This window comes from Erpetoichthys calabaricus, chromosome 2, assembly GCF_900747795.2.
Source record: "Erpetoichthys calabaricus chromosome 2, fErpCal1.3, whole genome shotgun sequence".
In the NCBI taxonomy this organism is placed as follows: Eukaryota; Metazoa; Chordata; class Cladistia; order Polypteriformes; family Polypteridae; genus Erpetoichthys; species Erpetoichthys calabaricus.
In genome coordinates this window covers 108,765,901-108,905,502 of record NC_041395.2, presented here as the reverse complement: position 1 = coordinate 108,905,502, position 139,602 = coordinate 108,765,901, and the positions used below count along the sequence as shown (strand labels likewise).

The following is a 139,602-nucleotide window of genomic DNA, read 5'->3' as shown; positions in this document are numbered from 1 at the left end:
TTCCTTCTATGATATTGTAGTGTGTCCTTTCTCACCTCAAAGCTGTTTGATTTTAAGCCTGACATGATGCTGTTTCAGTTTAGGCAATTCAAAGCCAATGTATTTTCCTGAACAGTGGGTGGTTGCATGGCTCTCAGTTTACTTAATATGTAAATCTATATTACTGTATTTCTCACATGATGACAATTTTAGAGGGTATCACAGTGATTTGGTGCCAGTCTAGACAGAGCAGACACAAGTGATTTCTTAATACTTAAGGAATACAAAAACAGACATGTCTACTGTAATGGGATGGCACGGTGGCACAGTGGTAGCTTGGTTGCCTCAGTTAGGAGACTAGGGTTTTGTGTTCCGGGTCTTCCATGCATAGAGTTTGTATATTTTCCTTGAGTCTACATGGGTTTCCTCCCAAAGTTTAAAGACATGCAGGTTAGGTGGATTGGCGACATTAACTTGGCCCTAGTGGGGTGCGTATGTAAGTGTGAGTTTGTTCTTGGGATAGATTGGCACCTTGTCCAGGAATTTTCTGCCTTGCACCTTATTCTTCCTGGGATGGACTCTGGCTTCCCATGACCCTGCTAAGGATTAAGTGAGGTTAGACAATGGTATGGTTTGATCTACTGTAAAGTCTTACTGTTTCAATTGTTTGAGTGGAATTTGTCCAGTTAATTGGATGGCAATGACCCTAGCAATTCTATTCAGAATGATAATAGAGAAAAGATAAGATGACTTCTGCAGTACTGGAGTATCAAAAACAGATGAAAAGAGGGAGAACAGCAGAATGACAAAAGAAAACAAGCCAAAGAGCTTATAGTATCAACATAACGTTTTCAAACTAGCTTAATCTTATTCATGGTTCGGCCATACATTGGGCACAAATAAGGCACCAGTCCATTGCAAGGCCTGGTCACATGGGTCTGATTTAAAAATGACAATTAACGTAACATGAATGTCTTCAAGATATGGGAGGAATACTTGTGTAGCCAGATTAAAGTCCTCAAACACATGGAAATTGTGCTAATTACTCATAGACATCCTCACTATATTGACAAACATCCTGAAAGTTGTAAAATATCTTAATGATGTACATTCTGGCATTTTCAAAAAGTTTAGTAATTTAAGACTTTTATTACAAAATTATTATCTACGTTTACCTGGTTATTTGGCTAGTTTATTGGGCAATAATTTGGGCTTGCAAATTATTCTGTTACAGTGTACCTCAACCATTTGGTTGCAACCCACTTTTGGGTCGCTGCCTGCCACTGGCTACTGGAGCATTAAACTTGCAAATATCACTTTCTTTTATTGCTTTATATGTACAGAAATCCCAAGGATCTATATGGAAAGATTAAATATTACATGCCAAAAACTACCAGACCAGCCCATTTGGCATCATAAGATTATAATCCTAGGTTTAAACTGGAGGCATCTACTGCTGAATGTGATGCGGCTAGGACAAGAACTGTCACCTCCACATCTGATGTCATGATAAATTGATTTTTCTCTACAAGGGGAAGCAGTTTCCCCAAGTGTAGGAGTCCAAGAACCTAGGGATCACAGGTGAAATTATAGGTGGTTGTGACACTGGCAGAATAATTGGTGGCTTGTTTGGAAGGCATTGTATATGACCAGACAGTGAAGCAGGAGGTAAGCTCCTTGAATGATCCTTTCAATTTATCAGTTCTTTCCTTGCATATGGTCATCAAGTCAGAGTAGTGACCAAAAGAATTAGATTGTAAGACTTCAAAGTGCAGGAAAGAGTTTCTTGTAAAGGGCAGAGGGCTCACTGTCTATGATAAAGTGAAGAGCTCAACAATATGGGAGAATCTCAGAATAGAGCTGCTGCTTCTTTGATATGAGAGGTAAGGGGTGTGTGTGTGAGGAAAGTGGGGGGCATAAAATTCAATGCAGACCTGGGACATGGTTAAAAAAATTACATCTTGTGAATGGACTGAGAGTGTTGAAATTAATTGGGAAAAGCAGGAAAAATGTCCATTTCAGCATGAGGCCAACAATACCTTCACATTTGTTTTTCCTGGTGAGGGTCAAGTACTATCATACTAATCTTCTAAGCAAATATGTTTTTCAAATGATGTTGTCAGGTGGATCTCAAATTAAAACTTACCCTCTTCTTTTTTTATATTTTTGCTTTTATTTCCTATTTTAAATCAAAATATTTTGTGTATGGAATGCGTTTTCTTTCTCCTGTATTGTAAGTATGGAAATTGAAATGCACAGCAGTTCAAGTATTTGTAATGTGACATCATTAGAATGTACATGTACGTTGTCCATTTTAGGTGTATTACATGGAAATATTTTGTTTGTCTAGCTGAAATAAAGATTTAAATGACCACTAACCCTCAACAGTCATATTTAATGTTAGTAAGCAAGATCTCAAAGTACTACAATACAGATTGATACCACAAGCTACCACAATAACCCATGAGACCTGGATGATAGAAAACAAAGCACAGTGTGCTTCAAAGTTTACCAGTAAAATCTCTACATGAGATTTGAAAAACTTCAAGGCAAAGGATAGCCTTACAGGCATACAGATGACAAGAACCAGACAAGCACAATGAACCAGTATGCCTATTCTTTAATTAGGATTCCCAGGCTAATACACTATATAACCTAATAAGATGAAAAGTGGGATGGCATGATGACACAGTGGTGAAAACTGCTGTGTCACAACTCCTATGTTCAATTCCCAGGAACTTCCCACTTGAAGTTTTGTATGTTTTCTCCAATGTCCATTGAGCTTTTCTACCACATTCCAGATATGTGTATGGTAACTTAATTGGGAACTCTAAGCTGGCCTTGTATTTGAGTGAGCCTTGTGATGGACTGGCATACCATCCATGGTTGGCTCCCACCTTGTGGCCAGTGCTGCTGGTTAGGAAGATTAGAAAATATGTGGCTGGATAAATATATAAAAAGACAGCAAATGTGTTAACATATTATTTTTAGAAATAACATGCACTAAGCAGAAGCAGAATATAGAAACAGGCAAGTTTTAATTCACTATAAGTTTGTGCTTTTCCAGACTGTATAGGAATGGATGTATATGAGACTGAAACCTTTATTTCCTTCATAAGAAGAGCTGCTGTAAGTTTCTTGTTTCTCACACATTTACATGCAGGTTGGAAAACCAAAAGAGGGATCTTTGTAGCAGAAGTAAATCAAAGCTAAAGTTTTACCCACCTTACCGGGTAATAGCCTAGAAATCCAATAACTTCTTTCAATAACAAAACTGCAAATTATTTACACTATTTCATTCATTGATTAAAATGAAGGGGAAATTTAATTCATAATATTGTTTCACTTCAGGACAGGAAAAAGTCCCATCACTCTAGATTTTGCATTATTAATAAATTGTATTTTTTCTTAAAACACGTTTTTAGGGTATTCTCTGTAGAATAGTTTAAAAGCATCCTTGCTCCTGTTAACAAATGATAATGTAAAATTTAAGGGGGGGGGGGCACAGTGGTAGCACTACTGCCTCACAGTAAAGTGACAAGGGTTCATATACTGGGTCCACCCTGTGTGGAGTTTGCATGTCTGCATGAGTTCCCTCTGGGTGCTTCGGCTTCTTCCCACAGTCCAAAGACATGCAGGTTCAATGGATAGGTGATATTAAAGTGTTCCTAGAGGGTGTGCATGTGTGAGTATGTTTGCCCTGTGATGGATTGGTACCCTTTCCAGTGGCTGTTCCTGCCTTGCACCCTGTGTTTGCTGGGACAACCCTGCTGGGCTCTGGCAGCCCTGAAGCCAACATGACCCTCATCCTCCGGATTAAGCAGGCTTTGAAAATGGCATGATATGGTATTGCTTCTCATTTATCTGACAACCTTATCCAAGGTGACTTTCAGTACATTTAAGAGACAATTGCGTACATTTCCTTTGTTTATCCAATTTAAGCACAGACAGTTGAAGTGACTTGCTCATGGTATGAGTAACAAGATTTGAACCCCTAACCTCACGGTTTGAAGTCCAAGGCCTTAACCACTATGTCAGACTACTTGTTTAATACTCCGTTTATACAAGTGAAATTCTTAGTGATCAGCCCTGCAGTCAATATTAGACCTTTGAATCTCACATGTCTGGTGTAGCCAAAACTTTATTTCAATATTTACAAAGCATTGACAGAGTGTAAGCCAACTTGTTCAGATAAGATGCTGGAGCATTTTGTCATGTGTTTTATCACTTGTTGTTTAGACTTCTGTAATTTTTGCATTTTTTTTTTTATCAAAGTAGTAACAGGTCACAACATATTCAGAATGCTACTTCTAAAGTTTTGATCTAAGGAAGACGCTATGGCAAAGTTACCCTTTAGTTGACTTGTCTGTGATCCTAAGACTAAGAAGTTTTTGGGTGACTGGGCTTTTAGTGTCTCTGCTATAATCTTCTGGAATGGTCTTCCTCAAAACCTTAACTAAATCAAATCACTGCTAATTTTAAAAAATAGAATTAAAAGGTATCTGGTTGCAAAAGCCTATTTATAGTCTATTTATGTTTTAACTTAATTATTTTTTGTTCTCTGTATCACATCTCTGGACGTTGAAAGGCATATAATAAATATATAAATAAAATGTATTATGTGAATTGTCTTACTAGCTGCTAGAGTGGTTTCAGCACTTCCTGTCAGAGATTTCAACAATTGTTTGGAGCTGTATTGGAGGGGAGTGACACAATTTGACCATGAGAATTCCATTACTAGTTGATTTAGTCATGGTGGTGAAAAAAGCTGTCTTAGACACCATTCTATGCTCTCTCATAACATACTATTTTTGGGAACTCTTGAAGGTAACAACTTTGGTATTTGGTTTACATTGCTGTCATGTTCCAAGCCATTTACGGACCACTTGCACCCACAGAGAGAGAGAGCAAGAGGTTGGGAGCATGCGATGATAGCACATTGCTGCATCCACTACATGACGAACCACCTGGACTGGGACCCGAGTGAAGCGGGTAACACCTAAGTACCACACTGGAACAGTGTGAGGTTTTTCATGGTTGCTGTAGTGCCAATCCTGCCTCCAAGTTTTCCCTGTAAATTGGAGGACCTGCTTGCAGGGCTGGATGCAGGTTAACATCATTCCGAACACGAAGCAATTGCAGGTTTAGAGCCCAACTTGCACCCAGCTGATAGGGAATTCCTATCCTGAAAGATTAAAAAAACACCAGCAGACCTAAACCATGCCAGAATAGTGTACAAAAAAAAACCAACGTGACCAGTTATGAATAGAGTATTTTGCCTGAAGAACTTTTTAGCTGTGTGCCAAAAGTGTACACACCAAGCTGAAGGACACTCATCTGATCAGATGACTTTTCCTGTACAATAGACCTCTAAATTGATTCTTTGCACCACCTTATTCTGAAGAAGACATTTTAAGTGTTGTAAGAGGTTTATGCACCCCAATCTGACCATAATTTGCCTCTCTGTAAAGTTTACTGGACAATTCCCTTTAAATGTCTTACTCCAACAGCCTGTCCTGCTCCTCAATGTAAAATCAGTGACTGGTCAAAAAGATTGCAATTTCATCTAAATTTGATGTACTGTAGCTTATGATGTATTTCCCTTAGACTCTTGGTACTAACAAGAGTAGAGCAGCCTTCTGTAGAGCTGCCTTCATCACTTAGGTGCCTGCCAAACATCCTCCAACAATCTGTTCATTCTCATTGTCAGTGAAATCTTTTTTTTTTTTTTCTTTTTTTTTTTTTCAAGCTTTTGGCAGCTTTATCAAACAAATATGACTACAAATAATATAACTTCACCCATGCAGCAGCACCTGTTTTTAACATACACTAATTTGTATCCCTCATTTATTTAATTGTCAGTTGTTTTACATTTCAGAATGTCATCAGGACAGCTAAAAGAAATATTAGGCAAATTTTTTAAGAAGAAAAACAAAAGTATGATAGAGTGTGTTTCTGATTTTTTTTCACGCCAAATATGATACTGTTATCCAGCATTTTTTATTCAGGACAGAGTCAATTTGTATATTTTCAAATGTTTGACAGCACTCTATTAATCAAAGCAAAACTTTTGCCCAAATAATGATGGCTTTGATGCTTGGGTATCTAAAGACTACTTTTAAAAAAAAAATAGAAAATGCTTGCAAGTAGTGTATGTTTTTGGTGTAAGGACAAATAACTTTTGAGTTTGTTATAAGACTAGTAAAGGCCAACTAACTTTTTTTTTCTAACCTTATAACAAATAAATTATCATTCATCATTGTATTTCCACAAAATTATGAAATGAGTGAAATTTATGATTGTCCTGTACAGGCCAGGATTTATGTGTTTTAAGGCATTTTAAACAAAGGGAAAAATCTACTAAAGTAGATTTTTTAATTTATGCCATTGAGTTGTGTATGATTTAATAAAAATAGAAACTTGTTTTTTTCATGTAACAATGCATAACATTTCTTTCAAAAACTGAGCAATGAAAAGAACTGGACACATCAACCTTATTATAAACAAGTATATATAGTATTAATGTACATGTAAACCAACCACCATGCATAGCATTGTTACATATAGTATAGTCCCAAACTAAACAATATAATTTGTGTGTTTAACTTAACATACTATAAAAACTAAGAGCCAATTGCAGCAAAATGAAAGATGCGAATGAACAGGAGCTCAACCCAAGTTTTGTATACAAGTATGCACTGAACCTATACTCTACCTTAAGCCCAACTGCAGCACCATGACAAACCTCCTTCTTCTGTGATTTAATGATAGTTGGCAAACCAACTCCGAGAAATAAGTAGATTAATACCTATTCTGTCCAAACTTTTATTTCTGTTAAATAACATCAAAAAGGCACTATCAAGTGCAAATATTTATTTTGATAATGTAACAAATTTCACAGTGTGCAATTGGCAACCCCCAGTGAGTGGAATGTGGCTTGGAACTGGTTTCTTTGTTCACTTTATCATTACATGTTGTCCACCGTTTCTACATAATGATAAAACCTACATAATCCTGTACTGGGTTTACCATTGTAAAGAGTGATAATTGATTGTCCTAATTTGAGATGTGTCCTGATAACTACATCCTTTTTGTTCTGCCCCTAACCCAACTGTCCCATCTATTTTATTAATCTTTTAAAGATACTTCCCCTTGTCTTGAGAATCCCACGTCTTAACATAATTTAATATGACCATTTGGAATTATACCAACCCCTTTGCTGTGGTTTGGCTAAGTGGAAGTTCTATATTCATATCCACCCTTTTTAAAGTTTTTCTTATGACAACAAAATCAACAATCCCATTTCCTTCAACACTTTTATGGACAGGGATCCCAAAAAAGCAAACTTATTGGCCTGATTAACTTCCAATGCCTGATGTACTTCACTTTGCTAAACCTGTACTCGGTTGAAGCAAACACTGAAAAGTAACTGCTACCCTCTCAAGGTGACAAACGTAATGGACTCATTTCAACCTCCTCTACCTATAGTTTATGCAACTTAGTGCCACACCATGCATGAAGTAACTCTTGATTGCATTAGAAAGGTCATGAAAATTATAAAAGAATTATGTCATTTATTTAACTAAGCAAGTTTTATTTATTAATTTTAGATTGAACAGTTCTTAGTGGTCTGGAGGTAGAACAGTTAAGTGGGTGACAGTGTAAGGGTTCATTAATACGGAGAAATACAAACAGTCCCAAGTGGAGAGCTTTTAAGTAAGGAATAAGAGGAGCACAAAGTTAGGAAAATAAACAAGAGAAAAGTAAAGTTAACCTCATAGAAGGACAAACAGCAAGCAATTGAGATTTATTTAATTTTTTTTTATTTTTACCATCTAAGTTAAATCATTTAATTTTAATTATTAAAAAAAAGGTTAAGGCAGTTTTAGCAATCCTTAATAAAATTTTAATAATGAGGCCAGTGCAATGCAAGTCCTGTTGGATGTTGGACTTTTTAGATGATGGCTTGAAGGAGCCAGTCGTCTATGAGGGCTACATCTGCAGGAGATGCCAGCTGATCCAGCACCTCGAGCTCAGGGCCGCTGAACTGGAGGAGGAGTTGGTTGGCCTGTGTTGCGGTAGAGAATTGACCCAGGAGTCCTTTAGAGAGATAGTGTGCACCCCTAAAGTGGCGCAGGAGGAGATTTCAGACCAGACAGGTAGAGATAGGTGGGTCACGGTCACAAGGTGTAAGGTAAAGGGTGCACACTGTCCGAGTGCATCAACTCCATAATTAGAAGTGTCAAACCGTTTTCAGGTCCTTGTGGAGCTGGATGGTGTCTCTGATGATTCTGAGGTGGCAGGCAGGATTGAGGATTCCCAAAGAGCCACCTAAAAACCCGTTCCTAGTAAGAAAGAGGTAGTGATAGTTTGGGACTCAATCATTAGGGGGACTGAAGCACAGGTTTTCTCCAGAGGCAGAGAGTCTCACAAGGTGTGTTGCCTTCCGGGTGCACGGCTGGGAGACCTCCCTGGAAGGGTGGATAGACTCTTGGCCAGAGCGGGGGTGGATCCAGTTGTCATTGTCCATGTTGGAACAAATGACATACATAAGGGTAGTCTGTCAGTTCTGCGATCCAAATTCAAAGAGTAAGGTGCCAGGCTGAGGAGCAGAACTGACAAGATAGTCTTCTCTGAAGTTCTGCCTGTGCCACATGCCAGTCCAGATAAGACTAAGGAGATTAGAAGGCTTAACATGTAGCACAAATCTTGGTGCAGGGTAGAAGTGTATAGGTTTATGGGGCATTGGAACTCCTTTTGGAACAGATGGGACCTATTCAGCTGCGACGGATTACATCTGAACTGGAGGGGCACCAATGTATTGGGGAGATGTATGTGTAGGTTAGTCGAGGATTGTTTAAACTAGGGAATGGGTGTCAAGGAGTTTAGAACAGGCTAGGTTTAGAACTATACATGGAGGAACAAACAATAGTGTATAAATAAAAATGCATAGTAAAGTAAATTCTAACCCAATGTTTACATTTGAAAGGACTAACACATTAAAAATAGCTTGCCTTAATGCTAGAAGTATCAAAAACAAGGCAAGCGAGTTGGAGTTGTATGTAGTAGAGCTTAATTATATTATAGCAATAACGGAAATCTGGCTAAATAACAAAGATGGGGATGAGTATAACATAGAGGGATATACATTTTTAGGAAGGATAGACAGAACAGAAAAGGAGGTGGGGTTGCTGTTTATGTCAAACAGAATTTAAATGCAAGTCCTCTTCAGTTGGATGATGAGCCCAATCTTAGTGAGGACATGTGGCTTTGCCTGGAAAGCATTAGGGAAAGAGGCCTTATTTTAGGAGTGTGTTATAGACCACCCAATGCAGACAGTAATTTCAACACACATCTATTTAGTAATGTTAAAAAGGCAAGTATACAGGGGGTATTATAGTCATGGGGGACTTTAATTATCTGAATATTAACTGGGATAACCTTGCAAATGGCCGAGCACAAGTTTTTAGAAGTAATCAGTGACTGTTTTTTAACACAGTATGTTAAAGCACCAATGCGGGGTGAAGCTTATCTGGATTTAATATTTTGTAATAATCAGGATAGAATTGAGGGTGTAGAGGTGATTGAACCACTAGGGTCAAGTGACCATAATATAATACAGTTCTCATTGTTTTGTAAGAGTGCAGATGCAAAGACTAAAATTGTTTAGTTTAACTTTGGTAGGGCAAATTTTGAGCAGATGGGGCAAAGTCTAAGGAGGATAGACTGGGATAATCTTTTAAGTGTGGAGACAGTCGAGGAGCAGTGGAACAGGTTTAAAAATGTTTTATATGTAATTCAGGACAGATACATACCTAAATTTAGAATTAATAAGAAATTAAAAAAAAAAACCTCTGCAGTGGGATAACAAAGAGTTAATAAAGAAGCTGCAAATGAAAAATACAGCTGTATAAGGCATACAAAACTAATAACTCCAAAGAGAATTGTAGGGTATACGAGAACATAAAGGTCAACCATAAAGAAGAATATTAGGGAGGCTAAAAGACAGTTGGAGAGGAATATAGCAGATAAGGCAAAAGACGACCCTAAGAGATTCTTTCTGTATTTTAGTAGTAAAAGAACAATCAAGGAGGAGCTGAAGTGTATCAGGAAAAGTAAAGGGGGATTTAAAAATACAGACAGTGAAATAGCGGACGCTCTAAACTTGCATTTTTCTGAAGTCTTCACAAGTGAGGAAGTGGATAACCTCCCAGTGGTAAATAGGACTACTAAGGAGGTTTTGAGTGATTTAGAAATTGTAGAGGGAGAAGTACTGCTCAGATTAAATAGGCTGAAATCAAACAAATCACCAGGACCAGATACTATTTACCCTCGAGTTCTTAAGTAGGCTAGAGAGTACATATATAAACCCTTAACACAAATTTTAGGAAATCACTGCGCACTGGGGAGATTCCAAAGGACTGGAAAATGGCAAATATTATCCCTTTGTATAAAAAGGGCGACCAGGCAGATCCAAGCAACTATAGGCCAGTAAGCTTAACCTGCATCATTAATGGAGGGAATTATTAAGGATAAGATTGAGCAGTACATGGCAAGTACAGGGGTTTTTCTGAACTCTCAGCATGGGTTCAGAAAATGGAGGTCATAAAGGTAGACATTTGGCTTCAAATCTTCAATGCCTATTTAATGCAATATATTCACCCATAAAGTCTAACACTCCGGATATCATTATTTTTGGATGCAGAAAAAGCATTTGATACAGTTGAATGAGATTACCTGTTCACCACTTTGCATAATTTTGGTTTGTACACCAGTAAATACAAGGTATTGTCAATATACTAACAACCCAATTGTCCTTCATTCACTCAGAATATGGAAACAATGTAGAAAGCACTTCAAGTTAGAGAATATTTTATCTGTGGCACCTCTACATGATAACCACTTTTTTTCACCCTCACAGACACAGTTTTTAATGTTTGGAAAACAAATGGATTAAATCATTTAGAGATTTGAATATAAATAATGTCATCGCATCCTATGAACAATTATACTCCAAATTTGAGCTCCTGTCAACACAATTTTTCCATTATCTCCAAATTAGAAACTTTGCTAAATGAAATCTGCTCAATTTTCCTCACCTCCCACCCATTTCTATTCCAGAAGAGATATTGATCAGTCCTGGGGACTCGAAGACAGCATTTCTATAAAATATTTTTCAAAGAAGTATCGGGCGTGCTAATTGATAATATTCTTGACATAGTAAATTTGTCATTAGATATGGGGATCTTCCCAGACTGTCTTAAGACTGCTGTAGTTAAACCCCTACTTAAGAAAAATAATCTTGACCCCTCTGCTCTTGAAAATTTTAGACCCATCTCTAACCTGCCTTTCTTAAGTAAAATTCTAGAGAAGGCAGTCATTATGCAGTTAAATGACCACCTCAATAAACATGCTATTCTTGATAAATTTCAGTCAGGTTTTAGAACAAATCACAGCACAGAAACTGCACTCGTTAAAGTAGTAAATGACTTGCGGGTAAATGCAGACAGAGGCCATTTATCTGTTCTCATCCTCCTAGATCTGAGTGCCGCATTTGACACCATTGATCATAATATTCTTAGAAATCGTCTTAGTCAATGGGTGGGCTTCTCTGGCAGTGTCTTAAATTGGTTTGAATCCTATCTGGCAGGGAGAAAATTCTTTGTTAGTTGTGGTAATTACAACTCAAAGACACATGATATTCTATATGGTGTTCCACAAGGCTCTATCCTGGGTCCGCTGCTCTTCTCAATCTACATGCTTCCATTAGGTCAGATTATCTCAGGGCACAACGTGAGCTACCACAGCTATGCTGATGACCCACAACTGTACCTATCAATAGCACGTGATGACCCCGATTCTCTTGATTCACTAACACAATGTCTAACTTGTATTTCTGAATGGATGAATAGTAATTTTCTAAAGCTAAATAAAGAGAAAACTGAAATTTTAGTGATTGGCAATAATGGATACAATGAGGCTATTAGAAATAAACTGGATGCATTAGGATTAAAAGTCAAGACGGAAGTAAAAAGCTTAGGGGTAACTGTTGACTGTAATCTGAATTTTAAATCGCATATTCATCAGACCACTAGGACAGCATTTTTTCACTTAAGAAACATAGCAAAAGTTAGACCTCTTATATCATTGAAAGATGCTGAGAAATTAGTTCACGCGTTTGTTTTCAGTCGACTAGATTACTGTAATGCACTCTCAGGACTACCCAAAAAAGACGTTTGCAACTAGTGCAGAATGCAGCTGCTAGAATAATAACCAGGAAAAGAAAATCCAAGCACATATGTCCAGTTTTGATGTCACTACACTGGTTACCTGTATCATTCAGGATTGACTTTAAAATTCTGCTTATGGTTTATAAAGCCTTAAATAATCTCGCTCCATCTTATATATCGGAATGTCTGACATCTTATATTCCAAATCATAACCTTAGATCCTCAAATGAGTGTCTCCTTGGAATTCCAAGAGCAAAACTTAAAAGAAGTGGTGAGGCGGCCTTCAGCTGTTATGCACCTAAAATCTGGAATAGCCTGCCAATAGGAATTCGCCAGGCTAATACAGTAGAGCACTTTATAAAACTGCTTAAAACACATTATTTTAACATGACTTTCTCATAACTTCACTTTAATTTAATCCTGATACTCTGTATATTCAATTCATTATAATAAATATTCATGGTGGCTCTAAAATCCGTACTAACCCCTACTCTCTCTTCTGTTTCTTTTTCCGGTTTCTTTGTGGTGGCAGCTTGCGCCACTACCATCTACTCAAAGCACCGTGATGTTCCAACATTGATGGATTAAAAGCCAGAGGTCTGCATGACCATCATCATCAAGTCCTTCCGTGAGAATCCTAAATACAAAGAGGACTATTTCATTTATGTTAGGTAGAATGCCCAGAGGGGACTGGTCTGGAACCCCTGCAGATTTTATTTTTTTTCTCCAGGGTCTGGAGTTTTTTTTGTTTTTCCTGTCCTCCCTGGCCATCAGACCTTACTCTTATTCTATGTTAATTAATGTTGTCTTATTTTAATTTCTTACTTTGTCTTTTATTTTTCTTTTCTTCATTATGTAAAGCACTTTGAGCTACTTTTTTTGTATGAAAATGTGCTCTATAAATAAATGTTGTTGTTATACTGTAAAAACGTTTTAAAGTCCCTTCCTTTCAAAGATCCAAGAGAACAGTGGGAAAAGGATCTCTCAGTCAACATCTCAGAAAAGGAGTGGAAGGTAGCAATGCACAGTAATCACTTTATCTCCATATGTGCAAAGCATTCAATTGTTCAACTTAAAATTGTATATTGAGCACATCTATCTCCCTTAAAATTGTCCAAAATGTTTCCAGGGCAAGATCCAACCTGTGAACGTTGCAATCACGTTCCAGCCTCATTGGGCCACATGTTTTGGGTGTGCACCAAATTAACATCATTCTGGACCAAAATATTTAAACGCTTATCAGACAGCCTTGGTGTCACAATCCCTCCTAATCCACTAACAGATGTGTTTGGTGCACTTCCAGATAAAGTGGAGAAGAACAAGCAAACTGTAATTGCCTTTACTTCACTATTGGCACTTCGACTTATCTTGCTCAACTAGAAGAATCCTAACTCTCCACTTTTAAGTCGGTGGATAACTGATGTTATATATTATCTAAAATTGGAAAAAATCATATTCTCACTTAGAGGATCTGTGCAAAGCTTTTTTCAAAACTTGACAGGATCTAATCAATACCATTTTAGAATAAGCATTTAAATTGAGGAAGCAGATTCTGTCCTCTCTTTTTTATTCTATTTATTTTTTTCATTTATTTATTTACATATTTTTACTATTGTTAAAGTTTTGCTCTGCTGGCTTGGCTCTCTTTCTCATGGGTGGGGGTTGATCTGTTTTGAACCTAGTTTGGTTAACTTGACTTGCTTGTATGGATTGTTGTTTGATTCTAATAAAATGTTAAAAAAGCAATGAGCAATGTTATATTTATATAGCAACAAACAATGAGGGTTGTCCCTCTTACTAGCACACTGCTAGACCAGTGGGGGGTTGGTTAGGGTGTCATTGGCTTTACAGCTTTAGGTGCTGGTACGGGTTTGATGATGTGTTTGTAAAAGAGCCCCAGAAAAATGCACCCTGTCAAATAGATGCCAACATTTGTACCTGCAGAATGGTTTTAAAACTAGCCCAATTTGGTGGAAAACCCGCACATCTGTCAACCCTGCTCACAGCACTGTGAAATGAGTAGTAGGAGGAGAACGCAAATGCAAAGGTAAAGTGCGCTCTTGAAATTCCTCAGTCACTTTATCATTCTTTTTAAAGGATACAAAATGTAATGGCCAGCGCGGTGGCCAATATTTTTTGTATGGTGGCTGTGGCCACTTTATGCCACCCCTTGGAAGCACTACTATATCCTGGGGTAGGTGTCTCCAATTACCTTGCCTCGAGAGCTAAATGCAAGCCACATTGAACAACAAAGGGTCGGTGCCTTAGCCATTCATAATTAATATACAGTAGTTCTTATTGCAGCTGCCATATTATTACATTATAATTGTAATTAATACAGTATGCAAAACTATAGTAATATGACTTTACTCAGCATTCAATGACAGAAGTGACAGCGATGGTGTTACTATTAAATGTAATTTATTAAGCAGGATATCCATATCAATTTAAATGTACTCGGCATTCAGTAAAACAAGTGACAGCACTGGGTAGGATCAAGGTGTTCTCTTGAAAAGTATTGATCCAGATGTGCATAGAAAAGTCTAATCCTGTCCTGCCTATTGATAATATTTATTGAAGAAAATGAGGATCCACAGATATTTTTAGAGGTAAATATTCTCAGTGACCGGTTTGTAATTGATCTTGTACATCACAAATGGAGAAACATCCTTATCCAGCAGTTACTCACTTGTCTTACTTGTGTTGTTCTTTAAACAAATCTGATTTTGACATTTCTAAGGTTGTCTGTTGAATGGAAGCAGCAACCAAGGATGTAAGCAGCCCATCTGGTCGTCTGCAGAAACAAAGAATGGCTGTTGTAGAAACAGGGATTACATTTGAAAGACCAAAGCTCTCCAACCAATCCTTAAATCTCTCTTTCCAGTATTGCCATGAATGCATGCATCAGAGAATCCTCTCGCATTTTGTGTTTTTTTTTTTTTTTTAACGAAGCAGTGACAAATGTGGAAAGTGCAACCTTCTTTCCTGTAGATCATGTTCAAACAAGTCCAACTTTACCTGTAGATGAAAAGTTTCAACAGTCCCATTCATATTTGTAATGTTATGACTCTAGCGTTGCAATGACAGGCTGATTTAGGTGAAATGTGATATTACACAAAAATGTACATAGGTCATTTCTTTGCTGTCATTTAAAATGTTCAGAAAGGCTGTGGGTGTTTTGGTTTTGTAGGCTGAATAGAAAGAACAAAACTAATGTTGTACTTCATACACTGACTATCATTTGGCCCTTGCTATGCCATCACAAATTGTTTGCAGCAACTGTTCATGATGTTCTGCTGACTGACTTTTCCTCCAGCAGAACTCTGGAGAGGCGATGCTGCAGACTGGAACTCTTGCAAATGAAATTCATAAGCCTCGTCACTGGCACAAAACAGTGACATGGGAATTACGTAATGAAATGCCACAAGCACAGGTTAACAGTAGCAAGTCTGCTTACCAGGCTCTTGTGCTATAAGACAATGGAGATATGTTACAAAAATAGTGATGATCTAACCCACATTCAAGCCAGTTCATATAAAATTATTTTTCCATTCAAAAAATCAGCTCTGAAAAATTCTCCTGTTAACAATAACAAAAAAAATGCTGTCACAACATAAGTCAAAGATTTTGTATGAAATCTGCTTTCTAGACTGGAAACCAGTTCAGACAGGAAATGTGCCACTAAAACAAATGCTGTTTCCCCTGCACTGTGGAAAAATTTGTAGTTCCAAAAAAAAATCATGCAAGGCCTCCAAAATGCTCCCTCCACCGGCTTAAACCTTCAATGACCTGCCTAGAATTCCATCAACCCTATGTCAGCAAGCCCTAACTACTACCTGCAGCCTTTTATCTGGCCAGGCCCTAAAAATAAGGAACTGACTTTAAAAGTTCAAAATACAAAGGAAAGTCTTAAGCAGTATAAAAAAATGCCTCTTAAGAGTGCAACAAAATATCTGGTTTGTAGGGACATGACCCATAAAGATCCTTACAAATGAAGAGTTTATCACAAAATATATATATAAAAAAATACTTTTTAAAAGCCACGCTTATATTAAGTTAAAAAGTGTACTAAAAAGTAAAAAATAAATCTCTCATACATCACTCGTAAAATAAAAGCGTTGGCGCTTTTGCTAAGATTTTATTGATTGATGAAAAGCGCCCACGCTTTTATTTTACAAGTGATGTATGAGAGACTTATTTTTTACTTTTTAGTACACTTTTTAACTTAATATAAGCGTGGTTTTTAAAAAGTCACTGTCATTGTCCAACCCACTATATCCTAACACAAGGTCACGGGGGTCTGCTGGAGCCAATCCCAGCCAGCACAGGGCGCAAGGCAGGAACAAATCCCGGGCAGGGTGCCAGCCCACTGCAGGGCACACACACACACACCCACACACCAAGCACAAACTAGGGACAATTTAGGATTGCCAATGCACCTAACCTGCATGTCTTTGGACTGTGGGAGGAAACAAGAGCACCTGGAGGAAACCCACGCAGACACGGGGAGATCATGCAAACTCCAACAAACCCAGGTCTCCTTACTGTGGGGCTTCAGCGCTACCATTGCACCACCATGCTGCCCTTTTTAAAAAGTATTATATATATATATTATTTTCAACTTTTTAGTCTTGGGTTTGTTTTAGTATAATTTTGTAATCAATATTTTAACACTTCCTTTAATATTTCTATCCGTTACTAGCGCCATCTATTGGTGAAATTTTTAACTATTCTTCATATGAAAATTTCATTTCTTAATTAACATGGATTAATCGATCAATTAGTGAAGCTGATTATTGATTGATGTATTGTCATCGGAAGTGAGTAAGTGTGCAAAATTTCAAGTCATTTGGACAATAGGAAGTGAATTAAATATCGATTATAAGATTTGTACCAGACAACAAACAGGTGAAGTTAAAAGAAGTGTGGTAATAATAATAATAATAATAATAAACTAGGAAAAATGATAAAAGAGCAACAAAGAGCTGTGTCCATGAAACTTTAAAAATCTTAACTTCTTTTCCAAATGCAAAATGCAGCCATTTCTTCACAGCATCTGAATTCCAGAGTCAACACCACAGCCATCACTCTTTTATTAAAGCAAGGCATAGACCCCACCTAATGTCAGAACTACTGTATATGCCATTATCTTTAATTAATTCAGATATCAAACTCTTTGATAAAGGTCTAGTATACAAGCTTAAATCTGTTATCCATAAACTGATTCACCCCAATCCAACTGGTTTTATTCACTACTGCTTTGCTTTAGATGACCTTAGAAAACTTCTTCATATAATCGGTGCAGAGAATCACAAATTAAATTTAGTAAGTCCAGAGACAATATGGTTTTGGGGCCATGACAAAAATAGTGAGGGAAATGCTTGATTAAAGAAAGAGTTAAATATAACTGGCAGGAATCCAAGAAACCTCAATTTCTTGTTTAAAGGCAAGTGTCCTAACCATCGTGCAATCAGCTGGTTCTTTGTCAGTAGATCACACTGTAGGATTTCTTGACAATCACTTTCACTTGTGAGTCACCTCAATTCTCCACCAGGAGGAGCAAGACCGAATGTTATGTATCAGAAATACTGTATGATTTATGGTGAGAAGCACCAAGGGAAGTGCCAGATTTTAGGTCAATGATTTGATAAACAAACTGTGCATAAACAACAAACATTGTTCTTCCAGTTATTGGCACGACAAGCTTAAACATGCTTTGACTTAGTACTGAAAGAAGGAAGTTCAGAAATGAATGGATGACTAAAAAGACAGTATGCTCCACTTACATCTCAAAGTCTAAAGACATGATGTCAAGTAAAATGATGAAGCCAACCCTCCCTGACACCATGTTCAGTTTAAAGTGTTCAATATATCTAACAATACTTTAGGTATTGGGAAGAATCTGGAAAGTGTGGAGTTCTGAATTTTACATTTATTCATGTTACTGTTTTCATATCTCTAGATGTTTATATTAATACTATGCATATCTGCATATTATAAAAATGTTGCTGAGTGTACTGTATATTGCTGTCTTAAAACTGTGAGCACTAATAGAATATGTTACAATGTATACTGTGCATAGCAGTAGCCATGGTTGTTAGATAACAGCTCCATGAAGAGTCTATTTGAATCCTGCCCTGGCCATTATGTTACTACAGTTTGCATATTTTTACAGTGCTTATGAGGATTTTGCTTTGGATGGTCAAGTTCCCAAAAATGCTCATCTTAAGTTGATTGTAAACTCTTTCTTGGCCCCATGTTAGTAATTGTGCCCTGCAATATACCTGTGCTATACCCAGGGCTGATTCCTGGTTTGTATCAGTACTACTGGGATAGGCAGCAGCTCCTTAAATCTCTACAATTGAATAGGATGATAAAGAAAATGGTTAAAGTATTTATTCACAATGAATATTGATGGGGGTGGCACAGTGACGTAGTGGGTAGCGCTGCTGCCTCGCAGTTAGGAGACCTGATTTCGCTTCCCGGGTCCTCCCTGCGTGGAGTTTGCATGTTCTCCCCATGTCTGCGTGGGTTTTCTCCGGGCACTCCGGTTTCCTTCCACAGACCAAAGACATGCAGGTTAGGTGGATTGGTGATTCTAAATTGGCCCTAGTGTGTGCTTGGTGTGTGGATGTTTTTGTGTGTGTCCTGCGGTGGGTTGGCACCCTGCCCGGGATTGGTTCCTGCCTTGTGCCCTGTGTTGGCTGGGATTGGCCCCAGCAGACCCCTGTGACCCTGTGTTCAGATTCAACGGGTTGGAAAATGGATGGATGGATGGATGATAAAGAAAATGGTTAAAGTATTTATTCAAAATGAATATTAATGGGGGCGGCATGGTGGCGTAGTGGGTAGCGCTGCTGCCTCGCAGTTAGGAGACCTGATTTCGCTTCCCGGGTCCTCCCTGCGTGGAGTTTGCATGTTCTCCCCATGTCTGCGTGGGTTTTCTCCGGGCGCTCCAGTTTCCTCCCACAGTCCAAAGACATGCAGGTTAGGTGGATTGGTGATTCTAAATTGGTCCTAGTGTGTGCTTGGTGTGTGGATGTGTTTGAGTGTGTCCTGCGGTGGGTTGGCACCCTGCCCGGGATTGGATCCTGCCTTGTGCCCTGTGTTGGCTGGGATTGGCTCCAGCAGACCCCCGTGACCCTGTGTTCGGATTCAGCGGGTTGGAAAATGGATGGATGGATGGAATATTGATGGTCCAGGGTTTATAAATGTTTTACAGTACATGGAAATGTAAGTCCACTTCAAATTATGTTTCTTACTTTTAAACCACATTCTCTTTCAGACTGTGGTTTTGCCACATTCTAAGTAATGTATAACAAAGTAAAGCACTGAAAATAACAAACTGTGAAACATTCAGAATTGGATCATATTTTCAAAACTGTTTTAGGTCTATATATTCCAATTTCATGTCATATTTTTGTGTATCCAATCACTTTATTTATAGTGTTTAACTATTACTTATTATTCTTATTTTGTAAGCAATTATTTATGATTTTAAGCTGTGCAACTCCTTGTACTCCCCCACTCTTAGTCTATCAGTAAATTTTAAATTTGCAATAATTTACCTCAAGTCAACTTTGAGATTCTGGTTAGATACATCTGACTTTCAGGTGGAGCTGGTTGACTAATTTTTTGTATGATTCTTTTTCAGCTGAGTGGTAGATGACAAGCCCTGGCAGAAACTGAAATGCTTTTGTGTGTGTGTGTGTTGGTAGGGTGGGGTTGATAGTCTCTTTAAATCTTAACATGCAACTTGAAGGCCATTTTAAAATGTAAATAAATTTACAGCATGCTGAATTATTATGTCCAAAGTTGAAAATGAATTGTGAGAACAGAAATTAAAGCATGCAAAATGTAATGTATAAACAAAGTATGGAAAATTAAACAAAGAGTACTGCACATGCAATAAGTAAATGAATGAATAGACACATCTGGAATGTGCATAGTCATTTATTTTGTTTAAGGATTTGGCATGAAACAACAATAAGAGCTGGCCTTAGTTTCACTATGTCATCCAAGGCTATTCACCCTACTTAACCCACATCAGTGAGCAGGCTTCCTCTTCAGCAGACCATATCATTGAGTCATGTAAATGGCTAGCGTCACGTGTATTTTTACTTCCCAAAGAAAGATCTGTGTCAGCTTTTAATGTGTGGATAAGGGCCCTCTTTCATCCATGAAGCAATAATTTGTTGCAGCTAATTCCATTATCTTTGACTGAAGTTTCAATACTGCTGATTTCAATGCGACTCCTGGCACTGACAGGGCTGGCTATGAGGATTGTGTTGGTCCCCATTGGTCTGCCGACCGTGGTGAAAGTGGCTCCATGTTCCTTGACTTTGCAAAAGGTCAGGGGCTGCAGATCACTGGGTCCTGGCTCCAGTTCCCTGAGTCACATCATTGGACTTCATTGTACACCAATACTGGTGGTGTGGTGAAGGTGTTCGATCACATCCTTGTGTGCAGACGCTGGAGGCTCTTACAAAACTGCAGGGTCTACAGAAGTGCCCAGTTTGTGAATTCTGACCACAGATACATTGTTGCTGTTGCTACTGAAGATCCAGCTTAGGTCCAGTAGGCTACCACCTACTAGGAAAATGAGGCAGGACCTGGCCGGACTCCTAGATCAGGGTGTTTCTAATGAGTTTGCATGCAGTTTGTGTGAGGAACTTAAAGACTTGGGTGCAACTGCTGATCCTAATGTGATGTGGGAGACCCTCCGTGACAAGACCTTGAAGATTTCTGAGGGTTTTGTTGGTGTTACCAGTGTGCCCAAAAGGAGGTGTTTCATCACGCAGGGCACCCTGGATATCGAGAGGAGTCACAGTGCACAGCTTGATGGCAACTCCTTTCTGTACTGGGAACTGAGGATGGCTGCAAGGGCTCTGAGGGCAGATAAGGAGGCGTTTGTTAGAGGAATCTGTGAGCAGGTGATGCACCATCCACGGTCTAATGACCCATGTCCTGTTAACAGAGGAATCGAACCATTACATACATGTAAATCTGTTCCACGGAAAGTTGTAGTCAGGAGAGGTGATGGAACGGTCCTTACAGATGACCCTGAAATTGTGACCCGCTGGGCTGACTTCTTTGGGCAGCTGATTCTCTGGTTAGGATGTTATACATCTCTAGGTCCACGGTTCTTCAGGCTGATCCTCCAAAATTAGCTGTGAACCACCCAGTCTCACTGAGATTACATAGGTGGTGAACCAGCTGAAGGTAGGGAAGACTGCAGCGATATGTGGTATCTGGAGTGAACTTCTCCAGGCTGGTGGTAAGTCTTGCATTGCAAGCAATCTTTGCTTCTATTTGGGAGACATGTGTCATCACAACTGACTAGAAAATGGGACTTCTCGTTCCTATCTGGAAAGGGAAGGGTGATTGCCTGGATTGTGGCAACTACAGGGGGATAACACTGCTCTTGGTGCCATGTAAGGACCTTGCTGGGGTTATGCTTAATAGGATCCATGATCACTTTCTCAACTACCAGCAACTGAAGCAGTCTGATTTTACACCTAAGAAGTCTACCATCGACTGCATTTCTGGAACTGAGAGTTCTTATAGAGTGCAAATACAAATATCGGCACAGTTTCTTTGCAGCCTCTGTCAGTTTTCATAAAGCATTGGATTCAGTTGATCAAGCTACTCTGTGGAACATCCTGAGACTTCACGGAATCCCCCCCTGAAGTTGCTGGATATCATGACCGGCCTGTCCACTGGTACTGTGAGTGCTGCAGGGTGGAGGCAGAGCCTCTGCATTTTTCACAGTTAATTCTGGGATTCATCAGGGGTGTGCTCTTGCTCCTACTCTTTTCAATGCTTGCATGGACTTGTTGTGGGGTAGGGTCATAGGGTCCAGTCGCTGTAAGGTATCAGTTGGTGAAGACTCACTGATCTTGACTTTGCTGACGATGCTGCAGTCTTCCTGGAGTCAATGGAGGCTCTGATCAGGGATCTTGAGAGACTGTGCAAGGAGTCAGTGTCTAGGCTTGCGAGTGTCCTGGATAAAAGCTAAGATACTGGCCTTTAATGACCTCTTGGGCACAGCACAGTGTCTGTCTGTGGAGAGAGTGTCGATCTTGTTGAGAGGTTTACAGTAATCCCTCCTCCATCGCAGGGGTTGCGTTCCAGAGCCACCCGCGAAATAAGAAAATCCGCGAAGTAGAAACCATATGTTTATATGGTTATTTTTATATATTTTAAGCCCTTATAAACTCTCCCACACTATTATAAACATTTCACGCACAATTATACAGCATAAACCCTTTGTATTCTCTTAGATATTAGGTAAGATTCGTTGAAATTATGTATGTAAACAGTAAAACCTAAATATTATTTTAAAGATATCGAGCGTCTCCGATATCACATATGTTACAGCTATTACAACAGACACGTCACCATCAATAAATACGTACATTGCAAGAAAAATTGTATACAGTAAAATGTGTGTACAGTGACACTAAACTATGTACATGTAATAAGTACTGTACGTAAATAATTAATTATGGTTACTCACCAACAATGACACGACGACTTGTCCGATAACGATGAGTTTAATTTTACTGCACAACAAAGGATAGCGTTACAGCTCTTCTAAAGGAGCCTCTTCAGGCGACTGTTTAGCACTGCCGTTGTTCTTCTTCCATCACTCTTCAATCCAAATCCCTAAAGCAGATTCCATCCAGACTACTGCCTTATCACGTCCACTTGCAACTCATTTTGCGCCCTGGTTAAAAGACACTGTGGCCGTAGATCTTATATGCTTTTCCTCCTTTTTAAATAAAAAGAATCGTGGACTCATTTATGCTGTAATGGTGTCCTGCAGCGGTGTAGCTGTTTCCTTCCTTCAACATATCCAAAACTTTTACCTTTTCTGCAATCATTTGCATCTTCTGTTGGCGCTTGTGCACGTTAATGCTGAATGAGTGAGATTAGACTTCCTGGTTAATGCAGCACTCCGTCGCTGAGCCAATCAGTAGCACACAGGAACTTAACTGCGTGCTCTGATTGGGTAGCTTCTCAGCCATCCGCCAATAGCGTCCCTTGTTTCAATTCAAATGCGTCCCTTGTTTGAATTCAAATGGGCAAATCAACTGAGGAAGCACACGTACTGTAGACCGCAGACATCCGCGAAGCAGTGAAAAATCCGCGATATATATTCACATATGCTTACATTTAAAATCCGCGATGGAGTGAAGCCGCGAAAGACGAAGCGCGATATAGCGAGGGATCACTGTACTTACCACAGCAGCGACATTTATGTCTCTAGTGACTCTTCCTATGAAATCAGTAGACGAATTGGGAGAGCATGGGGAGTCATAAGGTCACTGGAAAGGGGTATGTGGCACTCCTGATATCTTTGCAAAAGGATGAAGGTCCAAGTCTTTAGAGTCCTGGTGCTCCCTATCTTGCTATATGGTTGCAATACATAGACGGTATCCAGTGACCTCAGACGAAGACTGGATTCCTTTAGTACTGTGCCTCTTCAGAGAATCCTTGGGTACTGCTGGTTTGACTTTTTGTTGAATGAGCATTTGCCCGAATGAGGCACATTACCTGCATTGTGAGTGAGTGTCAGTTATGGCACTATGGTCATGTGGTGCAATTCCCTGAGGGTGATCCGGGTTGCAGGATCCTCATTGTTGAGGACCTGAGCGGCTAGACCTGGCCATGGGAACACCCACATAACACCTGGTTGTGGCAGATGGGTGGTTATTTCTGCGGGGTGGGATTGGACCTCATGTCTGCTTGGAGAGTTGCCAACAAGGATCCTGAGCTGTTTCGTGGTGTGTTGGGTGCGCCAACGTGCTGTACCAGTGTATGCTCCCCAACCTGACCTGACAACCTCTGTAAATGAAGTTACCTTACACAACCTGATCAGTTTCAAGTATTTTAATATCTTTTTATGATTCCTTTGGGATTATTGACCATACCCAATCGAATTATCCAGTGTAACATAATTATTTCCTATAGTTTGCATTCTCTCCTTTTCATAAGCTATGTATTCCAATAATACATGAATAACTGTCTCTGGAAGTTGACACCATCTACATTTCCCTGATACATGCTTACCCATTGGCTCACTGTGTGAGTGTATTTGTTCTTCATATAATTCCACACCCTTTGTCCAATCCCAACAAAATTTTGCACACATAACCAGCATAATCAGGAAAAGACAACAAACTACATTGAAACAAACATTTTGACCCTGGGGGCATCGGAGGGGTTGGCATCTCATTTTTTCTCCAGTCAAATGTAAAGAGGGTGCCTCTTCACAAATTTTGAGCCCTGACATAAATTATATTAATTTGTCTTTGGGAGGATGCACTTTTGAGAAAAAAACATTTTAGATAGTTCTGCCTGTGTGTCCTGCTGAGGGTTTTAAATAATATAGCATTTAAACCAGTATGTCTAATTCTGATTAGGGTTATTAAGACTTGCTCCCTTTTTAACCCTGTTGTCTTTCAAAGTGCTTTGACAGTTTTCTGAATCCCATGGAAAAGTCTACCCTTTGAGTATCCCAAAAAACCTGGTGCTGATCCGACTAATTTCAGTAATTTTTATCCTATTTCTAATCTACCCTTCATTTCCAAAATTCTTGAAAAAATAGTGGCTATTCAACTTCATTATCATTTATCTCAAAATAATCTGTATGAACAGTTCCAGTCTGGTTTTCGTCCCCTCCTCAGTACAGAAACGGCATTTATAAAAATTATTAATGACCTCCTTATGGCAGCTGATTCTGGTTTAATTACTATTCTCATCCTCCTTGATCTGAGTGTAGCCTTTGACACTATTTGTCACACTACTCTTCTGAATAGATTATCTTCGATTGCCATTACCCACACTCCATTAGATTGGTTCAGATCCTACCTCTCAGGCCGCACTAGTTTGTTCAGCTTAAAACTTTCACATCCCAACCCACTACTGTTACTTTAGGTGTGCCCCAGGGCTCTGTCCTGGGGCCCCTCCTTTTCATTATTTACCTCCTTCCCCTTGGAAACATCTTTCGTAAATATAACATTAGCTTCCACTGGTATGTTGATGACACCCAGCTCTATCTCACTAGCAAACCTACTGTTTCCTTTCCACCCTCCTCGCTTATTGATTGTATAGCAGAAATCAAATCCTGGTTTTCTTCAAATTTTCTTAAATTAAATAGTGACAAAACTGAGGTTCTCCTCATTGGTACAAAATCAACATTATCCAAAACTGATAATTTTTCATTTGTTATTGATAATTCCTCTGTCTCCCCTTTCCCACAGGTTAAGAGTCTGGGTGTCATCCTTGATAGTACTTTATCCTTTCAGTCCCACATCAATAACATCTCCTGGTCTGCATATTTTCACCTGCGTAACATTAATCGTATTCGCCGCTCCTTCACTCCTCACACCACTGCTATCCTCGTTCATAGCCTTGTCACTTCTCGTCTGGATTGTTACAATTCCCTTTTCTTTGGTCTTTCTCGCAAATCTCTTTATAAGCTTCAACTGGTCCAGAATTCAGCTGCCCACATCATTACTAGAACCCCCTCTATTCACCATATCACTCCCGTTTTGCAGCAGCTTCACTGACTTCCAGTTAAGTTCCGCATTCAATTCAAAATTCTTCTGTTAACTTTTAAGGCTATCCACAATCTTGCCCCTTCATATCTGTCTGACCTCCTCCATGTTGCCATTCCCTCCCATACCCTTAGATCCTCTTCCTCCATCCACTTGACTGTCCCCTTTGTCCATCTAACCTCTATGGGGAGCAGAACATTCAGTTGCTCTGCTCCCCAGCTCTGGAACTCACTACCATTAGAGCTTAGAAATATTAAATCATTTTCACTTTTCAAATCTAAACTTAAAACTCATTTGTTTGACTGCTTTTTCTCTTTGATTACAATTGCTCTGTCTGATTTTAATTTTTGTATTTTAGTTTTGTTTATAATCTATGTTTTATCTATTGTTCGGTGTCCTTGAGTGTTTAGAAAGGCGCCTACAAATAAAACGTATTATTATTATTATTAAAGTGCATAAACATAATCTTTAATTAACTACCTTTGCCTCCTCCTTACTTAACAAAATCTGAATATCAATGTTTTTAATCTTCACTGACTGTTTAGCCAGGCTGTAAACTATTTAATTACCCTTCACCCCCATATTTACCACAACCCACAATGAGGCAAACGCTCCCAAATGTTGTAGCCTTAATAACGAATAAAACATCCAACATTACATCTTGACGGCTATTATACGATATACCTACCTTAAGACTACATAGCACAGTTAGACTAAACACCCGGTACTCACTGTAATAGAATATGAATGGCCACCATTTTAATAGTATATACTGATAATTTATCTGTTAAAATCGTTTTCTAATTGAAACTTCAAATTCTGGAATATATATATATATATATATATATATATATATATATATATATATATATATATATATATATATATACTGTTATCCCTGTGTGGTGTGAAATTCGATATTTTGATCCATCTATAAAAATCGGAAGCACACCATAATATTGGGAAACAAAGCGTAATTTTACTAGGGTTATGGCAGGAAAAAGTTTGGCTTTCAGACATGTCTCCAAACTCCTGAGCCAGTCTGAACTTCCGTTCTGGCCGGCCACATGGAGCCTGCGCTTCGTTGTTGCTCGACGTACTCGGCAATCGACAAGCTGGGCGGACTACTTTCCTGATCGCTATCGGCGCTTAACTACGGTGGCCTGTTTGTTTGAATGTCTCCACTGTTGGCTTTGCGAACGCTTGAATCTGACGGTGTGTTCGGAAAACGGTTCTGTTAAAGAACGACGAAAGAGTGAAGGCGCTCCCGCTGTAGGAAGCGGCCGCCCTGCTCCCCGTCGTTTAGAATTCGTTCAACTCGATGCTTTGAGTTCCACGGCGTCAGGAGAAAGTCGGCAGCAGGGGCGCGCAGAGGAAGGTAGGCCCAGCCGCCGGGCTTGGCGTTCTTTTACTCAGTATTGTTTTTTTCTTTTTTTAAATCCTTTTCTCAATTTCCTTTTTATTATTTGTGTGCTGGTTTTATGAAAATGTTTTCAGTTACGTTTCTGTAAATATCTCTGACGGCAAACCACACATCTTTAACGTTGCCTTGTTCTGCTTAATGTATTTGATTTATGCGAATCTGTTCGATTAAAAAAAGGGCAAGTTGTTTACTAATAACTGATGTTTCCTTAAACCACTTAGGGCAGATGTTGTGAACAGCTGCACTGTTGACTAGGTTTCAAAGGCGCATTGATTGTGTCATAGGTAACAAATGTGACAAACTATACGTAGTACATTAAGATTTGTTCATATTGGGTGGATGGTAAACTACGCGTTGCGTAAATAATTTATCAGCGCCTCGTTGATCGGGCATGCTGATAACTTTAATGTGTAAAATGAACAGTGATTGTAAATTATATATTACTAAGAAGATTGTGCACCGCGTAGTGCTTATAATGGATTCTGAATAATTGGTACATCATATATTTGCTATAGTAGGTGCCGAGTTGGGGTTGAACTGCTGTTTAGTTGTATCAAATCCTGGGTAATACTTGAGAAATAGATCGTGTCAACTAAAGCCCAGCTAGGTGGGGCACATTATTACTTATTCTGGGTTAAGTAAATTTTTGGCAGGCAGTATATCATGTGCACTACATTCCAGATTTGTCTGACATTCATCTGCAAAAGAGGACAAATACAGAAAGGTGAAAGTTAAGAACATGTTTCTAAATAAAACGATTATTGTTATTTGGGAAGATATTTTATCCTGTTTTAATCAATGTAGGGGTTACACATTCCAATAGTTATGGAAAATACTACATTCTTACTTTAAAGTAATTAAGCGACTGTTGATTCAAAGATAGTTAAGTCTGTATATAGCACTGGATGAATAATATGGACACTTAGATTTTTTTGTTGTTTTCTCTTGTTTATTTTTTATTTTGTAAAAATGGGCAGCATCATCAGACAGAATGAGGTTCTAAGTTGAAACTTTTCAGCAATGATGCTTTTCATAATCTAAATGTTGCTATGTGTGTATTTTCCTTGGCAGAGTAGGTTACAATATGGTAGTAAACTGAATGTAGAATACATATTGGGTAGGTGTTGCATAAACATTTGGATGTATTGAGTCCTGGAGATGTGTTAGTAGCTGTTATAGTTGATAACGATTCAGGATAGCTATGTACTATGTGTTCTACAAAGTAGCACACATAGATGTCCTCTGTTTCCATGATGTATGACATTAGTTAGTATGATGACATGAAATCCTTAACTCTACTTGTTTACTCTAAACCAATGACAGACTGTTTAACATTGCAACTGCATGCATATACTTACTTTCTGTTAAGTGAATTTTAGGATTAGATTATTTTGCTTTACTGTGAAGGGAATGACATAATAATGTGCTTATTTGTTTTGCCTTTGGTAGATCAAAAACGTTTCTGTTCTCTTGTGTAAGTGCATTTTCTCACACGCATGTTAAAATTTATTTAACTGGCATGCTGAGGAAATGAAAGGTTTTCTCACATTATGTCCAAACTAAAATCCTATTATACAACTAAAACCACAGTGGGTTATGATGGCACAGTTAACATCGCTGTTCCACACATCCGCAATGAGTTTGAATTTCACACCCAGTTGTTGTCAGTGTGGTGTTTCTTCTGGATGCTTCAGTTACCTCTCCATATGCCCAAATGTATAAGTTACATTAATTGTTAACACAAATTCAGCATGGATATGTGCGTGAGTGGGACCTGTGAAGGACTGGCATTCTGTCTAATTCAGTTTCCTGCTATTTGTCCAGTGCTGTCAGAAAATGCTTCAACCGCCTTGACCCTAAACTAGATTAAATGTGTTCTTGAATGGATAAACTCAAATCTGTAAATAAGAAGCTGCGGCTTTACAGAATAGAAGTTTAAGTCTCAGTGCAAGATAACATAATAATCAGTGTATTGGCTTAGGTTATTTATTTGTACTTCACATTTTTAAGTGTATTACATGTAGATAATGATTAATAAAGTTGTATTACATGATTTAGCCATCCTTTTTTCTTTGTATTTTTGCAAATATATTGTATTTCAGGCTGTGCACTACTACCATATCAGAAAATAGGTTGAATGTGAATTTTACAGTCCTTTTGGATATTTGCAGCCTCAGAATTAAAATATTTTTGATGTTAATTTGATATACTTTTATTAATCACTGAAGAGAAATTGTCTTTTAGCATTACCTTTGGTGGTCAGTGTGCAGGGTGTGCCATTGTACAATGTCCCTGGTGCAATTTTCAGATTAAGGGTCTTGCTCAAGAACCCCATTGAGTAGGATCCCTTCTGGCAGTAACGGGATTTGAGCTGGCAACCTTCCATATACTAGCGCAGATACCTTTAGCTTCAGAGCCTGACTCCTCCCTATGCATTAAGTAATTATAAATTGAATTGTTGTCACTGGCTGACATGATGGTGCAGTGGTTAGGGATGATGCTTCATGAATCAAGCATCCTGGGTTTGAATCCTACACCCACACATTATCTGGGTGGAGTTTGCACATTGTTATTGTGACATCTGTGGATTTTACTCTAACAGTTCTTAATTTCCTTCCCCCAATTAAGTTCGTCTGAATGTCAGAATGTGTGTGTGTGTGCATGAATGGGGTTTTGGTGGAGTTGTGCTATGTCTATGGATGGTTCCTGTCCTGTACCCAGTTTTACTTGGATAGGCTCCAGCACCCTTTGGGTGTGAATTTAGTTTAAGGAAGTTTGTGAATGTTACAATATGTTTATGGTGATATATCAAGCATAACCTATGTTTATGGTGATGTATCAAGCATAACCTAAAACAATATATATACAGTCGATAAAGGCCTATATATAAATGACAAATGTATATTTTATAATGATGAAATATTCTGTTCCAATCAGATTGCGTAGTATAAAAGTCTGTTAATGTACAGTATATTTTTTTGCTTTGAACGTTAAGAGGAAAGTTTAATACTAGGCTGTTGTACCATGTTAGCTGTTATGAATGTAGTGAAAAGTCAAGCAAAATGAAACCTTTTATTGGCTAACTAAAAAGATTACAATATGCAAGCTTTCGAGGCAACTCGGGGCCCCTTCTTCAGGCAACATCTTACCTGAAGAAGGGGCCTGAGTTGCCTTGAAAGCTTGCATATTGTAATCTTTTTAGTTGGCCAATAAAAGAGGAAGTTTTAGACATGGCTACTGACAGCCATAGTTTGAGTTATTACTAGATTCCTACTAAGCAATATAATGAAAAATCCATATCATGCTATATTTAAAAATTCACACTCTTACAGTAGGTAACAGTGTAATGTATCAAAATGTTCTTTTTAGACTGAAACAATTTTTAACAAGTAATAAGCATACCACTGATTGTATATACAGGTGTGCTTGTTATCCATCTAAACATCTCTTAATGCACTAGTACTCATTGTATCCATTTACGTGCACACATAAAACTGGGATAAGGCGAGTAACCTGGTTAAGGCACAAACCTAGTTTCTTAAATACCTATGTTTACATATGCAAGTCCATTTATGGACTTCTTCTTTGGCAAAACACTCTGTCAGTGAAGCATGTAAAAAAAAAGAGTTAAATGTCAACATAAGCAGCCTTGAAATTGAAAACAAGCATGGAGCCAGTATCTCAATTTCAGCATCACTCCAAAAATGCATGGGTTTGCTATTATCTTTTCTTTATTGTTGCTGCTTCCCTCCATGTTCCAGTGTTTATGTTGACATAACTGGCCGTGGACACTCTCAGACTACAAAATCCTTAACTGCAACTTGGTTAAAGATTTATATGGGAAAATAACTGGGGTGCTTGCAGAGATTTAAGTGTGTTAATTAGGATTCTCAGAGACTAATATCCCAATTTCTCTAACCAATATAAGAATATATACGTGGCATTTTTGAATCCGGGTTTCTGGGAATAACTTGGTTATTGAAGTATATGTAAATACCTGTATACTGATTGATTTGATAACAGGTATTTATTTCTCTTGATCTGATTAAAGTACAGATACTTTCTCAGTCACTTGGGCCTCTAGATCAGTGTTTCTCAAACTGTGTGCGTGTGCCGTGGAAGATTTGCAGATGTGCCGCGGGAGTTTCTACAAATATTTGAAATTTATACAGGTTTTCAGAACGCTACACGTGCAGCGTTACACAGGTCTGCCTACTATTAAATTTTTATCCTACGTTGCGATGACGTCCCCACTTGCAACGACCAGTAATAGTAGCCCGCACTGTCCCCTTTTCTCTGCCCTGCTAAATCGGAACGCTACATTTTGACGGAAAGGGGTGTTAGCTATTCAGGTTATGGAATTTTCCACTATACATATATTATTATAATGACTAAAATGTAGGCCGCCCTAGCAGACGCACAGCAGTTTTTGAATTGGTAACGATAATAATAAGCGATGTGTTTCATTTAAATTTTTTAGGTGTATGCTAATAATAACAAATTATCAATAAGCGTTATTCATTGTTATCCATGGAGAAATACGTTAGCAAGAGTGAAACTGCGAAAGCGTTAAAAAAAAAAAAAGCAAGGAACCAAACGAAGGTACAAAGAAGATTACATCGGATATGGTTTCATATCTTCGGGACCTGAAGATGCTCCATTGCCATTCTGTCTGATCTGCAATTCAGCTCTGTCGAATGAGGCGCTTGTTCCAAGCAAATTGAAGAGACACTTGGAAACAAAACATCCAGCTGTAAAAGCGCAACCGAAGGAATACTTCGAAAACATCAGGGCTCAACAAAATAAACAAGCTAAGAAACTTACGAACTACCTAAAGCTGCCAGAAAAGGGATTGATTGCAAGTTATAAGGTTGCTCAGTTATTAGCAAAACGCAAGAAAGCGCATACAGAGGCTGAATCAGTCATTGCACCAGCTTTAGCAATAGTTGTTGAAACTATCCTTGGACCCGATGCCGCCGAAAAAGTTAAGAAAGTTCCTTTGTCAAATTATACTATCTCGCGCAGAATTGAAGACTTATCGTCAGATTTACAAGATCAAATCTGCGAACACTTTGACGCGCCTGACGAAGAAGTGTCTCTGTTGTGGTCTCTTCAAGTTGATGAATCCACTGACGTTAGCGGCAAAGCCCAGCTGCTAGCTTTTATTCGGTTCATAAAGGATGAAAAATGTGTCAACGAATTCTTATTTTGCAAAGACTTACAAACTACGACCAAAGGCGAAGATATTTTCAATGTGGTGAACGAAAACATTTTGCTCTTCAAACTACAGTGGAAAAACTGTGTCAGCGTTTGCACCGATGGCTGTCCTTCCATGCAGGGAAATAGAAAGGGATTCGTCACTCTTGTGCGTCAAGAAAATCCAAATGTATTAGTTGTTCACTGCATGATCCACAGAGAAGCTCTTGCCTTCAAATCTTTGCCGAAAGATTTGATGTCTGTTCTGGATCAAGTGATTACAGTTGTAAACTTCATCAAATCTCGACCGCTTGCATCCCGACTTTTCTCTCAGCTCTGTGAAGCAATGGATTCAGACTACAAATGCCTCCTGTATCACACCAACGTTCGTTGGCTCTCCAGGGGAAAAGTGTTAAAGCGTGTCGTCCAACTCAAGGCTGAGCTGATTTCATTCTTGGTGGCTGAAAAAAAAGACTTTGGATTTTCTATTCATGACGAGATCTGGTGGGTTAAGGTGACATTTCTCTCTGATTTATTTGACAAATTAAATTCACTGAATTTAAGTCTTCAAGGACCATCGGAAAACATCATCACTGCATCCTCAAAACTGAAGTCATTTGGTGAAAAATTGTCGTTGTGGCAAAGTAAGATCTCGAAAGGAGTCTTCGACTGCTTTCCTACTTACAATGAATGTGCTTCAAATAAACTTTATTTGAAGCACATTCATTGTAATAAAGAAATCACCCCCGAAATTCTGTACACTTTGACACACCTGCAGTCAACATTGCAGCATTACTTCCCAACAGTTGGAAGTAATGAATATGGATGGGTCAGCTATCCATTTGGAAACAATGAAGCTACAAATCTTACAACTGAAGAAGAAGAGCAGCTCATTGATTTAAAAAAAGATGCAGTTCTTAAGTCAAGTTTTGCGGAGAAAAGCCTGGATGTGTTTTGGATTTCAATCAACAAGTTATATCCTGCAATCAGTTTAAAAGCAATCAAAATAATTCTTCCATTTGCATCTTCATGGTTTTGTGAGTTTGGATTTTCAGCACTGACTGAAATCAAGTCTAAGAAAAGAGAGAGACTTCTTACAATAGACGCTGAAATGCGAGTTTGTTTGTCGACTTTGGAGCCTCGATTAGATTGCATTTGCTCTCAAAAACAGGCACATCCTTCACATTGAATGTAATACTTAAAAACAGGTAAAATAATTTTTCATTTTATTGTAAAACAATTGTTGTTCTTCCTGGTGTGCCGCGAAATTTTTTTAGTTTTTTTACTGTGCCAACAGACAAAAAAGTTTGAGAAACACTGCTCTAGATAGATAGATAGATACTTTATTAATCCCAAGGGGAAATTCACATACTCCAGCAGCAGCATACTGATAAAGAAAATATTAAATTAAAGAATGATAACAATGCAGTTATACAGACGGACAACTACCAAGCAGACATAGCTCAAGACGTACAGTAACTGCTTCTTGTCCCATGTGCCTGTTTGTATCAATTCACCAATCACGTTTTCATGCTGGATAATATTCTTAAAGGTGCAGGCTTACTTGTTACACACAGTTCACATGAATGTCCATACATAAAGACATTATCTTTAAGACACTAATACACCAACATAAAATCACATTTTCCACTTCCTTTTGCATAATCAGGTTTTTATGTTTTGTGTTTTACATCCAAACGTGTTTGCAAGTTTTGCACTACTTTTTTGCAAATGGGTGCATTTTTTTTCTTCCACAAAATCTATAAACTGAAGAAGAATTTAATCTGTTATACTCGACCAACCAATGTAACACCCTCCTAATTCCTAGTATTGTGTCTTATGGAAGAGTTTATGTGTTTCAGGTTTTTGATGCAGTGAAAATTAATAACAGTACAGTCCCAATCAAATTTTACCAGTAGTGTTAAAATATGTAATTTATGAATGTTTTATAAGAATTTTCCAATAATCTCCCCAGATTGGCAAAGTAATAACGCTGGAAAAGTTGCATATAAGCTTCACAATGCAAGAAGAGAGACAAAATTGATCCCAGCAATTTCAGACCCATTCAAAATTAAGGAACTGTAGTCATAAATAAATTTAGAAGACTATATGAAAATATTTTAAATAACACCCAACGTGGGCTAATAAGTAGTGATGTCAAGTTAGCCCAAAATTAAGGTTTGAATTTTCATATTAAAAATAAGTACATATTCAAATACTACATATTCAAATGTAAGTTAAAAGTTCTACAAGAATGTTTGTACTTTACATGTATTTTATTTTTATTGACACTTTTTCTTTTTTACTTGTGGTATATTTGCAAACATGAATTGCTTATGCAGTGTTGTTTAGGAGATGCAAATGAAAAGTGGAGCTTTCAGACAAAAGTGACAGTTGAAAACAGAACCCTCCAAAAAAACTGAATTCTCTATGCAGATTGCATGACTTGATCAAAGACAGAATTGGAGTTGGGCACAGTTTGTACTGCCTGTGATGAATATGCAAAACCCAGATTAAATCACTTATGACTACCTAAACATGTTAAAACAGTTATTATTTTAAAATCTAGGAATGAATAAATTGTAAATGCATATGGTAGTCTGCTGGGGTACAGGCTTTGCCAACTGGTAGTCTAGATATAGTTCCTGGTAGCCCGACTTTATAAACAGGGTGGTGGGTTGCCTACAGCAACAAGTACTTGTAAAGTTTTGTTGTACACGAGTGCATTGCGCTCTTCTACCACAATATAAACATAATTCACATCTTGGAAGACAATATTTTAGCAAATAAATGATTTACAAAGGATGTCATTTTTACAATACACTCAAAAATATTTGATCAAAAATAAACTGAAACACTGAATTAATATTATTTTCTCAAATTTTATGTTCATACCTACTTTAGACCACACCAATTAGTTTCTCTGTTTGACCTTCAGGGCTATTCTGAGGTGTAATATATCCATTACAGTGTCATACACCATTAGTTCACCACAGGCAGTGATCTCTGTATACAGCCACAATAAGATTTCACATTTGTACCATTTAGCAGGCCCTCGTGCATGGTGAACATTAGTATAATGTGACATATTTCAGTAACACTTTATTTGAAGGGTGTCACCATAGTGACTTCATAACATATGCATATGCATGGAATGACATTTAAGAAGCAATATGTGATTAGTAATGATCAATTAATATCAGTTACCAGTATCTCTGCTTTAAAAAAAAAAAAAAAAAAAACAATAACTTTTTCATAACACTGCACTTGTTCAAAATTCACCATAATTTAAATAACATATGTATCCCCACATGAGGGTCCACAAATATTAGCTCCTTGTTTTAATACAATGTAATGGCATCTGCTTTATGAAACATCTATATCATCTTGTGAATATTATTATTATAAAATAACCAAATATTGCTTCTTAATAATACATATGTTATTCAGTAACCTATTAATTTGTTATGAATCTTCATGTAGACACCATTTAACTAAAATGTTTGTCAAATGTATTCCCTTATTGGACATTTAAAGTAATCTTGAATTAGACAAAATTTAAGATACAGCAGTGAAACTTGTGTGATTGCATAATTCTACTAGTTGCACATACTGTATCTTCAGTTGCTCACATGTAGCAGTCATATTAATCTGTCTTGAAAATGTGTCCTCACAGCTCCTCCTCAGACAAAAAGGAAGCATTTTAAAACAAAGATCTAGAGCTGGTCATTGCTGACAGTGGAGACGAATGAATAAAACATAAATGATAACCATCCATCGTGACTGACAACGATGCGGTATAGCTTATGGAGTTACTTCATATTGGCTACATTGCACACACACTGAATTTCATATTGGAGGCTGCTCATAAAATTCCTGACAATTGCTTGCTTGCTCAGCATGGGTGAGGAAAAATTTTTTTCACACTACAGCTAGCCATTTGCTTAAATGGAAAACAATGTTTTTTGGACTTGCCAACACACAAACACGGGATTGATGTGGTCACCTGATGGAACAGCACATTGGAAATGCTAGAAAGGTTTTGAACAACAGCCTGCCATCACAGCAGCTCTGCATATAGGCAATGAGGTTGCTTCCAGTGTGACTGGTATGTGGCACTCTTATCTGCAACACGTCTGCCACAGGTGGCCAATCAATTTCAATTTATTTTTGTCACAATGCTGCTTCTAGTTATGATTCATTTTACTTGTAACTGGTATTGGAGCAATAGTGGAATGGTACAATTCTATTGATTGATCGATCGATCTATAGATAGATAGATATCTTGCTGTCACTGCTCCAGTTGCTTTACAGCTAATGCTGTTATTTCTCTTGCTTGCTTTATAGACTTGCTGCACAGTTTCATTATATTGCTCATTACTGATATGTGCATACCCATTAACCAAAGGCAGTGAAGGGAGGGCAAGTATAGTCTCGAGAGTTGGTGATGTACACAAAGAAATAAAATGTATTATACCCATTACATCTTGCCTGAAGAAGGGGCCTGAGTTGCCTCGAAAGCTTGCATATTGTAATCTTTCTAGTTAGCCAATAAAAGGTGTCATTTTGCTTGGCTTTTCTCTTTATACCCTTCAAATATTTTTGTGTGTCTTCCTTCTGCTGTGATGATCTGTTGCATTATCCTCAGCCCATTTTGGCACCCATGTAGCCAGCCTGTCATTGAAATTCACCATAAGAACATGAGAAATTTGATAAACGAGAGGAGACCATTCAGTCCATCTAGCCTGTTTGTTTACCTAATTGTTCACCTAATACCTATTAGTGCATGCTTACAACTTCTGTCTCTTTATTTTCTTAAGCTGTGCCATGCCCGCATCACCGTGTAGTTAGAGAAAAATTCTGTGTGCAGCGCACTGCAAAAACCCAACAAATGTCACTGTGTTTGACATCATTTTTCTTGTGCTCCCCTTTCAACCAATGCAGATGTGTCAATTATAAATAAGGCTTATGGTGGTTATGTCAGACTGCTTGCCATAAGCAGCTGTCCTTAAAATTAACTCCAAAGTTAAAATTGTACATGAAGAGTTGGATGTTTTTGTTCTTAGGAAGCTGTGTATAAGAAAATATTGCATGGACTAAAGATCTGAAACATCTTGTAGTCTGACAGACTTTCTGAGTTCTTAGTTTGGTTGTCAGAAATTAAAAACTGGTAGTCCCGAGCGTATGGACAATGGGTTTTTTTTTTTTCACAGTAACTTAAGAATTCTTTAAAATGAATTTGAGGGTTTATCAGGAAAATATTTAGATAACAAACAGTACACGGCACCGTGTTAAAACAAATCATTAACCATTTTTTTTTTGTTTTTTTTACAATTGAATGTTAGGATTTGCTTTCAAAAAAATACGTAAGCAAAAATCTTTTGAACTGTATTCAAATGGTGACATTTGACATTTGATCTCACAGCCCCATTTATGACAGAAAGGTTTTTAGACTTTTCTGATCAGGCAACAAGGGTAAGTGGACAAAAGTATCACATAAAACATAATTTTCTGACTTTTTAAAAGACTCTAATGTATTTCTGCAGGGGTCCCCAATTACTGTTGTTTAAAGCTGAAAACAAGCAAAAATGGAAAGCCAAAGGGACAGCACATCAGCCTTAATTTGTTTCATAATTTGTACTTAATGTTTATTTTAGGTGCCTTATTACATTATTAATTAAAATCTATTAATTAGGGTAACTGTAGTAATTTGACTTTTCTCAAAATTCAATAACCGGGGTGACATTGGTGTGTAGAACAGAGAGACCTAAATATGAGGAGCTGTTTTGTGGGAGCAGTGGATAGGCACTTATCCAGGTGTTATCCATTGGAGGATCTGTTCTTGTCCTGGTTTTTGATAATGTTAATTGAATAAAAGGATGACTCGCAGATATAGCTGGAGGGAAATATTCTGAGAAACAGCTTTGCAGTCACTCTTGTACCTGTGAATTGTGGGACTGTGTTTATTCAGCAGTCCGATACACTAACAACCATTTCTTACTTTTTAAGCAAAACTGATTTTGACATGGGAGATGATTCATTCAGGGTTGTAACTAGTTTTTTGGCCTCCATGGTCATTTGTTCATTTGAGAGGTTGAAGCTCCTTGAATCACTAATTAAAATTCTCTGTCAATCATACCATTTAATGCATGCATCATCATACTTATTTTTTCAACAATGTTGTAGCAGATGCAGAAAGTGCACACTTTTCCCTATACATATTATACAACCTGGGCCAACTGTAAGCAGAAAAAAATGAACAGTTTCATACATGTCCGCAGCAGTATGGTTCTTGCTTTGCAATTACAAATTAAACTGATTTAGGTTAGATGTGACTTTTCCTCCAGCAGAACTCTGAAGATGTGATGTTGCAGACTGGAACTCTTGCAAGTGAAGTTTACAATCCTCATCATGGTATCTGTGGTGTCTTTCTCACACAATTTGGCACATAACACTGATATGTGAATGATACAATGAAATGCCATTAGCTCAGGTTTAACACAGATAATGTGCTTACCATGCCATTGTGTAATTCAGCCATAGTAGATGCTTCATTAATGACAAAATACACAATTTTCTCCTTGTTCAAGCCATTCTTTTCATTCTTGGCACCCATTTATGGTGTGCAAACAAGGCACCAGTCCCTGAAAAGCCCTCTGATTCAGTCCTATCACAAAACAAGTCAAAGGTGAGTGACATGAAATCTGCTTTCTTAAGATTGAAGAGCAGCACTGATAGATAACTTCCTGCCAAAACTTCTACTTTTCTCTTTGTACTATTGTCTAACAAAAGTATTGTCTTGCCAGCTCTATGGCTGTTTGCTTTATTATTTTCCTTGTAATTGGATTTCTTGCACCGTATTATGTTGTGCATGTTTTTATTAACTCAGCATTGTGAAAGTTTTTTTTTTTTTTTGCTTTTGTTGTGTTGCATTAAAAACACAGATGCCTTGTTTGTATTCTAGTGTTCAAGTGAAGTTTTATGGATGGTGATAACATAATAATTTTATGCCACAATTAATATTGCAATCTTTTATTTGTGACTCTCTGATTTTGCATGGTATTTGTCACTGAAGTAGCTGTGGCATTTTTCAAAGTGCAACTGTGTAATCACCAGCTTGCAAATAAGTCATCACAGCATTCATAAGATCTGGTAAAATAAAGCAGAATTGGTTGGTCCAGTGAAAATGGAATTGTTTGTTTTCATTATGAACTTTATGCTTTTTAGTACTAGCCATGGGTTTTAAGTAAGAAAGGCTTACATGCACTGTGAAATCATTTTTAACAGCCCTGTTGGTACAGTGAATGAAGCTATTTGTGGAGTCCTTCAAGTATCTGGACTTTTCCAATTTATAGTTGTGACATAGATCTGAATATGGTTTTTAAACTTGTGAATTGACAGATGAAATTAAAAATGAGGGGATAGCAAAAAAAGTTTTAGAAAGAATGAAAAAATCTTCAGAACTGGATAAAAAAACAATAACTAAGTTTAATGATGAGATCAGAAATGCTACATACAGGCAAAAGCAAAATTAATAAGTATAAGATAGGCAACACAGTTATATAGGAAGCAATTTCTGAAAAAAATTGGGATTTACATTTTCCAAATATTCTCATAATCTATACAATATCATAGAATCAATATTGTCACAGGTAGGGATGTCAACAATACCGTAATGTTTGTATTCAATACAAGTGAAGTTTTAGGATACTCGGTACTTTTCAGTACCACAGCAAAAACAGAAATCCCATGGAATGGCTTTTTGTTAAAGTACCTCTATTATTGAGGTGAACAATAATGTTCCTTTTTCTGTAATACAATATAAAATATGTAAATAGTAAAAAAAAAACAACTTTAAAATACTGGTACTGTATATCCATTAAGTAGTTAATAAGCTATCATTTAAGTAAACAAGTATTGACATTCATTAATATCAAAATACAATGCAAGCCTTGAATTTTAATGTGTGGCAGAGATGCAAATCCATCCATCCATCCATCCATTTTCCAACCCGCTGAATCCGAACACAGAGTCACGGGGGTCTGCCGGAGCCAATCCCAGCCAACACAGGGCACAAGGCAGGAACTAATCCCGGGCAGGGTGCCAACCCACCGCAGGACACACACACAAACACACCCACACACCAAGCACACACTAGGGCCAATTTAGAAACGCCAATCCACCTAACCAGCATGTCTTTGGACTGTGGGAGGAAACCGGAGCGCCCGGAGGAAACCCACGCAGACACGGGGAGAACATGCAAACTCCACGCAGGGAGGACCCGGGAAGCGAACCCGGGTCCCCAGGTCTCCCAACTGCGAGGCAGCAGCGCTACCCACTGCGCCACCGTGCCGCCCTAGATGCAAATCCTCCCAGTGTAACAACAAATTGGTGGTTTATAATCTTTGGGGGTTTTCAGCCTAGGGTTTATAATGAATAAATATCATGAACTATTTGATTTATCTCAGCATGTGCATGTTCCAAATTTATTCTCTATTTCCTTTGCTATAACTGAAAAATACTGCTTAAAACCCATACAAAATATAAAAAATAAATTAAATATAGTTATATTTGTACTTGTGAATTAGTAGATTCAAGGATAATTCAGAATATTTCCATTTAAACCAAGGATCTCAAACTCCAGACCTGGAGTGCTGTAGTGGCTGCAGGTTTTTATTCTAACCCTTTTCTTAATGAGTGACCTGTTTTTGCTGCTAATTAAGTTCTTTTGAATTAATTTTAATTGACTTGCTCTGGAAGACTCAGACCCAATAATTGTTTCTTTTTCCTTATTTAGCAGCCAAACAATAATAAGAAACAAAATGAATCAAAACATGACCAGCAAACTATGACCATCATACAATATCTGAAAATAAAAAGGGTGGAGGTCTCAGGAATGTTAATTTGTTCAGGTCCTCAAAAACATTTTAACAGTGCTCTTAGAAAAGTAAAGAAAACATCAAATATTTTGAAAATGTGTGTTATTGCACAATGGTAGCAGCAACAAGCCATGGAATTAAGGAGCGGTTTTAATTAACAACAACACTCTTCACCTAATTAAGCAACTGGTTAGAGTGAAATTGTTTGGAGTTTGAGGAACTGACTTTGTTTGACTTCTGTTGGCTCACTCACTTCACATTTCTTTTCTGTTTAAGGAAAGAAATGAAGCAATTCAGAGGAGCGATGAAGAAATTCCGGGGAACAAACCTTAAAAAAAATAAGTAAATTAAAATTATTTCAAAAGAAGTTAATTAGCAGCAAAAACATGTCACTAATTAAGAAAAGGGTTAGAATGAAAATCTGCAGCCACTGCGGCACTCCAGGGGCCTCATGTATAACGCCGTGCGTAGAACTCACACTATAACATGGTGTAAGCACAAAAGCGGGATTGTGCGTACGCACAGAAAAATCCAGATGCAGGAATCTGCGCACACGCAAACTTGCACGTTCTTCCACTACATACTTTTCACGCTGATCGGGATTTAACGCACGTGCACGCGCCTTCTGTCCCGCCCCAACTCCTCCCAGAATTACGCCTCTTTGAATATGCAAATCAATATAAATAGCCTTCTGTGAAAAGACAATGGGAAAAGCACAGGGGAAAATATAAGAATTTCAGCGAATACCAAGTGGAGGCAAAGGAAAAACATACTATTTGTTGGTTTAACTCTTTTAGGGCTAATTTTTTTTTTTGTTTCTTTTCTCCCAGGGCTGAATATTTTTCCAAAAAGTAACATTTTTTAAAAAAGAACACAAAGCAATTGTTTAACATATCAAATCAACAAAAAAATATTTACTTTTGACAAATGTTACTGTCTTGCATATTGTATGAGCCTGCATACTCTATGATTTCACATACATATCACATACATTTTACACAGCAAAGTCTGATCTCGCTCAAAGCAGCCAATTTCAGTCATTGCCACATTGCACTCCTTACAATATGTGTTGCTTTGGTGCCTATTTTTCAATTGTCTGTTGCTGCACTTTCTCACATATATTGTTAGTGTGTACTGTAGAGAGACAAGTCACCCATTTGCCATCGTGCCATGCCACTGCCACCAAGTTTTCTGCCTGCATGAAAACCGTATTGTCACCTCTTTTCATCTTCTGAAACTTTATGAACTTTATGTATGGCATTATAGCCTGGCTCACCCCATGGGATTTGCTTCTGTTTATTACAGAAGTGAATAAAACTTTGCAGCAGCACGTACCTAAGCCACCAGGGGACAAAACACGTTTGGACCAATGCTCCTTGAAGTTATATCACCAGTTCTGTCCCATCTCTATTTGTAATGCCACAGCACGCTTCATCTCATCTTTCGTTGTGGGTTTCCACTTTGAAAAACAAGAATGCGATGCAAACGCAGCCCGCGATTCAAAAAAAATCTCTGCCTACCTGTTTGTCTCGTCTGACAGTAGCTGAAAAGCAGCATCAGGAGAGAGCAGCCTGAAGTACAGCAGCTGGTGATCTGTCGTGTCCAATAGCAAGCCATGCCGTCTTGTAAACTCCGGTAGCCAGATCGGCTCTCAACGGATCAATGTCTGTGTATTTATCCCATGCGAACCTTGCCGTAGATGCACTCAACTGGCAGCAGATCCGCTGGCGCGGCATCGGCTGGTGTCTGATCAGCTGATGCCTGCTTCTCACTCTCTTGCTCGATCTCCTGATCACTGCCAATAAAATCCGATTCTGAAAAATCAAGAGTCCCACTCCGCGATAATGCGCAAAACATCGTCTGCCGAGTGTTTTCTTTTCTGCACTTGCTTCGCTCCCTTTTCACATGTCGATGCCATCTTGCCATTGTTTACATTTCGCAACTCACGCACACGCAAGGTTTAGTTGCCGAGTCAACAAGTCTAGCATTCCTCCAAGCACAGAGGGAATGCCTGTGATGTGACAGTGAGATTTGTCGCCATTAACAGCTGATTGTCGCCCCCTATCCCTGGATGTCGACTTTTGTCGATATTCGCCTTCAACCCCTCCTGTCGACAAAAGTCGACATCCGCCTTAAAAGAGTTAAACTGTGGTATAATCAACAAAAGAAAGTTGATTGAGTGACAGAGTGTCGGAGAAACTCGAAAGATCCAAGTTCACAAAGTCGCACAGTGCCCGAAATAAAAAAGAAATCACATATCAAAGTCGCCGTGAAAAGGCGGGTTGTAGCCCACCGTCTGAGTGTCTCATGAAAGCTTATTAGGGTACAGACAAAACAAATAGACACACAATGGGGAAAAAAGCAAGAAATGTCAACTTTAATCTCGAAATTTCCACTTTAATCACATAGTTTATTTTGCCATTAAAGTAGAACATCATAAACTTCATCTTAAAATCGTTTATTTTACTAGTTTCTCACGTAGCACGTAAATGCTTTGTTCTGTATTTGATCTTCTATGTGCTCTATGCGTGTGAATCACTACGTGCTTCCGTTCTTTTTCTTTCTCCGACAGGACACAGAATCCATTACATTCGTGATATTACAGCTCTCCGAATAATTAAAATACTGAGATGTATACGTGATATCGTTTTCATTATGATAGGAATGAAAGCATGTTATTAAACATGGGAACACGGTGGCGCAGTGATTGTTCATATCTCATGCAAGAGTCTTGCTGCGCCATGTGTGACCTTCGATGAAATAATTTATTACAGAAGTACTGTCTCTTTCAAACGTACTAACCTCCAATTCCTGTCCTTACTTTTCTTTCTCCATATGCCCAATTGCCACACAATCAGCTCTGTAATAGACATTAAGCCATCTGTAAGCTTAGAACGCTGATTCTTCAAAACTTTTAAGGAACATTGAAATATCTTCGTAGTACATGTTTAATTATTCTATCCGTCTATCTTTCCAGTGTTGCGTCAGCGCAAGAATACAACGCAATGCAGGAACAATCCCTGAACTAGCTAGCGCTGCGGCACCGTGTCCTCACATGTTTAATTATTAACAATACAGATTATTTAAATGAAGTTAAAGTTTTATCTGTATAATCAACATATTTTGCTGCATTTCATCTTAAAAATGAATACCGTCATCATATGTAAATACGCGCTTTATAAAGTGGTGCAGGTTGTGCAATATTATAACTGTAGTGCAAGTTTACAGTGAGGTAATTGTACTTATAAGTAAACAGTTCTACAAGGAGCACTTGATGGACTGATTGAGTGTGTTTAGAGTTCTTGGGATGAAACCTTTTCTAAACCGCGAAGTCCGTACTGGGAAGTCTCAATAAAGTGTTTTGCTGTGGCTCAGGTAGTGTCTGCTTCATGCTGTATACCGATATTTCTCTTTCCGATCAGCTGCTGCTGTGATTCCCCACTCAGATACAGTGATATAAATACTCCAAGTGGTGCAGCGAGAGTAATATGGAAAAAGATGATCTGCTGTGGCAACCCTTAACAGGAGCAGCTAAAAGAAGAAGAAGAAGATGCAGTGAGAGTTACAACGCTAAAGCAGTTATGGTATTTGGAATACTATGGCTGTTCCCTGGACCATTATATTGCTGCAGGTTAATTACAATCAGATGCATTACACTAATAAACAATATGCAGTTAGTTTCAGTGTATTTATAAAGCAGCATCAGGAATGTGGATCTAAGAAAGAAAGGTGATCACACAGGAACAGTAGCACTGCTTTGACGCTGGGTGCCGCCAGTCTGCAAAACCGATCGGAGAAATTGCGTACGCCAAGGTATGAGTTACTGTGGAAATGTGCGTGGCTTTACGCCAAGTTTAGGTTTTATACATCGCGATTTGAGCGTGGAAACGGGAGTATGCCACATTTCTGTGCGTACGCACCGTTTATACATGAGGCTCCAGGACTGAAGTTTGAGATCCCTGATTTAAACAAACACTTTAAAGCTATTTTTGTAACACATGCTCTAAAGTCTGGTTTGTCAGTGAAACCAGTCTGTTAAGTTTTTAATATTTGCAATTGTATATTTGAATCATTAACTAGTTAAAAAAATATTAATAAAGAGTAATATGTAATGGATGATTCAAATTATTTCAAATTTCAAAAATCTCGTGACGCTTTTAATTTTCCAAATCTGTTTCTCCCATTATAGGCACATTCACATACAGTGATGTGAAAAACTATTTGCCCCCTTCCTGATTTCTTATTCTTTTGCATGTTTGTCACACAAAATGTTTCTGATCATCAAACACATTTAACCATTAGTCAAATATAACACAAGTAAACACAAAATGCAGTTTGTAAATGGTGGTTTTTATTATTTAGGGAGAAAAAAAAATCCAAACCTACATGGCCCTACATGTTAGTGGTCTTAGTGAAGAATAATAAAAAGGAGCGATATTTAAGAAGGATATTATTTTGATATAATCAAAGATGTGGAAGGCTCAACAGGTATATCTATTTTGACAATTCACTCTCCGTCCAACAATTAGCCTCTTGATAAGGTTTAAAAAAACAAACTAATCCAGACTTCAACTGCACTACCATTAACAGTACATATAAGCAACTAACTTGTGAAACATTTTCAGGAGTAAGTAATGGTACAAACGAGGAACCCTTCTTGTCAAAGGCATAATATAAAAATAATAGGAGTCACAACTGTTCCCCCCAAAAGCATGTCAAGTACATGCTTATTTTCAGGTGGATTACCTGATCTGAATTGCATGTGATATGACTGCTGTTTTTGCTGCCTAATATTTCGACAAAAGATTAGGCAAAGCAATATCTGTTTCACACTCCATCTAACATACAGTGATCCCTCGCTATATCGCGCTTCGCCTTTCGCGGCTTCACTCTATCGCGGATTTTATATGTAAGCATATTTAAATATATATCGCGGATTTTTTGCTGGTTCGCGGATTTCTGCGGACAATGGGTCTTTTAATTTCTGGTACATGCTTCCTCAGTTGGTTTGCCCAGTTGATTTCATACAAAGGACGCTATTGGCAGATGGCTGAGAAGCTACCCAGCTTACTTTTCTCTCTCTCTCTCTCTCTTGCGCTGACTTTCTCTGATCCTGACGGAGGGGGTGTGAGCACCTCGTCTAAAAATGCTGAAAGATTATCTTCACGTTGCTACCTTCTCTGCAGCTGCTTCGTGAAGCGACATGCTGCACGGTGCTTCGCATACTTAAAAGCTCGAAGGGCACGTATTGATTTTTGACTGTTTTTCTCTCTCTCTCTCTCTCTCTCTCTCTCTCTCTCTGCTCCTGACGGAGGGGGTGTGAGCTGCCGCCTTCAACTGCTTTGTCCGGTGGTGCTTCGCATACTTAAAAGCCAAACAGCCCTATTCATTTGTTTGCTTTCCTCTCTCTTTCTGACAATCTCTGCTCCTGATGTGCACTCCTTTGAAGAGGAAGATATGTTTGCATTCTTTTAATTGTGAGATGGAACTGTCATCTCTGTCTTGTCATGGAGCACAGTTTAAACTTTTGAAAAAGAGACAAATGTTTGTTTGCAGTGTTTGAATAACGTTCCTGTCTCTCTACAACCTCCTGTGTTTCTGTGCAAATCTGTGACCCAAGCATGACAATATAAAAATAACCATATATGTATATATATATATATATATATGTGTATAATTCTTTGCATCTTATTGTGAGTGCAGTGCAACACAGAAGCAATTATGTCACTCTTTAAGCATGGCCATGTGAATACTGTGAAGAGGTATTGATCCATCTTAGAGTTGCTTGAGCTAAAGAATTAATGGCAAAGCAGTATCTTATAATGAACTGCACAAAAGTCCATTGCAATAAAATGTCTGATCTAATATTAAAAATGGAATGCTTACTCTAAGGCACACAAAACTTTGTGATCTAGCATTTTATCTGCTTCCTAGCACAGTGCATAGTTCACATGCTATATTTAGTATTACAGTGCCTAGTTATTTTTAAGTGCTTATAATTCAGAGATTAAAGTATGTAATTCACAAATAAAACTCAATAAACTGGTGCAAGTTTTATAAAAAAGAAATCTGAATATGTTGCAAGATAGGTTGCAAATACAGTTTAGGAGTTGTATATTATTAGTTCAGAGGGGTTATGTTCATCCAGTTGTAAAGCATTTATTGTAATGAAATCTATAAAGATGACAATGCACGAATTCATAGAACATGATTGTTCAATTAATGTTTTGAAGAACATATCAGTGGTGTAAACTGTATAATGTGGCTGTCCCTGTTAACAAATCTTAACCTAACTCATCATTTATTAAAAGATTCTTGAGCAGTTGCTGCAACAGTCATTTTCCATCACCGTAATCAACAAACCAAATGGTGGAATTACCCTTTAAAACCATTCCAGACACCTGTAGAGTCTATGACAAGGTGACCTGAAGCTGTTCTGGTGGTGCATGGTGGTCAGAACTCCAGCTAAATACGTTTTATTTTCTTCTAGGTTTCAATTTTTGAAATTTCTTTCACGTTTATATTTCATAGAAACCTGGACACATTCTGGTTTTAGTGTTTATAATGCCAAGTGGTTCCTAGGATTAAGTAGAAAAAAAATCAATAAAATGGTAGTAACATCTTAGATAAAAAAAAAAAAAAAAAAAAAAGCTAACTGCAGTTCACGACTTCCCTTGTTAGCCTGAAGTAGATTAAGAAGGTTCGAGAATGAGATGAGTTTACAACTTCCATCCCATATTTATTTTTTTAACTGTTTTAAAGTAATAGAAATTTAGGTTTGTAAGACAAGGAAACAGTTTTATTTGGCATTCTGAAAAATGGTTTTATTTTGATTGTTTTAAGTTAGTATTTCCTGTTGCTGTTAAAACCATTTCAACAATCAAGTGTCTTTGTTTTGAAGTGTCATTGAGCAGAATATCTAGCTGCTTGAGTTAAAATGACATGATGGAGCTAAAAGTTTTGATTCTGTATATTAATTTAACTTATGGCATCCATCTCTCAGAATAACTGTTAATATGCAATGTATCTTTGTTTTGTCAAAAAAACTTTTTCTTAAATGCTTTTCCATTGTTTCTTTCTATTGCTAACTTAGTTTTCCACTCCCTGTGTTTAACTTAGCTTTCAGCAATTTGTCCAAAATATGACTACATGAAACTTTTTCCTTGGCTGTCTTCTTGCTAAGTAATACTGTATTAGGAATATTGTACATGTGTGCTAAGCTAAAAAGTAGCAATGAGTTGAATTTGCAGAGTAGGTGCTTGATGGTGAACTATTTATTCACTATAATAATATGAGCTCATCTTGACTGGAAAGTGATTAAAAACTATTTTTTCCTTATTGTTATGTACTGTATACTTATTTATATACAACTATGTTGTTTCCTTCATTTTATGTATGGTATGAGAGTATGTTTATGTTAGATTAATTGTATGCACTAAATGGGTCCCACTGTGAGAATTACTGTGATTATGTGCTGCTGTGTGCACAGTGCTGCTGGGATAGTTTCTGGCAAATGACCCCCATTGGATTAATTGGGTTTATGAATGTATGTACTTTATGTAATTATATTTGGTGCTATAATGACAATGTCTCAGTAAATAAAATCAGTAAAAAAAAATCTTTTTTCATAGCAGTATTTCTCAATACAGTACTCTACACTTTTTAACATCCTAACTGCAAAATAGTCGACCACGGTTTCTGATGTCAAATGATACAATTTTTGAAAGATAAATATGACTGTTTCAGGTAAAACATCACAGGGCTTTACTATCATGATACAGTGGGAACCCTTTGAAATATGTGTCTGCTTTAGGACCGTACCAGCTTTTAGTCTTAATATTTAGTCTGAAGTTATTTTTAATGTTTGAACATTAAACGTTTTGTATCTGTTTTGTTGTATGATCAGTGTATAATGTCAGATTAGAACAATTATTATCAGCATATTAGGCCTGTTTGTACAGTAAGTTACTTAAAACATGTGATTTCACTTATAAGGTACATTTTAAAATATGTTTACATTTACACCAATGCTTTAAATGCAAGCTTTTGAAGGGTCTACAGAAATGAGCAAAAATTACGTAATTTAAACATTTGGAAATGAGACAATCAAGTGAACATTTCTTTCAATAGAAAGACTTATGTGAAACATATGTTTTTTGAAGTCCCTGCTTGTATTTTACAAACTCAAAATGTCTCTGAAATAGCAAAGCCTTACGACTAGGACATTCTCCATTTCACCACCTTTCGTCTCCACTGTGTTTGTAGGAGCCTTGTACTGAAGGAGTCTGCATGGCCTGGACTTGAAGTTGGCTTGGAAATTGTCTTTTTGCTATGAAGGTTAACCACCAGAAAAACTCTGTGCGGATCCTGTCTGGAAGGGAGCGTGGTGCTCAAGGGTTTGGGTCACATCGCCTCCTGCAGCAGCTTGTGGAGGATAAAACCCGCTGGATGAAATGGGAAAGCCGAGTGAGTATTAATCCTATTATAATTACATAATATACAACTCTAAGTGGACTTTCAAATGGATAAGGTGGCAGAGTAGAGCTATGGCCAGATTGAGATTTTTTTTTATGAAGTCTTTTGCCTGTTAACTACTGGTTTTATTTTTTCAACCATTAGTTAGAATATATTAAAGTTTTGTTTTTTTTTTTTTTTTTTTTAAAGAAAGTGGAGCTGCCAGACTGCCCTCGATCGACCTTCCTTCTGGCATTTAGCCCTGACAGGTAAGCGTGGCTCTATACTGTGGCAAGTTGTAATCTGTTTTGTCCACTCCTCATTCTCTATTTCACTTAAAAAGAGATCAGAGATCAGTACATAATTCAGCTCAAATTATATTTAGATAGATAGATAGATAGATAGATTCTTTATTAATCCCAATGGGAAATTCACATTATCCAGCAGCAGTATACTGATACAATAAATAATATTAAAGATTGATAATAATAATAATGCAGGTGAAAAACAGACAATAACTTTGTATAATGTTAAATGTTAACGTTTAACCCCCCGGGTGGAATTGAAGAGTCGCATAGTTTGGGGGAGGAACGATCTCCTCAATCTGTCAGTGAAGCAGGACAGTGACAGCAGTCTGTCACTGAAGCTGCTCCTCTGTCTGGAGATGATACTATTTAGTGGATGCAGTGGATCCTCCATAATTGATAGGAGCCTGCTGAGCGCCCTTCGCTCTGCCACAGATGTTAAACTATCCAGCTCCATGCCAACAATAGAGCCTGCCTTCCTCACCAGTTTGTCCAGGCGTGAGGCGTCTTTCTTCTTAATGCTGCCTCCCCAGCACACCACCGCGTAGAAGAGGGCGCTCGCCACAACTGTCTGATAGAACATCTGCAGCATCTTATTGCAGATGTTGAAGGACGCCAGCCTTCTAAGGAAGTATAACCGGCTCTGTCCTTTCTTGCACAGAGCATCAGTATTGGCAGTCCAGTCTAATTTATCATCCAGCTGCACTCCCAGATATTTATAGGTCTGCATCATCTGCACACAGTCACCTCTGATGATCACGGGGTCCATGAGGGGTCTGGGCCTCCTAAAATCCACCACTAGCTCCTTGGTTTTGCTGGTGTTCAGTTGTAGGTGGTTTGAGTCACACCATTTAACAAAGTCATTGATTAGGTCCCTATACTCCTCCTCCAGCCCATTCCTGATGCAGCCCACGATAGCAGTGTCATCAGCAAACTTTTGCACGTGGCAGGACTCCGAGTTGTATTGGAAGTCCGATGTATATAGGCTGAACAGGACCGGAGAAAGTACAGTCCCTTGTGGCCCCCCTGTGTTGCTGACCACAATGTCAGACGTGCAGTTCCCAAGACGCACATACTGAGGTCTGTCTTTGAGATAGTCCACGATCCATGCCACTAGGTATGAATCTACTCCCATCTCTGTCAGCTTGTCCCTAAGGAGCAGAGGTTGGATTGTGTTGAAGGCGCTAGAGAAGTCTAGAAACATAATTCTTACAGCACCACTGCCTCTGTCTAAGTGGGAGAGGGATCGGTGTAGCATATAGTATTACAAAAAAAGTGAAAGATTTGTTTATTGTTTAACACATACACTGCAGGAACAGATTATGCACTATAGTAGTACTCTTTGTTCACAGAGATGGTGGTTACAATCCACAGTCTAGCACAAGCATTGTTATCCATTTTTCATATACATTGTGTTTCAAAGGTTTAAGTATTTTAAGCTGGAGATCAAAAATCTTATTCTAGATTTTAGTATTTAGCTTTTATGGAGACATCTTGGTAACAGAGCATTTGAAATATGTATACCAATTAGAAAGAAGTAGTAGTGGTGAAAATAAGCTACCTAGTCTAAAGTGAGTAGTTGTGCTTTTTGAAGTCAAATGTAAGGTTTTTTTTTTCCTCCTCAGTAAAAGTGTTTCATTAAAACATTCTGCCGGTGCCAGTTGTTTTTTTTTTTTTCTTTTAATTTACACATTGTTTTCTTGATAATCAAACGTGAAAGAACTCACACAGCACAAGTTTTGTGACTGTTTATAATTGATATTTTTATTCATATTTGAGTATTACTCAAGCAATACTTCAATTTGTAATAATGTATTTATTTTTTGAGGTAATTCTGCTTTTCTTACTTTCCACAGCAGAGTATTAGCCAATCCAAGTGCAATATAAATTAGTATCCTAAGTGAAAAAAAGTACTCAGATATTTTTGTACAGAAGTAATTTAACTCTTTAAAAATATAACTTTCTGTTACTAAACATGACTGCCATTGTCAGGGTAATGTCAGCAGCCAGTGCAGAGCGTAGTGTAATATAAAACATGCACTAACCCATTAAGCAGTCTTTTATTTTTTTTTAATCAATGTGAGGTAAGAAATTTTATTTTTAATTATGCTTACATTAAAGTAAAGAATAGCCAACTTTTTACAATGGTTGTTATCCAGTAAAAAAAAAAAAAAAAAAAAAAGGCAGATTCTTCAAATCCTACAAATAACTTTTGTGCTTAATTCGTAATTGTTGTAAACATCTTTCTTCTTGTTGCTTCATATGCCCTTATACATTAATTTTGCTGTATTTCTATTATAGAGACGTTGAATAATACCAGCTATGAGCAAAATGCACAATTACTGTTTTACTTAAGTCAGAAAATGTATGCATGGCATAACATTCAGGTGCATTCAGCAACTAAGTTAACCGATGTGAACACTGGAGCATTTCTCTTTTTTATTTACTTCATTAAAGAGTCAGTTATTACATTTTTGTTTATTAGTTTGTAGCAGTGAGTCATATTCAGTGGTAATGGCTAATAGAATGCAATTACATGTGCTAGTAGACTACATTAAATAGATGCTTTTTAATAGTACTTTACAGCATGATAATGGAGCACAAATATGCTTGTGGTGGCTCAATAGTTTCATACACATCAGATTGCAATTCAAGTGATGTAAAAATGGCATTGATTGATGTGTGTTGGTGGTTGAGAGTCTGACTAATTGTTGTTTAATTTTCTTAAAAGTAACATTTTAGAAAATATACCCAATAGAGTAGCTGTCTTATTGCTAAGTAGTATTCTGCATATTGTACAAGTGTGCTAAGTTAAAAAGTATCAGTCAGTTGAATTTGCAGAGTAGGTGCTTGATAGTTCACCATTTATTCACTATAATAATATGAGCACACCTTGAATGGAAAGTGATTAAAAACTATAGAGTCGCATTCAATAATTAACAATTGAATAATATCTCTTAATACAAAATGAACAGTACTAGCATAAAAATCAGTATCAATATTACCTGATGAGAGGATCTGCTTATTAATATTAAACAACAGTAATTAATTTATTAAAGTTATACAAATAAGTAAAAACTTGGAAAGTAAATGGTTTATTGTATCATGGGAATATGAATGGTACACAATGGGCATGAAGATCAGGGGCTTGCCACGATTGTTAGTCCATAACTGAGACTGAACGATCAGTGGCTGGCCACCAGAGATGAGGGGTTTAAGCCATTGAAGCCTGCCACCTCCTGATGCCACTGTCCTTTTTGTAAATCCATCCCATGTTTAAATCATTTAGGGCAGCTGCACCATTCCCATGTTATTAATTAGTTCAAACCCCTTTTAGCTGCAGGTAACATTGTTTAATCAATTCAGTCAAATATATGCTTACATAATTGTTTTCCCCTTCCATTTATGTCCATAGAATGGATGTGACTTTTGTACTCTAATTAGTTATCTAAGTTGTTTGCAAATGTGCTCTGCCAGTCTTTTGACTCCCTGCATTGGGCATCTGAGCGGCTGTCAGACAAGTAAAAGGGGAAAATATACAAATTATGCACATTAAAGCAACTGCTGTCAAGGTAAAGGTGAAACAGTAAACTAATTCCTAGCTGAAGTCGCACAGAATGTTTCTCTGTTTTAAGATGGATGAGTTTGCAAACTCGTGAAAGCCCTTCAAGGCTTCAGCGCAATCTGTTTGAGATATCTGAAACATCTTTTTCTGACAAATTCCCCGGAAGAATAAATGTGCCACATCTCGAAAAAAAAAAAAAAGGTCCTCATGGAGCTGGGCTGCTTCATGCGGAGTGATGGAGAGACAGACATGGGGTTTCACCATAGTTGCTTCATGCATTATATGTGAATGCATCTAAAAAGAGATATGGTGATCAGCCATCCAATTGGAGTAAAAGTACTAAGTCTGGAATTTGATGAAAAAAAACTTGTTTTATGTGGTACTTAGAATTTAAAAATGAAGTCATCTGGTTCTCTTAATATGTTTAGTCTAAAAACAAATAATACTGCCATGTATATTTGTCAATGCAGAAACCAGACTGTGAATTTTTAGCATCTAAGATAAAGCTTAATTTAGATTGGCATATAGTTACAAGGCATGAAGATTATATCCTCCTAATGTGTTAGCATTAACAAGGTTTACGGACTTCTTTATCACCTTTAAAAATTCTGATTGTTACTTGCGGGAAAGTTTTAATTCCATGGTATTATTTAAGAATTTGAATACGGATAAGAGCTTTACTTGCATTTGAGCCAAATGGTTACGCTGCCAGTTTTTTTTTTTTTTTTAACAGGTCTTTTTATAATCTCTAATGCATCTTGCTAAACAGATGTCTAAACATGAGATGTCTGAGAACCAACTAAATCATCATAATAAATTTATAAGTGTGGAAAAAAAGACATTTCTTTTTAAAGTACATAATCCATTGTAATATATTAGGTCTTTATTTCCTGAGAAGTAGTTTCACCTCATAATAATCTAGAACACTTGTTCCCAATATCAGCCCAGTTTCCTGTTGTTGCTGCAGGTGTTTTTTCCAACAAGTTTCACAATCGAGGAATAATTTTACCTCTGATTGATCTTATTCAATTAGCTGTTGTTTTTTTCTTTAGAAAAGCACTGTAATTTTTTTACATGTTAAGCACATTTAGAAACATTTATATTTTTATAGTTTTCTTAATAATTTTCCTTTTTCCTTTGTACTTCTCTTAATTGCATCCCTGTAATGACCACGATGAACAGAGCAGACAACTAGGCAAGCAAGGCTGCAGCTACTTCAGCGTCAGGATCCCTAACATGCTTATTATTATTAGTACATAATGGGTTAATTAACCAGAACACATGGAAAAGAAGAAGATAATTCATTATAACAACGGAAATCTTAAAAGCCAACATAAGAAATAAAATCATTAAATTAACCCCATGTCACATACAAAAATGATGCCCCTGTTCAAGACTAAAATGGTTAAATGGGGCATCTTAAATATTGGGGTTAGCAGTGATATGTATGATAAAGTTCTAAAAATCCAACAAGTTAAAGTTCAGCCGACAGCATGGGTGGGAGAGCACAACATGATATTTGGGAAAGCTTTGCTTAGTTAATTGACCCTCTGGGGCCAGGCTGATACATTTACAAAAAAAAAAATAATACAAAAAATATTTTTATTATTCCTACATTGAACCCATATAACAGAAACGGCAGCTTGCTTAATTATGCTATATGTCCAGTTAAAAATAGCAGTTGATTGGAGCAAAAAAGCTGCATCCACATTGAGTCCTCAGGGCAGGGACTGAAGACCGCAGATCTAACATAATGTTTTTGGATGAAGATCCACTATGTTCTTGCCATAATTTTTAAAGGGAAGTCTAATACATGGTGTAATAAATCTGATATAAATTTCACTGTGGTACCAGTTCCTCCTTGTGCCAGGTAAATGAAAAGATGAAATATAATTTTCAGTTTTGATAAATAAGAAGGAGATCTAATGTTGGAAATATGTTTTGTCAGGTTGTGTTAATAACTCATGAAGTTAACACCATCAAAGAATTCAACCTTATGATGACAGTTGTGTTTGGTTTGTTGTATGTCATTTGTAGTCCCATAAACAGTGCCGAAACTTGACTGCTGCTTTGATCACAAAGGTGTGTTTCATAAAATATTATGTAGGTTGTTAACTTGTAGCCTCTGCTCCTTTGGGTATGTGGAGAGCCTACTACCAGTCAGTAACTGTATTGCACCCAATAAAACAACAGACATCTTAAATTCTGCTTGAGCTAGTCTTTTTTCTGATGGCACAGTATAAAAATAGAGCTTACCTTAATTCTGTTTGTCTGTTGCTATTTTGCATTGTGTCTCTTTAACTGTTTTTGAACTCCAACATCAGTTTTTCAACTAGTGGGTCACAACTAACTTTTGGTTTGTGAGCTGCTATTGTTTATAATGGTAGTGCATTGCAATGTGGGTTGTGCACTGGGTTTTGGCAGGTTGCTGCTTTGACACTTGTGTGTCAGTCTGCCTGTGATGATCATGCTTGATTCACCAAGGGGGGTGGTACTCTGATGATCTGTGAATCTCCTTACCCTCGGTTGGTCATGAAGACATTACCATGGACAAAAGTGGGTTGCGACACCATAAAGGGTGAGAAACACATTCTCTGTAGATGCTTGGAAAGCTTGCCTTTTCTGATTAGAGCCTTCTACCAAGAATCAGCTGCTGCTCGCTGGCTTTGCCGTGACATATAAAAATGAGCTGATATTGCACCAAGCCAAAAATGTGCGTTATGAATACATAGAAACGTACAACACTCCAAGAAAAAGAAATCTGACCTTTTGGCACACTGTCATAATGTTCTTTTTTTGTGTGTCTGAAACAAATATCATTAGTAACAGCAAGAATAATCAAGTGGAAGGGCCTGATTGTCCCTGGGAGATGCTTTATACTGCAGCAGTTAGAAATACCCTCTCCTTTATACTCTAGGATTGCCAATAACATGCACCTAATCACCACTGGTGGACATATTGCTGATTCTATTAATCTCATCTATCTTCAGAAGGACTGTAATTGGAGGTGGGGGGAGGTGGATGGAGTGAGGGATATTTTTTTTTCTCAAGGCAAAAATGAAAGAGTCCAAATCAAAATTGAGGTGTACCATATAATTATTTTTCTGTCACATTTACTTTTTTGGGGTTATGAAAATGACTTAACCAGTAAATGTATTTTTTCCTTCCAAGTCTCAGTAAGAATTAAGAAGGAGAAGGCATTGTTTATGCAAAACCACTATTAATAAAGCAAAAGTGTTATTTCTTAGAGGTACACTGGTTTAATACTGTGTAAATTTTTGCTGAGGGTTACTGCTTTTCTTCTAGTAGTGTCAGTGCTATGAAAATGGTATGACCTTGTGTGCTTTGATCCATGTTGCTTATTTTACTGTGGTTTCTGATCTGTGTCTGTTCTGTGGAATTTCATACAAGACAGAAATTATCTACTGTTGCCTAGTCGGTTGGTGGACCTTTGGCAAAGGCTGGGCTGCAGACAAACTTTCACTTTACAAAGAGCACATCAGTTCATATAGGAAAGACGTTTCTGTCACTAAATTAGTTTCCATTTCTTTGGTATTACCAAAAATAGTAATAGAAACCCAAATGTAGTGTTTTCCACCAGTAATAAACTCTTTCATCCATCTAATCTCTAACATGCTTAGGGTGGTGGGATGGCAGTGTCTGTCCAAGCATCATTAGGTGCAAGGTAAATGTTTCTTTTGATCACTTGCAAATAAACTCTTGCAGCTTCCAAAACATATTGTTGATATTAACAGATTTTCTAAGAGGGTGATAAATGTATTATGTATACATCAGTAACACACATTATCTAGCAGTGGGGATATCCCATGAGGGTAAGATTTTCACTGTTTTGGTCATATGATCATTTCATTAAATTTTTGTGTTTACATTTACATTTTTTGTGGCTTAATTAAGCCATGTGCTTAAATAGTGGCTATTACTGTTTTGCATTAGTGTTAATCTGGGCAGTTAAAAAACAAAGTCAAACTTTCTCAGTTATTTTTAATATAACTTATAATAACCAGCAATTATATTAGTAAACAAGTTAATATGTAATAAATAACAATAAATACAAAGACATTTTCAATTAAAAAAATACTTTATCCATGTAAAGAATAATAATTGAAATATTAGACTTACTGATGATCACATTAACACTAGAATTACCGAAGCCTACGAAATAACTCGTAAATCTGGCCCATCTTAAATCCCTTCACACCTCTCAATCAGTGTCTTTTGTCTTGTAAATGTGTCGATCAAGACAAGCAGCAAGCAGCCTGCTATCACATTCCCCACCGCCGCAGAATGTGCACATAGTTCTCCCAGCTCATGCCTGGGAGTGAAGTGCTGGAGTTTTAGAGTGGAAATAATAGATTGTTATTTGGAACACATGCATTTTATGTGTGTTCCGTTTCTACAATAATCTGTGTAAACACATTGTTAAAACAGAAAAGTTTTTCATATTTTAGTAATAAATGACAAAATGTAGAAATAAACTGTGTAACGTGTGAGGCCTGAAGTTCAGAGATCAAATAAACACTTTCACAAAAGGTTCAAGGATGATACAACAGTTTCCGTGGTGCAGCGGTAAGAATTGCTGACTTGTAATCAAGAGTCCCCTGGTTCGATCCTGACTGCCTCATATATTTACCATTTTGAGTAGTGAGCTGCTCTTATTGTTAATGTTATACAATAAACCCATACATTTGATTTGCGTCTGTAACAGCCGGTGTACATTTATATTACTTGTAAAAGTTAGTGTTTTTTTTTTTTTTTCCACTTTTATTCTCTCAGTCACGATCACGATACATACTGTCGCCCCCCCCCCAGGGATCTGACGCTGTTAGTTTTTATTTGAAACTGGGAATAACTGTAGATGTGAGTGGTGTTTTGAGACAATAGAACTGGATATTCTCTGATCTGGATGGATAAAAGCTGAAACACAAGCGCTGGTGAATCTGTCTTATTCGTATCTCACTGTTACTTGATTTTTTTTTTTTTTTTTTTTTTTATTCAGCTTTATTGAGTGTTCCTGCTCATACTGAATTAGTATGCACCTTATGGTCCATGATGTCAAAGCCGCACTGACAAAAAACCCAGAGACATAGGTACAGTGGTGTGAAAAACTATTTGCCCCCTTCCTGATTTCTTATTCTTTTGCATGTTTGTCACACAAAATGTTTCTGATCATCAAACACATTTAACCATTAGTCAAATATAACACAAGTAAACACAAAATGCAGTTTGTAAATGGTGGTTTTTATTATTTAGGGAGAAAAAAAAATCCAAACCTACATGGCCCTGTGTGAAAAAGTAATTGCCCCCTTGTTAAAAAATAACCTAACTGTGGTGTATCACACCCGAGTTCAATTTCCGTAGCCACCCCCAGGCCTGATTACTGCCACACCTGTTTCAATCAAGAAATCACTTAAATAGGAGCTGCCTGACACAGAGAAGTAGACCAAAAGCACCTCAAAAGCTAGACATCATGCCAAGATCCAAAGAAATTCAGGAACAAATGAGAACAGAAGTAATTGAAATCTATCAGTCTGGTAAAGGTTATAAAGCCATTTCTAAAGCTTTGGGACTCCAGCGAACCACAGTGAGAGCCATTATCCACAAATGGCAAAAACATGGAACAGTGGTGAACCTTCCCAGGAGTGGCCGGCCGACCAAAATTACCCCAAGAGCGCAGAGACGACTCATCCGAGAGGTCACAAAAGACCCCAGGACAACGTCTAAAGAACTGCAGGCCTCACTTGCCTTAATTAAGGTCAGTGTTCACGACTCCACCATAAGAAAGAGACTGGGCAAAAACGGCCTGCATGGCAGATGTCCAAGACGCAAACCACTGTTAAGCAAAAAGAACATTAGGGCTCGTCTCAATTTTGCTAAGAAACATCTCAATGATTGCCAAGACTTTTGGGAAAATACCTTGTGGACTGATGAGACAAAAGTTGAACTTTTTGGAAGGCAAATGTCCCGTTACATCTGGCGTAAAAGGAACACAGCATTTCAGAAAAAGAACATCATACCAACAGTAAAATATGGTGGTGGTAGTGTGATGGTCTGGGGTTGTTTTGCTGCTTCAGGACCTGGAAGGCTTGCTGTGATAGATGGAACCATGAATTCTACTGTCTACCAAAAAATCCTGAAGGAGAATGTCCGGCCATCTGTTCGTCAACTCAAGCTGAAGCGATCTTGGGTGCTGCAACAGGACAATGACCCAAAACACACCAGCAAATCCACCTCTGAATGGCTGAAGAAAAACAAAATGAAGACTTTGGAGTGGCCTAGTCAAAGTCCTGACCTGAATCCAATTGAGATGCTATGGCATGACCTTAAAAAGGCGGTTCATGCTAGAAAACCCTCAAATAAAGCTGAATTACAACAATTTTGCAAAGATGAGTGGGCCAAAATTCCTCCAGAGCGCTGTAAAAGACTCATTGCAAGTTATCGCAAACGCTTGATTGCAGTTATTGCTGCTAAGGGTGGCCCAACCAGTTATTAGGTTCAGGGGGCAATTACTTTTTCACACAGGGCCATGTAGGTTTGGATTTTTTTTTCTCCCTAAATAATAAAAACCACCATTTACAAACTGCATTTTGTGTTTACTTGTGTTATATTTGACTAATGGTTAAATGTGTTTGATGATCAGAAACATTTTGTGTGACAAACATGCAAAAGAATAAGAAATCAGGAAGGGGGCAAATAGTTTTTCACACCACTGTATATATGATATTTGGAATTATTCATTTTTTGACCTGTATAGTACATTTCGGAAAACATTGTGGCATAGATGAAACATTATTAATATTATTCATATTCATTTGCATACCATCTTGCGGTTGTAATCAGTGACTGCGTGTTTTTTTTTTTCCCCCCCCGATCTTGTCAGTTTCCACATTTTGGTGCATGGTGGTGTTTCTTTTGTACAGTTCACACACAAGCAAGGACCGTCTTTCCTAGATTTACGACCTGTGTACCTGTTGCAATGTACATACTTCTCTCTATGCTTTGGTTTCTATTACACACCTGTGTGCTCCTGCTTCACACATTATATAGTTTATGCCTACATTTTGTCATTTATAACTAAAATATGAAAAACGTTTCTGTTTTAACAATGTGTTTACACAGATTATTGTAGAAATGAAACACACGTTTCATTGCATGTGTTCCAAATAATGATCTATTATTTCCACTCTAAAACTCGAGCACTTCACTCCCAGAAAATCAAGGCATGAGCTGGGAGAATTTTGTGCACGTTCTGCGGCGATGGGGGGATGGAATAGTAGGCTGCTTGCTGCTTGTCTTGATCGGCACATTTACAAGACAAAAGACACTGACGGAGAGGTGCGAATGGATTGAAGGTGGGCCGGATTTAAGAGTTTTTTCATAGGCTTTGGTAATTCTAGTGTTAACAAATAGATTATTTGGTATATACACTTAATAGAAGTACACAATGTGTAACTTCAAATTATATTTATCACATGGAAAAAGTGAGATGACTTTCCAACTCATTTCTGACTGCCAGTAGCTTGTTGCTGTATGAAGGTTTAGCAGGTATGGAGAGTTCAGCTTTTTTTCTTTTTTCCATTTTGTTATTGTATGTAAAAAAAACACGAGACATCAGAGAGACAAGCATCTCTCCTGTTTGTGTTTTCCTCATCGCTGCCTTATACAGTATGCATTGTACTTCCGAATGAGCACTCATTGCTTGTCAGCTGTCACACACACATTCCTGCTCCTAAGACTAAAGACAGAATCAAACCTGTTTGATTTTATTGGGGTGAGTCGTGGACTAGTTGAAGTGAGCGACCGGGTATGTCAGACCTTCTATTCCTGACTCATTATGATATTTAAAAGATAGCTAATACTGAAAATTGATAGAAAAGATATCAAAAGTGACAGAGCCTTGAGATGAAACAGTGACAGTTGGTTTTCTGTTAAAGAGAAAAAACAAACAAACAAACCATGCAGTACACCATAAATCTAAGGTTGCATATAACCCTTATCAGCTAAACTACCTTGCAACCAGATGTCCACACATTTGCCAATTTTGTGGCATGAATTTCAGAAAGCATTAAAAATTTGTAGCATCAGCGGTGGCAGCAGAAATATTTGGAACAGCTGTTTATCACAAAATGTAAGATTTTATTGCATGTCTGTTGTGTTGTTGTAATTCATATTTTTATCATTTGTTTGAGTTTATTAGTGAAGTTAACTCGTCTCCATTCTGAAACGATCTTACATGACTTGTTCTGATTACTACAGTATGCTGTGACAAAATGTGTGATGTGAGCTCTGAGACAGCAGTGCTGAGCACTATGCCACCTTGCCTCAAACAACAAAAGATGCAGATGGAATGAATACCACAAAAAGCCACAAATTAACAATAAGTTAATAAAATATAAATCATTGCACTCCAAAGTTCCTATCCTGGGGCAAACATTACAACAAAGTGGCAGCGTTTAACTGGCTCATTTCATTGTTTGAAATCTGGCATGGCAGGAATGTCTTTTTTTTTTTTTTTTGTTTCTCATATATTTGTGCAGATGCTTCTCACTTCCATCATGAAGGAAGAAATGCCTTGTACATGGAAATGCATCTTTTGTTTTTATTATTTCACTGCATGTCTTGTGTTTTTGATGATAGATGGGTAGGAAAAGGCTTGTTTTGAGATCTTTCTGGGCACATGGCTAATTTGATGCATACAGTAATCCCTCCTCCATCGCGGGGGTTGCGTTCCAGAGCCACCCGCGAAATAAGAAAATCCGCGAAGTAGAAACCATATGTTTATATGGTTATTTTTATATTGCCATGCTTGGGTCACAGATTTGCGCAGAAACACAGGAGGTTGTAGAGAGACAGGAACGTTATTCAAACACTGCAAACAAACATTTGTCTCTTTTTCAAAAGTTTAAACTGTGCTCCATGACAAGACAGAGATGACAGTTCTGTCTCACAATTAAAAGAATACAAACATATCTTCCTTTTCAAAGGAGTGCGCATCAGGAGAGAGAGAACAAAGAAAGCAGTCAAAAAAAAAATCAATAGGGCTTTTTGGCTTTTAAGTATGCGAAGCACCGCCGGTACAAAGCTGTTGAAGGCGGCAGCTCACACCCCCTCCGTCAGGAGCAGAGAGAGAGAGAGAGAGAAACAAAGTCAAAAATCAATACGTGCCCTTTGAGCTTTTAAGTATGCAAAGCACCGTGCAGCATGTCCTTCAGGAAGCAGCTGCACACAGAAGGTAACAAAGTCCCTATCGTCTAGGTGTGCGAACAGCCCCCCTGCTCACACCCCCTATGTCAGCGCAAGAGAGAGAGAGAGAGAGAGAGAAAGTAAGTTGGGTAGCTTCTCAGCCATCTGCCAATAGCGTCCCTTGTATGAAATCAACTGGGCAAACCAACTGAGGAAGCATGTACCAGAAATTAAAAGACCCATTGTCCGCAGAAACCCGCGAAGCAGCGAAAAATCCGCGATATATATTTAAATATGCTTACATATAAAATCCGCGATGGAGTGAAGCCGCGAAAGGCGAAGCGCGATATAGCGAGGGATCACTGTAGTTAGCCATGCAATGTTGTGAGGCCCTCACACAAGGATCAGTATTACTTTATATATCTGGCGGGAGTACTCCTAAGGGTTCATTTGTACTTCACACTCAGAACGCGTACGTGCCCGCATCATGGCCGCCACGCATTCTGAGCGTTCATTTGATGCGTCCTCTGAGCAGGTCCTCAGAAATTAATGTGACGCGTGCGCGAGTTGCAGTACCAGCAAAAAGTCGGGGGGCGTACTGTGCTAAAAGTTGGAATGTGACATCAGAGTCTCTGTTTACTATCTACATGTGACAGAAAGCCTCTTTGCGGATCCTACAAGATCGGTGTGCGTGCTTCGATATTTGATAAATGGTTCGATGTGGTGAAGCAAAATGCCGACATACAAATGTATTTGTGGTGCTTTTATATTCAAGCGTCGCATATTCCCGATCGTAATGACACGATACGTTTTAAAATTCTCACATACCGTCTTCTTGTGCTATCTTTTTTTCTAGGGCTTCCTCTGCTCCTGACAGCAGCAAATCACCAGCAATAGATTGCCACACTGAGCACATTAAATGTATGATATTCCAACTCTCTGCACATTTAGAATCCTTAGATTTATACTTGATATCACTTTCATGATGAAAAGCATTAAAGTATGTATATAACATTTTACAGATAAATCGGTAATTTCGTTTAAATAATGAATACTGTTAATAATTACACACATGGGGTGACACAGTGGCGGAGCGTTAGCACTGCTGTCTTGCAGGGAGTCACGTCGCTGATATTCCCTGCCTGGAGTTTACACGTTTTCCTGCTGGGTTTCCTCAGTGTGCTCCAGTTTCCTTCCAAAGATATGCAGATTTGGTGCCGCTAAAATGACGCTAGTGTATGTGTGTGCTTGTATTCACCTTGAGATGAGCCGAGGCATCTTCCAGGGATTGTTTCTAACTCATGCCCAATGCTTGCTGGAATGGACACATCCCTGGATTTAATCAATAAACATCCTTTTCAGAGATATTGCGGTAAGGTGTCATTGGAATTTAATGGGTGTTCTAGGCAATTCACAACACAGAGAAGCTGAACATGTTCTCACCGTGATAATATCTTGCACTGCCACCTGACGGATTCCTCCAGATTTACATAAAGTACGCGCGCAAGTATAAACATTTCAATGCTTGCGTAGCAGGACCGTCCACTGCAGCATGTGTCGTGTCGCGTCGCGTCGCGTGAAGTATAACTCCGGCCTTATGCTAAACAATTTTTGTTTAGTTTTTTAAACACATGCAGGATGAAAATCTGGCAGTGTTGTTTAACCTTTATAATAATAATAATAATTCATTACATTTATATAGCGCTTTTCTCAGTACTCAAAGCGCTATCCACACAGGGAGGAACTGGGAAGCGAACCAACAATTTTCCACAGTCTCCTTACTGCAAAGCAGCAGCACTACCACTGCGCCACCTGTGAGGACATGGCTTTAGGACCCATTTTTACCCTTTTATGTTCATTGATGACACACATACAGCAATTGAAATAATAATGAGAAACAAGTGTGGTTAGCGATGAGGGAAAATATCATACAGCATTGTCAAGTACTTTTGTAGATGCCTTCAGCATATCTCAGTAGATGAAATGGCTTTTTTTTTTTTGGTTTTTTTTTGTTTTTTCTGGTGTGCTTGTGATACACCGATGGTCACGTTGGCAGTGTTCTTATAGTAGGTATGTGTGAAAGTTGTATGCATGGCTGCTACATTTCTGTGATGTCATACCGGCCTTTCAAAGCATCATGGTGTGCTTGGAAAAAAATGTTCACCTAAGCTGGCCATAGGGCAGTTTTCCAGGAAAATGTTCAGCAATCAAGGTCTCTGGCGTTCACAGCATATTGATTGCGAAAATTTCTTTTTTGAATTTTGCCGATCAATACTACTTGTGACCAATGTTAAACTGTCACGTTAACCACTAAGTTTTGATCCACATAGTGATGGGTTCATAATGAATAAATCTATATAAATGACTGGCAATATATTTATATTGACAGAATAATTTGCAAAGTGATCATTTTTACAAACAAGTACCTTTGTGTGCAGGCCACACAAAGACAGCCATAAACATTACATTTTAAACAAATACTTGGTCCATTCTTTATTTAATTCACACTTGCATGGGACAGGATTAAAATGCCTACTAGTTTTATAGTTTACTAGAAATTAAACTTATGCAGTTACATCATATACGTGTTAAATAAATAGTCTGAGCTGTTTCATGAATAAAATGTATGGAACCCAGATAATTTTGCACTTGATGTTACTCCACTTTTCTTCAGCCTTTGTGTTCTTTTGACACTTGCCTTTTCACACCTAATGGCTTTAGGTTATAGCTGCAGTTGAAAAGTTGGGTTTCTTACCTCCAAGCTGTAAGTTGCACTGACTTTATCATCGTACTACATTAAGTGATAATCTGAGCAGTCAGTGCATTTACATAACCCGGTTTCAAACATACCTTATTCCGTTTAGAGAAACCAAGATACTGGACTCTGAGAAACCTGGCTAACAGACGCAGATTTCTCTGCATGTAACCTGGTTAATTTAGTTGTCACAGATGTAATGTAGGATCTAGTCTGTACTGCATCACTGTGTAGTGAAAATGCACATTAATGCAGACATGTAGACTCTAAGACCCTAGGAGAAATGAATGTTTATTTCAAGGGATTCTAGATTTAGAAATAAGAATAGTTTTTATATTTTTGAAGTCTGTAGCATTTTTTCATTTGCCCTTGAATTTAGCTGTATTAAGAGAAGCAGTATTTAGTAACTTTATATAAGGAAAAACTTTCTTCTTGAGTGACTTATAGTTTAGCCAATAGGCCTGAAGGTCAAACATAAAACATACAAGTAGAAATTTACTCAAAAATCTTTATTTCAATGTGGCCAGGCTCCTCTTTTTTTAAAATATTTTGACCTTGTTTCAGATTTATACTTAAAAAAACAGAACTAAGCTGGGAGTTAATTTTATTATAGATATTTGCCACTACCTTTTCTAAGGGAGACATTGTTCTCTTCTGAATTCACAGCAGCTGATGTTGAAGGTTTCATACAAATTAACACATGGGAGACGCTATGGGAGACGGTCAGGATTGCTTTAGGGTACGAGTGTTTGAAAGTTAAATGCACATCAAAGGTTGTTAAGCCTGAAATAACATTCTGCCTAACAGTTCTGAATTGTGCATGCTAAATATGAAAACAAACAAATATAAAGCCCTCATGCTTGCTTGCAATCTGTGTCTTGTAGCAGTTAGTTCATGGGCAAGAACCTGAATTGAAGAAGCTCTTATTTTAATTCAATTAGGCCTTTATTTTTTGTTGGATAACCTGGTAGACACTGGTATTAGTTGCTAGGTGATAGGAAAAGAGTGTGTAAGCTGAAGGACTACAACTGTTGAGTTCTTCACCATGAGCTCAAAAATATCTTTTCCCAGGTCCTTTAGTTACTTACACCTAAAAACTCATTTTTGCTGTTGACACCAGTGTTGTAGAGATCATGTGAAATTGGTGTGAGTCTGTGTAAGAGAAAAGAGTCAGTTGAACTGGTCAACTAACCAACTAATTAACCTACAGAGAATGCAGTTTGTTGTGTTTTTGCGAAACGTGGCTAACTACCACCATCCCAGATGCTAACGTGGAGCTACCCGGGTTTAGCACAGTTAGAGCGGACAGAGATGCAAGTACCTGTGGGATGCACAAAGGAGGAGGACTCGCTCTCTATGTTAATACACGGTGGTGTAACTCTGGACATTTTAACGTCAAAGTCTCCACTTGCTGCAGGGTCATCGAACTGTTGGCTGTAAGTTTGCGTCCCTATTACTTGCCCAGGGAGTTTGGACACGTCATTGTTGTCATCGTGTACATCCCTCCTCGGGCGGACGTGGAGACAGCGAGTGACATCATCCATTCTGCTGTTGCTAAGTTACAAACGCAGCACCCTGAGGCGCTTGTGCTAATCGCTGGAGACTTTAACCATGTGACGCTGGACAAAACATTACCTGCCTTCTCCCAGTATATGGACTAGAACACCCGGGGAAATAAGACTATTGATTTACTGTATGCAAATGTTAAAGACGCATACAGCGCCACCCCGCTGCCTGCGCTTGGGAAAGCAGATCATAACCTGGTTCTGCTTCAGCCTCAGTATAAACCAAAAGTGAGGGTCCTACCTGCAACCACACGATCATTCAGGAAGTGGACCCTGGAGGCTGAGAATGCTTTGAGAGAATGTTTTGGAACTACAGACTGGGATATCCTGCAGGGATCACATAGTGAGAACATTGAGGAAGTTGTTGACTGCACTACTGACTACATCAACTTCTGTATGGACATTGTAGTTCCAGTAAGAACTGTATGCTGCTATGCTAACAACAAGCCATGGATTACGAATGACATCAAGGGCCTTTTGAACCAGAAGAAAAGGGCTTTTAAAGGCGGTGATCAGCATGAGCTCAAGCGTGTGCAGAAGGAACTCCAAGTCCAGCTCAGGGCGGCGAAGGAGCAGTACAGGAGAAAGCTGGAGCAGAAGTTGCAGAATAACAGCATGAAGGAAGTGTGGGATGGGTTGAAGATCATCACTGGCTGCAGCTCGAAGCGGGGTACCACCATCGAGAGAGACGTGAAGAGAGCAAACCAAATGAACAACTTCTTTAACAGGTTTGACCACCCTAACCCACTCTCACTCTCACCTCGGAGTACTGCACCCTCCGCACATCCTTCTGCTGATACCAGCATAGGAGAGACATCCCCACCCATAATTACAACAGCGCAAGTGAGCAGAGAGCTGAGGAGACTTCGTGCCAGCAAAGCAACGGGTCCAGATGGAGTATCGCCACGACTGCTAAAGGTCTGTGCATTGGAGCTGGGGGGTCCTCTACAGCGCATCTTCAACCTGAGCCTGGAACAGGGGAGAGTCCCGAGGCTTTGGAAAACATCTTGCGTCACCCCAGTCCCAAAGATATCACGTCCTAGTGAGCTGAATGACTTCCGGCCTGTTGCTCTGACATCACATGTGATGAAGACCATGGAGAGGCTGCTGCTTCACCACCTGAGGCCCTCTACAGTTTGCATATCAGGAGAAGGTGGGAGCGGAGGATGCCATCATCTATATGCTACATCGATCCCTCTCTCACTTGGACAGAGGCAGTGGTGCTGTAAGAATTATGTTTCTAGACTTCTCTAGCGCCTTCAGCACAATCCAACCTCTGCTCCTTAGGGACAAGCTGACAGAGATGGGAGTAGATTCATACCTGGTGGCATGGATCGTGGACTATCTTAAAGACAGACCTCAGTATGTGCGTCTTGGGAACTGCACGTCTGACATTGTGGTCAGCAACACAGGAGCGCCACAAGGGACTGTATTTTCTCCGATCCTGTTCAGCCTATATACATCGGACTTCCAGCACAACTCGGAGTCCTGCCACATGCAAAAGTTTGCTGATGACACTGCTATCGTGGGCTGCATCAGGAGTGGGCAGGAGGAGGAGTATAGGGACCTAATCAAGGACTTTGTTAAATGGTGCGACTCAAACCACCTACAACTGAACACCAGCAAAACCAAGGAGCTGGTGGTGGATTTTAGGCCCAGACCCCTCATGGACCCCGTGATCATCAGAGGTGACTGTGTGCAGATGATGCAGACCTATAAATACCTGGGAGTGCAGCTGGATGATAAATTAGACTGGACTGCCAATACTGATGCTCTGTGTAAGAAAGGACAGAGCCGGTTATACTTCCTTCCTTAGAAGGCTGGCATCCTTCAACATCTGCAATAAGATGCTGCAGATGTTTTATCAGACGGTTGTGGCGAGCGTCCTCTTCTACGCGGTGATGTGCTGGGGAGGCAGCATTAAGAAGAAAGACGCCTCACGCCTGGACAAACTGGTGAGGAAGGCAGGCTCTATTGTTGGCATGGAGCTAGACAGTTCATCTGTGGCAGAGCGACAGGCGCTCAGCAGGCTCCTATCAATTATGGAAAATCCACTGCATCCACTAAACAGTGTCATCTCTAGACAGAAGAGCAGCTTCAGCGACAGACTGCTGTCACTGTACTGCTCCACTCACAGACTGAGAAGATCGTTCCTCCCCCAAACTATACGACTCTTCAGTTCCACCCGGGGGGTGGGGACGTTAACATTATATAAAGTTATTGTCTGTTTTTACCTGCATTACTATGAACCTTTAATTTAATATTGTTTTTTGTATAAGTAAGGTGCTGCTGGAGTATGTGAATTTCCCCTTTCTATCTATCTATCTATCTATCTATCTATCTATCTATCTATCTATCTATCTATCTATCTATCTATCTATCTATCTATCTATCTATCTATCTATCTATCTATCTATTATATAGTACCTTATCTATCTATCTATCTATTATATAGTACCTTATCTATCTATCTATCTATTATATAGTACCTTATCTATCTATCTATCTATCTATCTATCTATCTATCTATCTATCTATCTATCTATCTATCTATCTATCTATCTATCTATCTATCTATCTATCTATCTATCTATCTATCTATTATATCTATCTATCTATCTATTATATAGTACCTTATCTATCTATCTATCTATTATATAGTACCTTATCTATCTATCTATCTATTATATAGTACCTTATCTATCTATCTATCTATTATATAGTACCTTATCTATCTATCTATCTATTATATAGTACCTTATCTATCTGTCTGTCTATTATATAGTACCTTATCTATCTATCTATTATATAGTACCTTATCTATCTATCTATCTATTATATAGTGCCCTATCTATCTATCGATCTATCGATCGATAGATTAACTGACCTCTAATCAATCAATCAAACAGAACAGTTAGCTATGAATGATGCATAAGACAGTTCTTACCATTATTCATCACAAGCCATGTTGTAGAAGTTCAGGTGAACTTTAATTCTTGGCATCACGATTTGTAACTGTCTTAACATGAGAATTCAACACATCCATCATCATCAAGGTAGCTCTTTTGATGATGAACTGAGACAGTTAAGCATGTTTATACTGTCATAGTAATAACTATTTTCTTCAGGTCAGCTGTTGAAAGAGATTTGACGTTCTGCAGCACTGAGTGGCTTAGCAACAGATCTGCTGAGGAGAGTGAGCAGCAGAAGTGAGGCAGAGAGAAAGAATCGCATACCCCATTTCTAAAATTAGCAATTGCTGCTTCTCGTTTGAGGATTTATTGCACTGTTGTAGACCAAAATTAGAAACCATTAAGGTCTTATACAACATATTATACCCCGTACCCATATCTTCTTTTTGACATGCTTTTGGCTGTTTAGCAACTGTGACGACCAGATTTCAAAACAGGACTTACCTGCATGTTGTGAGATTCATTCATTTAGACCTTATGACCTTCTGCATTTATTTTATGTATGAGTTAAGGTTTTTTCCAAAATGTTACTCATTGCTTCATTTTTTGTATGTTTTTATTGGCCTTTTTGGCAGAGCTTTACCAAATCTAATGTACTGCAAATAGTGTTGTCATGTAAATTCCTATAACCTTCCCAAGCTGATCACATGTTACTATCTTAATAGAATCTAATGTACATCTGTACTCCTTTTTCAAGAGAAAAGTTAACCAGTTAACAAATTTGTGATGATATTCTGAGCCATTGCAGGTGCTGCAATTACAGTAGCTCTTTGATTCAGCTCAGAAGCTTATTGCAAATGCATATGATGTTAAGCTGATTCTTAAAGCCCCCAGAGAATGCTGTTTTGCACCATGTAAAATCTGTTTTTATTCACAGTACAGGTCTTTTTTCATTTAAGCAAGGTAGAATTATGTTTTATATATTCTGTATATAAAGTTGAATATTATATAGCCATTCCTTACACAACTTTCCTTTTTGATTTCTAAATTATAGGACTGTTTGTTGGACTTGCCTCTGATTTTTTTGAAAAATATTACAAAATTGTTCTAGTTATAATGGTATATTGGCTGGAAACGAGAATGAACATTGATATACAGATAGTAGATACTTCTTAAAATGAACTTTTCACAAGAGGGAGAACCTGTGCACACACCAGTGCTGGCCAGCCTTTCATTATTTCATGGCCAGATAGAGCATCACATGCCCGTGAGGATATATGGGTAACCACTTTCGTAAGCAGCAGTTGTAATCTAAATTTTTAACTTCCAGAAACAGTAGTTAAAGTAATTCTCTTGTGAACAAATGTTGTTTGTTTATTGGTATTGTTTTTTTGTGCCTCAAGTTGATAGGAAGCAAAATAAAGACTTAATTACTTTGTTGTTTACTTAGACAACTTTGCCGTGTTCTGCTGGCACAACTTTAGCCCAGGTAATGTTATTATTCAACTTTAGCTTTTAGGTAAGCAGAACTAAATTGAATAGACTCTTCCTTTTCCCAACACGGCGATTAATTATAGGCAATTCAAGTATTCATTATAAGCTACAGTGCAAATTTTCTTGCTATATTATGTTGCTGTAATTTTGAACTATTATGACATCTAATAAATCATAAGATATATTTGCAATTAAACTTAAATGGGGGAGATTGACCATTTAAAACCCAATGAACTCCTATGCATTTACATATTACTTTGGGCCGTTGTTTAGGTACGTTTTGCCATATGTTTCTATGCAATTCATGTGAAATTTTTTTTATGTACAGTACACCCCCAAATTTCATGGGGGTTACATTCCTAGAGCACCCATGAATTGTGAAAAACTGCGAATTTTGGATGTGGTTAAAAAAAAATGCCTATTTTTATAGTTTAAACCCTATATATGCCCCCAAAACACTTTAATTTCAAACTCGGCTTAATACATTGCCTAAAAAAAAGAATATAAAGGTAAAGCCATATACTGCACAGTACTGTACTGATATGTCACCCACAGTGCTAGAATGTATAATACTGATGTCACCGCTATATGTACTGTAATTCATGCAAGCGCGTTTTCATTGCCAGAAGCCTTAGAAGGTGCAGGGCGTTTCGACGGCATCTTGGGGCTTTAAGCCTTAAACTGCCACACACTTGGGGGTTAATGCATCCCCGGACGCCAAATACTTTTTTGCTGCTTTTGTAAGCATCACAATTCACAAAGAAAAAGTGAAATTTTAATGGAACACATTTTTTTTTATGGAAAGAGCATCACTGCAATACTGATCATTTTACACACTGCTAATGAACCGTAAAAACTATTTTAAAAAACTACTGGAACAATACGTACAAGGTGTAACTGATGCCATGGATGAAATCACCGAGCCAACTACACTTGAACTGGCTGCATGCAAGCACACAGAAGTAAGCGCTGATGCTGGCAGGCTAGTCTAGTGCAGTGGCTCAATCCTAGGGACAGTGAGGCTGCAGTGCTGCAGGATGTCATGCTTGGGTCACAGAATTGCACAGAAACACAGGAGATTGAAGAGACAGGAACTTTATTCAAACACTTCAAATAAACATGTCTCTTTCAAAAGTAAAATGAGCTCAGTATGCAGTTAGTTCTCGTTTAAAAGAATAAGCAAACATCATAGGTGAGCACAATGGGAGCGGGACCCCCAACAGGAGCAGAGGATGTCTGGGAGAGGAGAGAGAAACAAAGCAATCAGCCAAAAAGAACAGTTGTTGTTCTGGCTTTTAAATAAGCATAGTGCAAGAAGCATATCATGCGATAGAGCAGCCGCAACTAAGGGGGCAATGTGAAAGTAGTCTATCAGCGTTTTTTAAGAGCGTTTTTTTGAGGAGCAGTTGTGTCTTCTAGGGATGTGTTCAGCCCCCCTGCTCACAAGGAGCTGGCAGTGGTCATGAGCTGGCAGCTCAACGAATGTACGGCACTGACTGATCAGCTTCTGCATGCTCGCAAATGGCACTGGGAAATGACTAGCTGGTTGTGGCGGTTTAAGGGTTCAGAAGAATAAAATGGAAAACACAAGAACACTCAGCTGGAGATGCATCACAGTCAATCAGCAGCAAGGAGAAATGAATAACGCTGTAGCAGTCCGGTGCTACTAAGATTCACACTGTCGAGAAGACGGCGATTTATTTATTTATTTTTATGGTGGCGATTCTAGGGATGCACACAGCCTTGAACTGAACTGCACGCATTCACAAATGGAGACAAAAACAAAGCAAACCGGTAATCAAACAGCAAATAACGAATGTAATGAAAACAATGATACCACCCCTGTTCTCTTTATGGCGATTACACATTAAATACAACAAAGCACTGTAAAGAAATAACAGACACAGAGTTAAGGTTTGGGGTTTTTATGCCCCGTATCCTGTAAAGAAATAAGGTTTTGTCAGTGTTTTCAGACTCAGTACAACAGACAGTCAAAAAATGGCGGAACGGACAATTTATAAGGGTGGACAGGAAGTGATGAGATGATGGGAAAGCCGTGGCGATCGATGGGTAAATGACGTCATCAGGAGGGGACCAGAGGTAAGAAAGGAACCCGGAAGTGGGTGGAATCAGCAGTCTTCTCGGGGGGAATAGTTATGGTGGTGGTGCTTCGTTTTTTCTGGAGAAAGATAAAAAGAGAGGTTAGTACCCCGCCATGGTCCCCTTCCATTGTCCCCTGGCACGACTTGTTTTGGCCAGAACCGAGAGGTCATGAACCCGGGAGAGAGCATCAGCATTGGCCTGAAGGTTACCTCGGCGATAAGTGACGGTGAACTTATATGGCTGCAAGTCCAAAAACCATCTGGTGACCCGAGGATTCGAATCCCTGTGGAGGGCCATCCACTAGAGGACAGCATGGGAGCAGCTGGGAGAGCCCCTTGACCCTCCATAATCAGACCCAGGCTAGGTATGGGAGTGGTTTTTGTTCTACCGCGGTTATTCTCCGACCAGTCTTGTCCCAGTATAAGCTGAAAGGGGGGCTCGGGCAATAGAGCAACGAGCAGTTGTTTCAGCTTCCCCCTCCAGGAGATGTAACACTTTGCAGACCTATAGGATCTGGTCTCTCTGTGTACACAAGTCACGTTCGTTCTCTGAGCCACCCATTGTCGCGGTAGAACATAACGGTGAGCAACAATGGTAATGTTACTCCCGGAATCAAACAGTGCCACCACCGAGTGTCCATTTACCAACACCACTCCCGTATTAGGAACCTCCAAGGGATTTGACAGTGCACAATACCTCTGTCCTTTGGCCCAGGTGCAGTCCATCGGCTCCGCAATGTTGAGAGGACAGGTGGGAATGAGGTGTCCTACCTCACTGCACTTGTAACATCGCGGCAAGGCGGGCACCCTCTCTCTTGGTGTTGCCGGAGGCTCCGGCACACAACAGGTGGGCTCAGGGGTGGCGGCGCGTCCCTGTCGGACCCTGCGAGCAGGCTTCTCTGACCCCTCGAGTTGGGTTACCGCCAGTTGGCGCTCCAGGACCTTCAAAAGACCGTTCATGTCCTTGTAGGAGTGCCTTCGGACCTGCTGGGCAAGGTAATCCGGCATAGCATTGACCAACCCCTCACAGGCTACCTGCTCAACCACTTGATGGGCCTGGTTTACATCTGGCCTTAGACAGTGCCCGAGCTTGCCCCAGAACTCGAACGCATGGGCTCTCGCTGGGCTGTTGGGGTCAAATTTCCATTGCCGCCATTCCCTTGCCTGCTGGCCCAAGGTTACGCCGTAGCGTTTAAAGATCTTGGTCTTAAGGAGGTCGTAGTAGGTGGCTTCCTCCTCGGGGAGATCATGATAGGCGCGCTGCGCGGGACCCTTCAAGTACGTCGCCAGTATAGATGCCCATTCCTGCTTCGAGAGGCAGTCCTCTCGAAAACTGACATATATGACTCGATTATCGTCTGCCTCAGAGAGCGGAACTTTAGGAGGTGGTGGAGGCCGTGCAGGCTCCGGCTTTACCACTTCAGCCGCTGCCAGCCGTCTCTTTGTCTCCGCCAACTCCGCCTTCGTGGAGGCCTGGTCCACCTTCAGAGCCTGGAGCTTGTTGGCCATGGTGGTCAGAACCACGTTCAGGTCTTGCCCTTCTGACATTTTCAGGCTTTATTATCCTGCTGACTACGCCACTGTAAAGAAATAACTGACACAGCGTGAAGGTTTGGGGTTTTTAGGCCCCGTATACTGTAAAGAAATAAGGTTTCGTCAGTGTTTTCAGACTCAGTACAACACAGTCAAAAAATGATGGAGCTGACAGTTTATAAGGGTGGACAGGAAGTGATGAGATGATGGGGATGCCGTGGTTGATCGATGGGTAAATGACATCATCAGGAGGGGACCAGAGGTGGTGCTTCATTTTTTCTGGAGAAAGAGAAAAAGAGAAGTTAGTACCCCGCCATTGTCCCCTGGCATGACTTGTTGCGGCGCCCGTCGGGTCCTTAAACTGCTCCCCATGCGCTCGTGCGTGACAGCACGAAGAAAACACACATAGTAAATCATGAAAAACGGCAACGGATGAAATGTAATGATGAAAATAGATAGTCCAGAGATCCGCACATTGAATGAGAATGTAAAGATAGTCCTACCACTAGTTCCTGAAATGGTGAAGACGGGTTCAGGAGCACCCCTTTCTTTGCAGGATGGCCATGAATTCACTTACAGTCCTCGTGTACACAGGCAGACGGCAGACAATTCAGATGCCAATCTAGAAATGATCCAGGACAAAACGAATAAGTGCAGGTAACCCAACAGAAGGCAGACCGACAGGAACTTGAAACACAAATTACAAAAACTTTTTTTTTTGCTTTTGGTCACCAGCTCCCTTTTTAAAAGCCGCGCTGACATCCTTTGACCCCAGTAGCCCCAGCACCCTCAGCAGAAGACCAATTGGAGCCACTGCAGGGAATGCTGGGAGTTGCAGTTTCAAATTCTGTTGGCTACTTTCACCATCCCAAGCTGCGTTTTCCTCTACAGTTGCTTCCTGTTCTCTCTACAGTACAGTATTGCCATAAAAAAAAAAAAAAAAAAATTGCAGAGGATATTTGTGGTTTCCGCTAACAATATTTAGATAGGTTCTAAGGAAATATCCGCGAATGACTGAGGCCGCAAACTCTGAACTGTGACTTTGCGGGGTTCTACTGTATATGAGCTTCATTTTAAATGTTTAAAGTTTAAAGATTCTCGATTGTAATAGTTGTTGTTTTTCCACTCTCTGATTAATGGCTAGAACCCTAGTAAGTAATCAGATGGAACACAATATTCATACCTAATGACCTTAAAATAGTCTTACATGATACTTCACATACTTATGTTTGGGATTTGTCATTTCTAATCTTCTGTAAGAGCTAGGATCACCGGTAAAGAATGTAATATGAAACATATTACCATATTTTTGATCAGTAACCTTGATATAACATAAAATGACACCCCACGTGCCTTTTTTTTTTTTTTTTTTTTTGCCTTTCACAATTTGTTCAAAGTTTTTTGAAAAAGAGTAACTTTGACCCCTCATCTTGTATTAAGGGGTGAGTACCTCAGATCATTTTTATCGAAGGCACCTGTTGGTTTACTCTTTATCACATATGTGTAATTTATTAACAAGATATGGTCTAAAACGAGGGCTTTTCAGGTCTACAGGGCCAAAAAAGAGGGGAACCCCAAAAAAGTTTAATGACTTGCATAAATATGCATCAACATGTTGAATGGTGTCTCATATGCAGGGATTTTCTTGTACTGGTAAGTCTGGAGATACCTGACCCCAAAAATAAAATCAGGATCTCCAGCTCACCCCTTTTTTTTTTTGCATGCAAAAATCCATTGTGTTTTTGTGACTTTATTTTCCATCCAGCAGATTCTTCTTTTAGCCTTTCTTTTGGAATTGAAGCTTTATCTCAGATGCTATAAAGTGGAACCTCGGTTCATGAACGTCTCGGTACACGCACAAATCAGTTTACGACCAAAAAGTTCGCCAAACTGTTGCCTTGGTTCACGACCACACACTTGGTATACGAACAAGCCAGGTTCCCTTTCGGTTTGTACATGTTCAGTCTCTCCCTGTGCATTTCCTGTGCAGCGAGCGAGAGCGCGCGACACAGACGCGCACACACACACAGGCAGCACGGGAGAGACAGAAGCACACACACAGGCAGCCGAGAGAGACAGTGTGTGTGCGTGAGAGAGACACGCTCACACACACAGGAGCGTGCTACAGAGACACACACACAGGTGCTCCAGGCTGCAAAAGAGAGAGAGAGAGAGTGAGCAAGCGAGAGAGGGTGGGATGCATAAGGTAGAGAAGGCTTGTTTTTGTTTTCAGTTCTGTTTACAGTGATCGGTTCGTAGCCTGCATTGTTGCAGTGTTACTTTTCTTGGTGGTTTATTAAATTACGGATTTTTCAAATGTTCATTTTTTCCCCTGTGCTTAAAACTCATTAACTCTTTTAGGGCGGATGTCGACTTTTGTCGACAGGAGGGGTTGAAGGCGAATGTCGACAAAAGTCGACATCCAGGGATAGGGGGCGACAATCAGCTGTTAATGGCGACAAATCTCACTGTCACGTCACAGGCATTCCCTCTGTGCTTGGAGGAATGCTAGACTCGTTGACTCGGCAACTAAACCTTGCGTGTGCGTGAGTTGCGAAATGTAAACAATGGCAAGATGGCATCGACATGTGAAAAGGGAGCGAAGCAAATGCAGAAAAGAAAACACTCAGCAGATGATGTTTTGCACATTATCGCGGAGTCGGACTCTTGATTTTTCAGAATCGGATTTTATTGGCAGTGATCAGGAGATCGAGCAAGCGAGTGAGAAGCAGGCATCAGCTGATCAGACACCAGCCGATGCCGCGCCAGCGGATCTGCTGCCAGTTGAGTGCCTTCGCGCAGCCGATGCATCTACGGCAAGGTTCGCATGGGATAAATACACAGACATTGATCCGTTGAGAGCCGATCTGGCTACCGGAGTTTACAAGACGGCATGGCTTGCTATTGGACACGACAGATCACCAGCTGCTGTACTTCAGGCTGCTCTCTCCTGATGCTGCTTTTCAGCTACTGTCAGACGAGACAAACAGGTAGGCAGAGATTTTTTTTGAATCGCGGGCTGCGTTTGCATCGCATTCTCGTTTTTCAAAGTGGAAACCCACAACGAAAGACGAGATGAAGCGCGCTATGGCATTACAAATAGAGATGGGACAGAACTGGTGATAAAACTTCAGGGAGCATTGGTCCAAACGTGTTTTGTCCCCTGGTGGCTTAGGTACGTGCTGCTGCAAAGTTTTATTCACTTCTGTAATAAACAGAAGCAAATCCCATGGGGTGAGCCAGGCTATAATGCCATACATAAAGTTCATAAAGTTTCAGAAGATGAAAAGAGGTGACAATATGGTTTTCATGCAGGCAGAAAACTTGGTGGCAGTGGCATGGCACGATGGCAAATGGGTGACTTGTCTCTCTACAGTACACACTAACAATATATGTGAGAAAGTGCAGCAACAAACAATTGAAAAATAGGCACCAAAGCAACACATATTGTAAGGAGTGCAATGTGGCAATGACTGAAATTGGCTGCTTTGAGCGAGATCAGACTTTGCTGTGTAAAATGTATGTGATATGTATGTGAAATCATAGAGTATGCAGGCTCATACAACATGCAAGACAGTAACATTTGTCAAAAGTAAATATTTTTTGTTGATTTGATATGTTAAACAATTGCTTTGTGTTCTTTTTTAAAAAATGTTAGTTTTTGGAAAAATATTCAGCCCTGGGAGCAAAGAAACAAAAAAAAAATTAGCCCTAAAAGAGTTAAAAAAAAAAAAAGTGTTTTTAGCTAGCGGTTCCTAGCACTATAGCGTGAACTATTGCAGTGTTAGTTTTCTCTGTTGTTCAAGGTTTTCTCAGTGTTATTCAATGTTTTTACATTTAGTTTACTATTACGCTGTGCATTCTATGGTATACTTAACTTTATTTGTGCTTAAAAATTAAAAAAAATATATATTTACATACAGTTCGTACGGTCTAGAACGGATTAATTGTATTTACATACAGTCCTATGGGGGAAATTGCTTCGGTTTACGACCAGAGTTTTGGAACGAATTATGGTCGTGAACCAAGGTTCCACTGTATATGGATTTTTTGCACAGATCTGAAAACATATCAAGTAATGTTGTTTTAGGATAGAGTATTGGCGACCATCAGGTATTCTTTCTGACAGTCATTCTTTGCCCCTTGACAAGTCAACACCTAAAAACATAGGACTTGCACAGAGGATTCCTTAATGATGTGAATGTTCTTAGATTTACCATGTAGGTCAAATCTTCTGGGCCTAGTAGCTTTTTGCAGTTCTGTCTGTGCAAAATGAACCTATACCAGTAAGTAATTTTCTAGTGTAGTGGTTCCCAGCCTGCTGTCCACGGACCAGCGCCTTTTCAACAGTGTTATTTCTGTTAATGACAAATAAAGAGAAATATGTTGTTAATGAAAATAAAATAATTATTTAACTAAACTAAAATAACAAGGACAAATTGTGTGAAAACTAGAACTAAATGAAAATGAGAAAACAAAAACAAAACTAGTTTTAATTTTGCATTTTACCACACTAGTTTTTGTGTATAATGTACAGGCGAGCTTACAGTTGCCAATATATTTAATAAATATTTAAAACTGCACAGGATTTGCCAAGATTGAATAACCACCTCTACACTTCAAATTCAGTCAGTATTTAGACTGGAAAAAATTGCTAGCTTTATATGCTACAGAAGGTAGGAATTTCAGCAGTTCAGTAACCTTACTTTGCACATATATTACATACTAGCAGGAGTACCCGGCGTTGCTCGGGAATCTATAACTGGTGAATTTCCCAAATGAAAGAAACAGAACATAGAAATAGAACACAGTTTTCTGATTGACATTTTATTGTAATAGGTAATATAAGAGGTCATTCCAGAGCCTTTGGATACACTATATTTTTTGTTTTGCCTTGTGGTGCGAAAATGAACAAATTCTGAGGATTGCCCACTCTAGAACATGCTAAAGTAGAGTTGTCTGTGTGAAAAGCATGGATTTTCCAAATTGATGCCTTTAACTTGGAGTGATTGCCCTAGAGCCTTATTAATTCACATAGCAAAACCGAAACAAACAGGAAAGTGTAGCGGTTTGAAATCAAAGTGTAAATCATTCGGAATCAGCGGAATTGTTGGTCTGAAAACATTTTGACGTTTTGCGCAATGTTTCACGGCCTTGAAATAGACTTTTTTGTGGCATCGGAAGTGGAGTTGCTAATGGTACGTGTTTTTTTCGTTGGAATGGGTATATTAGTGAAAAGCAGGACAATTATAATGTGTTACATGGTATTACATATGAAATAAGCACCAGAGTGAGATGAATGTACGTTATTTTAAAAATGTCTGAAAGCGAACAAATAGTACCATTCAGTCAGAAAGAGCAAGACTGAAATTGTACTGTGAGTCAGAAAGCGAGCAAATAGCACCACAAATAAGGAAAGCCAGTCAAGCGCACTGGGTCGTTCACGTTTAACATCCATACAGCAGTTCCCCTTCACGTGATGAAAGTAGTCGGTTTTCTCATACTTGGACACTTCCGCCATCTCTTGGCAATTTAAAGAAACATTGGTAAAGAGCGATGTACAGGGACCAAACATTTGAAATCAAAGGGTAAATCATTCGGAATCAGCGGAATTCTTGGCATGAAAACATCTTGACGTCTTGCGAAATGTTTGAGACGGCCTTGAATTAGACTTTTTTGTGGCATCGGAAGTGGACTTTCTAATACTTTGTCTATTTTTTTGTGGCATGGATATATTACGGAAAAGCAGGACAATTATAATGTGTTATATGTTATTATGTACGGAATAAGCACCAGAGTGAGATGAATGTAAGTTATTTACAATACATCGGAAAGCGAACAGATAGCACCAGCAAGTCAGAAAGACTAAGACTGAAATCGTACTGTGAGTCGGAAAGCGAGCAAATAGCACCACAAATACGGAAAGCCAGTCATGCACACTGGGTCGTTCACGTTTTACATCCATATGGCATTTCCCTTTCACGCGATGAAAGCAGTCGGCCTTCTGATACTTGGACACTTCTGCAATCGGTTGGAAATTTAATGAAACATTGGTTGGGACCAAAGTGCCGCTAGATGGAGCCGCCGTTAACGTCTTTTGCAATGTGCGGCCATCTTGTCAATGATAAGTACGGGGACATGTGCCGAACTGTCAGTGAATAAGTGCCCTGTGCTTCACCACAAACATTTTTTCCAACCAAACATACCCCATGACCTCCTCCTGGTCACAAAGGAGCCCCATGCCCAGTTTGGTGGCGATCGGATGCCCGGTGCCGATTTGTATGGCGGACAAACAAACATACATACATACATACACATATACAGTTAAGTCCGTAAATATTTGGACAGAGACAACTTTTTTCTAATTTTGGTTATGTACATTAACACAAATTGAAATTTAAATGAAACAACTCAGATGCAGTTGCAGTGCAGACTTTCAGCTTTAATTCAGTGGGGTGAACAAAACGATTGCATAAAAATGTGAGGCAACTAAAGCATTTTTTTAACACAATCCCTTCATTTCAGGGGCTCAAAAGTAATTGGACAGTTGACTCAAAGGCTATTTCATGGGCAGTTGTGGGCAAATCCGTCGTTATGTCATTATCAATTAAGCAGATAAAAGGCCTGGAGTTGATTTGAGGTGTGGTGCTTGCATGTGGAAGATTTTGCTGTGAACAGACAACATACGGTCAAAGGAGCTCTCCATGCAGGTGAAAGAAGCCATCCTTAAGCTGTGAAAACAGAAAAAACTCATCCGAGAAATGGCTGCAATATTACGAGTGGCAAAATCTACAGTTTGGTACATCCTGAGAAAGAAAGCAAGCACTGGTGAACTCAGCAACGCAAAAAGACCTGGACGTCCACGGAAGACAACAGTGGTGGATGATCGCAGAATCATTTCCATGGTGAAGAGAAACCCCTTCACAACAGCCAACCAAGTGTACAACACTCTCCAGGGGGTAGGCATATGGATATCCAAGTCTACCATAAAGAGAAGACTGCATGAAAGTAAATACAGAGGGTATTTAAGCCTCAACAATAAAAAGGCTAGATTGGACTTTGCTAAAGAACATCTAAAAAAGCCAGCACAGTTCTGGAAAAACATTCTTTGGACAGATGAAACCAAGATCAACCTCTACCAGAATGATGGCAAGAAAAAAGTATGGAGAAGGCATGGAACAGCTCATTATCCAAAGCATACCATAATCACCTGTAAAACACGGTGGAGGCAGTGTGATGGCGTGGCCGTGCATGGCTGCCAGTGGCACTGGGACACTAGTGTTTATTGATGATGTGACACAGGACAGAAGCAGCCGAATGAATTCTGAGGTGTTCAGAGACCCACTGTCTGCTCAAATCCAGCTAAATGCAGTCAAATTGATTGGGCGGCGTTTCATGATACAGATGGACAATGACCCAAAACATACAGCCAAAGCAACCCAGGAGTTTATTAAAGCAAAAAAGTGAAAAATTCTTGAATGGCCAAGTCAGTCACCTGATCTTAACCCAATTGAGCATGCATTTTACTTGTTGAAGATTAAACTTCAGACAGAAAGGCCCACAAACAAACAGCAACTGAAAGCCACTTCAGCAAAGGTCTGGCAGAGCATTAAAAAGGAGGAAACCCAGCATCTGGTGATGTCCATGAGTTCAAGACTTCAGGCTGTCATTGCCAGCAAAGGGTTTTCAACCAAGTATTAGAAATGAACATTTTATTTCCAGTTATTTAATTTGTCCGATTACTTTTGAGCCCCTGAAATGAAGGGATTGTGTTCAAAAAATGCTTTAGTTGCTTCACATTTTTATGCAATCGTTTTGTTCACCCCACTGAATTAAAGCTGAAAGTCTGCACTTCAACTGCATCTGAGTTGTTTTATTTAAAATTCATTGTGGTAATGTACAGAACCAAAATTAGAAAAAAGTTGTCTCTGTCCAAATATTTATGGACCTAACTGTACATCGATTCTGCTTTATATATTAGATTTGTTTACAGTACCTTTTCTTTGACAGAGGAAGCAGATACGTAGCGTACAGTCAGTCTTATCAATTGAGCCAATGTTACACATATATATTTAATATTAGTCAGGTTATTAATACTAATGTTTTAACCTGGGTGATGCCATTTCACAGAGCTTCATCGATAGCATATAGATGGACTACAATAATCTTTACAATACTGCAGCATTCTAATTATATTAAAGTTTTTCACAGGGGATCATGATGTGCTGTGCTTGTGAGCTCATTAGCACTGTTAATTCTGAATTCTGCCATTCCGGTCAGAGTTTATTTTAACCAGAATAATGAATCAAATGTGCTCTATTGAAATAAACTCGCTCATTAAATCTGTGTGCAATAAACTTTGTCTAACATTGTTGTGCTTAACATACAATTCAATACAAGTAAAGCACTAGAACAAACTTATTCATGGCAGACTGCAATTTTGGTATGTCGTGCAAAAAAAAAAAAAAGGAAAAAAAAGAGTTTACATCTCTAATGTGACTTTCATGTTTGCTTTGCAGAGGCCCTTGAGGTCAGGCTGGGATTGTTAAATCTGAATTACAGTAATCCCTCCTCCATCGCGGGGGTTGCGTTCCAGAGCCACCCGCGAAATAAGAAAATCCGCGAAGTAGAAACCATGTGTTTATATGGTTATTTTTATATTGTCATGCTTGGGTCACAGATTTGCGCAGAAACACAGGAGGTTGTAGAGAGACAGGAACGTTATTCAAACACTGCAAACAAACATTTGTCTCTTTTTCAAAAGTTTAAACTGTGCTCCATGACAAGACAGAGATGACAGTTCCGTCTCACAATTAAAAGAATGCAAACATATTTTCCTCTTCAAAGGAGTGCCCGTCAGGAGCAGAGTCTGTCAGAAAGACAGAGGAAAGCAAACAAATCAATAGGGCTGTTTGCTTTTAAGTATGCGAAGCACCGCGGCACAAAGCTGTTGAAGGCGGCAGCTCACACCCCCTCCGTCAGGAGCAGAGAGAGAGAGCCAGAGAAAAACAAAGTCAAAAATCAATACGTGCCCTTTGAGCTTTTAAGTATGCGAAGCATGCGTAGCATGTCCTTCAGGAAGCAGCTGCACACAGAAGGTAGCAACGTCCCTATCGTCTAGGTGTGCGAACAGCCCCCCTGCTCACACCCCCCTACGTCAGCGCAAGAGAGAGAGAGAGAGAAAGTAAGTTGGGTAGCTTCTCAGCCATCTGCCAATAGCGTCCCTTGTATGAAATCAACTGGGCAAACCAACTGAGGAAGCATGTACCAGAAATTAAAAGACCCATTGTCCGCAGAAACCCGCGAAGCAGCGAAAAATCCGCGATATATATTTAAATATGCTTACATATAAAATCGGCGATGGAGTGAAGCCGCGAAAGGCGAAGCGCAATATAGTGAGGGATCACTGTAGATAGCAAAATGGTTGAAGTTATCCAGCGCTTGACCGTGAAACTAATAATGAAATCCGCTCTTATTCTATTCTTTGTTCATTATCACTGTCAGGGTTCCCACGCGTCCTGGAAAACCTGAAAATTTTGAGGGTTATTTTCCAGTCATTGAAATGACCTGGAAACTGATCGAAATGGCCAAATGTCCTGGAAATAATCTTTCTTGTCCTGGAATTTTATTTCTGTTTTTGCTTTTTAATTTTTCTGTTTGAAACAGCTTGCTGTTCGTAAGTCTAGATATGATGACAGCTGAGCTAGGTTGTGGCCTCTGCTGCGCAATGTCTCCACCTACTGAGACATGTATAGGCAATTATATTTATAAATGATTCTTTCACTGGTGGCTCATTTGATGGAGTATTGCCAAAGCCCCTCTTGCAGCATTGCAGAAATGCCAGGATGCGATATGTCCAATACCTTGATGATGAAAAAAACAAGAAAAAGGAAACTGAAAATGACAAGCAAAGAGAAGAGATCTGAAATCACAAAAGTGGCAGCAAAGAGACAGAAAATAATCACTAGCATTGAGGCAATGCAAGAAGAAGCAGATGCAATGGCAGAGAAGGCTGAGAGAAAACAGGACTTTACACTGCTCACAAAATCTAATGCCTATCGTAAAAGTGTTGCTGAAAACAAAAAAGAAAAAAAGAAAGAGGTCATCAGTCTGGATGCAGTTTTATCAGACCTCAAGGAGCAACACCAGCATTGTTTCTAAACCTAGGCCTACACCAGATGCCTTTTTCATAGGTTACACTACAGTGACTTATAGATTGTTTTTTTTTCCCAATATACTGGAGTTCAGGCTTTTGTCCTTTGTTCCTAGTATTCTTTCTAGTTTAACCAAGTTTTCAACTCAGGAATTGATGGCAAGGCTGTCATGATTTAAAATGGATATATTTTGCTTCTTTTCCCACAAGGATAAGTTTTTTATTATAATCTTTGTCGTTGACTTATGCAAATTCTACAGCTGCTGTATTCCCAGTAAAGCTACCAGTTGAAAGTTAACTCTGACTTTGTTTTGTCGCGTGCCAATTGTTGCATATATTAGTGTTATAGGCATCATACACATGATATAGGCAATAAATTAGCTTTATGCAGTTTTGTTTAATACAAACATTGTACATAAATTTATTTGATACAAACAATGACATAATATGTAATATGCAAGTAACTTTTACTGAAATTAGGTCACTATGGTAGCCTATTTCATGGTGTCATCAACAGCTCTATACTGAACATTATGGAATTGCTCAGTATATGTCAGTGTTTGGATAGTTTTCCACAATCCAAGAGGCATTTATTTCTTTAAAAGAGTTTTGCAGTTTAAAACAGTGTGTAACAAAAAGAGGTCAAACAACTCCATTATACATCAGTGCATTAATTGGTGTTGCCTTTATGTAATTTAGCATATTGGTGACACTAAGTCCCTGCATAATCAAAGAGAAATTAAAATGGCGTTAAGCCTGCGACTAAAGTGTATGACTGTATGACCAGATCCTGTCATGAATTTCCGGAAAAAGCTCCTGGAAATGTCCTGGAAAATGATTCCTTAAAAAGAGTGGGAACCCTGCACTGTGGGTGATTGGAACATCTCCATTTATATCCCTGCATGTAATTGTTCAAAACTTATTTGTTCATAGCCTTTTTCTTTTTTTCTGTTTCTTAAACTGATTTTTAATTTTGACTTTCAAATATTAATGTTTGATAATAGTTTGTATTCTGTGTTATTGTCATGTTTGCTTTTATTTTTTTGTATTCCTTTGGCTATTTGTAAAGTGCTTTGAGTGTTTAAAAGGCGCTACATAAACTAAATGTATTATTACTACACAGTGTCATGACCTCAGGTTTGATTTCTAGTCTGGTCGGTGTCTATTTGGAGTTTGCATGTTCTCCCTGAATCCCAGAAAAAAGCGCCCAGTCATATAAGCGCACGGGAAATAACCATACACTGAAAAATGCGCACACGGAAAAAACTACACACGGGAAAAACCGCACATGGAAGAATACGCATATGGTAAAGTGAGCATGCAGAAAAAAGCACACGGTGGCGACATACAACTATTACAAATATAAAAGATACTCCACCTATACTGCTAGACATTTTTTATAATAATAAAACAATGACTGGTTTGCTCTTGTACAATGTCTCTGTTCTTCGTTTTCATTAAGGAATGGCACTTTGTTCATCGATTCTCACGGCACCTCCAAGTATCTATTCCATTTGTTGTGCAAAAACGCAGATATTCAGATCCCTTGTAACCGAGAATTTGCTTGCGTTTCTGACTGGTCGAAAATTCCATCTCGCTTATTCAAAAAAAAAAAAAAAAAAAATGTCGACTTGCCTTGCTCGAAAGTTAGGGAAGATTAAAGAAAACTCTGTGTGGCCTATTTATAGGACAACCTTTACTTACTTGCCGTAATCAAAACTATAAAACCCTAATTTGCCTACCTGTAGAATAAGAAAGTATAATAGAAATTCTGAAAACTATTGTAAAGAATAATAATTTCCTAGAAATGGTAATTTATGCACAACAATGACAGTAATAAAGGGATTAATGACTATTTTATTTTATGGACCATCCAACAGCCCACTACCCCAATTAGCACAAATTAAAACATACAAGCTTATAAATACATTTAGTGAACAATTATACAATTTCGTTTATTGCGATATATAATTTTTTTTTCTTCTTTGCATATGCGCATTTGCCGTATGCACATTTTTCCATGAGCGCATTTATCCACGTGCGGTTTTTCCCGTGTGCGCATTTTTCCATGTGCGGTTATTTCCCATGCGCTTCTTTCCGGTCACCGTTCTCCCCTTGTGTGTAATGACTAGGTTTACATAACTTCAGATGTTGTTTTAATAGCTGAATATTAGAAGTGGTCAGTAAGTACTCTCAATTGCCAAAATACGATTATTCCTATATGTGTTGTTAAATTACATCTTCCCACTTTAAGCTCACAGGGAGGTGTCCACATTGTGCATGTTATTTATGAAGTGAATTATCTGAGATGCTTCTATAACAGACTATCAGTATTTAAATGTTGTGCTTATAGAAATGCACAATATACATGGAAAAACTTTCATCTCTATTTCTGCTATTGTTTTTATTAACACAGTTCAAGTAGTGACTTCGACAGTATTTCAAAAAAATAAACTAGGTAAGAATTCCTTGGAAAAATACACTTTCAAAGCTTTGAAATGGGTAGATGATACATAGTCTCCATCAGGAAATGTCAAAAATAAATATAAAATCAGAGTATATGTGTTCGGTGACCTTACTGTTCAGAAAGTAACGCGAAACGTGTGTAAATTGCAATACCAGCAAAAAGTCAGATGGCGCAGTGTGTTCAAGTTGGAATGTGACGTCGGAGTCTCTGTTTACTATGAATATGTGACAGCAAGCCACTTTGCAGGTCCTACAGGATCAATGTGCGTGCTTCGATGTTTGAAATTCAAGTGTTGCATCTTCCCCATTATAACGATGCAATACATTTTAAAGGTCTCACATACCATTTTCTTTTTTTTTTTTTTTTTCTTTTTGCACCTTCACAACAACATCAGAATATACGCATGCACAGTGTATTCAGTGTATTTGAGCCACAGAGAAAAAAAATAAGAACACAGTGAAAAGTTTCTGTTCTTTCAGACAACTTACGTGTGCTTGTACTCACCTCTAAAGTTGTATTAATCATCCTACTTACTGAGCTTGCTCTGTCATTCTTAATTGTGCATATCTTTCTCTCTAGAGCCCTGCTGGCATCCACACATGTCAATCACAACATCTACATCACTGAAGTTAAGACTGGCAAGTGCATCCACTCCTTGGTAGGCCATCGACGCACACCCTGGTGTGTGACCTTCCATCCCACGATTCCAGGTCTTGTGGCGTCTGGATGTCTGGATGGGGAAGTTCGCATCTGGGATTTGCATGTAAGTACTACAATTCATATTGCAAGAGCAATGGTGATTTATTTTGAGACTGTTGAAATCAAGTCCTGTTTTAATTATGACATTGTTATTCATCAGATGTTATGCTGAGATTTTTCTATAAACATTTAGAAGTTTGTACTTACTGTATTATGTACATCTCTTGTTTCTGTCAGGAGTGGACCAGTTACATCTGTGGAGGTGCTAGGGTAATGCCAGTCTTTAGAGCAGATGTGTGTAGATAAAAGAAGAGTTGCTGAATCTCTTTAAACTTATAACTGAACTGCTTTTTTTTATTAGGGAGGCAGTGAGAGCTGGTTCACTGAAAGCAATGTGGCCATTGCATCATTGGCCTTCCATCCCACTGCACAGCTGCTTTTGATTGCAACAAACAATGAAATTCATTTCTGGGACTGGAGTCGCAGAGAGCCTTTTGCAGTGGTGAAAACTGCAAGTGACATGGAGCGTGTGAGGTAAGAATACAGTAGAATTTTACTTCAGCAATCGTATATATTCTGTCAACAGTGGTTATGAGTTAACTTTCCAAGTATGTGTAGTATGCTTAGTAAGAACGCAGTATAGTTTGGAGCTATGGATGATTGTGTGGGTGTTAGTGAATTAATGTTACAGATGGACATATGCATATAGTTGGAATAAAGGTTTCCAGCCAGCTGTAACGGCAGCAGCATTTGTGTTTTTTTTAACCTTCAGGCAGGCTTATTTTGGTTGTCAGCATGTAAATAAGGAAGCAGAGTTATTTTGGAAGACCTGATTTTGGTGTGTCGAACAAATGTGTACTGTCCTGGCTTTTGCCTGTGATGAGAAATATGGTGGCCTCATGTGTTCGACTGGAGAATTGCTCTTTGACTAAATCCTGTTCATTTCATAAGTCTGCTTGCTGAACTTCTGAGACATAAGAACATAAAAAAATTGACAAATGAGAGGAAACCATTCAGTCCATTAAGATATTTTTGTTTACCTCACATGTAAGCTGCTAGTCAAGGTTTCTGCTTCAACTACATTGCTCAGTTTGCTGCAGATTCCCTACATTCTTAGCTTAAAGAAGTATGTCCAGGCTTCAGTCCTAAATGTACTTCCCATTAACTTCCACTGGTGTCCTGGAGTATGTGATTCAACATGAAGTTGAAGGAATCATGCTGTATCAATGCCTTTGAGAATTTTGAAGACCTGAATTAGGTCCCCACACAGTCTTCTCTGCTCAAGACTTGACAAGTTTAATTCTCTAAATCTCTTGGCGTATGATGAGCAGTTAGTTGCTCTCCTCTGCACACCTTTAAGTGCTGTTATGTACTTCTTGTTAGTGGTGTGACAAGAGTTGCACACAGTACTACAGATGTGGACACACTAATGTGTTATGAATTATATCCCTTCAGACTCAATGTTTACAAAGTACAGGGCTAATAATTTTTCATTTTTGTCTTTCAGGTTGGTAAGGTTTGATCCACTTGGACATAGTCTGCTTACAGCCATTGTCAACCCTTCTAACCAGCAGGTAAATAACTTGACATTTAACAGTAGCTTGTTTTGTTTGCCATGGACAGCTTTATGCTGTTCATCTAAACTCCTTACAGATTTTTATTTTATTTTATTGCAGAGAGCCCTGATGGGTAGTTACTCTGTTTTTTAGATTTATGTATTTGTCTAGCTTCTATAGCCCTGCAAGCAGATCCTTCAACTTAAAGGGAAAACTTGGGGGTTGGTGGCAGGATTGGCATTAAAGCCACCATAAAAAACCTTGCATTGTTCCACTCCATTTGAACTATTGTGGTGCTGAGGTGTCACCCATTGCATGGCTGCGCTCAGGTCCTAATCTGGGATCCTGAGGTGGTTCGTCGTGTTGTGGGTGCAGCAACATGCTGTATCAATGTGTGCTCCCAACCTCCCTTTTTCTCTCTCTCTCTCTATTGTGTTTTGTAGTGTTAGGTTTCACAGTTGTCCCAAATAATGCAGTGTCTTATAATTAGCTATTTTCATCCCAAGTAATGATCTGTTGCGTAAACTAATCTTTGCACTCCTTGTATAACATTTGTTCTACGTTCTTGTCCACTGTGTTTTCAGAATGAAGATGATTCAGAGATTCCTATGGAGAGTGTGGAGATACCCCACTATCGCCAACGTTCCTTTCTGCCCTCTCAGCCAGTGCGTCGTACTCCTCTCTTGCACAATTTTCTGCACATGCTGTCTTCAAGAAGCTCCGCAACTCAGGCAGGGGAACAGAACCAAAGTGATGATGGACCCACTCCTGTGGATCTGCCTGTTTCAGATAGTGGCCGTTATACTTCTTCTGTTAGGAACCTGCCCCCACACCAAGGCTGTGTGCAGCACCTTGGCATGGTCTGTTTCTGTAGCCACTGCTCTGTGGTACGTCCATCGTCTTCCTCTCCTCTTCCGAATGAGGAGGTTCCTGCCTCAGCTTCTGCAGACCTCCCTGCTGCCTCCACTTTCTCCTCTGCTCGGACAGAACCTCGACAAGATCAGCGAAACAGTGATAGACCTTCAGCTTTTAGCAGTGTGCATAGCAGCTCAGCTGGTAACACTTTAAGGAACCTTTCTACTGCACCTGGCCGTAGGGGTCTTACTGGACTTATGACAAGCCCACCTTTAGTGCACCAGCAATTGAACACAGACACTTCTAGTCGGCTTGCAAGTACTGATTGGACAGGAAGCATGCTGAACATTCGCACAGAATCAGTACCTCCACCTAGAACTAGTGCCTCTTCAGTCAGCCTGCTGTCTGTTTTGAGGCAGCAGGAGGGCAGCTCTCAGTCTCCTGTGTACACGTCTGCAACAGAAGCTCGGGGATTTCAGGGTCCCAGCAGTACTGGCCCTACAGCTCATGGCAGCCAGCATCCTCTAGGAGAGGTCAATCAGTGTGGTCAGGTGCCCATGCATAATGTTCTCCAGTGTAACCTGAGCCGCTATTTCATTGAGTATGATCACATGCAGCACATTGATCATAGTGCAAATAGTGAATCTAGCCAGTCCCAGCAAACCCAGGAGCTTCTTAACAATAATATAGATCCTGATCGGCCAGGCCCTTCTCACTATCAGCCTCCTCACAGTAGTGACAATAACTCTGGCATGATTAGGGGGCATGTGAACCGCTGCAGGGCCTGCCATAACTTGCTTACTTTCAACCCAGACACACAACGATGGGAAAGGACTGGCCAGGAGCCCCCTTCTACTGCTGAAGAGAACACTTCGCTTCAAGCACCTAATCAGGCATTTGAGAATTTAATGGGACAGGGACAATCTGCTGATAGGAGAAGCTTTGAAGGAAATGTTGGAGTCACTGGGGGAGAAAGCAACTTCTCTAGACCGGGTCCTACCAATCTGCAGGCAGAACAGACTGTTGGGCTAGTGTATAATCAAGAAACTGGGCAGTGGGAACGTGTGTTTGGGCAGTCGGCCACAGGCCGTAGTGGAAATGTAACACAAGAGGCCTTAAACCAAGAAATGCCTGAAGAAAGCTCTGATGAAGATTCTCTGAGGAGGTAAGGACTACTGGGGGATAAGATATGAGGGAGGAAATGCTGGTGAAGATGGCAGAGTAAAGACACTTGAAAAAATGAAACACAGATTGACTTAAAAAGAAAACAGGACTTGCTTTGCATTGCTTTGTGCTTGACACAATAAATAGTTAGAAAGTTCTTCAGACAGTTAATTATAAACTCCAGCCAAGATGAAGGACTCTTCAAATGCTTCATGGCCAATTTGTAGAATGTCAGAGAAGTGGTCTGCCGAGTGGTTGTATTAGAAGGCAATAAGGTTTCAGTTCCGAGTGATTGGGAACTGGTGGTTTCAATCTTTAATGGAGTCATTCCAAATAGCCTCAGCACATTTACTATAGTTTCATTTTACTTGTTTGGAGAAAACTATATTAGGAGGATCTGAATTTTTTTTAAAATTACACTTTTTAATTGAGTCCTACACTTCAGGATTTGAGGTGTCCATACTTTGCTTTGTGATAACTATGGGTAATATTGCATTTTTTTAGCAGGTAAACAGGAGTAAAAAAAAAAGTAACAGTAATTATTTGAGAGAAGATGCAGAGCCTTTAATTGGTGTAATTATTGTTTGTTATCTATAAGGATGAATTTGTTAAGCTTTTTGATGGGACTCACGGGAGCCCAAAAAGGAGTGCCATAATATTTCAGGTTATCTTTTTCTAGCTTTGTCTGTTAATTACACATTTTTCTGGTGACTATGCTAAATACCTCAGAACGTTTAGCATAGCTTGCATTGCAAATTAATTTGTAGCAGTTGTATGACCTCAGTAGTACTATTGATAGCATGCCCCTCTTAGTCATGTTTAAAATCAGTACAGCTGTTTTGGAGCCACCTTCTCTAAATATGATTAATTTGGTGATGCTTCTGACATTCGTTTCTGATTAAAAACTTAAAAAAAAAATCTAGCCTCTTTTGAAAATTTTTCATGTTTTTGCTGTAGAAGTTCAGTAATATACTCATGTACAGAGTACAGTGAAATTTTCATTTCAATAGACAAAGAAAATATTGCTATTCTCCAGTGCCAGGATAAAGAAAATCATTTTTGTATGTGCTAACAAGTAATTCTTGAGTGAGACAAATGAAAACCCTAAAATTGCAATAGACATTCTAACATGGTACCATTGTCATGTAAGTTGGCAACATTGGTGCAGATGAACAAATTGATACCATAGTAGCGGTTCAAAAATGTCAACCCCAGTGAAAACTTGAACCAAAGGGGAGTCACAGCATTCTGCAATCTTCTGTTTGAGCAGCAAATGAAGGTTCATTACGGTGATGCATGTCTGTCACTTTAGCTAGTGTACAAGTGAGTTGGGAGTTCCAAAATGGTGTAAGTTCTGTGATAGACTCTCCTTGACCAGGTCAGATGCACTGAGTGGTGACAACAGAGTTGATTGCACACACTGAGCTTTCTCCTTCGACCTGCAGTCAAATCCAAAGAACATGGAGTTCAAAGTAAAGGTGTCTTGTTGCAACATGACAATTCTCGCCCCATACTGCCTGTTCAACTGTTACAACCATTGAGGACCTGCACTTTGATTGTCTTCCATATCCGCCATTCTCATCAGACCTCACCTCCATGATTACCACATCTTTGGACGATTCAAAGAGGCGGTGGGCGGAAAGACTTCTTAATTGAATGAAGAGATGCAATAGATGGTCAATGGGTGACTGTGCATGCAACCTTTTTTATTTCTAGAGGAATTCATGAATTTTTTAAGCACTGGGGGACTTGTATAGAATGCCATGGAGATTATGTTGAAAAGTGATATAGTTGTAGTTCACCTTTGCTTCAATAAATTATATGAAAGTAAATAAGGTTTTTCATTTGACTCACCCTCTCATGTTGCACATTTTTAAGTGCTATATTTACAATTTTTGGAATTTAAATATCCAGTGATTGACATACACAATCATAAAGAAAAAACATGGAACATAAACATACTAGACTGCACATGTTAACTCACTTCAAAAAGTTTGATCAATCGCTCACCCTGAACGATGCATGGATTTAAATTAAAAATGTGGTCTAAGATTGAGGTGCATATTTGAAAATGACTTTGTATGCCGCCACATTTGTTGGATACTCATTTTTATTGTCTATAGTTGGGTAGGATTTCTGCTTGATTAAGTTGCATGGGATATGGTAATATTTCATTTTCAGCAGTGTATTTGTCTAGGTTGGATGAGCTTATTCTACCAGTGTTTTAATTTTTGTTATAATGGGAGCAAGTGAGGTGTATTTTGAAATTTTACTTATGTTTTAAATTTTATTATAAATGTGGTCTTGGCATCCCTGTTAAAACTTGTTTAATAACTAAACTGGACCTACACATCTGCACACTGTATTTTATTTTTCTCCTTTATGATGCACTTGAGTTACCCTTTTGTGTGCATCAGTATGTAGGCTGAAATTGGTCATTCTGACAAACTATGCCAGCCTTGACCAGAATGTCTCCCACAATTACCCCATCTGTTCTTCCTTCAAGTGCATTTTAATTTCACTATTATCACACGTTTTGTTTAGTTTACTCTGTTTTTCAAGTATTTTGCCTCTTTTTGATGGTTTGTGATTTCAGTTTCCAGTAGGTGGCAGTGTCTTCCCAGAAAAATTTCCCACATATATACAACCCCCCACTATTTTATCTCTTTCTCTCTCTCTCTCTCTCTTTCTCTCTCTCTCTCTCTCTTTTTAATGATTTACTGTGAATGTCACAGATGTCCAGCAAGCTGCTGTTCATTTGCTATTGTAGTATTCTGGGTATCACAGTTTATCATTGATATATCTGAGAAATCCTTTAAATTGTGCAAGTGAGTGAAAATGTTTGATGTTACTGCTGTCAGTAGCATGCACTTGTTAAGCTTTTTATACCGTTTGTGTTTATTTATTCTGAAGTTTAGCAGAAATCAGACATAACAATTCACATCATTGCTCTTTGAAAAATGGGCTAATGCTGGAGAATCACTTGCTGGCTTGCCTGTGTTGTCTAATGGTTTAGCATGTATTTTGCTCTGTTACAGGAGGCTGTTAGAGTCTTCACTCATGTCTTTCTCTCGACATGACATACCCGGATCCCGTGACCACCCCATTTATCCTGACCCTGCAAGGTAAGCCATGATGTGTATGAGAAACTGAATTCTAGTATTAGGCCCATCTATTTGAGTCCTGCTCATCCTTGTATTTCCTTTCAGGGCCTTGACAAGTTGTTAGTTATTAGTTTTTCCAAGTAGACATACTTGGATCCGCATAAATCTTGTCATTAGGGGTAGTCTCGGTGACTTCATTTTTGAAACCTGAAGGAACCTGTTGGAGTGGCAGTAGTTCAATGCCAGTGAATTTTCATGTCAACCTGTGGCTTGTCATACAGCTGAGCCTACATATGCACATATGTATGTGATATGGGCATATATATACTGTATATACTTTTTATTTCATGAAGTTAAAATTAAAGTGGATTTATGAATCCTGTAAAGCACTTTCTGAAATGTTCCAAGATGTGCTGCCTGGCTGATCACCTTATTGCCACTTCAGTTACTGCATAGATGGCTGTTACATGTTTTCTTCACTTTTTCATTTCAGACTCTCTCCTGCTGCCTATTATGCCCAACGTATGATCCAGTACCTATCGCGACGTGACAACATTCGCCAACGCTCCCTACGCTACCAGCAGAACAGGCTGCGGCCATCTTCTGAGAGTCCTGCCAGTAACACTAATAATCAATCTGTGGAAAACAATGAAGTGGACTTTGAGGAATTTGAGTAAGTTCTTTGATGCTTCCGTGATAGTGACCTGTTTGTGTAAAGTACAGTGGGGGAAATAACGATTTGATCCCCTGCTGAATTTGTAAGTTTGCTCACTTACAAAGAAATGAACAGTCTAATATTTTTATGGTAGTTTCATTTTAATGGAGAGAGACAGAATATCAACCAAAAATCCAGAAAAAAACACATTATGTAAAAGTTATGAACTAAATTGCATGTCATAGATACTGCTCATTTCTTTATAAGTGAGCAAACTTCAGCAGGGGATCAAATGATTATTTTCCCCCACTGTATATGTGTGGTGGAGGTGATACTATGTTAATTGATTAGGCTTTAATTAAGCAACTTTATATAACTGAGACAGGTTTTTTCCCCTCTTAATTAACCTCCTTAGTCAACAAGTACACTGTGAGGTTACTGTGAAAATATTGATGTCAGAATCTTGTACCTGTAGTATTTTTTACCATTTTAGAACCTAATTTTTTCTTAAAATTATTTTGAAAAGATATTTTTTGAAAGCTATACAATAAATAGTATATTTTTGGTGGTCATAGCCAGTGAACTTTAGAAGACAATGATAGTGATAGTTTCAGAAGAGTTTAGAGTACATATACCATTACTTTTAAGTGTAAGTTAGTGAATGATTTTTTTTTTACTACCATTTTAATACTAAGAGGGATTTCATCTTTGTTTAGTGTTTGCTAATTCAGCAGCAGCTTCTGGTGTACTGGAGTTTCTGTTGAAAGCCTGGAGTTTGATTCTACTGACTTATTATGCCATTAAAGCTGCAGTACTGCATTGGAGCATTTCACTGTTTACATAATAAAATTGTTAAAAGAGATTTTTGCAGATGATTGCTGACTTTTTTTTTATTTATGTGTCATTCCCTATTCATGTTAGTTCCATCTTAGTTAACATTCTTGAAAATGCTGTCTGACCATACTAAAAATGTGGCTGATAAATGCAGTTTTTCTAAGGTTAGTATCATGTACAAAAGCAGTGGAATTTCTGTTGTAATTTAGTAACTTTTATGTTGTTCCTTAGTTCACGTTCAGGATGAGCTACAGAATATCAATTTGAAAGTTTATCAACTGATTTTAAAGTATTCCAACAGTTCTTTCTGGAATTCTAGAATAAACCAAGAAATCTGAATTAGAAGATGCTATTCCCATAAATTATCAAAGGAAATCTGGCCTGGTGACTTAATTATTCATTTCAATGAGTGAAATACCAGTGTGATTAGATTTAAAACTTTCTATATTTCTTCTCCAAGATAAACTAATTGGTTGGGCTAGTATTGTTTTTTTTCATAATATCTTGCTCATGATAAAGTACCAGCCATCAGGTCTATATTTGTTTTCTTGTACAAGACAGACCAGGGGCCTCATGTCTAACGCCTTGTGTACACTAAAGTCAGACAAAACTAGAAATGTGCATATGCAAATTCAGATTCATAAAACTCTGCATAAATAAAGATCTACGCACCTTATATAAATCCCAATCAATGTGAATTTTGATGCACATGCATGAGCCTACAGCCCCACCCCAAGTCCTCCCAGAATTTCTCCTATTTGAATAAACAGATCAATATAAATAGCTCCTTCCATTCTGTGTTTTGTTAAAAGACAATGACAAAAAAAGAAAAAAATGAAGAATTTCAACAATGTGAAATAAAGGCCATATTCAGTGAAGTGGAAGCAAGAAAAAAATATACTATTTGGTAGCTTAAGCAGTGGTATAAGCAACAAAAGGAAATTGATGGAGTGACACAGTGTGGCGCAGGCACTCAAAAGTTCATGTTCAGAAAGTCTCACAGTGTCCAAAATAAAAAAAGAGGTCGTTAGATATTAAAGTTAACATGAAAAGGTGAATTGCAGCCCACCATCTTGGAGTGTCAGTACCACAGGTGGAGGTAGTGGAATTCCAGGGCTCACACTGTTTGAGCAGCAAGCTGTTGCAATTATTGTTGAGACACTTATGTATCTCGCTACAACATTAATGAGACACATTTTCACATCACGGATAATTTTCACATTAATAGAGTGGAAATGCTTTCTATTTACATAAGCAAATTCATTCTCTGAAGGCGCCTTTATAGCAGCGTGCTTGCAATCGATCGCTTCAATTACATTTGGAAATCCGGACGTTGCTGTGAATTGTGCTTTAATGTTTGCCCATTCCAACACAGTGTAAGGAAATCTTATATCTGGATGAGAAGCAGATAATACCATCCCATAAACATGGCATGCCGTGACTCACTGGTGACTGAGAAATACTTGATCAGTCAGCAAGTTCACATTGAAAAGCTCCTGTGGCTAAAAGCCTGACCGTGGACAGAACTTGCAAAGGAGCATGTAGAACACAATTCCTCAAAGTCTGCCTTTGTAAAGCTGTCCCCAATTCAGCGCACAGCTCCAAGAGGATAGCTGTTTGAAATCTAAATAGACTTAGAAGCCAGTCATCATCATGGGAAAGGAAATCAATATGATCTGTAAACACGCACTGTGTTTGAATTCTTCAATTTTTTATTCTTCTAACGCTAAAGCAGACATAGTAGTTGTAATAGTTATGCCATTCTATGCACCATTACAGTGCTACAGATTGATTACAATCAAGTGCTTTAAATTTGTAAACAATATGCAATTAATTTTGGCATATTTGATAAAGCATGCTTCATGGATGCAAATATAAAAAGAAATGAAAAACACATAGAAACAGTAGCACTGCTTTGATGCTGAGTGACTCCCGTTTACAAAACAGCTAAAACGTGTGTGTGCAATTTTTTTTGAGTCAGCCGTGAAAATGTATGTAACATTACCCCAAGTTTAGTTTTACATATCTCAATATGAGCATCGAAACTGGTGTACACAACATTTTTGTGCATATGCACCATCTATACATTGAGGCCCCAGATGTTTTGTACACTTTTGAATTTATGGTGATGATGCAGTCGTGACTTACTTCATCAATAATCATGATGCACCAGGTTCCATAGGTAGCTATGGATGTTTAACCCCAACATGATTTACACTGTATGGCAGAAATATGGTATACAGTACTTTAGATCATCATTATTTAATTCCTTTATTACCTTGACATTGGCATCTGTTTTTGTAGGGACTGCTCTTCATCTTTCTGTACAAAATACTTTATTTTCCAGACCTCTATTGTTGGTACTTTTTTTTTTGCATTTTACAAAACTTCAATCAGGTCTCTTTATGGTGAGCACAGGAGGGTTGCTTGTTTTGTTTTTGTTTTTGTAGTTATGCTTTCAAAAACTGAATTGAAGAATACATTGTGAGATCTTACCTCTGGATTGTGGAAGCTGTTCATGATTGTTGTGGCAGATACAAAAAAAAATGAGAGTTTTAAGGAAAACCCTAGTCTTCAGTTATGCTTTCTCCAGTTGACCTAATCATCACTGATACTAGGTTACAACAGAGTTTAACTTATTTTTTGTGATGATATAAATCATTGAATCATTTATTTATTTTGCCAAATCACTGTGCTCTGGTTCAGATTGAAATCTTCTTTTGCCATTATGGCGTTTGACTGGTCTTCTTGTATTTGAGTGCGTTTAACTCTCAGTACAGAGCCAATCCAGAGGAAAGCCTAAATTTAGCACTGCAAATTTACAGCCATTTCAGTAGTTTATCATAAAGGCCACATCAGCCAAAAAGAAACATCTAGCAAATAATTGTCTCAGTGCTTGTGCTTAACTCACATGTGATGGCAGAGCACATAACAATAAATAGCCTATAATGGTTTGTGGAAGTACCCAGAAATAAGATATAGAATGTTTATTTTTTTTACTTGTAATGAAACATTTGTCACCCATTCCAAGTAGTAATGGAGGGCATTGTATGTATCTGTCTGTATGCTTTTTGTACCTAGCTTGACTAGGCATGACATTACTTTTGCAGGTTAATTTCTCTGATTCCTGCCCACCCCAGTTAATTTTTTGCACACTTAAGTCTTTTTTTTTTTTCTGGAACTAACTTGCTCTTCCCAAAAGAACTTGAGTTATGCACTTTTTGAGAAGTGGAAACAGCAATTAAGGGTTGATATCTATACATTCCAGAGGATGGCAACAAATTTGTGTTACATTCAGTAAATAAAAGAAAACTTATTTTGTGGAAGGACTTTTTTTAGCTGCTCCATGATGGTTTGTGGCACAGGATTAAAAGTTATACAGTAAACACACAGGAAACTTTTTTCATGTGTCAATAATTATAAATTTTAATGTGAAACTAGACTGGATAAGCATCATTACTGAGCAGTTACCAGATGTGTGCTAAGTGATAAGATTAGCCACATCTCTCAGCATAAGCATTCTGACTTCGCCTGATGTGTCTTTTGAAACCTTCTACCAGGGGAGTCTTGGTCTCAGTATCCTAGCTGATTTGCATGGCAATGACTTAACAGTCTTCAGCTACTGCAGTAATGCAAATAATTTTAAGAACCACTCATTTAAAGAATTTGCATAGAAGTAAAGATGCTGAGCACAGTTTCTCTTCTGACATGTTCTGTGAATAATCACAAGAGTATATTTCTGCTTCAGAAAGTATTTTTACCAGTGAAACATTTACTAGTGCATAAATATCTTTATTAGCTAATATTTTCATCCAAGTGCATTAGTAGGGTTTCAGTACAGTAGATCTATTACTGTCTAGAAAAAGTGAATTTCTTTCAAACATAAACCATCAGGTCTACATCCTTCCCTTCATTCATTCGTTCATTCATTTAATTTGCTGTCTCTAGGCTCTGGTTCACATTTGCAGCCTATTCCAGGAATTTATTGGTAAGTTCTCTGAGTGCCTACATCTGTAAACGAAGTTAGATCAAGAATCATAGGAAAATAAATCCGACAATTTCTCAGTATAAAACCCAGCTAATTTCTAGGAGTTTTGCAGGCTGACCTGTGTGAATAAAGTAAGAAAATTACAGTGTAGAGCGCACAAAGTATCATGACAGCCTGATTTATGATGTGCTGATGTTCATGTTGGCGAGAAAGTTATAAGGTACCCGAGCAATGACTAATTAGTCTTCCTTGGTCGCTTAGCAGAACCATTTTAGCTTTTTGAAAAGTATCTGAAAATCAGGTGGATTTTGAAACATAACAGTACTTCTCGTTGCAAAGCTGCCTTTTATATTGTTTGCCATTAGTGACTGGAACATTGTGCCTCTGGTTATTGTCAAACAGCGGGGAGTCTGAGGATGTTGACACCTTATGGAAGATTATGGCACATTTTATGTAACAGAAAAGTATATCTTCGCAATTTCTGAAGCTTATTGGATTGATTCCATCATTAAGGTTTTAGCTAAAGTTTTATAGCCAATTGCCCTTCTCTGACACTAACCCTCTGTATTTATTTGAGTTTGGGACCAGCACGGTTTTTTTTTTTTGTTAGTTTTTTTTTTTTCTTTTCTTTTCTTTATTTCACCTTATACAATTTCTTGTATTAGGAATTTGTTAGTTTTCGCATACCCCTTGGGGTTAGAGCACAGGGTCAGCCATTGTGCAGTGCCCCTGGAGCAATTACAGGTTAAGGGTCTTGCTCAAGGGGCCAGCAGAGTAGGATCTGTTTTGGCACTGATGGGGATTCGAACCGGCAACCATCTGGATACCAGCACAGATCCTTAGCCTCAGAGCCACCACTCCGCGCCGTTTGCCCCCAGGTGGCTAGATTGTAACAATAAAGGGGCAGTCACATAAAATACATCCTTATATCCTTCCTTCATATTTGATTCTGCTGCTTTTTAATAATTATATCATTAGTGGTGTGTCTCTAAAACATATTTGTGATTTAAGTGCATTATATTAAATAACCATAAAAAGCAGTAAATGACCAAAAGTCAGTGACTAGTTTGTGGAAACTCCCATGTTCTTAACAACTGTAACTGACACGATGCTTTATTTCTTTTATTTATTCCTGTACTCACCATTTAGTATTGTCCACTGTCCCTAAGGGTTTGAGCTAAATGTGTAATTTCTCATGGAGTGCCGCAGCAGATGTCATCTGGAAGAGTAAATAAATAATGTCATGTGCATTTCATACATAAGATGTACAGGATATAACCACCAAGAAGTCAATAATGTTAGTTTAACAGGAGTGTCCTTTAATGAAGCCTCTAATTGTCCTCTAGAGCCCCATTTTCCATTAAACGTTCATCCTCCTACTTACCTTTCCATCATGTAATCCAATACAATAAGATTTGCTGTAGCTTAGCAGTCTAGCATTTTTAAATTTGTAGTTTTTTTTCTTTCTTGGTGCTGTACTCAGGGATTTATTTAATATCATCATCAGCATAGCACACACATTTTTACATGCTATAAATGATGTGTGGTGATTGTCTGTTTCATTTTTTTTGTGTACAGTTTTAGTGCTCCTGGCTTTTAATAACCTGTTCCTTACTGAATGTAGGTTAGTGACTAGCAGACACTTATGGTCTTCAGGGACCAATAAGCAATTTTCTTTCCTGGATCAAAGCTGTTAAGAGTCTGATGAAAATACTGTTAAATGACTACATAAATGCTAAAATTCTTTCAGTTTTTCGTTTTTTTTTACATATTATAACAGTACATATATCTATATGAACGTATGTATTTGTGTGTATATATATATATATATATATATATATATATATATATATATATATATACACAGTATATATATATATATATATATATATATATATATATATATATATATATATATACACACACAGTGGAACCTCGGTTTGCGAGCATAATTCATTCCGGAAATGTGCTCGCAGTCCAAAGCACTCGTATATCAAAGTGAATTTCCTCATAAGAAAGAATGGAAACTCAGATGATTTGTTCCACAACCCAAAACTATTCATATAAAAATGATTCTTACAAAATATTCAGTCATTAACTGAAACAGAAACAGCTGTGTAGGAGGCTTAAAACTGGGTGAGGAACAGTCAAACTCTGCTACCTAGGTGAGGTTGTGGAAGACAGTTTCTTGTCATGGCAAGATTGAGCACAGCAACAAGACACAAGGTAGTTATACTGCATCAGCAAGGTCTCTCCCAGACAAAGATTTCAAAGCAGACTGGGGTTTCAAGATGTACTGTTCAAGCTCTTTTGAAGAAGCACAAATAAACGGGCAACGTTGAGGATCGTAGACGCAGTGGTCGGTCAAGGAAAGTTAGTGCAGCAGATGAAAGAAACATCAAGCTTATTACCCTTCGAAATCAGAAGATGTCCAGCAGTGCCATCAGCTCAGAACTGGCAGAAACCAGTGGGACTCAGGTACACCCATCTACTGTCCGGAGAAGTCTGGCCAGAAGTAGTGTTCATGGAAGAGTTGCATCCAAAAAGCCATACCTCCGATGTGGAAACAAGGCCAAGCGACTCAAGTATGCACGAAAACATAGGAACAGAAAAATGGCAGCAGGTGCTCTGGACTGATGAGTCAAAATTTGTTCGTCGAAGGGCTGGAGAGCGGTACAATAATGAGTGTCTGCAGGCAACAGTGAAGCATGGTGGAGGTTCCTTGAATGTTTGGGGCTGCATTTCTGCAAATGGAGTTGGAGATTTGGTCAGGATTAATGGTGTTCTCAATGCTGAGAAATACAGGCAGATACTTATCCATCATGCAATACCATCAGGGAGACGTATGATTGGCCCCAAATTTATTCTGCAGCAGGACAACGACCCCAAACATACAGCCAAAGTCATTAAGAACTATCTTCGGCGTAAAGAAGAACAAGAAGTCCTGGAAGTGATGGTATGGCCCCCACAGAGCCCTGATCTCAACATCATCGAGTGTGTCTGGGATTACATGAAGAGACAGAAGGATGTGAGGAAGCCTACATCCACAGAAGATCTGTGGTTAGTTCTCCAAGATGTTTGGAACAACCTACCAGCCGAGTTCCTTCAAAAACTGTGTGCAAGTGTAACTAGAAGAATTGATGCTGTTTTGAAGGCAAAGGGTGGTCACACCAAATATTGATTTTGATTTATATTTCTCTTTTGTTCATTCACTGCATTTTGTTGATTGATGAAAATAAATGATAAACACTTCCATTTTTGAAACCATTCTTTGTTTACAGCATTTTTTCACACCTGCCAAAAACTTTTGCACAGTACTATAGGTATTACAGTAATATAGCTTTCAGCGCTTTCAAAAATAATTGTATCTAGACACGCCTGGCCTCTGGTGGGTACTTTTCTATTTAAATTGACAGTTTTGAGCCACCTGTTGTAAATCCTCTTCTGTATTCTCACCTTGAAACATTCTTCCATCCTGTCAAACATTTTACTCTATCATTAAAATGACGTATTTTTCATAAAAGCATCTGAATCATAAAGATGTAAGTCATCATCTCTGCTATAGTTTTGGAGACTGTGACACATTCCAAGTGCAAAGTTTGTTCTACTCTGAATATAACACATTAACCCCCTCTGTATTTCACTGGCTGGCTGATTAGCGTCATTTAGCTTTTTGCTTTCTTTTTCAGCATAGTTCTGATTCTTCTCTTTTTCACTAGTTGTTTCTTCCCAGTCAACATCAAATCCATGTTTGTTCTATTTATTTGTTCTTTCTGTTTTTGGCTTCATTTCTTTGGCACCTTTGATTCCATCTCCTGTTTCTGTTCACAAGAAAAGCTTTGACGTGGTAAAATTATTTTTACTTAAAAGCTTTTTTTGTGTGATTTGTGTAAGCACAGCATCATGCACTATTTTTTCAGTTTTTTAAAATTTAATATTCATGTATTTCTGACAGAATTTGCATTTTTTACCATATAACAAGAGACACATGGTTTGTGGTATTTTTATCAGTAGTTTTAACCGTTAAATGAAAATAGTCTTATAGAGCCCACAAACAAACTAATGAAAGGTCAAGTGGTGTTTAGAAGTGCTGGACACTGAGGCATTTTTTTCTTTTATTTTGCATGTTGTTATACTATAATGTAGTATTGTGCAATGTTACTAATTGCACTTAAAATTACTTTCATTAACATTTGTTGCAGTCATGTTATTTTCTGTTATTATTTTTATTTATAATATAGGCTAAAACTGCACACTTTTATGAGCCAGTTCTAAAAAAAATATGTTGATTTAGTTACTCAAAGTGATTGTATTGACTCTATTTACTGTGTTCTTCTACAGGCAACCTTAATATCTACTATCAAAGCTGTAACAACTGATGCTTTTTCAGCTAATGATAATTTTATGTTCATCATTTCTGCACACTCAATATAGACAGTTAAATGATTATGAACTATTCTAGACAGATACTCTAGTTTTCCTCCTACTATTAGAAGATGTGTGGGTTAGATTGATTAATTATTTTATGTTGCTCTTGCTGTGTCTGTGTGTGTGTGTGTGTGTGTGTGTGTGTGTGTGTGTGCTCCCGCCCGCATGTCCTTTTAATATTCTGTTGTCCCAGGGTTGGTTCTGGTCTTGTAAATTTGTGACTCTTGAGATTAGAGTCAGTGAGTTTAGTCAGGGTCAGAAAGATAAAATCTCATGTCTTTTTTATTTTTCTTTACCTCACAAACATTACTTTTTAAATGGATTTAATTGTATTTTATGGGAAGTCTTCAGAGATTGCTAATAAAATTAAAACATACAAATTTTGGCATTTTGCTACATTGCATAGTTTTAAGTTTTCATCCTTGCATTTTTTCACATTTTGTTTTGCAACATTGAATCACAGTGGGTTTAATTAAACGTTTTTGACCCTAATCATCAGAAGAAGACTCTTAAGTGACAATGTGAAAACAAATCTCTACAAATTAATCAAAATTTATTACACTGATAATGATTGATTGCATAAGTAATTATCTCTTTCAAGGCAGTCTTTTTCAGATGCGCCTTTGGCAGCCATGACAGCCTTAAGTCTGTGTGTGCTGGTCTCCATCAGCTTTGGGCATCTGGTCACTGCAGTTTTTCCCCATCCTTCTTTCCAAAAAGTTTTCAAAGTTCTGTCAGGTTGCATGGGGATCATGAGTGAAAAGCCTTTTCAAGTCCAGTGGACTCCAATTTGGCCACCCTTAGAATATTAATATGTATAGTTTTTAAGCCATTTTTGTGTAGCTTTGGGGTTGTTGTCTTGCTGTAAAATGTCTTCTCCAAAGTTTCCATTTTCTTGCAGCCTACAGCAGAATTTTCCCTGCATTTTGTTGCATTCATTTTTTCCTTGCCCTTCACAAGTTTTCCAGGGCCTGCTGCAGAGAAGCATTCTTATAGCATGATGCTGACACCACAATGCTTGACAGTTAACGAAAAAGAAACAAGGAGTCTGAATCTTCAAGAGTAATTCAAATAAAATGAATTCAAAAGAAGTTATTTAACAGCAAAAACAGATCACTAATTAAGAAAAGGGTTAGAATAAAAACCTGTAGCCACTGCGGCCCTCCAGGACTGGAGTTGGGCACCCCTGGCTTACATCTTACTCTCACTGTTGGGTGTTGGGTGAGAAATAGAAACTGCTAGTGGAGAAGAGCTGATAATAAAATAAAACATTTTTTATTTGCTCCTTGTTTGGAGTTAAAAATGCAGACATTATCCAAATTAATGTAATATGCAAACTTTGCAAGCAGCACATTGCTGCAAAGGATGAAAACACAAGCAGCGTTTTTGCACACCAAGTCTAGCCATGCTAGTGAATACAACGAGTGTCTGAAAAAAATGAAACTAACTTTAGGTCAATCTACAATTATCAAGTCATTTGCCAGCAGATACCCGTATGATTTTAATGATGAAATTACAAATGCTGCAGAAGAGCACTTTCAAAGAACATGTTTCACATTTATATAACCCATTGGACAAATGGTGCATGTTACTTTCATCCATTAGTTTTTAGTTTAATTGAATAAGTATTTCATTGCTGTTTTTATGCTTATAATATTATCTGATACTTGTGAGTAAGACAAATAAGTTTCTTGAGCATCCTTTTATTTAAAAGAGTTTCAGGATATTTACTTTGTACTCTTCCTTAAACTTCAAGTTAACTTGCCCATTCTGTTATAATGAAATGTGTATAAATCTAATATGCCATTCCCTGCCTGCTCTCTATTCTTGATTCTGCCTAGCATTTCTACTCTTTACCATATACTATAATGAATATATCATTTTAGACTTCCCTTTATGGACAAATCTGGACAAACTGCTCTTTATGGAAAAATGGTTGTATGCCAGTATTCACAGTAGTGCAGATCATAAAGAGGGGGTACCCATAAAAGTAACTCATTAACATAGGTCAGCAGCCATTCCCATCTGATTAGCTGTTCAGATCTACCCACTAATGTAAATCAGTTTGTTTTGATATTCTGGGGTGGCACAGTGGTGCAGTTATAGCACTGCTGCCTCACAACAAGGATAGAGGGTTCAAGTCTTGGGTGCTCTCTGTGTGGAGTTTGCATGTTCTCTTCATGTCCAGTTGGATTTTTTTCTGTTCTCCAGTATTCTCCCACAGTCCAAAGAAAGCAGGTTATGTTAACTTATGATGCTAAATCAGCCCCTGATGTGTGTGTGTGTGGATATATAAAAATCACTTAAAATGCTGTATATTGTGACAATGTGTGCAAATATTGTACTAGGATATTTCTGCGGGCTGAATGCATTAGCCACATTGAGTTGCACTGATCAAAATAAACCGTAAAGGTCTGTCCAGCTGGCAGAAAACATATGGGATTCTGTAAAACAATAATGATAATAATGAAAGATTTATTACTGTGGCCAGTTTTGGCAATTTCTAGAACATTATTACTGTATTGTTGTCCCATGTCCTTTGAACATAAGTATGAATCTCCTTAATTCATTCAGCCATGAATTGGCACATGACTGTGTACTGTATGTTTTAGAGGTAGTCTGTTTGCAACTTGTTAAACTACCTAGATGATTAACAACACATTTACTATTATATTTTTTATGTCTAAACATTTAGTAGTTTTTTGTTTTTTTTTTTTTTAAATATAAGAGTTATGGATGGTGGAGGGGCATTTTTATATATGGAATCCATCTTTGCAAAGCAGATTTCATAGCATGAATGTGACCAATAATGGTTCGTTTTCATGTATTAGTCCTTGAACACTTATTATTTCAAACCCCATTGTAAGAAAAAGTTACTTTAATTAATTTAATACTTTACACTGATTAAACTGGCATGGTCAACATTATTGATCCTAAGATCCTATTGTTTTGTTTCACTGAGGAAATACAAAGGGTCTCAGTAGTCTTGAAACTCTGTCTCCTTGGCACAGATGCGTAATCTTCTGACAGAAAATGATTGCTTCCTACTTAAAACTGTGATCTCTAACTGACTGGGAGGAGCTGATCATTACAGTATTTAAAGAACCTGCTTCATCCAGTTTAGACCCTTGGGGAGACATATCCTGTAACAGAGTCTTGTTACGAATGTGCTGTAAAGTCTCATGAGAGCAGATAGCCGTAACCTATATATCCCTGAAATTGATGGTGAGCAATGACATATGAATAATTAGGCCAAGGTGGAGCTTCATAGTTATACATTCAAATTTAAAAAGACAGTTGGGGATTTTCAAATTGAAAAATGTAAATTCGGGTGATTTTTGTCTCAGTTGGCCCTCATCTTTTCTTGCTGCTCACCCAGCATTTTACAGTAAACAGTTTAAGAACGAGTTCTACTTTCTGAGTCAATCTGATGGTTTACAGTGAACTGTATGGTTATGAAAGCCTTGAAGCATGAAATGAGTATGTATTCTTTAAAAGACGAGTTAATGTAAATGAACAACTATTCCACAGATCTGTGTTTTAATAGTTCAGAAATCTGACCCTTTGCATACAGTCAACCAACTGCACTAGAATTTTTTAGATTAAAAAAAATGCTTAGCATTTTATAAACTAGATTTTTTTTTTTTATTTTACAAATCTGATTAGACATTTTGAACATATGTAAAACTGAGTGATAGTGAAAGTAAAGGAAGCTTCATAAAGGACCTGAGAGCACCTAGACTTTATAGAGCGATGTGATTATCAGCTCTTGTTGAGGTACATATACTTCAGTATTTAGGTTGTAAATGAGAGTAGGTACTCTTTGAAATATGTAATTTTACCATACTCTTCAGAGTCTCTTGTGGATGATGAATTATCTTAAAATCAAAAAATATATTTGAAAACAATTTGCAGTAAGTTCTGGTCAGTGCATCTCTAAATAATTATATCATAAATATTTATGCTGTGAAAAACTAGCTAATACAACATTATACTGGCTTTTTACATATCCAGCAGACCCCTGTGACCCTGTGGTAGGATATAGCGGGTTGGATAATGGATGGATAGTATTGAAGAGAACTTAAAAGTACCCTAAGTTCTTGTCTATAAGCCGCGGCTTATCTAAGGAAAAAAGTTATGAAAATGAAAAAATAGAATATCGGCTTATACATAAGTCCGGTTTATACAGTAATCCCTCCTCCATCGCGGGGGTTGCGTTCCAGAGCCACCCGCGAAATAAGAAAATCCGCGAAGTAGAAACCATATGCTTATATGGTTATTTTTATATTGTCATGCTTGGGTCACAGATTTGCGCAGAAACACAGGAGGTTGTAGAGAGACAGGAACGTTATTCAAACACTGCAAACAAACATTTGTCTCTTTTTCAAAAGTTTAAACTGTGCTCCATGACAAGACAGAGATGACAGTTCCGTCTCACAATTAAAAGAATGCAAACATATCTTCCTCTTCAAAGGTGTGTGTGTCAGGAGCACAGAATGTCACATAGATAGAGAAAACAATCTCTAGCAAACAAATCAATGGTGCTGTTTGGCTTTTAGGTATGCGAAGCACCGCGGCACAAAGCTGTTGAAGGCGGCAGCTCACACCCCCTCCGTCAGGAGCAGAGAGAGAGAGACAGAGTTTGTTTTTCAGTCAAAGCACTGTGCAGCATGTCGTTTCAGGAATCAGCTTTACAAAAGATAGCAACGTGAAGATAATCTTTCAGCATTTTTAGATGAGCGTCCGTATCGTCTAGGTGTGCGAACAGCCCCCCTGCTCAATCCCCATACGTCAGGATCACAGATAGTCAGCGCAAGAGACAGAGAAAAGTAAGCAATCTAGCTTCTCAGCCATCTGCCAATAGCGTCCTTTGTATGAAATCAACTGGGCAAACCAACTGAGGAAGCATGTACCAGAAATTAAAAGACCCATTGTCCGCAGAAATCCGCGAACCAGCAAAAAATCCGCGATATATATTTAAATATGCTTACATATAAAATCACAATTTAAATGACCGCTACGCGCGCATGTTGACTCGGCGACTCCCAGAGCAGAAAGAACGCGCTCCGGCCGCGCCATGCGGGGAGTGAGAGAGACGCCAATATCTCACACTCTCTCCCCCCTTAAATAAATTAAATGGGTGCAAGTGAGACCACTGACCTCCCTCTCTTCTATTAGTTATAGGTTATAGTACGTTCGGCTTATCCATGAGTCCGGCTTATCTATGATAAGATTTTATTTTAAAAATTCGTATGATTTTTGGTCTCCGGCTTATACACGAGTCCGGCTTATAGACAAGAACCTAGGGTAAATTTAGTGCTTGCGCCCCTCTCCTCCCTTATGTATTTGGCATGTATTGTAGTGCTTTAGTTTGCCAGCTGCTTCACGATTACTACAGATTGAGGTGAAAACCTGTACTGGTTACTGTCTGCATTTTCTTCCCTGAATTTGTGTGGAACATTTTCCAGGCTCTCTGGTTTTCTTGCCACATACTTTTGACATGCAGCTTAGCATAACTGGTGTGAGTGATTATGGAAGTTTGTAAATGTGTCCTGCTGTGCACTGGCGTCTTATAGTTTGTTCGGTCTTTGCTGTACCTTTGCACCCTCTTAGCTGGATTGAGAGGATTTGAAAATGGATGGAAAAATGAATTGCCTTTTTGTACTATTTATTCATTTTTTATTTGTACTGTTTTTTTATTTCACAATGACAATGTTCAGACGCTACATTTCTAAAGTGATACTGTAGGCTGTAAATAGATATATGTAGGTGTGTCTTTCTATGTATGCGTATAATGTTGTCGTCAAATAAATAAGTCCAATTTACCAATGTAAGCAATTTATTTTTTTGCTTATGTTGCTCTTGACAGTCATGATTTGACCCTGGTGTAAAATCTTTGCCCCAGGAGAGCTGTGACTCTAAGAGTTGTATTCAGTATATTTGGTATTTAAAACCATACCATCGTAGAAGATGCAGTATTGCAATTTTAGAGACCCTTTGATTGGGCATTTAACCTCCTAGGTTTTCTGCATTTGGAAAATGCACTTAATGGTTGCCCAAAGTGTAGGTATCTTTTTCTTATACCTGTAAAAACATGCTTTGTATAATTTTAAATAATTTTGTATATATCAGGATATATACGTCCTGTGTATCTTTCTTTTTATATCCATTTCTTTCAAACTGTTTAGTCAATTGTACCCATTTTACCTTATAATGTTTTACTTCTGGATATTTGGTGCTCATGACATCCTACAGTTGACAATTAAATGAGTTTCAAAGTCATGCTCACTTCTACTTTATTTGTTCCTATGGGTATTTATTTGTTATGTGTGTGTGTCCCCATTCCGCCCCAACCCTCCCTCAATTATTTTAAATTTGGAGAAGAAACGTGCAAATCTGAAATCATTCACTAAAACATGACCCTTAAGCCTCAAACCTTCTCTTTTCCTAAGGTGAACATTGTACTTCTTCTAAATAAAAGGAGTTTTAATTTCCTCTCAATGTAGCAGGACTGAATTTCTAAATTAGCAGCAATAAACTTATTTGGAGTACATTATTGAAGCTATTGATTATTGCCTCCTTGGCTCTTTAGCTTTGATTAATAGTTCACCTCTACGGATTTTATATAAATGAGTATATTTTACTTTCTCTCTAGAAAAAGTGGATGTTTCCCGGAGTATATGAGCATTGTCCCCATCTGTTGCAATGCCAGCTTGGAAAACTGAATTGTGCTTGTGGAAACATTTAGTTGGTCTAAAGGTGGCAGAATAGGGTTTCCTTAAATCAGGGAGGGAAGAATAGAGTTTGTCTTACAAAAAACTGTATATGTGAATAATTTCATAAAATATAACTGTTGTTTAATTTACACTTTGGAAATCCCTCAAGATCTATAAGAAAACATTTGCTTGGAGGAAGTGAGATATGTGTTTTGTCCTTAGCTGTATCATATATTTTATGGATATACCCTTTGCCTAACATGATTTATTTGTAAAGGTATATATGAAGGCCTCATTAGTTAGACTTATAAAGAGAGACTAGACTAGACTGCTTTCTCTATCCCCTTATTATTACTTTACTGTTTGATTCATCTCACCTAGGTGGCCATGACACCTCCTGTTCTGTGCTAATTATCACCAGTTATTTGAGCACCGCAGAGCTGATCACAAGTGCATACAAGGGTCTTTGATAAAAGAAAACTGTTGGAGACATTTTGACCTGTTACCCCTGGGAATAAAGGTGCAGTCTTAGAATGTAGGCTGTCCATCTTCAATGTTTCCATAATGAATAATAAAAATGAACTTTTTTGATGATGGTAGGGAAAAGGAAAATTATCAAGATAAAGGCTTTCCACTTTATTCAGTGTGTATTCCATCCTGGTTTTCTTACAATCATTTAAGCTCCCCTCTTAATTTTTTCATCCTGTTAATGGCCTTTCTTTTGGTAACAAACTAAAGTTGTCATAGGAACAGTTTATCTAGACCCAAGGTGTTTACCCAGAAGGTGCAGTAAGTGTAAAATGGCACACAGACTGAAAACATTGGAAGTCAGCCACTTTGTGGCAAGTGCTTCAGTTCTATGGTTTCCAAGTCCCTGGATGAACAAATTTTAATCATCCTGATTATGAAAAAATACTAGCTTTGCAATTCCTTGCATCAGTGAGCACAAGCTAAACAGTACAGTCGCCCAAACTTCTGCTGGGAATTAAATGTCTTGCAATATGCAAAGTGAATGCAGGCAGCACCTCCGGGACTAATAGCTTTCCTGAGGAGATAATCACTTCTCCCGAAACGCACAGCCCGACCTCATCACCAGCCTATTGTACACATCTGACGCGGTTGCCTGCATACTGCTGCTCATCCATCACAGCCAGAGGGCCTTTGGCAGCTACTGTTTGCTTCACCATTACTGAGATTTTGACAATAAAAAATGGTAGAAGAAAAGAAAAACAAAACATAAGAGTGCAATGATAAACCTCCATGTCACACAAGTCCTTTGTCTATTCTGTGCACCAGAATGCCTTGAGGGTCTGTGCAGTTTGAGGTCCTTACTGTACATTCTAACCTCCATGTCTGAGTGCTTAACAGTGTGTGAGTGGGAGATGTGAAGAAACGGTATCCTCTGTATTACTAAAAAAATTATATAAACTGTAAAATGCTTCCTTTCTATATCTGTTGTAATCTCTCTCTTACTTTTTCGGTGGGATTGTGTTAAATTTAGGCTGGCCTGTTAGAAAGCTATGATGTTACTAGTTTGAAAGGTTTACTGACAGGCAGTGTGGCCTAGTGACTACAATTCTAGTCTGTAAAACACACATCTGCAGGTTGAGTCATCCAGGCTAACTCTTTGTGTTTAGCAATGTACTTAACATGCTGCCATTGTGTAGAAAATTAAAAGTTGTACACTGAAATTCCAATTATTGGTTTGTGGTAAAATTATGTTGATTATGTAACAAATGACACCAATACCCTGGCTAACAAATACTCTATTTTTTTTCATCTGTATCTGAATTGCACTACAGCGGTGTTTCTTAATCTGTGGATTGTGACCCAGATTCAGTTGCGGACATGTTTGTGATGGGTTACCACACGACTATGTAGTAAAATTAGCCACGTTTGTCCAAGTCCAAATTCTGTGGTGAGTAATACAACCACAGTAAACAGCATGTTAAATACAGAGTGGTATATGTGAAACGACACCATTGAAGAATTACAGGTAGCTTTCATTTCTTTGGCACAAACTATAAATAGTCCCCACAGCACCACCTATCCCTCTCACAACTAGTGAAACAGTCAAACTGAAATGACTGACAAGCCAAGACACACATAAGAAAGGGGTAGACAGGAGGGAATGACAGGATTGTAAGGTAAAGGGACTGCAGCTGTAGTTTGAAATGTTGAAATGGGTGCGGCACAAGAGTGTGATTTTTTTTTTGGGGGTATTATGAGGGGTGAGTGAATAAAGTTGGGGTATATATGTAGCACACAGTGGCCGTGGTCAGCTGGTCATGTCCTTCATCATGTGTTCACTGTCATGAAATACATTGAATCTAAATTTGTAGCAAAGATGCAAAGAAGATTATGCATGAAGTTTAACGTGCCTCAGTGAGGAAGAGCTGCTTCTCATAATGCTATTTTAAAATGGCGCAGTAAATTTCAGTCTACTGGAGTACTAATCAGTCTACTAGCAGAATACCAGAAAATTTCTAAAGATTAAGAGGAGCTGTGGACATTCACACTGTCAGTTGGTAGTGTTAAACATTTTAAAATGGTAAGTCCACCAAAATTATTAATCAGGATTTGTCTTGTCACCATATAAAATACAAATAGTGTATATATTATTATATTAATATAGTAGTATATTATTATGTTGCATTTTTTTTATTATTATTATATGGCCATCATTAATTTGTCCTAGTATGGTATCCATTTTCTTATTTGGTTCCTTAGATTAAAAAGTTTAAGAAGCCCTGCACTAGAGTCATTAGACAGTACACTCTGTACCTTTAAACATGCAGTGGGAGAATTTTGTTTGTGTGCTTTTTTATTCTCAAGTAGCTTGTCTTTCACTTTGGGTGTCTTTTCCTCTTGTATTGCTATCTTGAGGGTGAAAAACTGTAAACATTTACAAGAAAAAGTTAAAATAATTCCTGTGACATTAAAATAAATGGCTGCTCTAACTGCTGGTAAAATCTTTGCTAATATTGATTTTGTTACTTAATTGGCCTGAAAAACCTGCGTTTACCTTGATGGTGCAACTCAGCAGAAGGTATCAAAAATGGACTGCCAAGTCAGTAGAACTGGCAATTTTTATTCAATGTGTTCAGGTTTGAGTGACTTCAGGAGCAATTAGAACAAGTGAAAATATGACAAGGCATATTCCAGTAGAATTTCATTTGTTACCCTGAGGTCTTGGCTCAGCAGACATTTTATTTCTTTAAAATGCTGCCAATTTGTAGCCCCTTGGTTGCATTTTTGAAATGGGTAATCAGTCATTTTCAAGCACACTGTTCTGGTGCCAAATAATTTTACAAAGATTGCCTGGGTGAAGGAAGGGAGGTTTTTCTTGTGGGGGTGTAGTAGATGGAGTGGACAGGTGCACACAACAAGGATAGTTTTGAATGGCCTGTTACTTAAGAAAGGAATTAATTGTGGTCTTGAAGACTCAGCACAGCGTTTTTGGTGCATAAAGGGGTTTCAGAAGAGTACATGTTAACTATTATGAAACCATACCAAAATCAACTTTATGCCACAACACCTTAGTGAAATGTTAAAAAATGTTATTACCAACAAATATATTTGGTCCATTAAATGTGTGCAAGGTCATTATTTTAATAACATTTTCCAGAGCTAAAATATTTTAGTTTCAGAAGCAGCCTGAAGCATTGTCCTGCCATGAAAGCTTAGAGTGCAGTAAATAACCAACATTCATCAACTGTGAGTCTACTGATGCAGACAGTAGTCCATTGTTTTTTGAGTGCTGCCTAATTATCATCTTTGTTAGAAAAAGGGTCAGTATTTTCTTTTATTTACCTATTTTAAAGAAGGTTTTCAAACTGCTTTTCAGTAAGACTGAACCTCAGAGAGAGAAATGCTTATAGTTAGTTCATTGTCAATTGAGGAATCCATGTGAATGATGACACACCGGCTCAAAAGCCATCTTTACAGTATGGCAGTTTAATATATTTTGATTTTTCCTTCTGTGAAATACACTAAAGCTTACAGTGACTCCAAGTATTAGCAGAGACATTACTTGTTGTAACCCCTGGCAGTACACAGAACAGCATATCTGCAAGAAATAAAAAGAGATTAAACTTCATTTTTAACTGTGGACAAAATAAAAGTGACACCTAAAACCTCCAAAGTGTGTGATAGTCTGAAAAGATCTGCAACATGATTTGTATGCTCTTTTCTGCTTTGCTTTTGCTGATGTAATTTTCATCTAATGGAGTAGCAGACATTCATCAGTGCATAAAGTGTAAATCAGCCTTTAGAGACTGTTCTGTCTGTTAGTTAGAGAAGTAAGATTAGAGAGTCAAGGCAGCCATCTCCTTAAGCTGACAGAGAGGGTGGCACCACGTCGAATGAAGCTTGTCAGGGAAGTCCACATGTGAAAAGGAAGAGGTTGCCCTTTTTTTCTTGAAAAAAATCGCTGTCTATATTATTAATGACAATAGAAGTTATATGACAAAAAATGTGCAAATATGAAGAAGTTACATGAGGACTTGAAAATCCCGTCATGTCACATCATAATATCTAGAATAATGTGAATGGAATTGGGATGGTTTAAAACTTGCGGATCAATTTTGAATATTCAAATTGTTACTTACATCCATATATTTGAATGTCAGAATCTTAGACGGTGGTGGTAAAAGCTAAATTGTTCAGTGAATAGCTGATGTTGTGTTGTGCCATATTCAGATATACAGATGAGTAGTAAATGGAAAAATTGACGTGACATCTGAAAATGTCTTAATATATGTTTGTTTAGTTGTACAAATTCTGTTAATGAAAAATGTATTTTGCTTAGGTGCACAGTACTGAGATATGTTGCCACATACCTCCTGCATTAAAAAAAAACTGTTCAATACTACTACATTTATTTAAATTTTAAAGAATACTGGATTATTGTTGTAGAATATGAATTCTTAATGGATCATTTTCCATATATTTTATCTATTCAGTTTGTTACAGTAGGACCTCTCTCGTATACCTGTAGTTACTTTCTGACCAGAAGAGCTGTGTGTATTTTATCTTTTCAGTAAGTTAGAGCTCCCCCCGAAGAGCAAATGCCTCTTTTCTAAGTATTTATCTAAGTATGAGTAATGAGTAATTACACTAATGAGGTGGGTTGCACCTTTTCTGTTTTTGTTTATGCAGCATCCTGCAGGTTAAACTGTATAGCTGGCTGCTCTTCTTATGTCTCTGCTACAGCACACTTAGCAACTTTACTGTCTTATGTGTATTGGCTTAGACTAATACATCTCATCCTAACCACCTGGATGATCTTTATTTCATTTATGTATGCTTTTATAGTTCTGACGGAGAAAATGCAGTGGCTGTGCTATATGTGCTATTTGTAGGTTGTTGGTTATGGTTAACCCTGTCCAACTGAACTGTCAGCTTTGTTTATATACACAATTTTGACTATGGTTTAACCTGACTAGTTAACATGCCGATGTACGGTATATTACTGTATGTCTTTCGCCCTAATCTGCTGGACAGTTTCACTTGTGTTTTTGAACAGTGTTGTCATTGCATTAGTATACTTACTTTGACCAGGCTTTAGACAATGGTTTCAGTTCTGTGAGCACAACTTTTATATGCTCAGAAGTCATGTGTTTTGCCATATTGTGAGCATAATGCATTTGCATTCTCTAGAACTTGTCAGTTTGTCCAGTATTCATCACTTAATTTCCATTTCCTATTAGCTAATTTTCATTTTTCCACATGTTGGCTAATCTTAATGATTGTTTAACGTGAAATCAAAGTATTTGACATTCAGAGATTAATGTAAGCCAAGACTTTTTAACAGTTATATGCTGCATTGGTTCTCTTTACTGATGACAAATTTCATACTATAAAAGTAATGTTTTCAAACACTGGAGAATGAACATTTTCTCGGTAAAAGAGGTACAGAGTGTTTTATCATGCGTGTTTGAAATCTTCTCACAAATATATTTCCACACTTCTCCAACACCAGCTCCATTTTGCTTTTGGCAGGGACAATGGGGATCGAACCAGACACAGAATACCCCGCAATGCCAGGATGACTGCTCCTTCACTGGGGCGATTTGCCCCTCGGTATGTGACATCTGCTGTTTTATTTTACTTACATTCCTCTTCATTTTGCAGGTTCATGCCTTGAAATTTTTATTGTCATTTCTTGTTTAGGCGCTTCCTTTTACCAGAGTACCTGCCATATGCTGGTATTTTCCATGAAAGAGGTCAGCCTGGTTTAGCAACGCACTCATCAGTGAATAGGGTCCTTGCAGGTAAGCATATCTGCATACTTATCTGTTACTTTTCTTTTTTTCTTTTTCTTTAGCAGTAGCTTGTAATCACCACCCACAGACATTTGGCATAGCAATAGTGTGGCTAGCCTAAATGTTACTGGTAAAGTCATTGCTGGTTTATTTCCATACACTAAACATCTTTGTCTTTCTTACAGCAAATTCCTTCTTTGATTGTCTTAATAGTCCTTTGTTCTGTATACTTAAGCTTATATTTACTTTAGAGATTGGCAAGGTAATTAAGCCTTTTCAGACTCAGTTGTGGACCATGGGTTTCTTTTGATTAATTTAGTTCTCCAAAAGTGGTGTTGAATTATTGCTAGAGATTACACTTTTGTGATGCCACTAAGCCTTTTGTTAATTGTGTTTCGCCTCTTTTCAGCTTATCTCGACTTACTTTTGTCATTGAGTTCATTTATATTTTTTAAATCATTCAAGTTGTAGCTGTACTGTGAAACTGATTTTTTACACCCAAGATTAAAATATATGCACTCAATGTATTAAAATTTGTTTAATTGGTATAATATAGAACTGTTAACATTTTTAGACTTTTTATAAGGCAGTGGAATGTCGTGCACTTTTTTGGCATGTAGATTTAATATTTATTAATTTTAACATACCAGTGCTGTGGTGTAAAAATGTTTTATTTAACTTCACATTCTGAAAAACAATTGTTAATTCTTTGCTGTTCAAATTAACCGAACAAAGTTCCTGATCAAAAGTGGTAAGGGGGTCAAGAGAACAGGGAAGAGCTGTTCAGTTGATTGATAAACCAGTCCAATTCATGCATTCAAAAATCTGAACAAATAAAAAAGCAGTTGTTCTACAAACATGTGCAAGACTATTACAGTTTTGACATACTGTATTAAAAGTGTTCAATGTGGTTGAATTAAAATATCTGTTCATTTATTAGGAATAAATGTGTTAATAGTTTGGTAGTTTACAGCTGCACAATATATGGCTTAACCTGTCTTCTTATATAGTGATGTTTGTTTTACAAATAATGCCCATTACTCATGATTACATAGAAATCAATTATTTCATGACAGACAATGTAAAGTATACCTAGTATGCATGACACGTGAATAAAAAAAACAACCCCTTTCAGCATGAAGATGTGTCTCAACTTTGCAAATGCAGTTGTATGCATCAACAGCCCTATCACAAAATTTCACTAAAGTACCTTCATCCTGAGCAAATCTCCATATAGCTTGATGTTGTCTTTTTTTTCAATCCATCTCACTCTTTTCATTTATAAAAATCTTCCACTAGCTATAAGGTTCTTGGATGAGTCTTGTTAATCTTTTAATCCTGAAAATATACTTAACACGTTCATAAAAATTACATTATTATAAAATCCATAATTAAAGCTATCAATTTTTATTTTATATATCATTTGTAGAATGAGCATAGTAGATGGTAATGTACTGTATAGCAGTACTTAATATGATGTCGGTAGAACACGATTACAGTAATTAAACATCAAAGATGGTTGTCTAGCAAGTAAAAACTCAAGTTACACCTAATCATATTTGCATTCATCCGAATACACCTTGCTGCAGCACGCATAACTGAGCCGTGGCCGGGTGTGTGTGACACATAATCAAAGTTTTAGTCATTTTAATAGCTGGTGCTGTGTTTATATGCTGTGTCCTTGAACTTGTCTCATGTCTTCTCATAGTATCTTGAGCATCACAGCTCCAAAAAAAGATTGCCAAACAGCTGAAAAGGCTCAAGAAAGACTGAAAGGCCAAACCTTTAAATCTGAAACTTGACATGATAAATCATGGGTAAACCACTTTAGTTAACAGTGTTTAATCATGGAAAAATGTGGTATTAGGTGTAATGTTAAACTAACTTTTGTTTTTGTTTTTGTGTTATTTGAACAAAAATAGGGTTCATTTTTTGGGGAAAGGCAACAGTTAAAATATTTTTCCATTTAAATTAACAGAAATGAAAGTGTTCACATTACCGAGATTGACCCTACAAAGCGGTTTTCAGGAACAGGTTGGCTTTTCATGCTTAGGGAAGCCATAATTTTATATTTTTCAAAACAATTTTAATAGTATAAATTGGAAAAACCTGTAATTCAGAGAATCTCTTCAACCTTTAAATGGCAGGCTAAGCTTAAAATAACAGTAGGTATACAGTGTGTGTATGTATCTGTATATATGTGTATATATTATATATATACTATTTATACTTTATATATACTATATATAAAATATACACAAGGGGTTTATAGCATGTATCTAATATTAACTTCTTGCCAACAAGCAAAAAGGCATCTTGTTGCAGAGGGTAAATTTTTTAGCAGTGTCAGATCTTATGTATCAGCAAGCCATTCAAATTTAGCATTTTTCTGGAATAATTTAGAGTTTAAATTAAGTGTCATTGATAAATTATTGATTACCAGTTGCTCAGGTAGATGTCTTTGGAACTTGCCGTTGCATTGTTAAAACCTTCATATCCATTGGTTTTCAACTTCAAGTACACAAAAGTCTGCCTTGAGCCAACAAATGTCCCTACACCCACTCAACTTCTCCCGTTGGCCAACTTCAATGCCGGAGTGAAAACCTCCCCAGTTAAGAAATCTTTTTCCAGGCTTAACACTGTCCATGGATGTATATCTTCAATTTTGGTATCCTGCAGCAATCCTGACTCCTTTTACTTCTGGTAAATTACATTCCAAGAATCAGTTTCTATTGATTATGCTGAATGCCTTTAGATCTTCTCATCTCCTAGACAATCTTGAAGTTGACCTCCACCTTTCTCTTTGCCGGTAGTGAGTCCACATCACATTACCACCCATCATTATCTTAAGGCTGAGGCTGACTAGGTTGCATGGGTTACCCAGCCTCCAGGCTCTTGTTCGTGAACAACATCTTCATCTTGCAGTTTCTGCTCCAGGGGAGTTTCTTTTAGTTTTCATGTTAATCATGTTAATGAGCTGAATCCAGGACTCTAGGACATGAAGGCAGTACTGGTCACTGTGGCACCACTTTGGTTACTGTCTTTGCCCTTTGATTTATCTCATTTAACATAGAAAATACAAATAAGAATTACGATAGCTAAAAAAAGAACTCCCATCTTTGCTGTAAAGCACAGTTTTCAATTTTAGGTTGTTGTCTTTTTCTTTTTTTTTTTATTTCTCTAGTTATCAAGCTTTAGTATTTCACCACACTGTATATCACTCATCATGTATCATTTGTCACTTCATATTTGTCATGTCCCATTTGTCACCCTTCTCTTGTCACTTGTTACAGGTCCATACTCAGTCCTCATTCATCACCTACCACTTGTCACTCCTAACTCTTCACTTCTCCCTTATAACTTCTCACATCTCATTCTCTTATTAACAGTTGACTAGCAGGGGTGTGGAGAATGGGCTGTCAAGGAAAAAGTTTGGTTTGCTCAAATATCAAATAAATGGGGATGTTTTCTAAATGTATGTGTATGAAATAGCCATAAGCAAATTAATTACACTAATCAATAACATTCACAATTTGAGTTCAGATGTCAAGTAAAATAAAGATAGATAGATACTTTATTAATCCCAAGGGGAAATTCACATACTCCAGCAGCAGCATACTGATACAAAAAACAATATTAAAGATTGATAATAATGCAGGTAAAAACAGACAATAACTATGTATAATGTTAATGTTTACCCCCCTGGGTGGAATTGAAGAGTCGCATAGTTGGGGGAGGAACGATCTTCTCAGTCTGTCAGTGGAGCAGGACAGTGACAGCAGTCTGTCGCTGAAGCTGCTCTTCTGTCTGGAGATGACAGTGTTTAGTGGATGCAGTGGATTCTCCATAATTGATAGGAGCCTGCTTAACGCCCATCGCTCTGCCACAGATGTCAAACTGTCCAGCTCCATGCCAACAATAGAGCCTGCCTTCCTCACCAGTTTGTCTAAGCGTGAGGCGTGTTTCTTCTTAATGCTGCCTCCCCAGCACACCACCGCGTAGCAGAGGGTGCTCGCCACAACCGTCTGATAGAACATCTGCGGCATCTTATTGCAGATGTTTAAGGATGCCAGCCTTCTAAGGAAGGAAATATAACTGGCTCTGTCCTTTCTTACACAGAGCATCAGTATTGGCAGTCCAGTCTAATTTATCATCCAGCTGCACTCCCAGGTATTTATAGGTCTGCACCATGTGCACACAGTCACCTCTGATGATCACGGGGTCCATGAGGGGTCTGGGCCTCCTAAAATCCACCACCAGCTCCTTGGTTTTGCTGGTGTTCAGGTGTAGGTGGTTTGAGTCACACCATTTAACAAAGTCATTGATTAGGTCCCTATACTCCTCCTCCTGCCCACTCCTGATGCAGCCCACGATAGCAGTGTCGTCAGCGAACTTTTGCACGTGGCAGGACTCCGAGTTGTATTGGAAGTCCGATGTATATAGGCTGAACAGGACCGGAGAAAGTACAGTCCCCTGTGGCGCTCCTGTGTTGCTGACCACAATGTCAGACATGCAGTTCCCAAGATGCACATACTGAGGTCTGTCTTTAAGATAGTCAACGATCCATGCCACCAGGTATGAATCTACTCCCATCTCTGTCAGCTTGTCCCTAAGGAGCAGAGGTTGGATTGTGTTGAAGGCGCTAGAGAAGTCTAGAAACAATTCTTACAGCACCACTGCCTCTGTCCAAGTGGGAGAGGGATCGGTGTAGCATATAGATGATGCCATCCTCCGCTCCCACCTTCTCCTGATATGTAAACTGCAGAGGGTCGAGGGCGTGTTGAACCTGTGGCCTCAGGTGGTGAAGCAGCAGCCTCTCCATGGTCTTCATCACATGTGATGTCAGAGCAACAGGCCGGAAGTCATTCAGCTCACCAGGATGTGATACCTTTGGGGCTAGGGTGATGCAAGATGTTTTCCAAAGCCTCGGGACTGTCCCCTGTTCCAGGCTAAGGTTGAAGATGCGCTGTAGAGGACCCCCTAGCTCCAATGCACAGACCTTCAGCAGTCGTGGCGATACTCCATCTGGACCTGCTGCTTTGCTGGCACGAAGTCTCCTCAGCTCTCTGCTCACCTGCGCTGTTGTAATTATGGGTGGGGATGTCTCTCCTATACTGGTATCAGCAGAAGGATTTGTGGAGGGTGCAGTACTCCGAGGTGAGAGTGAGAGTGGGTTAGGGTGCTCAAACCTTTTAAAGAAGTTGTTCATTTGGTTTGCTCTCTTCACGTCTCTCTCGATGGTGGTACCCCGCTTCGAGCTGCAGCCAGTGATGATCTTCATCCCATCTCACACTTCCTTCATGCTGTTATTCTGCAACTTTTGCTCCAGCTTTCTCCCGTACTGCTCCTTCACCGCCCTGAGCTGGACTCGGAGTTCCTTCTGCATACGCTTGAGCTCATGCTGATCACCGCCTTTAAAAGCCCTTTTCTTTTGGTTCAAAAGGCCCTTGATGTTACTTGTAATCCATGGCTTGTTGTTAGCATAGCAGCGTTCAGTTCTTACTGGAACTACAATGTCCATACAGAAGTTGATATAAAGCGGTTATTAGAAATAATTACACAGCAGAAAAGGATTCTTGTGTATTGCATTCATAGGAAACACAAAAGTTTGTCGTCTTGCACAACACTTTCCAATTTAAAATATATTTAATTTTTTTAAATTCCTCATTAATATTCAAAATTGCCCAGATCACTGTCTTATGTAGCTGTTTTCCAAATATTTCTTCAGAGATCCACCATATTTGATTGACATTTTAGTGAATCAGTGGTGTTACGTTAGCAGCCTTTTAACCATTCTTGCCAGCTACTGGAATCTGACTACATAAACTTTATTAATCCATCCATCCATCCATTTTCCAACCCGCTGAATCCGAACACAGGGTCACGGGGGTCTGCTGGAGCCAATCCCAGCCAACACAGGGCACAAGGCAAGAACCAATTCTGGGCAGGGTGCCAACCCACCGCAGGACACACACAAACACACCCACACACTAGGGCCAATTTAGAATCGCCAATCCACCTAACCTGCATGTCTATGGACTGTGGGAGGAAACCGGAGCACCCGAAGGAAACCCACGCAGACATGGGGAGAACATGCAAACTCCACGCAGGGAGGACCCGGGAAGTGAACCCAGGTCCCCAGGTCTCCCAACTGCGAGGCAGCAGCGCTACCCACTGCGCCACCGTGCCGCCCCACTTTATTAATCCCATAGACAAATTTAGATGCATCCAGCAGCAGAAACATAAAAACAAAGATACAGACTCACAGGACAAATACAATGAATCAATCTACAAATAAATAAAAATGTTTATTTTGCTGAAATTGTTTGCTTATATGCAAAAGTAATGCATGACAAATAATACGTAAAAACTAGTGTGAGAGTAGACAAGTGGAAATGGTGGCTCATGATGTGCCAGAAATGGGAATGGATGCATGAAAAATGATATGTGGTGAAAAAGACATGAGGAACGACAAATCCAGTAAGGAATTACATCACATTGTAAAGTAGTGATTTTTGACAACTAGAAACTTAAAAGATGACACTGTACTAATAAAGTGGTACGTGACATATGAATCTTGTATCATACTGGCTGGCTTTTGTCACTAATAAAGTTCAGCTTGTTTCCCCTAATTGTTCATAATAGCCCAGTACTTGCAGTCTTTATGCCAGCAGCCAGACCACATGCACTTCAGAACAGGTTATCCACCTGAAGTTAAGCATATTTGGACCCGGCCAGTACCTGGATGGGAAAACATCTAAGAAAAGCTTTGGTTAATGTTGGAAGAGGTGTTGAAGAAGCCAACAGGGGGTGATTACTCTGTGGTCTGAATGTGGATCCCAGTGCTCCAGTGCAGTGATGGGGATACCATGATGTAAAAATGGCACCATCCTTCAGATAATACTTAAAACCGACGTCCTGACTCTCTGTGGTCATAAAAGATCCCTGGGCATCCTCTGTAAAGAGCAGGATATATCCCAGTGTCTAGGTTAAATTGACCATTATGGCCCAATCCTTTAGGCACCCTGATCATCCTCTGTCTGTAATTGGCTGTCTCTCTCACCACTTTGCCACCTAATAGCTCATGTGTGGTGAGTGTACTGGCATAGAAATGGCTGCCATCACATTATCCAGGTGGATGCTGCACATTAGTGGTGGTAGAAATGGCTCCCCATTCACTGTGTAAAGTGCTTTGAGTAGCAAGAAAAGCACTGCATAAATGGAAAGAATTGTTATTATTGGTCTTGTTGTAGGTAGAGAGACCCCATTAAACATGTTGAATAGTGCAATGAGCACAAGAGTGACATTACTTGTTCATTTATGTTTGTAAACATTTATACTTTGAGAGCAAGGTGAGTCTGTTTGAGGAAGGTATATGGTAGCCTTTCTTAAGCAGTAAATTATATTTAACTATCCTAGTAGTTTCTTTGTAAAGGAAAATCATCTTAATAAATTTTATTGCTTTGCAAAAATGTATATACTCTGGGGTCTAGTAAATGATTTACTAAAGAGACTTATCTGCTATAGGTAAGTGAAGTACTGTGAAGGTCATTTAATTAAAGCCTTTAAATGATAGATGTTTTGACTAATAACTAAGTAAAATTAATTGTACTAAAATACAGCATACTGCACATCACTCCCACATAGACTCTCCCTCACTATTAGGCACAGGAATACTTTCTCTTTTCCCCACCCATTGTTTTGGTTGTGGAGCAGATTTTTTTTTTTCCTTCTGCCTCAATCCCATGATTTAGTTGTGAGTATAATCTTCTTTTATATTGATTAAACTGCAATAGTTTTGCTGGTTAGCAAATAATCTTGCACTTTAGTATTATAGCCCATGACACAGCATTTGGGTATAGATTGTTGTATGCATTTTGTTGACAAGATAATACTGATCTTTGATGCAAGCTAGTTTGGCCCAGACCTTGTCAGGAGTAGTTATTTTGGAGCAGAGGGTATTAATAGATTAAAGAGATTTGTTCATGTTGAGGAGTCCCGAGTGATTATCCAAGTTATAAAGTGATCCTCTTTGAAGATCAATTTTTATTTAATATCTGGACCATAAGTACTTATTGCAGGAGACTAAAGGGAATGTAAATTCCTTTGAGGGTGCTAGTATCACCCTTCAAGAAAATCAAGGTGGAGATGTTATTCTGCTGAGGAGAGTATTGTTGCTAGTGTGCTATTCAGAACAGGGACGCAAAACTGTATGCATAAAGAGGGGTGGTTTGCTAATTCCTTAATGCAGCTGCCAGCTCTGTGATTGGCCAGTTCGAGCTAGGATTTCAGTTATGGCCCTGTGTTCATTCAGATTATTCCTTTGTGATTTGGCTGAATCAGGTTTGGAACATCATGTAGCATCTGCATAAACGCAATTAGCATTTTCTTTTCTTTGACAAGCGTCTCTTGCTTTAATAATAGAGGTTTAGTCCATTTACACAACTGTGCAGATAAAAAGACAAATGAATCCTATAATCCTTCAAAGTGCACAGTGGCTGCAGAATTCTGATAAAATTATGGCATGTAGGTGTAACTAATAAGTGTGTATTGAGCTCTTCTTTTTCTTGCACTTAATGTATTGCTCTTACAGACACAAATTGTATTCATCAACTCAGGCAGCTGCACTGGCAATATTGCTGGAAGCTTCGTTGAAGACAGTTGTCTGCCAGCTTTTTGTGGGCCACAGTAAACTCCTAGGAGTGTCACGAAGAAAGGAAATCCTCATCCATATTCTTTTGCCCCTGAAATGCTTTCAACACATTGCCAACAGTTTGATTAGCAAAAAAAAAAAAAAATAATGACACTAAAAATCTCTAGTATCCATGTGGTGTGGCGTAATGTTGTTCTTTGCACCCATCTTTCCTAATCTGTCTCACTGACATTTTCTGATTTCCATTTAATAGGTGCTGTAATAGGAGATGGGCAATCTGCTGTGGCCAGTAACATTGCCAATACGACCTACCGCCTGCAGTGGTGGGACTTTACAAAGTTTGACTTGCCAGAAATCAGTAATGGTAAGCTTGCTCTTGGAAAACATTGGAATGCAGCTTGTTAGATTCCCTGGGTTGCATTTAACAACTTGAGTAAAAAATTTGGTTCTTTTTATACTTTATTTTTTATGCTAGGCATAAATTTAGTTTGGAGCCTCTGTAGGATATGAGGTTAGCTACACAAGTGTGTTATACAAAGAGTTACCACACAGGGTTGATTTTTCTTTTTCTTCAGCTGCTGCTACAATTTTAACATGCATTTGTCATCCTGAACTGCATATTGGACTGTAGAACATGGGTGAAGGGGAATCTTTAGTGTAGGCAGGGTAGAAAGTGTTTGGGGTCTTACAAGTGAAAGAGTGAACTTGCACTATATATTGCAAACAGAGAAATTTTGAGTGATATGGTCAAAAATAAAATCTGCATTATTTTGATGTGTGCATTCTGTTATGACATAAATAAATTATTCTTTGATTTTTTGTAGTTTAAATAAAAATGTGTGTTTTATGACTAGAAGACACTGAATGTGCAAAATACAAAGTAGATCCTCATATCCATTATTTTAGCGCTCTGTTCAGGTACAATTAAAAATACAATCTTTCCTATGAGGGATTATGCTTAAATGTCTTTCGAGGAGGTGGCTACCAGTGGGAGTACTCTGAAATACCAGCTACCCAATTTTGGTCACTGGCAATGTTATCCTGACCTTTTAGGGTTACTGTAAGTCGTAATAAAATAATTGACTCAACCAGAATTCTATATTGTGTTTGTAAAACGTATGTTACTCAGCTAATGACTTTCCAATGCGTTTCACTTTCACAAATAAAAATAGATGGAAATTCATGTGCACAGAACAAAGTGAAGAGGTTTGATAACACATATGGCACCTCTGAAAACTTACATATCATGTACCGAAGCTCTGGCTATTTGTTGTAAATGCAACTTGCAATTTGTAGGGAGTTTGCACATAAGCAATTCAAACTTAATAAAAGCATTGCAGGGTATGCGCCAGTTGTCAGTTGACTCAGGTTTCAGAGTGGATGTTTGTAAACGGTTACATTCTTCACTTCAGTGACAGAGATGGAGTCAAGAGTGTAAAGATAATTTACCTGTTATTCAACAGGATCTGTATAGCTGTTTGACTCTGGACATTGAAAATATTTGGTTAGATCCAATTTTTCTGCTTCTTTTAGTTAAGGACTTGGCTTAGTGTTTCATATTGTTTCAAAATGTGAGGTGGAATGTCTATGTTGTGAATCTGCCACAATGATGCTGTGACCTAGTTTTATCTGTCACCTGGGAGCAGTTCACTGCAGGGAAGATTGTAACAGGGCTGGAATGCGCGAGTGTTACAAAAAAGTGTATGGGTAATGTCAGACCCTTATAGTCAAAAGCCCTAAAAAGTCTCTCAGACTCAGTTATTGTATTATGAATTTCACTGTACTCTGCATATGGGAAAATACATTTTAGTTTAATTTCTTTTGAAAGTATGTTTTTGATCATTTTTTGCGAAGTGCTGTATATGAATTTTCTGTAACTGCTTCTTAGCAGTAGTTGGGGGTTTGGGGTAGAGCCTGTCCAAGGAGCAATGAGCACAAGGCACAAACCAATCCTGGATGGGAAAGTTTCCAATTGAAATAAACCTTGGTGTACTCTGACACACTTACTTGTTATTATTAATACAGTGCAAGCCAATTTCTTTACAAGCAAATTTGCTTCTATACATATGGTGCACAGAAAGATAATAGAGTAAATATTATACTATTCAAGCAGGCTCTGTCAGAGTTCACATGCGCAAAACAACCTCACACCCTACTATCCTTGTTAATTTGCTCAGTTTTCAAGATGCATCTCCATCCATCCATCCTCTTCCGCTTATCCGAGATTGGGTCGCGGGGGCAGCAGCTTAAGCAGAGATACCCAGACTTCCCTCTCCCCGGCCACTTCTTCTAGCTCTTCCGGGGGAATCCCGAGGCGTTCCCAGGCCAGCTGAGAGACATAATAATTCATTACATTTATGTAGCGCTTTTTTCATAGTCCCCCAGCGTATCTTGGGTCTTCCCCGGGGCCTCCTCCCGGTTAGACGTGCCTAGAACAACTCACCAGGGAGGCGTCCAGGAGGCATCCTGATCAGTTGATCTGATCAAGATGCATCTTTCCTTTTTTATACTTTCTAAATATAACCATAATGATTGACTTTTGTTTGCCGATACATTCAGTATTGTATATACATGATTATGAAATTTATAGTTTTGTGAACAGAGAAATATGATTATAATCACTTAGCTCCATGTCTCAGATGGCAGAGCACCGTATGTGCATTTATCACTAGACTTGTAGAACACAGTTAAGAGTATCTCCTTGCTTTGATACCATCACTGTAAAGTCTATGTATTGCTGTTATGTTCATGCAGGATTTTAGATTTACTCCTGTGGGCCAAGAAAGGAGCTGATTGGTTGCATAGTGAAACCACACTGACCCAGTGTAAGAAGATATATCTGTGTTGTGCATTTACCCAGTTGCTAAATGACTTCCCATCCATGGCTGGTTTCAGCTTTGCCAGGCTGAAACACTGCGTGACGCTTGTAATGAAAAATGAATAGAACATTAAATATTTTAATTACTTCTCTTTTTTCCCTTTTTGGAACAAGCACACTGAGCAGATCTTCCTAAAGTTTAATTCTTAACTGAGCTTGGAATGCTGTTCTGTTGCCATTGCTTTGATCTGAAGCTAGAATAAATGATCTTTGCCATTCTGTAAATTTGTGGCTAATGATATCTCATCACTCAAGTGACTCATTGGTGCCTTTTTTAAGCTACTGAAGCCTTTTTATTCTTTGTTAATACAACATATTGTTTGTCACTGGAGAAAGATTTTGTTTGAAGGAATGTCTGTCGTCTTTATTTGGGGATGTCTGTGGCTCCATTGATGGGGTTTTATCCAAAGAGTCACTGTATTCTTGTTGCTGGTCCCCAACACAGCTGTCTTGTGTTTATGAATACCAGCTCTAAATGCCTCTTTGAGTTTGGTAAGGAAATGTTAGCATCCAGTACAAATCATCATATAATCATATTCTTTGATCTTATTTCTGGACACTTGTGCTGATGTTTAGCTGGAGATGTGCTGTGATGAGACCTAGCTTGAAGAATTAAAAAAAAAGAAATGGCCACAGTCTCTGGTCCTATTGATGACTGTAACATTTCTTGTAGTGGTACTCAGCAAATGCACTTCTCTACAACTACCTAAACACTTTAAATCCCAGGTGCCTCATGTAAATGCTAGTAGTAGTTTTGTTAAATTGCTTTAGACAATGGTGGTTGTGTTTTTATTAGTAATGCCATTTCAAACCTTAGTATGGAAACTCAATATTTCACAGGCACTGTTCAGATGAAACCCAGAGGCATAAATCTGTTTTAAAGTGCTGTTTTTTTTTCTTTTGCTTTGTTGAAAATTAGTTGCATTGCATTCTTTGAATTTTACCCAGAGCATCAGGTTTGAACATGTCTGAGCCTTTCTATTAAAATGTTGCACTATCAAGATGATAAGACTTACAGTAAGTTGTGTTTTTTAAAGCATATACATATCTCTTAATGCCTTTGGAGTTATGGACTAGTAGGGATGGACGCCAGTACTCAAATAACCAAATAGACTATTATGTAAATATGAGAAAATGCTATTTTTCAATTTCTTTGTTGTTTTTGCATTTGAGCAGGCAAAGAACTGCACATGAATTTGCTCACGAAATGCTGAAAGAACTCCCTTGCCACAATCCTCCTAAAAAATATTGATAAAACTATTGCAGATTACCCCAGAGAAATATTTGATATATGCATTTTATCTATTACATTATGTCAAAGTTTAATTTGGTTCTTATCTGTACAGTCTGTCTCTATTGGGCAGGCATTTCTTCTCTAGAAAGAAATCCACGTCTCAGGCTGCATTGTGTGAGAACAGGCAAATAGAACAATTACTTCCTGGGCAAAAGGGCATCTCAGAGGCTTATTAACAGAGTAGACCACAATTAAGGAGATCATTCCAGATGTGCTCTGCAAGTCCAGTGCACTGCATATTTTTTAATAAATGAATTAATAATAGTGGAGATAACACTAATGATAGGCAAAGAGTGTGAGCTGCATATTACCTTACATCATTTTGGACCCATGGATTTGACACTACATTGTCAGAGCGTGACAGTGCTAGCTAGACCTGTAGAAACATGAACAATTGTGAGAGACTGGAATTCCAGCAAACTCACTGTCTGCGCGGAGTTGGCACATGCTTTTCTTTGTAGGGCTTTTCAGCTTCTCCTACATCCTAAAACCATCCATGCCGGGTCTGTTGGCTGTTCTAAATAGGCCCATTGTTAATGAATGAGAGTGTGCCAGTCAGTGGATTGGCAGCTTATCCTGGGACTGGTGTGGTTACCACTTAGATAGGCTCTGGATCCCCATGATTCTGAAATTGCATTTAGTGGGTTCAGTAACCCATCACCCTTTTTTACATCTCAGTAGTTTGGCAGGGACAGGTACAATAGAGAAACCACATTTCCACTGTCGAAATACTCATTTGTTTTGCTGCCACTTCTCTCCACAGCCTTTATCAACGTTTTGGTTCCAAACTGTAAGATTTACAACGACGCAAGCTGTGACATCTCTGCTGATGGGCAGCTCCTGGCTGTTTTTATTCCTAGCAGCCAAAGGGGTTTCCCAGATGAAGGCATCTTGGCTGTGTATTCACTGGCACCACACAATCTGGGAGAAATGCTGTACACCAAGAGATTCGGTAAGACCCATTTTGAAGGAACCCACTGCAGAGAGAAAATCAGATGATGTGACATCTGGTGACTAAGGAACTATGCGGGGTATTACAAGTTTGCATTTTCAGTTCCCACAACTACTTTACAGTGTGATGCTGACAAGATCACTTGACTTGCATGTGCTAGAGTTTTAGCAATATTTTTTGTTTTGTTTTACTGTACATGTAAATAACTGTTTACTAATGGCCATCTTACTTTTTTTTTAATATTATTTTGACAATGTGATGCTGACTACATAGAATTTTTAGCAAAGAAATTTTGAAGTTATACTTCATACTACATTGTAAAATTATCTAGTAATGTTTTTGGTCCTACCACATGTGCACATGTTTACACTTACTATGTCTTTCTTCTCAGGTCCCAATGCAATTTCTGTTAGTTTGTCTCCAATGGGCCGCTATGTGATGGTGGGTCTGGCATCTCGTAGGATCCTTTTGCAGCCAACCACAGAGCACATGGTGGCCCAGGTGTTCCGGTTACATCAGCCACATGGTGGAGAGACTTCAATGAGAGTAAGTAACTTCTTAAAGCAGACCCTCTGGATAGCCAGCAGTTCCTAAAAGTGATGTAGCCATTGTCCTAGACTTTTCCAGCAACTTGTTCAATTAAATATTACATATTTTAGGCCTTATTTTCTGTATAGAAGGTTCTTATCGAGTATCTAGAGCTTTTCAGAAAGGCTGTGCCAGTAGGATGCCATTTATAGTAGGTAATTTTTAAGCTCTGTCCTTTCAGTATTTCTGTCCTCTGTTTTGAATAATAATTAATATGTGGACACATTTTCGACTGTATGACTAATTGTGTATTCCATGCCTCAAAATACTATCATGCATTGTGCTACTCGGTGTACCTGCAAACCATCAGGTGGGAGAAATTTCTTCAGCGCTCAGTCAACAAAGGAAGTGAAAGGGTCCTGTGTTCATGGCAGGGCAAACCTATCTTTACAATGACAAGTTGTAGGGGTGCAGGTGGTGTTATTAATAAATGAAAAATATCCAATGAGTCAGTTACGACTGTCTTTTTGGCACCTTACTGGAAGTGCTTTATAGGCTATCAGCTATGGAATTTGTGTGCACAGCATACAAAATATTAGAGAGCAAAGTGTCTTCAAGCCTGTAAGTTAGAGCTATACTGTGTGGCTGTTTGCTGGCTTTACTTGGGGGTGTCGACGGGAAGTTCACTGAACAGGAGTGTCCTTTGAGCAATTCACAAGCAGTGGACATCAAAAGGTCTGGGCTTCCTGCGGATGAATCTTTTTTCCTCACCCCACTGCAGAACTTAAAAAGTGTATTTTTGATGTTGGTGTCAAAACATAAGCCCACAAGGTAGGGTTATCAGGACAAAACAGAGGCCAGTAGGACTGCATCTGTAACCATAACAACAGGTAGTTTAAGTTTACATTTGCCATTTCCCTTATCGCATATCTGTTCCCTGTTGTGCTTCCTGGCAGTACAACTACCAAGTACCAGCTTATTATATCTGTTTTTGTTCTCTTGTCGAGTAGAAGATTATGATTCTTTTTTTTTTTTTTTTTGTAAATCTTAACAGTTTTAACTGAAAGTTACCTTTGCCATTCAGTGGACCTGATGGCATTTATTGCATCATTGACCATCTTGGCCTAATTCTGGTAGTGCAAGTGCAGACCTTTGCCTTAACAACAGTTTTGAAAGACTTTATGCATTTGTTTTTAGAGAGTGTTCAACGTTCTTTACCCCATGCCAGCAGACCAAAGGCGGCATGTTAGCATCAACTCTGCTCGATGGCTGCCAGAGCCAGGTTTGGGCTTGGCTTATGGAACCAACAAGGGAGATCTTGTGATATGCCGGCCTGTGTAAGTTATGCTTTTTTTTTTTTTTTAACGAAAACTTAAATATTTAAAGGAAATAAGGATAGCTAAAGAGGCCATTGAACCTACTGTGTGCTTGCTTTGTTTACAAGAAATCCAAACTTTATCATGCATATTGGTTGGGATGGCTTTGGCTATAATGAATCACCCTCTATATTATTTTTCCTTCAGGGCTTAAATTCATTTTACTATTACATCAGCCTTTCCAATTTTAATACTACATTTTCAACATGCAAATTGTCTTTTGAAGTTATATTGACCCTTTTTCCTTTATTTGATTAAAGAGCATCAAATTCTGGGGCCGAGTACTTCTGGGATCAGCTGAATGAAGCAATTTTCACAGTAAATAACAATAGCTCGAACCGCACCACAGAGAGACCAGGGTGAGATGATCTGCCTCTTTATTATCTAATACACAGACAAATAATGCACATAAGTAAGCAGGTGAAACTGCCTTTTTTCCTGTTACTTTATATAGAAAATGTAGTGCAAATTTGAAAATCAAATCAGAACAAAAAACGCTTTCTGAACACCCCAAACTCCTCATTTGATATGCGTTTTTTTACGTTTAGCACAGATCTATTGTTTCTTTATTTTGGTAATTCTCTGGACACTCTATAGTCTGGATAGCTTAACCATACTGCTTCTCTTATGTCAGTACCAGTCGTACTTCTTGGAGGGATAGAGACATGGGTCTGATGAATGCTATTGGTCTTCAGCCACGGCATCCTGCTCCTTCAGTAACCTCACAGGGTACTCAAACACCCATTCTGCAGCTTCAGAATGCGGAGACACAGACGGATCGGGAGCTTGCAGCACCGAGCACTTCACGAGCTACAGAAGGTAGGAACTAATTTGAAATTTGTTCACACCCAAGTTAAATGAGACAACTTTAATATTTGGGCTCCGTAGAGGGGAAATAAAAACACTTTGAAATAATGGTGCCCATAGATTGTGCATTACTTTGGAGAATTAGTGGTCCATTATACCTCCTTTATTCCTTATTCTCTCTCTGCCTTTGTATTGTACATCATTATCCCTCTTGACAATAATGTATCATTTTATCACCTTTACCTTTCTGTTGCAGTGGACTGAAACACATCATGCATATTGTTCCATTCTGTTGAATTGTTGTATTGTCCTTTTCTCAGTGACGTTACAATTCATTTGTCTTTTGCACTGTTCAGTGATGTTGATGTCCATTTTCCCATGCTCTGCAATCCACTGTTTTTGAAGTAAGAATCCTTGTCTGCTGTCTCCATTTATATCGGCACTTTTTCTAGAACTGAAAAGTTTAAGTTTCTTATTTCCCTATTTGTTGTTGGCAAGGATGAGGGCTGGAATCTCTTTGTTTCAGGATGAACATTTATTTCTCACACCTCCCTCTCCAGATTCTTCCCATGTGACAAACTGAACTGATTTTTAATACTTTAGGTCATATCCGTATTTATTGAATGTAAGATGAATGGCGTCTTTGGAAAATGCAGTACTAAATGGCATGTAAGAAAGGTGGCACAGGCCTGCGAATGTGGGCTGCATTGTCAGATACTGCTTCATGTTCTGCTGTAGACATTCTTTTCTGTGAAAGAAAAGTCATTAAGTTGCCTGAAAGCTACAGCAAGAAATTGGTGGAAAGAATTGTGCTTTCCAGAGGGAAACCACAAGAGATAAGATTGAAGTGCACTTGCATTGTCTGAGCCACCGTCTTTGTAAACAGTACCTTCAAGCACAGCTTAGGGGGCTCTATTAACTGCCACTTTCTTGTCCCTTGTCCCAGTGTCTACTTGCAATATCAGCAACAACCCTCTGTCTACTTCGAAATTAGCTATGGTTTTAGTGACTGAGGACTAGGTTTTTCACTTATGAGTTTCCCATTTCCTTTTGTATTTTCTTTACATAGGTGACACTATCATAAGGTGCTTTATGCAGCAAACCAAAAATTGGTAAAAAGCAATTTATAATTGGCTATAAGAAATTTAAATGTAAGACAAATCATGTTTGATTCAAAGACCGCTTCAATAACAAAACAAAAAAAAATATTTTAAATTATACAGGAGTTTATTGGCAGTAAGTGTTCATAGATAGAAATATCAGCTTCAAAATGCAAAATTTAAATAGACTAAATATGGATTTTTATGTGTTGTTTTTATATTAGTATTATGACTGGTATAATCTGATGGAATGATTTTTACATAGTGCTTTGTTTAACATTGAGAAGACATGCAACAAAATACGTCACTTGTCAGGTTTATCAGTTCACAGCAATGACATGAATTCTGAAGTGTTCAATGCAGTTAGCAGAGTGAAAAGATGGGACTCTGAAGGGAAAGGGAATAGGAAAGTGTCTGACACATTTGGCCTGAGCTAGAACACTTGCATTTGAGTCTGTTTTACAAATATTTGCTTAATGCAAACTATTAAGGACACAGCTGAAGTACAGCACACCAGATAAAGCATTTCCTTTCCCGGGATGAGTAAGTCACTCCAGACATCTTTTGAACACATTGATAAATGTGTTCGCTTCTGGAAGGATGGAAAATTCTCTTTACAGCACAGCAGTATACTGCCATGATGCTTCTGGACTTTGTGTTTAGCAAGACGCTTTATGTTACTATCTCATGAATTTATACAAGTATTTAGTAATGTTTTAAATCAACTGATGCTCATAGTTGGAGTCCATTGGACTGACCCATTACTGTAAATATTCTGATACTCGCAGTTTACAGACCCATTTGTTACCATGGTATCGATAATTTGGTGTGCTAGTAAAATGACCAGGGACTGCAGTTAGGCTGACAGCTCATTGTGCAGACATCTCAGATTGCCTTTGTCTAATCACATTTTATTTCACCCAACAGAGGAGGGCTCAGAATTCAGCTCAGGAGAGGATGCACTATCCCGAATCCGTCGCCTGATTGCAGAAGGTGGCATGACAGCAGTTGTGCAGAGGGAACAGAGCACCACTATGGCATCTATGGGAGGTTTTGGCAACAACATCATCGTGAGTCACAGGATTCATCGCGGCTCACAAACTGGAACTGATTCAGCAGGAGCTAGGCCAACGGGAGATTCGTCTCCACCTCCCACCCCTGCACCTTCTGGTGATCCAGGCAGTAGCCGATGCAGAGTTCTTTCTCATACCTTGTCATTGACTAGTCAGCCTGGGGAACCTCAGAATGTCCTTCCTGAACCTAGCGAGCAACCGCCCCCTTTGCAATTCGCTGCTGCTTTCTCTTCTGAGGGAGCAGGTCCCTCTGGTGCTGGGGGAGGGCATCCCACGGACATGGATGATGTTTTTGAGAACAACCACACAGAGAGTGAGACCGTTGACTCCTCAACTCTCAGTAGCAGCAGCAGCTATCTAGGGGACCCATACAGTCGGTAAAGCTGTGCAGAGAGTGAGCCAAAAGGCTGGCACCCAGCAGGAAGAGGTCTGTGTGCACAGCATCACCTGTGTAACCTGTCTTAGTTTTTGCTTACAGCCATGAGGAGAGGGTAACGTGATCATTCCAGTTTAACAAAAGGCAGCTGTGAGTAGAACTGGTGTTGTTTGGTACCTGGGTTCTGACAGGGTGTTGTCAGTACTGCTTTTTGCTCCCTGCTATCTGCCTCCATGCACAATCTGATGGACTCTTCATGATTAACGTCTGCTTATTTCCATTTTAGGGAGAATTAAGTTGAAAGAAGCCTTTGATGGTCATGCCCCCAATTGCCTAAGCATTCGAACACTAATTTATCTCCTTGTGGTGCAGCAGAACAAACTGATTGCCTCAGTCTTGTTCCCGACTTGCTACTCCTCAAGCTCCCCCTTCATAACAGTAGTTAAAAGTAATGATACACAGACGCTTATATAAATATGCAGCTCCCCTAAGCTTCAGATGGTGCTGAAAGAGTACTTTGGGCATCTGCTCTGAGCAGGTTGTGAGAATTCCAAGTTCAACTGATTCTCCTGTGCCTTCTGCAGGACCTGTTTCTTTCTTTCTTTTTTTTTTTATAAGAGAGCTTTTTGGATGTGAACTAGAGGCCAGCAGTGGAGCTACACTTATGATCTAGCTTTGGCTGTTTACCCATTACTGCGGTGGAGACTTGCTCTTCATATCCACATTGTTACCCGCATACCATTGTGTGGCCTGCGCTGTGTCACTTTGTAAATGGATTTGCACAAGACTGTGACTTGAATCTGTGGAACCACTTGGCAATCATGGCACTTGACCGCCACTCCTGCAGTCGAGTCTGCGTGTGTGCCCCCCACCCCTTAATACACAAACTCCCGAGTGCACGAGAAGTTATTAGTGACATCAACGAGCGTTGTCTTTGGTAGAAAATTGTGATTTCAAAGGTTTCCTCTTTTATTTTATTATTTTTTTTTGTAACTATTTTAGAGAAAATGGAGAATAATAGTTAAAAAGCAACAAAGTGCTGTGGGAACACCAAAGATCCTCATGAAAATAATAAAACATGCAAAAACAAAATTGTCCCTTAAGTCATTTGTGGACCCTTAACATCCTGTGACAGCTGGAAAAAAAAATCTCCTGATCCTCAATGTGTGTCCACACACACTCAGTACCACCTTCACAGGAAAAGCTGAAAGTATGGACATTGATGTGTTGTTGAAGAAGAACAGGGCTTCTCTGACTTTCATCTTTTAGGGTAGGATGTGTCATTAGAATGATTTCCCATTTTTTAATGTTACATAATAAAGAGAATCTGTTGCAATATGTAGTTTTGGGGCTTGCTAGAAATTGTGAAGAGAAGAGGTAAAGTTTGTAAATCCAATCACATCATAGCAGCCGAAAGTTAAAAGGTTGCCATTTGCTTTGTCTGTATCATTTTATAAGCTCCTGAATCATTTTGCTGTGAAAGTCAACATTTTTTTCATATCTTGTGCTGGTTGTATTCTAAAATGCAGAGGCAAAACCTTAATTGTGACTTCAGCAATAATGTGAACCTTGAGCTGAGCCACTAATGCTCGACTAGCCCCAGGTCTTAGCTGTGCATGGTGCTGAACTGCTATGTGGTGTAGCTCTGGAACTGGCTGCATCAGAACAAGGGCTATTGTCAGAGAATCCATAGGTGTGATTGGGAAGGCACAGACAGACGAGAACACATTCGAAACAGCTAATCTGGGATCAGACTCGAGATAAACAAAGCAAGGTTTCTGGTTCATAACAACTTCATTAGATTAAAGGACTGCCAAGAGTTGAATTGAATTAGACGTTTCAAGACTAATGCCCTTTTTACACTGTAACTGGTGCTTACTTGAGGTCAAACAATTCTGTGGGTGGGAATACATTTGTCACCGGTAACTTGGCACGCCTCACATGCTACGAGACTGAAATACAGTCAACACACTCCATGTGCCTGCTGCACAAGAAATCCTCATCATCGGCTGTTTGAAAGACTGCCAGACCAAAAAAAAAAAAAAAAGACTCTGAAAAGTGTGATATTGGGGTATTGCTTGGACATATGGCCCTCTGAGGGGCAGCACGATTAACATTTTCAAATTCCTCTTGCTATAATAAATGGGAACGAATACTTTGTAATCAACGCCTCAGCCTCCTGTGCGATTGTTCTGAATTCTCAGCTCATTGCCATTTCTGAAGTCATTATAGTCACCAGTTTTGAACTGCTTCGTCATTGTTTGTAAAATAAAAAATTGTGTTTTAAAATTGGGCACTTGGGATCAGTTTGTGATTTTGATCCAGTTAATCCACAGCTGAAAAACTGAAATCATTCTGTTTGCCATGGGGAAAGAAAAAAAAAAAGTTCTTCTAATAGCATCATTAAAACAATTTCTGTTTGTAAGATTAAAGTACACTTTTTTTGTAAATTATATTCATTGGCCATTTCAACATAAAATATCCTTCCATCCATGGTCTACCTGAGTGAAGTCATTCTGAGG

The 139,602-nt window shown here is 38.5% G+C and overlaps 1 protein-coding gene across 1 annotated transcript; it reads left to right on the top strand.

Annotated features, from left to right (window-relative positions):
• The first annotated feature begins 26,910 nt into the window (after nucleotides 1–26,910).
• ambra1a (autophagy/beclin-1 regulator 1a) lies at nucleotides 26,911–139,374 on the top strand. Its single transcript, XM_028794330.2, has 18 exons — nucleotides 26,911–27,152; nucleotides 49,538–49,738; nucleotides 49,937–49,995; nucleotides 88,358–88,541; nucleotides 88,839–89,011; nucleotides 89,985–90,051; nucleotides 90,618–92,053; nucleotides 95,091–95,177; nucleotides 95,650–95,829; nucleotides 117,781–117,861; nucleotides 117,952–118,052; nucleotides 126,950–127,060; nucleotides 131,632–131,820; nucleotides 132,212–132,366; nucleotides 133,546–133,685; nucleotides 133,985–134,083; nucleotides 134,359–134,543; nucleotides 136,559–139,374. The coding sequence occupies exons 2-18, from the start codon at nucleotides 49,604–49,606 to the stop codon at nucleotides 137,083–137,085; spliced, it is 3,909 nt and encodes a 1,302-aa protein (XP_028650163.1). The 5' UTR covers nucleotides 26,911–27,152; nucleotides 49,538–49,603; the 3' UTR covers nucleotides 137,086–139,374.
• Nucleotides 139,375–139,602: the final 228 nt, after the last annotated feature.

Coding starts and splice junctions, on each gene's coding strand:
- ambra1a (XM_028794330.2), top strand. CDS start 49,604: ATGAAGGTTAACCACCAGAAAAACTCTGTGCGGATCCTGTCTGGAAGG. Junction 95,830..117,780: donor GTGGACTTTGAGGAATTTGA/GTAAGTTCTTTG, acceptor TGCTTTTGGCAG/GGACAATGGGGATCGAACCA. Junction 133,686..133,984: donor CTTGTGATATGCCGGCCTGT/GTAAGTTATGCT, acceptor ATTTGATTAAAG/AGCATCAAATTCTGGGGCCG.